At 38.4% G+C, this 144,179-nt stretch overlaps 1 protein-coding gene and 1 non-coding gene across 9 annotated transcripts; one reads left to right on the top strand and one right to left on the bottom strand.

Annotated features, from left to right (window-relative positions):
- Positions 1-83,869: 83,869 nt before the first annotated feature.
- LOC105032655 (uncharacterized) lies at positions 83,870-129,746 on the top strand. 8 transcript variants are annotated; one of them, XR_003798765.2, is made up of 15 exons: positions 83,870-84,102; positions 84,454-84,518; positions 86,236-86,313; positions 86,968-87,076; positions 89,016-89,163; positions 95,747-95,959; positions 114,466-114,600; positions 117,216-117,350; positions 117,689-117,904; positions 120,200-120,324; positions 122,736-122,864; positions 124,629-124,686; positions 128,982-129,094; positions 129,224-129,365; positions 129,500-129,746. XR_003798765.2 is itself a non-coding variant. In XM_029261082.2 (14 exons), exons 1-13 carry the CDS (start codon positions 84,011-84,013, stop codon positions 129,090-129,092), a joined length of 1,614 nt encoding a protein of 537 aa, XP_029116915.1. In that variant the 5' UTR covers positions 83,870-84,010; the 3' UTR covers positions 129,093-129,094; positions 129,224-129,746. The 8 variants fall into 8 exon arrangements, 5 of the variants coding, with proteins under 5 accessions (XP_029116915.1, XP_029116916.1, XP_029116917.1 ...); XM_029261082.2 differs by having other exon boundaries at positions 129,224-129,746; XR_003798767.2 differs by lacking the exon at positions 122,736-122,864 and having other exon boundaries at positions 120,204-120,324; positions 129,224-129,746.
- A 2,503-nt stretch (positions 129,747-132,249) lies between these two features.
- Positions 132,250-132,320, bottom strand: TRNAG-CCC (transfer RNA glycine (anticodon CCC)). The gene has a single exon. It is a non-coding gene; the product is annotated as a tRNA-Gly (tRNA).
- Positions 132,321-144,179: the final 11,859 nt, after the last annotated feature.

The raw sequence follows: 144,179 nt of genomic DNA, 5'->3' as shown, positions 1-144,179 counted from the left end.
CATAATATTCCGTCCATGGCCTTCCACCCATCAGACTGCTTTTGGGGGCAACAGGTTGAAAGCCTCAAATGTATACCACACGCTGAATTCTATCTACTGCTAGTGTGTGTGTGTGTGTGGTGTAATTTATAAGGTTAAGTAATCCTAAAAATGTTTGAAGCCAAGCTTTCTCAAACAAATGGCAACGATAACTGATAAAAATATTAGTCACAATTTTGGGATCCTATGCTGCATGATACGCTGATGGCCATGCTTGAACTCTCCAAATTGCATGTAAGGTGGGAGGAAATCTCTGTGGGCTAGCTTTTCTTGATGGCTTAAGAGGTCTCCACCTTGGAGGATTATGGCATGCACTAGATCACCAGCGAAAAAGAAAAAAAAAAAAAAAACCATCTTGGTAATGAACCACCTCCTTGCTGTATAATTTACAATAAACAACTGATGTGTAGTATGCTTCACTGAAATTTTAGAAGAAGGACGAGCACATTTTCGAAGAGAAATCAAACTTGCCACTGCGGTGGCAGTCCAGCAGTATCGGGCCGTGGCTTCCAACTGCACAACCCAAGTTTGAGTCTGTTGATGGACATCGAGGCTCGATTAAATGCCAGCTCTGAGATGACCTACGGTGATTTGCTGCTGGCAATCTAGACGTGGGATCTGAAAGCGGCATCTGATCCACTGGCCCATAGTAATGTCGGGGTGACGTACAGATGTTGGATTTATCTATATGGTAGGGAGGAGGATATTTTTTTCTAAAAATTTAGTTTCGAATCGAACATTCTCTAGCAGGAGTTGAGACCCTATGGTCATGCCCGAAAAATGTAATTGCATCGGATTGCCCCCTCCAATCCCGTTTTGCTTAAAAAAAGAAGAAGAAGGAGAAGAAGAAGAAGAAGAAGAAGAGAAACCAAACTTGCTGCACTTCCTGGTTACAAATATTTTAACTGTTGAATATCGGAGAGTTTAATGGTCGCATGCACATGAGCATATAGCATGACGTGGTTCACATGCTGGTCCAAATAGAGCTTCCACTCTTCAGGTTCTATCCTACTAGTTATCCACTAGTAGGCTCGGACTGGATGGATTATTCAAGCCGGCCGGTTATTGATTGGTATTAGTATCATATAGTTACTAAAATAATAAAATTTATATTATATTCTCCAGATAAATCAATAATCAATATGATATAAATTACTGATAAAAAATAAATCATGTTAGAATCATTAAGTGTTTAATTACTTGCTTGGTTATGGAATTTCTGATGTAGAACTATTCTATGTTATGAAGGTGTACATGAGAATTGATGGCGAACAAAGAGCACATGAATAAAACTAGACTATTGTGTATGATATGTGATATACATGATCAAATGATGGACTCAAAATGGCTAGTAATGTGGGCATACCAGCATATATTGCACAGGTGCGGTGCAAGAAAAACACTTATCTCATGACAATTAGCGAGGCCAAAATCTGCATTATCATGTAAATGCATATGATTATCTTTATATCAAGAATATAGATCAGCAAACTTGTATAAATCAATGTTATTTAATCATACATGAATTGATATCCTAATTCATAACAAAATAGCAGACCGAGGAGATAATTTGATGGATTACTTTACTTTAGAATAAAAAAAATATACAAACATGCTGCATGGCTTTTATATATTTCAAAAAAGGATAGATGTTGACTGATTAATTTATTAACTAATTGGAAAATGACAATCAAAATTTAATGTTGCGGACTAAACATGATTTGGGTTGTGATACTATTTTTTATAAATGTTAATAATTATATAGAATAATATTATAAATAATTATAAAATTAAATAATAAAAGAAATCTCATCTAGATAATGTATTCTGTGCAAGGAGTACTCATGGGAAACAGAAAACATGGAGATCTCAGAATAATATTGTCCTTTGATTCCATTCACATGAGAAGTAGTGCAAATGTAGATTAGAAGATCTAATTAACTCAATGAAGCTGCACCATAGAAGATGCCTTGAGTGTCAATGACATGCATGTCAAGGTTGAGAGCCGGCAGCCTAGCCATATAAAGAAGCAGAATTTTAGTTTTATAAGCCAAAAGTGGCATGTTGTTTTGATAGCATATATGCATGGCACTCCATCTTGAACAAGCATGCAAGTTCCAGAGGTCAGTATGTTGCATGTAGAACCATTCCTTACATCCACCTAGAGAACATCTGGCCTGGGCCGGCTAGAAAGCCCACACAAATAGACATCATTTTGCTTTATAATTAACAAACTTCCTTGGTTAACATATTTCATTGTAATATTTTCTATGAAAAATGTGGGCTATCATTGATTGCATATTTCATATTGTTTGTGAAAAATGGGTTGAAACTGATTCAGATTGACTGGTATTGGGCCATGGTCCATCTCAATGTTTTTAAAATTCTAATTGATGAGAATATGGTATAGAGGTGCAGAACCTATGCATTGGTTATTTAGGTATCTTAATGGAAGGACTTAATAAGTAGATTATTATCATTTTTGGGCGCAATCCCTTCTCTCATCCTAGGCCAATTCTGATTTAAACCTATCTATATAAGTTAGAGAGTTGTCTGGCTCATTGAATGATAATGTAAAGTAGGAGAGGAAGAAGAAGGGTTTTCTGCTGTGTAAAGACCATTCTTGAAGGGAAACGATCTATAGGCATGTGAGGATTAAACAATGCATGTTTATAGGGGGATTAAACAATACATACTTATTTTTATTATGTCTAGATCAGTAAAAATATATTTGTGGGATTTTAATTTCTAGTATGATGATCCAATATTCTTGCATTGAAAATCACTATGGAATTGCATCAATAGCTGACGGATATGGAGTATTAATTGAAAAAAAAAAATCAGCAGACCTATAATATATAAATCTCATCTTTAAAATGAATATACTTAATCTAGAATGGGCGTCCAATCTATTTCCTTAGCCTATTATGTTTCTCATTTTTTTCCAAAAAAAAAAAGGCAACTCTTATCTATTGTTCTAAATTGGCACATTTAATTTCTTTTTTAATTTTGTATTATATCATTAGTAGGTCCTAAATTTTGAGACTTTTGGGATTCAAAAATAATTGAAGCTTCCCTTTTAGTTGAAATTAGTTGACTTCTTTACATGTTAGAATCTATGGCATCAGCATCATAGTTAGCGGATCGAATTATGACCCATGAAGTAACAAGAAAAAAAAGTGGACATGCTGGTGAGGTACCAAAAAAACCAGCATCATTTGAAATAAGAACCTCCAAAACATTGAAGCTTGAAATAAAAATTGCGAAGAAACATTGAAATTAGAGCTTGGCCAAAATAAAAGAATTTAAAGGATATCCAAAGTTTCAAGTAAAACTTGAGATTTAGAATAAAGATTATAGAAAAAAAAAAAGATATCCAGCAAGTGGATTAGAGAACGGACAGATAAATAAAAGACCATATGTTAGGAAATACCTTCAAGATTCGGTTACATTGAGCCACAGCGAGGTCCAGGAGATAACGGAGTCCAACGAGTCCAAAACAGCCCAAATAAAGTCCAAACGGAGAAAATACGTACGAAAGAAGGACAACACATACAAGAGGCAATGGTGGGCCGGCGGAGGCGGACGGTGGCACCATCGACCCGACGGAGACACACGCGCACGCAGACTGTGCGGCCCAGCGCGGGCACACGCGGGACGGCCCAGCGCGGGGGGTGACCTAGCCCCCTACGCGGTCCACCGTGGACCGCAGGGCACTGGGTGGTCCATGGGACCGGTGTGGACCAACACGTGGTCCATGCACCATTCAGAGTGTTTTTTGCACGATCCGACGGTCCAGATCATAGCCGATCATGATCAGACAATGAAGACGATTCGAGCTTGATCAAGTGATCAGTGGCCCTGATGTGCACAATGAACGGCTCTGGTGCGAGCCGGTCACCATCGAACGACACGGATGATTCTAGGCTTGATTGGGACTCTGTTTCCTAGTCTAACAATATTTTTGAGTTTTGGAGTTTATAAAACTCCGAATGATGAGCTGTTAGTTGTATTGGAGAGTGGTGATGTCATAGAGGTATAGAAAGGCTTCAACAGAGGTTTCAGAGAGCTTTTTTGAGGATTTTGGGATTTTTTCTTGAAAACTCTTGGTAAGGGTTGAGTGGTGAGTTTCTCTTGTATTGATTTTATTTTATTCTCTCATAGTGAAGCTTACATGCCCCGTGGAGGTAGGCTTGAGGCCGATCCATGTATTTGTATTGTGTTTCTTGTTTTGTTTCTTCTTTCTTCCTGCTGCACCTTGTGGTACCGGATCTTGGGCACGATAATTGGTATCAGAGCAAGATGGTACCAGAGCATAGGTTGCAGCAGTGGTAAACGAGATAGAAAATGGCGAAGACAAGTATAATCAAGGTGGAGATCAACAGGTTTAATGGAAAGAGCAATTTCTCCTTATAGCAAGTGAGGGTGAAAGACGTGCTCATCCAGTAAGGGTTAATCGATGCTCTTTGTGCGATGAGAAACCGACTACCATGGAGGTGTAGGATTGGAGGTCCACTTATATCTAGCGGATGAGGTGGTGATCCATGTACTTGATGAGATTTTTCGATGATACTGTGATCGAAACTCGAGGAGTTGTCCATGGCGAATCTCTCACCAACACCTCTTTCTCTAGAGACAGTTCTACCAGCTATGGATGACTGAGGGACAGCGTACAGAAGCATCTCAGCCATTTTTAAAGATCCTCACCACCTCTTCAACGTTGGCAAGAAAGTTGAGGAGAAAATCAGGTGGTGGTCTTACTAGCATCGCTTCCTCTTCGTATGAGTCTTGGTGACTGCTTTTCTAATGGAGAAAACACCATCAAGATGAACAAGGTCACCATGGTGATTCTTCAGAACGAGGTTCTCAGGAGAGGGAACCCACTTCGAGCTCAGATGACGGTAACTCAGCTTTGGTGATTTTGGAGGAGCAAGAGGTAGTAGACAGAGCGATAAGAGATCGTGGTAAGGGCGGTCCAAGTCCAAAATGAGACTGGAGCAAGACTAGATGTTACCGATGTGACGAGTTGGGGCATCTAGCCAGAGATTGCTCTCAACTCAAGGATCGGCGAGGGCTACTGCAGCCAGGCTAGTAACAGTCAGAGGATAATATCTAGAGATATCTGATGAGTATTACTTCTTTCAGCAGTGGATTTTAGATTCTGCATGCACCTATCATGTATGTTGTAGAGAGGAGTAGTTTGACTCCGTGGAGAACAGTGAAGGCACTGTTTATCTGTCGGATGGATGAGCTGTGCGATCAGAGGCATCAGATGATCAGCTGAAGAACATATAATGGTACAGTGAGAAGATTGAGGGAGGTTCGATACATGGTCGATTTCAGACAGAATTTTATCTCACTGAGTAGACTAATTCGAGAGACTAAAGATGGTAGCTGATGGAGAATCTTGAAGGTGTTGCCCGATGATAGGATTATTCTGGAGAAAAAAAAGAGGATGAGAGGATATTCTATCTGATGGGGAGCTCAGTGTGAGGAGAGCTTCAAGAGCAGGAGGAGCCCAGAGCGAGATGGAGCTCCAGGTGAGGTGGATCGGACACTAGATGAGAGACTCAGAAGGATGAGAGGCAACATCGTAAGGTGAGATTTCTATTGCCATAGGATGATACCTCGAGCAGATCTTTGATCAGAGTGGACATAACCCATGATGGAGGTGGGATCGAGCGGTCTGGCTCGACTCCTACATTTGTGATTCATAAGACAGTAGGCATGCCCCAAGGAGTGAGGGTGAGATGATCACAGGCTCTCAGAGATAGGTGGAAGCCGAATATCGAGTCAAGATGGTGATTGTTAAAAAATATACCTAAGATTGATCTATATTGAGCCCACAACAAGGTCCAGAACGATGAACGGAGTCCAACAAGCCTAAAACAGTCCAAACGGAGAAGATACTCATGAACGAAGATGCACGATGCACGAGGCAGTGGCGGGCGGCAGGCCAGTGGAGGCTGCAGTGGCACCGTCTGGCCCAGTGAAGACACCTGCGTGTGCGGCCTAGAGCGCGGGCAACCCAGCGCCCCTACGCGGTCCACCGTAGACCGTGGGGCACTGGGCGATCTATGGGACCGGCATGGATCAAACACATGGTTCAGGGTTTTTTTGTGTGATCCGATGATCCAGATTGTAGCCGATCACGATCTGATGGTTGAGGATAATTTTGGGTTTGATCAGGTGATCAATGGCCCTGATATGCGTGATGGAATAGCTTGGTACGAGCCGGTAATGATCGAATGGTCACGGATGATTCTAGGCTTGATTGGGACTGTATTTCCTAGTGTAATAGTATTTTTGAGTTTTTGGAGTTTATAAAACTTCGATTAACGAGCTGTCAATTGTGTTGGAGAGCTGGTGACGTCCTGGAGATATAAAAAGACTTCAACAAAGTTTTAGAGAGCTTTTATATGGGTTTTGGGGCTTTTTCTTGAGAAATCTTGTACAAGGGTTGAGTGGTGAATTCCTCTTGTATTGATTTTATTTTATTCTCTCATAGTAAAGCTTGCATGTCCCATGAAGGTAGACTTGAGGTCGATCCATAATTTATATTATATTTTTATTTTTTTTTTTTCTTTCTGCTGCATCTTGTGGTACCGGATCCTGGGTGCAACACCATAGAGATCAAAATGATGAAGAAAGGCTTGGTGGGCTGATATGCATGTGCAATGGAAAAACCAAACCTAGTTGCTTCCACTACATGGTCTGAATTATCCACAAAACTAGCAAGAGCTTGTAAAGAGTATCAAGCCTAGGCTAAAACTCTTCCTATATAATTTTGATATTGAGCTTTTGTGCAGTGTCTATAAGGCAATTTTTGTTAGTTAGATGAAATTTGAGTAATTTGCTTTTGAGAGTCCTTTCCTGTATAAGATCTCTCTATCGAACCTCTTATCTCTAAAATGAGAGATAATGTTATTATTGCACTAAGATAAATAGTCAAAGAAACTGAAATGACTTGGAGGGAGAGGCGAAGTGCTATATTTGTTTTGTAGTAGCTAAAAGTATAGAGGGCTACTAAAAGTATAGAGGTAAAATAAAGCTTGATTATGCAAAAAATCTTAAATTTTTGAAGATTTTCAATTTCATTCTAAACTTTTATTTTGTACAATCGATTATCAAACTTTGAATTGATTCATTTCAGACCTCAGCTGTAACTTCCATTGGCCCACCAGGATAGAGTCATCACGTAAGGTCATGTGACCCACTTATGTGGCATCCTTTGGCTTGCTTTTGCTGAAATGAAAAAATGGATTGTAGATTTTCTTCCCTCTTTTCTCCTATCTTCATCTAGGATTTCATCCCAGCCCCATTCTACTTTCCATTTGATGAAAAACCCTGGCAATGACTACACATTGCAATAAGAATGAGGAGAATCTGAAGAAATAGCGAATAAAAGTGTTGGAAACTTTTTAAATGAGTCTCTACTCTTTAGCATGGAGTCGACCGAAAGCTATCAAGTTATAGATCTGTGCAAGTACGGTCTTTTATCTAGAATATAGACTTCGTAGACTGATGGGATTGTCCAAACTATCAGGTGAGTATGACTAATTTATGTCCATATGCTAGTGTACATCTTAGTTTGTCTATAGTTTGTTTGTTAAGATGTTGTGAGGGAATCTAAGATACAATAGTTTTTTTTCTAATTATAGTCATTATCTAAGAAAAGTAAAGTGGCAGCTTTTCTATCCTAATTTTGTAGATTAAAAAATGATTGATAATTTATATATATATTTGTTGGTTGCAAAATTATTCCTATTGCAGCTATTTTGCATGGATTGACTTAAAATTAGGGGTCGAGCAAAAGCAACTCTATTTGAAAAAAGAGATAAAACTAAGGACTTAAAAACAAAGCTAAAGGTTATCTACAATGATTGGAAGGTCTCGAGGAAGAGTTTTGGTTTGGAAAAATATATGTCAGAACTGAAAAAGAGACTATTGATTTGTTAGAAGAGGCAAAAGTTTTAAAAAAAGAGGTAGTAGTCATCAAAGAGGAGGCAGTAAGTTGAAGACTAAATATGTTGTGTTGAGGAGGAAGCTTGTAAAATATGTTGCAAGAGAGAAGCTTTATATTATTGTAATCATAGTTTCATGGATTCTGCTAACATTGGTAATTATATTCTGAGTGACTGCAATTGAAATAATTATATAATATTTTTGAAAATCACTCTTCTAATGATTATGTAATGGTGATCATGTTTCAAGTGATTATATATTGAGTGACTGTCAGTGTGTTAGGTTTATGTAAATAATCTTTGCAATGAATGTTATGGAATAATGATATTAATCAAATATTTTATATTTGATACTTCAATTTTCTAAGCCAAGTTCATTGTATACTAAGTTGTGCTCATCAATATTATAAACAGCTTCTTTCATATATCATACCTATATTTAAAAAAAATCATGATAACTATGAAATAATGAGGTCTAAATAATGAGCTATGAAATATATTAAATACCCATAAGTTTAATAAAGTACTATATTTCAATGCACTATGGAAGGATGGGCTTTGAAGCATATTGAATAAATTACAAGCTATGACCAATAATGAAACATGGATACAATTCAATATAGTGAAAAAAGAACCCCAGATGTTCACCCCTAGTACATCCACTTTAAGTGATTTTAAATAATGGAACAATATAGCCTTATTGTATGCATGATACATTGTAAGATTTGAAACCCTTAAGACTCTTGTATAAATGCTGAAGGATGCTACATCGATGACTGAGATGCAGTAATGACTTTTATCTAGTTTGAGCGCAGTTTGAGAACTCTAGAATATTATGAAATAAGTTTCAAAGTTTGTCTTGCAGAAGGCCAACATCTCCTCTCTTGAACGTCACAATTTGTAAAGTATTATAAGTACAATCTTTTGTATATGTGAAGTTGAAATATGAACTCAGTCAATGACTTATTTGATACATGTGCCATGGAACTAAACCATTAAAAAATCACTAAATTTGATGTTGAAACATTGAAACTATGCCTTTAAAGCTGAAATATTGAAGCTACATTCACAGCACATTAAAGCATTAAAGCCAAAATACTGAAGCTGAAATATTAAATCATTTGATGTGAAACATTGACACAGTGCTATTGTATAGTGCCATAATATAGTTTATTTGATGTTAAAATATTGAAGCTAAAATATGACATGGTGCCATTATACATATCAATTAAAGTAGAAATAATAATCTTGAAATATTGCAATATTTTTTCTGAGCAAAACCTTGCATTCAAGAAATATTAGGTGTAGAAACATTGATACTGAAACGCATTGAAATGCACATTCAACTATTTAATTGAATTACACATTCAACTATCCATCTAACTTTGAACTCATGAAATAAGGGCGCATTTAATTGAAGCCTTCAATTGAACATAGAACTGAATATTGCAATGCTTTTATTAGGCCAAGATTCATCTCATGAAATATTGAACTAATGAGACCAGGGCACGTTAAATTAAAGGCTATTATCTAAACATTCAAATGAAAAATTTAATAGTGAACCAAAATTTTAATAGTGATATTATCTGATCATTGAATACTGAAATCAAGCCTTCAATTGAATAGTGAACCAAAATTTTAATTGCACTTTGAGCCAAACATTCATCTCATGAAACATTGAAGCCATGAAATATTGAGCTTATTAAACATTGAACTCATGAATGATTAAAGTTGAAATATTACACTATATCATTGTACATGTATAGTATAAACATTGAACATAGTTTGTAATTACATTGCCTAAATATTGAACTGCCTCTGAGCTAGTGCCATTGTCTGAATATTAAACATTGATGATTTGCATTGATCTAAACATTGTAATTACATTCATAGCAACAAAATATTGGTCATACAACACCTGAATATTGAACACTTGGCAGCCTTCTTCTACATTGAACATCAACTAACAAAATATTGAACATTAAATACTTAACAAACTGTTTAGTCTAACAAGAAATAACAAAAATCCTTCTAAATATCACTATCACTGCTTCCTTGAGTTCCTGACTAAGAAGATAGTGATCAAATCGATTCATCATTGTGCTTTCTCCTTCTTGCCTTAACATAAGCTCTTAGTGATTCATGGGAAGTTGCAATGCTCCTCCTTTACTCAAATGCCTCACCTTAGCTACTCCATGTGAAACAAATTCTCAAGTGAAACATACAACACATAACTCAAAAAAAAAAAAAAAACTCAGGTGCTGTTTGGTAGGGTGTGATATTTTACATCACTCCGTGATATGAGTTAGGTGATGTGATCATTTTATTTGATATTACAAAATTTCATCCAATGATAAAAATCCAATGATAAATTCAGTGATAGTATCACTGACAATACAATGATACTATCACCATACATTCCCTAGGTGATAGCACATCACCAGGTACTAGTGATGTGCTGAAATTAATTTGAGATAAAAATATCCCTAGTCAATAAATTAAAAAAAATAAAAATTTTCTTGTCTTTTTTTATAGATGTCTATCTACTAGATGTGTCTTTTATTTTTATTGACATATTTAGTTAAATGATTTGGATATTTTTTATTTATTTATTAGATATCTATTTTATTTTTATGGTAGATATGGTTAATTGGCATGGATAGATCATGCTAAATCCTTCATACCCTTCTTTTTCTCAATTTATTTAGTTGGGCTAAATTATTTCTAATGGACGTCTTGATATTAATGGTCAAAATTGACTAAGCCTAGTCAAGTCTGATTATATGTAATATTATCATAATATCATTTTAATAGATTCATCAAAATAAATACTATAATAATAATAAATAAATATATTATTATTATTATTATTACTACTGCTGCATATTTTTATGAGAAATTATAAATGAAGAATATTTAATCAAATTACAGATTAATTATTATGTACTAATATATAAGACTATTTATGATATTTTATATATTATCACTATCACTATTTGGTGATATACCAAATACAGTGAAATTTTATTTTCAGTTATATTTCATGATATATCAAATATGATAATTATATATCATCTCAGTATTTGTACATCACCGCAGTATTCATATCACTCTAGTGATCACATCACTCCAGTGATTACATCATCGGTGATATACCAAACAGCACCTTAGTATAAACTCTTATCATAGAAAATTTTTTCCTATAATCAAGTGAGATATATAGTCCATAACCATCAGATAGCCTTTCTTGCCTTGGCCTCTTCTTGCTTTCAATATTTTTTTTATCATGCTACTGCTCAGTAGGTCCCGCAGCTGCTAGTTGCTCTATTCTTCTCCTTATAGGTAGCTTTGTTTTTCTTTTTGCAGTGGCTCCACTAGTCATAATCTAGCATAATAAAGATAAATAGTATCAAACATATAAAATATTAAAAAGATATATAATACATGTTGATCCAAAAATTGATTTTGATGAATGCAAAATATTTGAGTATGAATTTTGGTTTTAATAAGTTGTTGAGATGCATATTAAGAATATTTAAAGAAGTTATGATTACTCTTAGATAGATTCATGGAAATGCCAAAGAAGGGAACCAAATAAAGTAGATTGAGAAAGACACATCATGTGAAATCAAGTTGAGAAAGTCAAGAGCCAACTCTAAGTTTCAAAGAGTCAACTCTAGCATATAAAACTCAAGTGATATGATCTGTGAGTCAACCCCTATGAAGTATAAGTCGATTCTCTCATGTAAGACAAAAAGTTGAATTTTTTAACTTGAAGATCGAGTCAACTCTATGTCTTCATTAGTCGATCCTCAGTAGCCAAGTCGACTTTCTCTAAAAAGATAAAAAGTCAAATTTTTAAAACAAGATCTTGAGTTGACACTAGTTTAGCTCAAGTTGACTCCAAGTTAGCTCTAGTCAACCCCTACCTGATCCGAATTGACTCGACTACGGATGACAACTCCAATGACTAGTTTGCAAAAGTTTTAAATTTTACAAAATTGCTATAATGGCTAGTTTTTGGTCTTTAATAGCTAGAAAATGATTTTTGGACATTGCAAGAAGGTTTAAAGGCTACTAAATACATTGAAAAAATGTATAGAGAGAGAGAGAAATAAAGAAAAAATTTAAAAAATATTAAGTGTACATTCAAGAGAGAGCTATAACTTTTCAACCATCAAATTCTTGAAGCTTTTAGTGATTTCAAAAAAAAAAAGACCATTTACTCCAAAGCTTCATCAACAAATTTTTCATGACCTTCAACAATTTTTGTTTTACTATTTTAGAGCTTTTTCAATTATGCTTTAAAATTATATCTCTACTTTTCTACTGTATTTAAATTTTAATTAGGATTGAAACTTTAGAAAAGGCCCATCTAATCCTTGAATTGGAGTGTACTTGTGTCTAAGCCTAGGTGAAGCTTAGAAAAATGATTTTGATTATTTTTCACTAAGAAAATTAATTACAATTTGATTATGAGTCCAAAAAAATAATCAAACTATAATCTAGGAAAGATTATAGTAGAATTTTCAAGAGTGGTTTGGAGATTGGATGTATGTGTTGAGTTTGATGTTGAACCATTATAAAAATTTATGTTTACTTATGGCTTTGATACTCTTTGCTCTATCTTCACTTGCATCTTCATATCTTGCTTTTATTGCATTCCTCATACTTCACTGTTGCTTCATATAAGTTAATTTTTGTGTGCATTAGACTTTAAATTTTGAATAATCCAATTCATCTCCCCCCCCTCTTGTATTATCTATCTGGCGACAATACATATAATATAGTTATTGTTATAACTCCATTAAAACTTGGCTTGTCTTTAGGTCTTTTTAGTGGTAGACAATGAGGCAAATTGACATCTAAAGAATCACTTCTAGTAGGGCATCCTTTCTAGTTATGGCATATTTTGATGCATACCTAACATGCCATTTTCCTACCACGTCTTGATAGTTTGTGAGGATTTTTAGACTCCTCATGTGGGTTCGTCGTTGTGTTCTTCTTTGGTGTATCTGGCATTATCCTCATAGGTGGAGGTAGCACTACCTCTATAGCCATTCTAGGTCACAACTTTCCATTGATAGGTTGAAGAACAAGATCATAGCATCTCCTCACTACATCCTTAGTGTAGCATTCTTCTATATAAGCCACTAGAATATCATTCTTTTGATATATAGTAGATATAGTATGACTAAATGGAAGACTAATTAAGTTCCATTCAGTGCATGCACAAGTCTTTGTTCCAAGCTCACTTTGTATGATTGACCCTTGCATATCACCTCATACTTTCTATCACCATTATAAATTCGCTCACACCATCTACTATTTGACTTGTTTCTCTCAACCTTGTCTTGAATCCAAGGGCAAATACTTCCATGCTACTTCTCCATTATTGGGAAATATGTCCTAAAGCCAATCGTTTGGATGATTGTGCTCATTTTGTAATATGTATATGAATTATTAATCAATGAATAAAAGTTATTTTGGCATCTTTCATCACAAAGTTACATCTTCCTTACTAGAACTCTTGTGTTGTGATGAAGTCCTTAGAACTATAAAGTAATCGATAAAAAAGGATTTATCATATAGTTCTTAAATATATTTGCAATCAAATGATATGTCATTAAAGGATGATGATATTTATTGAGTGAAGGTCATTGTATACCAAATAAGTTAGTTATCCTCTTAACTAAGAAGTGTGAAAATACTAGTATGGCATACAGATGAGATATAGGAGTATATCGTCATAGAACAAGTGACTCACCTGCTGAGCGCTCTGCTGTCAAGAGCTGCTCGTGAAGCATATGGGCATAGTATCCTTCAGATCTGAGATCACTATAGTGACTTGCAAGTAACTCACTGTGCTTTGATGCTGGACTATCTGTACTTCTAATGCAGTAATGGAATGCTACTGGATACAGTCAAGTACTTACGAAGTCTGTGTGAATCAAGATGAAATTGATCTCTCTAGATTATAGGAGCTGATGCATCACTATATTTTAATTGAGTAAAATCTTGATCAGGATAATTCATATGATGGATTTGAAAAGTTGAAATATAATATGGATGATCCTTCAGGATTGACAGTTTAATCCTAGACTGTCCTAAAGTATTCAGGATCAAAGAAATGAATTATGCGGTAACCATATGTATAGGTTCTTGAATATTGTCTAGCAATAATTTAACCTATCCGAACATCAGAAATTATTACTAGATGGTAACTATGATTAATACAGAAAATAATTCTTGTACTACCGATTTAGTGTTCGAATCTATAGAGTCACATACAAAGTCAAGCAACGTAGAAAAGAATTGACTTAAGTCTATATATTTAATTTGAAAGTACATAACTTGATTAAATAAATAGATTAACTTGAATGAGAATTAAATTTTAGATCATACAGGATTAAATAGTTGACTATGTCTAGCTAACATTAGACATGAAGTTCAGGTTCAATTCTGGGGATGAACAAGATTTGATCTTTGATCCAAAGAGTCTATGAGAGATTGGATCTAAGTGCTAATTAATTTCAGATCAGATCTGATTTAATTAGACTTAATTGGATTCATAAATTCAAGTTAGACTTGATTCTAAATCTTAAATAGTTTGGGATTAACAGCCTATTCGAAATTGGTTTGAATTGGATTTGAATTGATCCATATTTGGATTAGATCCTTAGAGTCAACTTTTACTGAGATTCTCTCTCCTCATGGCCGACCAAGAGGTAGTGGACTGCTGGTTGTTATCGCCCCACACTTGGGTGTAGACGTGGGTGCATGAGGGTGCCTAGTTAGGCGCCAATCCTTTCTCCTTTAGGACTCCTTCTTTGATAAGTTATGGATTAATTCAAAGCCTGTTTGAATTAAAAATCTTAGTCTTACGAATTATTAAAAATTATCTGTAAATAGGAAGGATCTCTAACTATTATAGCATAACAATTAGATTGTGTGCTAAGGTGAGAAAGAGAGAGAAAAGAAGCATGAAGGAAGAGTGGGTGTTACTTTTTTCCTTGGCATGTTCCCTTTGAGCGTCCCATCCTCCCCACAGCGTGAAGGCCTCTTGGCACCCCTCTTGCTAGTGTGAGGTGTCAAACTAGAGGCTCTCTCCTCTCCCTTTTTGCCTCACGAAGGTGCTTCAATCTGAAACTTCATTCCGCTTTCCTACAAAGTTTGGCGTGCCTGCAAAATAGAGGATTTGTAGATTCAAACCTACGCGAGACTTTGAATTCAAAATTTTTAAGATTTGATTTCAATTCTACTGCATATCAGGTAAAGATCTAATTTTTATTAAGTTATTATAAAAAATTTTAAGATACATCCTGGCTATCCACTGCGTTCTCTTATAGAAATTGGTTTCTTTTCCTTCAATCGGTTTCAGAGCTAGACTTTGATACATAGATGCATAATTAATTTTTTTTTATTTATATATATTATATATAATTAAAATTTTATGTTAAATATTAAATCTAATTTAGATCTATTTAAATAAAATTTATAATCTAATTTTGATTAGATTACAAGAATCTAATCAATAGTTGGTTAAGGTTTGTTATAAATCTATTATAACAAAATTTTTTTATTACTAAATTTTATTAGAATAACAATCTATTTTAAATTAATTTTAATAAAATTTTAATATTATTATTTTGGTGATGAAGTTAGACTTATTTTAGATCTGAATTGAATCTATTTTGATAGATTTTTAGATCTGATTTCTAACAAAATTCTATACAACGTCAAAACAGATCTAACCAGAAAATTAATCTTTATGTGTTCATATGTACATCTAATTAATTTTTTATAAGATTTTAGATCTAAATTTGATATTTTATAATCAGTATAAGATATATTTTAGATCTAATATGATGTATATGATGCATCAAATCTGATTAGATTAGATAAGGAACATGGTTGATAAGATCAAAGTCATGTTCATGACATAAAATATTTTGTCAAATTACATGTTGATGTGATTATATATGAAATATGATTTTAGATCTTAATAGCTCAGTACTGGGATTGATGAGATCACCAGACCATCCGATCATAAGAGATACAAGGGATTAATCTTCCTCTCTTGCCTATTCAATGAATTTTTTTATGATGTATAAGGATGTCATTGTGATCGAATTTCATGAAAAAGAAGAGCGAACAGATTTTTATAAATTATTTTGATTATAAATAAGTTTAGATTAGATCTAAAGTGATTTATAATTTATTACTGTTGGATGTAAAACCCTCCCCCCAGCCGAAGTTCGTGTCAGAAGTGACCCCTCGGGGATTCTACCGACGTCCAACCTACGGGAGCCGAACTCCGTCCCCGACTTCAGCAGCAGGAAGACTTCGTCCAGACTCCTACGGGAGCCGGACTTCGTCTCCGACTCCAACTACAGGAAAGCTTCATCCAGACTCCTACGGGAGCCAGACTCCGTCCCCGCCTTCAGCAGCAGGAAGACTTCGTCCGGACTCCTACGGGAGCCGGACTTCATCTCCGACTCCAACCACAGGCAGACCTCGTCCGGACTCCTACGGGAACGGGACTCCGTCCACAACTTCAATCACAGGTAGACCTCGTCCGAACTCCTACGGGAGCCAGACTTCGCCCCCAACTTCACTTGCAGAAAGACTCCGTCCGAACTCCTACGGGAGCCGAACTCCGCCCACGCTTCGTCCGGACTCCTACGGGAGCCAGACCTCGTCCCCGACTCTGGCTACAGAAAGACTCCGTCCGGACTCCTATGGGAGCCGGACTCCGCCCACGCTTCGTCCGGACTCTTACGGGAGCCGGACCTCATCCCCGACTTCGACTGAAGGAAGACTTCGTCCGAACTCCTACGGGAGTCAGACTTCGAGCTCCTGTTGCAAATGACCCACTCTGAGTTACCACTGCAAACGAACTACTTCGAGTTCCTACCATGAGCGGCCTTGGCCGAGACTCCTCGACAAATGATTCCCGTCCGGGCTTCTACGGAGATCGGACCCCAACCGAACTTCGGCCGACAGGCCTGGCCCCCCTAGCAGGCCATAGTAACAGCCATGACTCTGCTCCACTTCCTGCGATGGATTTCGCGCGGCTCCATCATTCCCTGACAGGCCATAGTAACGGCCACGACTCTGCTCCACTCTTTGCGGCGGATGCTGTGCGGCTCCACTACTCCCTGGCAAGTCGCGATAATGAATACCGCTCCACTCCCCGCAACTGGTTCCACGTGGCGAGCCATGGTGACAGCCACGACTCCACCCCATTACTCTTCATGATAAATTCCTCCTGGCCCCATGCGGCCCACGACGAGGCGGTTACAAACAATCGCTATCAATCCGTTGCTCCCCCTGCCTATAAAAAGGGGACCCCAGATACGTTATTCTCTAAGCTCTATTTTCTATCCCAAAACTCTGCTAAAATTTCCGTTCGAGCACTCCATTCTTGTTGAGGTAGAGAACTGACTTGAGCATCGGAGGGTCTTGTCGGAGCAACCCCACCTCCGGTTTAGACTTCTTTTGCAGGTTCCGACGGCGATCGTGACTCCCTCGACTCTAGCTTCTCCGACGCAGGCGAATTTTTGCACCAACAGGATTGGCGCTAGAAGAAGGGACCTATGCCTTCGCAGAACCCTTGTTCTTAAAGGAGCGCTCAATGGGACCGCCTCCGGTCATCCTTTCCGGCATCCTCTCCTCCTTCCTCCACTAGGTCTTTGCCCGATGCCTCCCCGCAAAGCATCCACGCGACGATCCACGGCCTCCACGGTCAGGTCTCAGGCTCCGACCTCACCTCCAGTTTCCCAGCCTTCTCCTCCTCCTCCGGCAGTGGCCGTCGGTGTGGGGCGGTCAGGCAATCGGCCCCCGATGGATTTCGCCAATACCATCTCAGGAGAATCCCGACAGGGAGCAACCAACGTATTGGCCGTACCCCCCAAGCGACAAAAGATTGAGGAGCCCATAACCTTTACTGAAGAAGATGCTCAGGGAGTTCAATTCCCTCATAACGACGCAGTGGTGGTTTCCTTGAATATAGCAAACTACGACGTCCGCCGCATTCTTGTCGATAATGGAAGTTCGGCCGATATTTTGTTCTACGACGTCTTCTCAAGAATGTCCATCCTTGACGGCCATTTGAGGCTGATTAGCTCTCCTCTAGTAGGGTTTACCGGCGACGCTGTCCCGATGGAGGGAGTGATAACTTTGACTGTAGCTGCGGGTCGATATCCAAGACAATCCAGGGCTCTGGTGAATTTTCTGGTGGTGAAGGCGCCGTCAGCCTACAACGCGATCCTCGACCGACCTGGCCTCAATGCTCTCCGAGCCGTCGTGTCAACCTACCATTTGAAGTTGAAATTTCCTACCAACCAGGGGATCGGAGAGGTCAGAGGAGACCAAGCCCTGGCCAGACACTGCTACAACATAGCCTTGCAAAGAAGTGACCGATCCGACCCCTGTCCAGTTGATAAGCTAGATGCCCGCGACGATCTCACTGAGGAGAGGGGCGGCCCAATCGAAGATCTGGTTTTGATCCCTTTGAACAATGGGAATGCGGAGCATGTGGTGAAGATCGGCTCCAACCTAAGGGAAGAGGTGCGGATGCATCTCATCAATTTTCTACGAAAGAATGCGGATGTTTTCGCTTGGGTTCCAGCAGACATGCCGGAGATTGACACGAAAGTCATGGAGCACCGCCTGACCGTCGATCCCAAGCATCGACCGACGAAAGAGAAAATTCGAGGTCATGCACCAGAGAGGCAGAAAGCGATAGCCGAGGAAGTGGACAAACTCCTGAAAGCCGGATTCGTTAGGGAAGTCAATTATCCTGACTGGATTTTCAACGTTGTCCTAGTCAAAAAGACAAACGGTAAGTGGAGGATGTGCATAGACTTCAAAAAGCTGAATAAAGCCTGCCCAAAGGATAGCTATCCTCTGTCCAGAATTGATCAACTGGTGGACGCGACCTCGGACCATGAGCTCCTCACCTTTATGGATGTATTCTCTGGCTATAATCAAATCAGGATGGCACCGAAAGATAAAGAAAATACTGCTTTCATTACTAACCGTGGCCTTTACTGTTACAGGATCATGCCTTTCAGCCTCAAAAATGCAGGTGCGACCTATCAGCGGCTGGTAAACAAAATCTTCAAGGAGTAGATCGGCCGCAACATAGAGGTCTACGTGGACGACATGCTCGTGAAAAGCAAATCTTCCATGAACCACGTCGCCGACCTCAAGGAGACCTTCGGCGCCCTCCGAAAATATAAGATGAAGCTGAACCCGACTAAATGTGCTTTCGGAGTGACCTCAGGAAAGTTTCTGGGCTTCATGGTATCGGGGCGCAAAATTGAAGCCAATCCGGAGAAAATCCATGCCATCCAGGAGATGGCCGCCCTGAAGTCGATAAAGGAGGTTCAGCGCCTTACAGGGAGGGTAGCAGCCCTGAATCACTTCGTCGCGAGGTCGGCCGAACGGTGCCTACCCTTCTTCCAAACCCTCAAGCGGCCGAAGGATTTCTGCTGGACCCCTGAGTGCCAATAGGCATTTGAAGAGCTGAAGAGCTACCTCGGCTTGCCTCCGTTGTTGGCGAAGCCCGAACCTAGAGAGGAGCTATTTTTGTACCTAGCGGTCTCCCCTCTGGCTCTCGCGGCAGTCCTCGTCAAGGAAGAAGAAAAAATCCAGCAGTCGATCTACTACATCAGTCGCACGTTGAGAGACGTCGAGACCATGTATACTAAATTAGAAAAACTGACTTACGCCCTGTTGATTGTAGTTCGGAGGCTCCAACCATACTTTCAAGGGCACACCGTAACGCTGCTCACCGACCAACCGATCAAGGTGATTCTACACCGGACGGATGCCTCCGAGAGGATGGCAAAATGGACGATCGAGCTCACAGAATTCGACATCAACTATCGACCCAGGCCAGCAGTGAAGGCCCAGTGGCAGATTTCATAGTGGAGTGCACAATCTCGGAGGAGGCTAAACCGGAACAGGGTGGAACGGATGACCCTGAGCCCCGATCGAACTCCCCTGAAGAAGAAGCCGACCTCCCTGGTTGCTTTTGGGCCCTCTATGTGGACGGGTCTTCCAACATGTTGGGCACAGGCGTGGGCCTAATCTTGATCAGTCCAGAGGGGATCGTCGTGGAGTACGCTCTGCGCTTCGAGTTCCCCGCAACAAACAATGGAGTTGAATATGAAGCTCTGATAGCAGGGTTGAAGATCGTCAAAGAGTTGGGAGTAGATCAGCTCCAAGTTCACAGTGACTCCCAGCTGGTAGTGGGACAAGTCAACGAAAACTACGAAGCACGAGAGGACAGCATGGCTAAGTATCTTGAAAAGGTAAGGGAGCTTGTCCCTGCCTTCAGTAGCTTCAACATCAGGCAGATTCCGAAGATGGAAAATATCAGGGCCGACCTTCTCTCCAAGCTGGCAATGCTGGCTCCGGCCGAATTGCCCAAAGGTGTTCTCTTTGAAGTTCTAAAGTGCCCGAGTACGGAAGAATCGCGGCCCGTGATGGAAATTGACCACGAGCCCAGCTGGATCGACCCACTGATAACATATCTCAGAGACGGGGTTCTCCCCCAGGATGCAAAAGAAGCTCGAAAGCTCAGAAATCAAGTCTCCCGATACATCCTTTATGAGGGCAAGTTGTACAAGAGATCATACTCTTTGCCCCTTTTAAAATATCTCCGGCCTTCGGAAGCTGACTACGCCTTATGAGAGGTGCATGAAGGAATCTGCGGAAGCCATCTGGGGGCTAGATCTTTATCCCACAAGTTGCTCCGCCAAGGATATTACTGGCCGACGATGCACCATGATTCGATTGAATACATCAAAAAGTATGACCGATGTCAGAGATATGCCAACATCCAGAGATAGCCCGCCACTGAGCTTACGCCCTTGAGTGCCCCATGGCCTTTTGCGCAATGGGGGATGGACATCCTTGGACCCTTTCCCGTGGTGTCGGGGTAGAGAAAGTTTCTCCTGATAGCGATTGACTACTTCACTAAGTGGGTTGAAGCCGAACCACTGGCGAAAATCACAAAAGCTAAAGTGCAAGATTTCGTCTGGAAGTCAATCATTTGCAGGTTCGGTCTGCCAAGAATCCTAATCACTGATAACGGGCAACAGTTCACGGGAGCAAGATTCGTCAAATTCTGTGAAGATCTAAACATCTCCCACAACTTCACATCAGTAGCCCATCCTCAGGCGAACGGCGAAGCTGAAGTGACCAACAGAACCCTGCTGCAAGGGATCAAGACAAGGCTCGAAAAGGCGAAGGAAACTTGGGCAGACGAACTTTATCATGTGCTGTGGGCGTATCGAACTACCCAAAGACTGCCCATGGGGGAGACCCTCTTTGCTTTAGCCTTCGGAACAGAGGTTGTTATCCCAATTGAGCTTAAACTCCCATCGGTGCGAGTCGTGGCATTCAACGAACATCACAATTCGCAAGGTCTTAAAGCCAACCTCGACTTACTGGAAGAAAAGTGGGAGGTAGCTCAAGTTCGGATGGCAGCCTACAGACAGAAAGTCACCCGCTATTACAATTCCTGGGTCAAGAATAAAGTCTTTAGAGCAGGAGATCTAGTGCTTCGATGAGCCGCTGTCTCGCAACCTCAGGATCGAGGAAAGCTCGCCCCAAATTGGGAAGGCCCATATGAAGTCAAAGAAGTAGTCCGACCCAGAACTTATTACCTCAAGGAGCTCGGAGGAGCAGACCTCCCGCGACCATGGAGCTCGAAAAACTTACGAATGTATTACCAATAACTTTATTTTAAATAAAAGTTACATATCTACATGTCTCCTCTCTTGGCACAAGCCTATATCGACAGGACAGTCAAAACAAATCGTGTCAGAAGCGGGAGGAGAACTTCGTCTCGACAAAGTCGAAGGCCCGGTTCTCTTTAGATCGGATGCGGGGAGAGGCCAAACAATGCCCATATGTGCCCCCACAGCCCTGTTAGGGATAGGAGGAGAACCTCGCCCTAACTTGAGCAAAGTCGAAGGCCTGATTCCCTTTAGATCGGATGGGGGGAGAGGCCAAACAATGCCCATATATGCCCCCACAGTCCTGTTAGGGACAGGAGGAGAACCTCGTCCTAACTTGAGCAAAGTCGAAGGCCCGGTTCTCTTTAGACCGGATGGGGGGAGAGGCCCTGCAACGTATGCCTCCACGACTATGTTAGGAACAGGAGGAGAATCTCATCCTAACATGAGCAAAGTCGAAGGCCCGGTTACACCTAGACCAGATGGGGGGAAAGGCCCAGCAGCACCCATATGTGCCCCTACAGCCGCGTTAGGGACAAGAGGAGAACCTCATCCTAACCAGAGCTGAAACCTGTTACGACAGAAATAGGGGGAGAACCTCGCCCCGACACCAATTAAGGTCTGGTCATTCAAGACCAGATGGAAAAAAGGAGACCTTCCCAGCGGCCCCTTCGCAAGAAGACTTCATCCAGACTCTTCCGGGAGCCGAACTTCGCCCTCGACTTTGATCGCAAGAAGACTCCATCCGGACTCCTACGGGAGCCGGACTTCGCCTCCAACTCCAGTTGCAGGTAGACTCTGCCCGGACTCCTACGGGAGCCGAACCTCGTCCCCAACTCTGGTTGCAGGAAGACTCTGCCCGGACTCCTACGGGAGTCGGACTCCTACAGGAGCTGGACCTCGTCCCCAACTCTGGTTGCAGGAAGACTCTGTCCGGACTCCTACGAGAGCCGAACTCCTACGGGAGCCGGACCTCATCCCCAACTCCGGCTGCAGGTAGACTCTGCCCGGACTCCTACGGGAGCCGGACCTCGTCCCCAACTCCGGCTGCAGGAAGACTCCGCCCAGACTCCTATGGGAGCCGGACCTCATCCCCAACTCTGGTTGCAGGAAGACTCTGTCCGGACTCCTACGGGAGCCAGACTCCCGCAACCCCACCAAGAGCAGAGGGAAAAATCCCACTCGAAAAAGAAAAAGGGAAAAGGGGAGAGAAGTTAAAAAGAAAAGCGATGGACTACGTCAGCAACGAATGGAAAACAAACAGCATCAAAGATGCAGAGAACCTTATCTCAGCAGGGATTGGGGTTCTTATCAAGAACTCCAGCTTTCTCTCAACGCAAGTCTGAGATAAGATGACTTCCTCAGGGTGACGAGAAGCTCAGACCTCCGAGCTCGAGCCCTGATGGGGGGCGCCAAGCCCGAGCGGCCCCAGGCAAATCAACGGCCATGGACGAAAGGATGGATCAATGCGATGGCAATCGGGTACCTCCGAATGACGCAAAGGCCGAAAGAAGCTCGGCAAGCGATAATTCGACACATGAGTAAAAGAGGTAGCAAAAAATTTCCTTCTCATATTATTTATTAAATATGCATTATAGAGCCATTAAGGCTGAAGAAGAAGGATAACTAGAAAGGCGAGCCGATGTGGCAACAACCAGTAACCTCCGGACGACGTCAAAAAAAAAAAAGAGAAAGAGAGAGAAGGGAATACAACAATAACAATGGAAAAGGAAAGAAGTTCGGCAGGCAGCAATTCGACGCAAAGTGCGGACGAAGTAACAAAATCTCCTTCTCATTTTTCGATTAACAAGATGTACGTTACAAGATCCGAAGGGCCAGAAAAAGAAGACATTACTACAAGACTCGAAAGGAATACACCGGAGACCACTTCAAGCTGTCGACTTCTCTTCCTGGTTTCATCCTTCTCAGCAGAATTTTTCAGTGTGTGTGATAAACCTCTCGGCTCTCGCCCCCCGCCTCGTTACTCCATTGCCGAAACCCCAATCCTAGGGGGAAAAGGATGGGATAGAATTCAAGGGGCAGCGAAGGCAACGGCAGCGGCGACGATGACCTGCATCAAGAAGAACCGGAGGTACCCCGGAGGCCGTGATGGCGTCGGAGGCATGCGCCACCACCGTGTGCTCTATGACAACCACCATCCTAGGTACTCTGACAAGGTCGGCATGCGCTACTTCCACCGTCTCTGCAATAAGTTCTACTGCCCCACCATCGGCGCCGACCGCTTCTGGTCCCTCGGCCCCGACGACGTCAAGAATTCCGCCACATCTTGTGACGACAACTCTGTCCCCTTGACCGGTGTCGCCCCGTTCAACTACTCTGAAATTCTTGGATGGAACACCTTCACCGGTTGTCCCCGTTATTAAACCCCTGTTGTTGAAGGAATTCTCCCTCGAGCCCCCTTTAAGGCGACGGGAACCCTCAGCGACAGTTTGACAATCGGAGAACTCGCAGGCCACTGTTTTTCTCCTCACACTCCTCTCGATCCATGGCATCCTCTCGAGGTTGGCCTCCGGGGTGGGGGCCCCGACGGGAGAACCCCTCGGAGAGGCTCGGGGGGTTGAAGACGGCGGGGAGCCGACGGGGATGGCGAAGACTGGTGTGAAGAGCGCTCAAAGTCGAAAAGGGAACTGATGGAGTGGCTGAGTGGCTAAACTCTCAGACAGAAGAAAGGTGTCGACCCTCAGGCGAAGTGAAGTCCCTGGAGGAAAGGCGGGGCCTTAAATAAGCAACAGGGCCTGGCGCAGTTATGGTGGCAGATATCCCTAGGTCAACCAGTGCCCGCCACGTGTCCCACTCACCGCGGCATAGGGCTGACCATTCGCGGACCATTATGGCGTGACGCTTAGGATTACACCCTGGTGAGAGTTCTGAAAGGACTCTTTGGATCGCCCTAATCGAAAAAAGGCTCCAGCACGTGCGCATTAAATGTCAAAATTTCCGAGGGCGGTCGTGTGTAGAATTCAAGAAAACGACTTTGGCTGTGAAAATTTTCTGTACTTTCTTCGATCGAAACTCAAACTCGAAAGTAGGGGGACTGGTGTTGGGTGTAAACCCCCCCTAGCCGAAGTTCATGTCAGGAGTGACCCCTCGGGGATTCTACCGGCGTCCAACCTACGGAAGCCGGACTCCGTCCCCGACTTCAGCAGCAGGAAGACTTCGTCCGGACTTCATCTCTGACTCCAACTACAGGAAGGCTTCGTCCAGACTCCTACGGGAGTCGAACTCCGTCCCCATCTTCAGCAGCAAGAAGACTTCGTCCGGACTCCTACGGGAACCGGACTTCATCTCCGACTCCAACCACAGGCAGACCTCATCCGGACTCCGTCCACGACTTCAATCATAGGTAGACCTCATCTGGACTCCTACGGGAGCCAGACTTCGCCCCCAACTTCACTTTCAGAAAGACTCCGTCCGGACTCCTACGGGAGCCGGACTCCGCCCATGCTTCGTTCGGACTCCTACGGGAGCCGGACCTCGTCCCCGACTCCGGTTGCAGAAAGACTCCATCCGGACTCCTACGGGAGCCGGACTCCACCCATACTTCGTCCGGACTCCTACGGGAGCCGGATCTCGTCTCTGACTTCGACTGAAGGAAGACTTCGTCCGAACTCCTATGGGAGTCAGACTTCGAGCTCCTGTTGCAAACGACCCACTCCGAGTTATCGCTGCAAACGAACTACTTCGAGTTCCTACGACGAGCAGCCTTTGTCGAGACTCCTCGACAAATGATTCCCGTCTGGGCTTCTACGGAGATCGGACCCCAATCGAACTTCGACCGACAGGCCTAGGCCCCCTAGCAGGCTATTGTAACGGCCATGACTCTGCTCCACTTCCTGCGATGGATTCCACGTGGCTCCATCATTCCCAGACAGACCATAGTAACGGCCACGACTCTGCTCCACTCCCTGCGACGGATGCTGCGCGGCTCCACTACTCCCTGGCAAGTCGCGACAACGAATGCCGCTCCACTCCCCACAACTGGTTCCATATGGTGAGCCATGGTGACAGCCACGACTCCACCCAATTACTCTTCATGATAAATTTCTCTTGACCCCGTGCGGCCCACGACGAGGCGATTACAAACAATCGCTATCAATCCGTTGCTCCCCCTGCCTATAAAAAGGGGACCCCAGATACGTTATTCTCTAAGCTTTATTTTCTATCCCAAAACTCTGCTAAAATTTTCGTTTGAGCACTCCATTCTTGTTGAGGCAGAGAACTGACTTGAGCGTCGGAGGGCCTTGCCGGAGCAACCCCACCTCCGATTTAGACTTCTTTTGCAGGTCCCGGCGGCGACCGCGACTCCCTCGACTCCAGCTTCTCCGACGCAGATAGATTTTGCACCAACAATTACAATAAGATAAATTTAGATATAAAAATTATTTTAAAATCTGAAAAGCATGTTACATTAGATGTAAATTGGTAGTGATTTAAAAGTAGTCATGATATGTGTGATGTATGTATGAAGTTTAGATTATACTTATGCATGTTTAATTATAAAATATATGTATAAAAATTTATTTTTATGATATAAAATATATGGTATGCTTCATTTAAAATCTTAGTAGAATAGTTCTACAAACTGAAATACACGTTTCATGTACTAAATTTGAAATTAAGTTCAAACGATTTAGATTGGAGAATTGAAGATTACTAAGATACAAAATAAATCGATGGACAATGGATTAGCATAAATCAGGTCCTTCTATTGGGTTAGACCTAGGATTAAAAATAAATATGGACTAAATAAAAAATAATTAAATCTAATCAAGAGTTGAATTAGATTATGTCAGAATTTTTCTAGATCAATCTCAATAGTTGAAGCTTGATCAAGTTCATATTTTTGATTTTACTAAATGGACTATGATCATGACTCAGTGGTTGAACCCGAATCTTCTGATGAACCAAATTAAAACTAATTAACCAATTGGTATCTAAAGTAAGTTTGGCAATTTTGATCAAGTGGTTATTAATTGGGAGCTACTCACCTAGATGGCATCTATGGTGAATTAATGGTATATTCCTCCCACTGATCTCACTTACCTGATCAACATGGTAGATTATATTTTGATTAGGTCACTAGTCAATTCAAGTTGACCCATGCTATTAAGGTAAATCAATATGACTAATTCAGATATCTTTAAACCAGCTTGTGTCTAATCCTCTACATGACTTGATGAAGTTAGTGGGAGGATTTACGACTTGCAGATCAATTTCTTCTCTTATTCTCAAATCAATAAAATCAAATTCTCGAAATTATTAAGTCCTTAAAATGATATAGTTATGAAGATAACTTATTCATGGCCTCCCATTAAGGTGCGTGATAATGAGCCAAATATTCCACATAAGCATTGGAGGCGCCACACGTCTAGTGTCTATTGGGTATTGGAATTGTCATTTATCATATGACCATCTTGTTGTACCCATTAGATTAATGCTCAAGTTGGTCGAGTCACACTTAGACCTAAACATTCGTTTGTTAGATGCACTTGGTGTAGTTATGTTAATGGTTGGACCTAAGCAGGATTTTTAGTGGAGATGCCACATGCCTGCTGAAGAAAGGCTTGGGGCAAAATCTAATTGTTAGAAGTTGTTTAGAGAAATAATTGATTATGAATCTATCCATGGATGCACTAGGGTTGATCGAGCCCCGAATGCAGTTTGTGTAGATTCTAGTACCCACTAAGAAATTAATGTAATTCTTTGAATTAAAGATAAAGACTATCAATTCATATAAAATAGTGAAAGAACCTTTAAACTAAAGTTCATATCTTTAGGATTAAAAATAATTAATATACTAATAGGTTTATGTTTCTTCTTTTCAGCTATGGCCAACATACTATTGCTCTATTCGCTGTTAGATAGCGACAAGCTTATCGGATCCAACTTGGATAGCTGATATCGAAAGTTGAAGATCGTCTTGGAGTACGAGAGGATCCTATATGTGCTTATGGATTTACCACCTAAAGAATTTGCTGTCAATGCACCCCATACTGTGAGAGATACTTATTTGAAGTGACTTAGTGACCACACGATGGTGTGTTGCATTATAAGGGCTGTCATGAACGATGGGCTTAATCATAAGTTCGAGGATGCGCAGCCAAAAGATATGATTCAAATGTTGAATGAGTCTTTCGACACTCCAGAGGATGCGGAGAGACACAAAATCTCCTACGTAATATTCAATATCTGTATGCGAGAGGGGCTGTCAGTCACTGATCATATATTGTACATGATCGAGTAGATTGAACACTTAAGTAAATTTGACTTTTCGTTACATGAACAGTTAGGCAAGGATTCCCTCCTCAATTCACTATCAAAATTCTTCCTATCCTTCTTGAGTCATTATAGAATGATCAAGACTACAGTGAATTATCATGATTTGCTAGGATTGCTGCAGACATTCAAGAAGAACCATCAGCTTCAGAAGGAATCGATGCATATAGTAGGGGGTTCGTCTGTAGGTCATCGATCCTTTAAGAGAGAAAAGAAGAAGAATGTGCAGAAAAATCATGCCGTCGATCCCAAGCCAAAGCAGAGCAAAAAGTCGAAAGTTGACAAGAGCCAAGCAGAATACTTTTTTTGCAAAAAGTTGGGTCATTGAAAAAGAAATTATTTAGCTTATATAGCTTTGTTTAACCCAAACAAACCTAAGAACAAAAGAAATAAATAATCAATTGCTTCGCAAGGTACTTATATGATAACTCCTTATAATTTCTCTATTTTTGATACTACTACCTGGATAATGGATACCGAAAGTCCAATTAGTATTTGTAATTCGTTGCAGGAACTACAGATCAATAGGAAATTTAGAGAAGGTGAGTGGTTCCAGAATATTGAAGATGGAAGTCTTGTTCCAGTTCTAACTTTAGGAACCACGCAACTTATTTTCGAGTCTAATAGTATCATGTCAGATGAGTGTCATTATTGTTCTTCTTTTTTTATGAATATAATTTCTTTAGGCCTTTTGACCAAACTTGATTTTAAATTTTTAATAAAAAAAAATTATGATATCATTATGAATGATACTACAATTATGCATGGATAATTAAAATATGACATATATATTGTTGGGTGGATGTCTGGCCAGGACACCACCTCCCAAGATCTTTTCAGTACCACGCAATGCAGTAGGAAGAAAGAAGAAATAAAAGAAAAGAAAAACCAACCACCACACCTCTCTGTTGTCACAGGCCTTTTTAAAGGCTTAAGCAGGGTTTAAAACCTGATTAGAGAAGGATTAGGAGTCCTAAACAAAGCCAGATAACTCCTGGACCGTCGGATCAAGACTGGGAGCCACCCACACCCTCAGATCGTGCTCCGGTCCATGGAATAGTGCCGTGGACCGTGAGAAATGCATGAGAAATGCCCATGCGGTCCACAGGCCCAGCCGTGGACCGCCCGGTCCATGGTGGACCGATGTACAGGGCCAGCAGGCCGCTGGGCCTGGGCCGGCCTGCTCCCGCTTGCGGGCTTGCGCGCGCCTGGGCCGCGCACCCGCCTGGGCCCTCATGCATCCCGCATGGGCCTAGGTCGCGCATCCCACGCGCCGCCACCTGCGATCGCACCGCTGCAGCCCACCGTTGGCCGCCGGTGGTCCTCCACCACCTCGAATCTCGTGCCAATTTCAAAAGCTCGTATCTCCTCCATCCGAGCTCCGTTTCGAGTGATCTTGGTCTTGTTGGACTCTATTTTTCGCCGTAAACTTCACTGTAGGCTCAATGTGGGCTAAATCTCGAGGTATCAAATCCTAACAATCTCCACCTCGACTCGATATTCGGTCTCCTCCTAACTTCGAGAGCTTCTGGATCTCCTCGCATCCATGCCCTGGGGCAATCGCCTGCTGATCATGGATGGGCAAACATGGGAGTCGAGCCAGGCTGCTCGATCCCATCTCCATCGTATGCTGTGCTCCTCCTGACCTGAGAGCTGCTCGGGGCATCGTCCTGCAGCAATAGGAATCTCACCTTGCGACGTCGCCTCTCATCCTCCCGAGTCTCCTGTCTAGTGCCCGATCTGCCTCCTGGAGCTCCACCTCACATTGGACTCCCTGTCTGGTAATAATATCCTCTGCTCCCCTTCTTTTCCTCCAGCACAATCCTATCACCGCGTAGCACCCTCAGGATTCCTCCACCAGCTACCATCCTGTAGCCTCTCGAATCCAGTCTACTAAGTGAGATAAGATTCTGCCTGAAATCGGGTATGTATCGGACCTCCCCCAATCTTCTCACTGCATCGTCATGTGTCCTCCAGCTGACCGTCCCAATGCCTCTGATCGCACAGCTCGATCCATCCGGTAGATATACAGTACCTTCACTGTTCTCCAGAGAGTCAAGCTGCTCCTCTCTGCAACATACATGATAGGGGCATGCAGAATCTAATATCCACTACTGGAAAGAAGTAGATACCTCGTCAGATATCTTCAGGACATCTCCATCTAAATCGCTGCCGGCCGTCGCTACAGCAGCCACCGTCCGATTTTTGAGTTGAGGATAATTTCTGGCTAGATATTCCAACTCCTCACACCGATAACACCTGATTTTGCTCAAGTCCCTCCTTGACTTGGACCGCCCTCATTGCGATCTCCTGTCGCTTCATCTACCGCCTCCTGCTCTTTCAGAAGCCACTAAAGCTGAGCTACCGCCACCTGAGCTCGAAGCTGGGTTTTTCCTCCTGAGAACCTGGTTCTGGAGTATCGGTGCGGTGACCTCATCCATCTTGATAGTGCTCTTTCCCACTAGAAGAGCAGTCACCAAGGACTCGTACGAAGGGGGAAGCGATGCCAGCAAAACCAGTGCCCTGGTCTTCTCCTCAACATTCTCGCAAGCGCTGAGAAGGTCGGTGAGGATCTTCTGGAAGTGGCTCAAATGCTCCTGCACGCTCTGTCCCTCAATCATCCGTAGTTGGTAGAACTGCCTCCAGAGGAAAAGTGTGTTGGTGAGAGACTTCGCCATGTACAACTCCTCGAGCTTCGACCACAACACCATCGGAAAAGTCTCGCTCAGCACATGGATCACCACCTCATCTGTCAGGTACATGCGGATGGTACTCACCGCCTACATCTGTAGCCATTTCCAATCCCACATCTCCATGGTGGTCAGCTTCTCATCGCACAAGAGAGCATCAATCAACCCCTGTTGGATGAGCACGTCCTTCACCCTTGCCTGCCACAAAGAGAAATTGCTCTTACCATCGAACTTATTGATCTCTATCTTGATTGTTCCTGTCTTCTTCATCTTGAGTCTTGCTCACCATCGCTGCAATCTGTGTCCTTGTACTGCCTTGCTCTGATACCACTTGTTGGGTGGATGTCTGGTCAGGACACCGCCTCTCAAGATCTTTTCAGTACCATGCGATGCAGCAGGAAGAAAGAAGAAACAAAATAAAAGAAAAATAATCAAAATACGTGGATCAGCCACAAAAGGGCTCGCCTCCACGGGGCATGCAAACTTCACTATGAAAAAAAAAATTTACAAGAGGAGACCTCACCCTCAACCCTTGTACACCCAATTCTCTCTCACCTAAAGTTTCCCTCACAAAAGCTCTCTTTCTCTTGAAGACCCCCCTGAACCCCTGAAGTGCCTGGCGACTGCTGTCCAAGAGCCTCCTGCTCCTCTCTCAGTGCTTCTGCCTCTCTCTAGGTTCTCGTATGGCGCAAAAAAACCAACCACCACACCTCTTTGTTGTCACAGAACTTTTTAAAGGCTTAAGTAGGGTTTAAAACCTGATTAGAGAAGGATTAGGAGTCCTAAACAAAGCCAGATAACCCCTGGACCATCGGATCAAGATCGAGAGCCACCCACGCCCTCAAATCACGCTCCGGTCCATGGAATAGTGCCGTGGACTGCGAGAAACACCCATGCGGTCCACAGGCCCAGCCGTGGACCGCCCGGTCCACGATGGACCGGTGCAAAGGGCCAGCAGGCCGCTGGGCCTGGGCCGGCCTGCTCCCGCGCACGGGCCTGCGCGCGGCTGGGCCGCACGCCCGCCTGGGCCGCCCGCCCGCATGGGTCGTGCGTCCTGCACATGCCTGGGTCGCACATTTCGTGCGCCGTCGCCTGCGGTCGCGCCGCTGCCGCCCACCGCCGGCAGTCCTCCACCACCTCGAATCTCGTGCTGACTTCAAAAGCTCGTATCTCCTCCATATGAGCTTCGTTTCGGGTGATCTTGGTCTCGTTGGACTCTGTTTTTCATCGCGAACCTCGCTGTGGGCTCAATGTGGGCTGAATCTCAAGGCATCAAATTCTAACAATCTCCACCTCGACTCGATATTCGGCCTCCTCCTAACTCCGAGAGCTTCTGGATCTCCTCGCCCCATGTCCTGGGGCAATCGCCTGCTGATCATGGATGGGCAAACATGGAAGTCGAGCCAGGCTACTCGATCCCATCTCTATCGTATGCTGTGCTCCTCTTGACCTGAGATCTGCTCGGGGCATCGTCCTGCGGCAATAGGAATCTCACCTTGCAACATCGCCTCTCATCCTCCCAAGTCTCCTGTCTCGTGTCCGATCCACCTCCTGGAGCTCCACCTCGCACTGGGCTCCCTGTCAGGTAATAATATCCTCTGCTCTCCTTCTTTCCCTCCAGCACAATCCTATCACCGCGTAGCACCCTCAGGATTCCTCCACCAGCTACCGTCCTGTAGCCTCTCAAATCCAGTCTGCTAAGTGAGATAAAATTCCGTCTGAAATCGGGTATGTATCGGACCTCCCCCAATCTCCTCACTGCACCGTCATGTGTCCTCCAGCTGACCGTCCAATGTCTCTGATCGCACAGCTTGATCCATCCGACAGATATATAGTGCCATCACTGTTCTCCAGGGAGTCAAGCTACTCCTCTCTGCAACATACATGATAGGGGCATGCAGAATCTAATATCCACTACTGGAAAGAAGTAGATACCTCGTCAGATATCTCCAGGACATCTCCATCTAAATCACTGCCGGTCGTCGCTACAGTAGCCACCATCCGATTTTTGAGTTGAGGGCAATCTCTGGCTAGATGCCCCAACTCTTCACACCGGTAACACCTGATTTTGCTCAAGTCCCTCCTGGACTTGGACCGCCCTCGTTGCGATCTCCTGTCGCTCCGTCTACTGCCTCCTGCTCTTTCAGAAGCCACTAAAGCTGAGCTACCGCCACCTGAGCTCGAAGCTGGGTTCTCCCTCCTGAGAACCTCATTCTGGAGTATCGCCGCAGTGACCTCGTCCATCTTGATAGTGCTTTTTCCCACTAGAAGAGCAGTCACCAAGGACTCGTACGAAGAGAGAAGCGATGCCAGCAAAACCAGTGCCCTGATCTTCTCCTCAATGTTCTCGCCAATGCTGAGAAGGTCGGTGAGGATCTTCTGGAAGTGGCTCAAATGCTCCTGCACGCTCTATCCCTCTGTCATCCGTAGTTGGTAGAACTGCCTCCAGAGGAAAAGTGTGTTGGTGAGAGACTTCACCATGTACAACTCCTCGAGCTTCGACCACAGCACCGTCGGAGAAGTCTCGCTCAGCACATGGATCACCACCTCATCCATCAAGTACATACGGATGGTACTCACCGTCTGTATCTGTAGCCGTTTCCAATCCCTCACCTCCATGGTGGTCGGCTTCTCATCGCACAAGAGAGCATCGATCAACTCCTGTTGGATGAGCACGTCCTTCATCCTTGCCTGCCATAAGGAGAAATTGCTCTTACCATCGAACTTGTTGATCTCCATCTTGATTGTTCCTGTCTTCTCCATCTTGAGTCTTGCTCACCACCGCTGCAATCTGCATCCTTGTACTGCCTTGCTCTGATACCACTTGTTGGATGGATGTCTGACCAGGACACCACCTCCCAAGATCTTTTCAGTACCACGCGATGCAGCAGGAAGAAAGAAGAAATAAAATAAAAGAAAAATAATCAAAATACGTGGATCAACCACAAAAGGGCTCGCCTCCACGGGGCATGCAAACTTTACTATGAAAAAAAAAATTTACAAGAGGAGACCTCACCCTCAACCCTTGTACATCCAATTCTCTCTCACCTGAAGTTTCCCTCACAAAAGCTCTCTCTCTTGAAGACCCCCTGAACCCCTGAAGTGCCTGGCGACCGCTGTCCAGGAGCCTTTTGCTCCTTCTCTCTCAGCGCTTCCGCCTCTCTCTGGGTTCTCGTACGGTGCAAAAAAAACCAACCACCACACTTCTCTGTTGTCACAGGCCTTTTTAAAGGCTTAAGCAGGGTTTAAAACTGATTAGAGAAGGATTAGGAGTCCTGAACAAAGCCAGATAACCCCTGGACCGTCGGATCAAGACCGAGAGCCACCCATGCTCTCAGATCGAGCCCTGGTCCATGAAATAGTGCCGTGGACCGTGAGAAATGCGTGGAAAATGCCCACACGGTCCACAGGCCCAATCGTGGACCGGTGCAAAGGGCCAGCAGGCCACTGGGCCTGGGTCGGCCTGCTCCCGCGCATGGGCCTGCGCGCGCGTGGGCTGTGCGCCCGGCTGGGCCACGCACCCGCCTGGGCCGCGCATTAGGCTGGGCCGCGCGCCTGCCTGGGCTGCCCGCCCACGTGGGTCGCGCGTCCCGCGTGGGCCTGGGTCGCACGTCCCGCGCACCGTCGCCTGCGGCCCCTGGCGGTCCTCCACCACCTCGAATCTCGTGCCAACTTCAAAAGCTCGTATCTCCTCCATCCGAGCTCCGTTTCGGGTGATCTTGATCTCGTTGGACTTCATTTTTCATCATGAATCTTGTTGTGGGCTCAATGTAAGCTGAATCTTGAGACGTCAAATCCTAACATATATATATATTATCACAACCTGTTGATGTAATATACATGTCGAACAAATATCCTAAGATAGATAATGTCAGTGATTCTTACCTCTGGCATTGTAGGCTAGGTCATGTGAACAAGAACAAGATAGACAGGTTAATCGAGGAGGGTGTCCTTGAAATTAATGATTGTGAATCATTACCGACCTATGAATCATGTCTACTTTATAAGATGATCAAGTCATCTTTTAAGTAAATAAGTGAACGAGTTAGTGATGTTTTAGGTCTAATACATAGTGATGTATGTAGATCCATAAGCATAGCTATCAGAGGAAGATACTATTACTTCATTATATTTACAGATGATCTGTCGAGATATGGATATGTCTACCTTATGAAGCACAAATTCGAATCATTTAAAATGTTCAAACTATTTCATAGTGAAGTAGAAAAATAGACTAAAAAGAGTATTAAAACTCTTCGATCAGACCAAAGAGGTGAATACCTCACTAGTAATTTTCTGACATATCTAGAGGAGAATGAAATTCTCTCTCGGTGGATCCCTCCTAAAACACCACAATATAATGAGGTATCTGAAAAGAAGAATCAAATCCTATTAGACATAGTTCGATCCATGATGGAGTTTGTAAATCTTTCAATCTCTTTATGGGGATATGCTCTTGAAACTGCCTGCTATATTCTAAACAAGATTTCGAGCACTTCTGTTGATGAAACTCTATATGAGATATGGACAGAACGTAGACCGGTGCTCTCACACCTTAGGGATTGGGGGTGTCCAGCTTATGTCAAGCATTTAAAGACAAATAAGTTTTGACCAAAGTCTAATAAATGCTTATTTGTAAGGTACCTAAAGAAACTAAAGAGTATTACTTCTATCTCGCTGAAGAACAAAAAGTGTTCGTCAGCAACAGGATAGTCTTTTTAAAAAAAAAGTTTTTTAAAGAAAGAACTAACGCTCATAAAATTGAACTTGATAAAGTTCATGAGGTAGAAAAATCGACACATACAGAATCGAATTTGATTGAGAAATCGAATCTGGAGCCTGTAGAGGCACAATTAAGAAGATCCAATAGAGTACCACATCAACCAGATAGATACTATGATTTTTTGATCTGAAATAGTGATCCTATCGAACTAGATAAGAATGATGAAGATCTGATCACCTATATAAAAGCCATGCAAAGGTCCGACTTCTAGAAGTGGTTTGAGGCCATGAAATTTGAGATGGAGTCCATGAAGATCAATAGTGCATAGACACTAGTTGATCCATCCAAAAGAATAAAATCCATATGGTATAAGTGGATTTTCAAATGAAAAAAAAGAGTGGACAAAAAGATAGAGACCTATAAAGCCCATCTAGTTGTCAAAGATTACCGTCAGTGTTATGGTATTGACTATGATGAGATGTCTCTCTTATGAGAATGCTCAAGTCCATTCGGACTATGCTTAGTGCACTTAGATTATGAGATCTGATAAATGAATGTCAAAACTGCTTTCCTAAATAAGAAGCTAGAAGAAGAGGTGTATATAATATAATTTGAAGGATTCGCATCCACAGACGAATCTAAAGTGTGCAAAGTAAATAGATCCATCTATGGACTGAAGTAGACATCTAGGAGTTGGGACATGCATTTTGATAAGGTGATCAAAACGTATAGCTTCATTAGGAATGGAGAAGAGCTTTGTATCTATAAATGGGCTCACAATTCTGTAGTCATCTTTCTTATATTATATGTCGATGATATACTATTAATAAGAAATGGCATCCCGACTTTGCAAAGTGTAAAGCTGTGGCTCTCATCACAGTTCTCCATGAAAGATTTGGGAGAAGCATCCTACATCCTAGAAATGAAGATCTATAGATAGATTTAAAAGGTTACTTGGATTATCTCAATTTACATACATCGATACCATGTTGAAATAGTTCAACATAAAATTTTAAAAAAGATTATCTTTCGATAGGGCATGGGATTACTCTCTCCAAGAAGGATTGTCCGACAATGTCTCAGGAGAGAGAGCATATGAGTAGAATCCTATATGCTTCGACAGTTGGGTCTATCATGTACATCATGATGTGTACGAGATCGGATATAGTCTATTCACTAGGGATAGTGAGTAGGTATCAGTCTGATTTGGATGAAAATTATTGGAAGGTTGTGAAGATAATCCTTAAGTATTTAAAAAATACTAAGGATCAATGGCTTATCTATGGAGACATTGATTTAAAACTTATGGGACAAACTGATTTCAATTTTCAGTCAGATCATGATGACAACAGAGCATGTCGGGATACATAATTATCTTAAATAGAGGAGAGCGCTTTGCTGGAAGAGTTCCAAGCAATATATTGTGGCCAATTCTATATGCAAAGTAGAATACATTGCTGCATCCAATACTGCAAAGGAGGCGGTGTGGTTGCAGAAGTTCATCACCGAGCGTGGAGTTACATCCTCTGTTGATGGCCCTATTCTACTGTATTATAACAGCACTGGAGCCATAGCTCAAGTGAAAGAACCAAAGTCACACCAGTGTACCAAGCATATTTTGCATCGCTATCACCTTATATGAGAGATAGTAGATCGAGGTAACATTGAGCTTCAGAAGATCGACGAAAAGAAGAACATAGCCAAATCCTTCACTAAAGCTCTCGGGATCAAAGAGTTCGATGATCATAAGTGGAAAAGAGGTATTAGATACTGACCCGATTGATTTTAGTTCAAGTGAGAATTGTTGAAAAATACATCCTAAAATCAATATTTAGATGATTATGCTTATTTTGTAATATGTATATCAATTATTAATCAATGAATAAAAATTATTTTGGCATATTTTATCATAAAGTTACATCTTTGTTGCAAAAACTTTTATGTTGTGATGAAGTCCTTAGAACTATGAAGTAATCGATAAAGAAAGATTTATCGTATAGTTCTTAAATATATTTGCGATCAAATAATATGTCATTAAAAGACGATGATATTTATCAAGTGAAGATCGTTGTGTGCCATATAGGTTGGTTGTCCTCTTAATCAAAAAATATGAAGACACTGGTATGGCATACAAATGAGATATAAGAGTACATCGTCACGGAACAAGTAACTCACCTGCTGAGTGCTCTGCTATCAAAAGCAGATCACAAAGTGTATGGGCATAAGTATCCCTCAGATCTGAGATCACTATAGTGACTTGCAAGCAACTCACTGTGCTTTAGTATCAAACTATCTGTATTTCTAATATAGTGATGGAAGGCTACTGGATACAGTCAAGTACTTACGAAGTTTGCATATGGATCAAGATGAAATTGATCCCTCTGAATTATAGGAGCTAATGCATCACCGTATTTCAATTTAGCAAAATCTTGACTAGGATAATCCATGTGATGGATTTGAAAAGTTTGAAGATAATGTGGATGATCCTTCAGGGTTAACAGTTTAATCTTAGACCGTCCTAGAGCATTCAGGGTCAAAGAGATGAATTATAGGGTAACTATATGCATAGGTTCTTGAATATTGTCTTACGATAATTCGATCTATTTATACATCAGGAATCATTGCTAGATGGTAACTTCGATTAGTAGAAAAAATAGTTTTTGTGCTATCAGCTTATTGTTCGAACCTATGGAGTCATGTATAAAGTCAAACAATGTAGGAAAGAATTGATCTAAGTTTATATGTTCAATTTAAAAATATATGACTTGATTGAATAAATAGATTGACTTGATTGAGAATTAAATTATGGGTCATACGAGATTAAACAGTTGACTAAATCTAGCTAACACTAGATATGAGGTTCAGATTCAATTTCGAAAATGAACAAGATTTGATCTTTGATCCAAAGAGTCTATGAGGATTGAATTTAAGTACTGATTAATTTTAGATTAAATCTGATTTAATTAGATTTAATTGGATTCATAAATTCAAGTTAGACTTGGTCTTAAATCTAAAATTGTTTGAGATTGACAGCCTATTCAAAATTGATTCGAATCAGGTTCGAATTGGATTCGAATTGATCCATATTTAGATTAGATCCTTAGAGTCTATTTTTACTAGGATTCTCTCTCTTCATGGCCGATCAAGAGATGATGGGGTGCTGGTTGTTGCCGCCCCACACTTGGGTGTAGGCACGGGTGCATGAGGGCGCCTAGTTAGGCACCAATCCTTTCTTCTTTAGGACTCTTTCTTTGATAAATTATGAATTAATTCAAAATCTATTTGAATTAGGAATCCTAGTCTTATGGGTCATGAAAAATTATTTATAAATAGGGAGGATCTCTAACTATCATAGCATAATAATTAGATTGTATACTAAGGTGAGAAAGAGAGAGAGAAAGCATGAAGGAAAAGTGGGCGTCACCTTCTCCCTTGATGTGTTCCCTTTTGGCATCCCATCCTCCCCATAGTGTGAAGGCCTCTTGGGAGTCCCCTCTTGCTGGTGTGAGGCATCACACCAGAGGCTCTCTCCTCTCCTTTGTTGCCTTGCGAAGGTGCTTCAATTCGAGGCTTCATCCCGCTTTTCTGCGAAGTTTGGCATGCGCATGAAGTAGAGAGTTTATGGATTCAGACCTATGTGAGATCTGGAATTTAAAATATTTGAAATTTGATTTCAATTTCACTGCATATCGGGTAAAGATTTCATCTTTATTAAGTTGTTATAAAAATTTTTAGATGCACCCTGACTATCCGCTGCGTTCTTTGATAGAAACAGATTTCTTTCCCTTCATTCATATCTTTCCTTTTCTTTGCCATTGGGATCATTAATGCCCTCCATATCTTCAAGCATCTCAACTACTAGCTTCTCCCGCGCTTGTACTTTATAACCATTGAATGCATCGGACATGTTGTTGTCAATGATATCGCAGTGGAGAAATGGACTGAAAAAGGCCTTGACAAATTTTCTTGGGTCAATATATATGAAGTCCTTTCATGTTTTTCAATAGTCCCTTAAACTCATCCATTATATCAAGAAAAACTCCCTCATGTTTTTTCGATAGTCCCTTAAACTCATCCATTATATCGAGAAAAACTCCTTCGGTTGTACACTTGGTAGCCTTAAAGATGGTGGATTTGCAAACTCCACCCTTATGCTTCTTCCTTTAGGTTTTATAGATATGCCTTACACTACCCACGCTCAACATGTGGTATATTTGCTAACTGATTAAATCAATCCCTACAAAAGATATGCATAAAATAATTATGAGTTAAATATATAGAACTGAATTACAACATGTTGCACTAGTTTACTAAGAACATCGAGCAGTCTAATAAGAAGTTTATCTTCTATTGGTCATTAATAATAGTCCAACCCATCCATCTCCAAGCCCAAGATTTTCAGCTAAGTCCATGGATCTTTGCATTCTACCTCAACCATAGCCCATATAATTGAGAATATCTACTCGTTACCATCTCTATCAATGGTAGATAATAGCTCCCCCTTACAAACCCATTTAAGAAAGTATCTATCAAGATTAAATGTATGCCTATAAGCTCCAAAAAAGCTCCTACGAAGATCTTAGAAACCTACATACAACCTCTAAAACTGCACTCCATCAATAGACCTATTGGTCTTCAAGATAACTGTTGTACCCTTGTAACTCCTTTTGATCTCTTCACAGTAATCAAATAGCCTACTATAATACCTGTGATGAGACATTTTAATAGTCTCCAATGCCATTTACATCATCCTATAATATTTAGACACACTTATATCCACTTCAAATTTCATCCTAATGTCATGCTTCATCTCCTTAGCTTTATAATTAGGATATACTGTGTGCTTATTCAAACTCTCTTGTAATTCACTTAGTTGTTATTTGACTATTTTTATGACTTATTATATATTTATATACTCTAGCATAAGTCTTAATTTAGAATTTATCTAAATTTTTCTCATATGAATACATCGAATGCACATTTAATCTCTGCTCTATTGGCTTAATTCTTGATAAACTACATATTATATCCCAGTGCTACACTATACTTGAAAAAGTGTCTCTAAAATGCTCCAATATAGAGCGAGACAACGTCCGATGGGTCGACGGTGGTCAGATCTGTAAGAAAAGCCTCCATCGGAGGTGGCTCCGATGGAGATCCTCCGACGCTCAAGTTAAATTCATGCACAACATATAAAAAAAAGCATTTACGAGAGGGAGAGGAGGCATACCTTAAGGGGTCCCCTTGTTTACCTTTTTATTGTGGGAGGTAGGAGCCGTGGGAAAGTATGGATTATCGAAGATATTTTGTCTCTCATTAATGTCTTTGAAAATTATGCGTGATGATATCATTTCACGATGTGGGGCAGTCACTCTTAATTAATGGCTATGGCAGAAACCTCTAGGACTTGCATTGGGCCACCCACATCCTATAAAGAATTGATGTGACCAGGCCATAGAAAAGTTACATGGCTCAATTTAATGGTTATACATAAAGGAGCCAACGATCTGCCATATATGTATGCAAATTTAAATTGGGAGTCCCAGGTGGATTCAGTCTAGTACCTATTGAGAACACTTTAGAGAAGCCAGATGCATGGAGATGTCAAAGAAAGAGGATGGAAAATGATGTGACAAGACTATTGTGAAGCCTCCTGGAGGCTAACAACCTAAGACAAGAGCTAGAGACCGATGTTGGGATCGATAGCCAGTGCGAGGGCCGAGGCCATCATGGGGCTCGTCGGCCAAGATGGGGATTGGATATGCATAGGGAGCACAGGCACTCACGAGTGGAAGCCTGGCTTACAAGTGCATCTTCTTCTTGCTCTTTCTCTCCACCACCTTTCCTCTCTCCTCCACCTTTTTCTTTTTTCCTTTGCCTTGTTCTGATGTTGATAGGAGGATGGAATAGAAAAGGGGGGAAGAGGCTATTAATGCCTCTGTCAGACTCGAGTGACTCAAGGCATATGCGCAATAGTTGGTGTGATTTAGAAGTCCATGCTATGTCTTCAGCCAGTACAAAGAATACCCCCAACAATAGCGCCCCCCACTCTCAAATCTGAGTTATAACTGATTAGACAAAGGGAGTACCATAGATTTACCGAAGACGTGCCAAGATCATCCCTTAACCATGGCGATATATTTGCGGTTGTCAGTCAGCTTGCCCGTAGATAAAAAGCATTGTTGGTCCGATCGCTGACCTCGGTGAAGAGTGAAGGACCTTAGGCAGCATCGCTCGCTGAAGAGTGAAGAGTCTTTTAATTTTCGTCAACACTTCTCGACCTCAGTCGACTCCCTTGACTTCAGCCTTGGCCATATCCCCATAACTGAAGCTGATAATGAGGATCGATGCGGGGATCGATCAGTGAAGAGGGGGTCAACAGCTGAAGCAAGGGTCAAGGCCACCGCAGGGGCTGCAGGCCAAGATGGGGATCAGAAGAGCACAAGAAGTACGAAGACTTGTGGGCGGAAGCCGAGCATAAGGGGTTTGGCCTCCCCTTGCTCTTCCTCTCCCACCACCTCGTCTCTGTCATCTTTTCTTTTATCTTGTGTGACTTATGGGTAAATGAGACAAGAGGAGGAGGCATCAATACCTCTGTCAGACTTAGGTGACCTAAAACAATCCTTGGAGCATAGGGGGGCCACCTATATTAATTGTAGGAGTTGACTTTAAAGGGATTAAAGAACCTGGCTCTGACAAGTGCATGTGGGAGTACATTCTCTCCCCTCCCCTTTGGCCACCATCTTTTCTCTCCCTATGGCTCTGTCTTGTTATTTTTTTGTCTTGCTATGATCCCCCATAGGAGGAGGGAATAAGTAGGAGAGAGGCAATGCCTCTGTCAGGTCCAAGTGATCTAAGGGCAAATGCTCACATACGTGCATAATGGGTTGCACGATTCAATGATCACCCATCACATGTCTTCGACTGACATGGACATATCCCCTACAAGGGGTTTATTTTTTCTGAATATTTTGTCATAGTCGCTGGAGTGACACATGATTAAGAGTAAGGATTGGCCAATGATCCTCAAGGAAGAAGCCTGAATCATGGCACCTCTTGGATCGGTGCCTAATGAAGGATCGGTCACACCATCTTTTTTTTGTCTCGTCAGGGCCCCACACGGCTAACGCCAAAGATTTTCTCCCCCTATTGAATGTCCTTGAAATTCATACATGGCTGTTAGACCTTAAATTTGGTGAGTGTTGTTGCCTCATGACACATGGGGACATGCCTATTAATTGCATGAACTGATAATCTAGGGGCTGAGAGTGAGGGAGGGACCCTGGCTTCTTTGGAACCTCTTCTGCCTTGTATCTTCGGCATGGCTAAGGTATTACCCTCTGACAGTCTTTACATTATCTCAGTCTCTTCTTCTCTTAGGTGCTTCTTTGGAAACTCCTAGTCAGCGAGCTTTCAAACCAACCATCAATGAAATTCAAATAATACTTATGGTGCATCACATTATGGTGCATCACATTAGGTAGGTAAAATCATAGGTTCCAACTTCTATTACTTTGAGGGGAAGATATTATTCTCCCAACATATTTCCCCTACTCCCTGGCCTGAAATGATGTCAAGCCAGGGAGTACAGATCATCATGTAGGTTACGAAGATATGAATCAGGTCCCAATCTTTCTTAATGCTTGTCATATATTCAGCCATTCTATAATGGCTTCAGTCTATTATCCTTGTCTTTCAGGTTGTGATGTGGGGTGTATATCCCGATGTCCTCATGATTACATGAAGGTGGTGCCCAGGGGTCCGCTGTTAGTTTCCCCAATGGGGCAGCCAAATGAAGATAGATCAGAGTCAAAGTTCAGGTATATCCAAATTGGGACGTATCAATGATCGAGATGTGACATCTCGATGCAAGTTATAATTTCATCCTTAAAAGGCTGTTGGTTCTTCGATCCTTGGAGCTTCTGCCATAATGCCAGCCCATTCCCACCATGATGGTAATGATGACATCATATGAGAGCTTCAGGGTCACCACTAACGACCTTAATCGTACGGCAGGCAGTCTCAGCATCATCTAGAAGGGGTCCGACGGTGGGTTCAGTATGGCCTAGGTTGGATCAGTGGGAGGGCCCATCATCGGCAAGGACATGAGCAGTTGGTAGGCTCTTTTTGGGTTTTGTCGCTTAGGAGGGGTTCGGCATCAGAGGGGTTTGACGTCGTCGGAGGTGTGGGCATGCATGCTAGCGAGGCCTGTGGCTGACGGGCAGAGGGGGACGACTCTCCTCTTCTTAGCCTCCTCTTTCTTTTTCTTCATCTTCGATGGCCAGCCTTGGTTTCGACCAAGCGCTTGAAAGTGCACAAAAGCTCACAGAGCGAGGATCAGACCTACGAAAGTAATCTGGAGCTGCAGGCCAGCGAATGGGCTCGATCTCTGCATTGGGGCCACCTAAATCCAGATCTATTGGAAAAACTCTTGGATCGATCAATAAAGTCCTTGGATCAGCTTCACCGACGGGATCTGGCATCGATGGTGATGAGATGCATGAGTTTCTAGGGTCATCATGGATGGCTTTGATTGTTTCAGAGGGAATCTTGGCGCCATATGGGGCCGGGTCCGTCGGTGGATTTGGTGCGAGGCGGGGCACACAAGAGGGCACTCCGAAACGGGCCACGGGCTAGGGCCAGATTGATCGGATGTAATGGAGATAGGCATGGGAGGTTCAGCGCCATGGTGTAAGGTATGGTTTGGGCTCCTGATTTTTATGATGCCATTAGGGACTCTCTTCAGTGGCTTCGGAGGTGCCTAGTTCAGGGTGGCCCTAGCGCAGGAAAGGATCAGATCGACCGTGCAGAAAGGAATCGATCGCATGGAGAGATCAGCATCGGAGGGGATTTCAGGTCATCGAGGGCAGCTTTGGTCGAACCAAGGAGTGCATCGGGGGGATCAGCCACATGGGAGGCCATCCGGAGGTGCGCGAGAGAGATTCGCCCATCAGGAGATGCATGGAGGCATATGAGGGCACTGATCGAGACCTCTATGAGTCGACCATGCATGGAGATACGCGAAGGGGGATCGGCACCATGGGGATATCGTTTAGAGCCTCCAGATATGTGGGAAGTGGAAGAGGGTGCCAGTCTTGGGGACCACCATGGGTGGTTTCGGCCATGCATGGAGACACAAGGAGCGGGGGATCGGCCGTGTGGGAGACTTCAAGCTGCCGAGGGTGGCTTCAATACTGCCAATCCAACAGAACTTAAAGCTAAGAGGCTCACAGGAGCACTAGAGATCAGGAGTGCCGATGTCCCCCTGTCCTTCCCTCCCCCTCTTTCTTCTTTTATATATCTTTGTCTGGTTGTGTCACCCATGGGGTGATGGGATAAGGGAGAAATGATTGCACACGTTGGGTATAATGGGGAGGAGCAATTACTTGCACCAGGTTTAGATGACTCGAGGCAAATCCTAGAACTCGTGCATTGTAGATAACGTACAATTGGGAGTTGACAAAATAAAAGGGTAGTACGGCATTTTGGGCATCGGTAACCTCTAGGATCTATTAAGGGTTACCCTTATTAAAGCTGGCGATCTTTTAAGTTGCTATGGACCTTGTTTCCCATTATTTTAATTTCTTTGATGCGACTTCTCTCCAACCGTTATGGATCATGAAGAGATTGATGAAAAAGGGAGACTCCAATCCCACCATCCTTCCAGTGGTGCTCCCTAATAGCCTTTTGTATAGATCTCTGACATAGGTGGATAGGACGTGGGTGATGTTGCTATGTAATGTGATTTCTTCTTTAAAGAGTAGCTTGGGTTTCTCCTGTAAGCTCTAGTATATTAATTTCTTCTCATCTGTCTTGTGATCTCATAAATCTGAGCATCTCTTGCACTTTTACTTCATCCTAACCATTAGGCAGTCGATCACATCTTCTATCTTTATTTTATATGTGTTGCATATATATATATATTTTATCATCTGAAAAAATCCTAACTCTAATTCCCACCAATTATTTCAGTTTGTCTTAAAAATTTGTAACCATTTTTACATGGAGATTGTTGGTGCAGAATTCTGTCGAAGCCGGAGAAGCTGCAGCTGAGATGACCACGACCGCCGTCGGGACCTGCAAGGGAAGTCTAAACCGAAGTTGGGGGTGCTCCGGCAAGACCCTCCGACGCTCAAGTCAGTACTCTGCTTCAACAGAAATGGAGTGCTCGAGTAGAAATTTTAGCAGAATTTCGAGATAGAATTTAGAGCTTAGAGAAGAATGTATTTGGGGGTCCCTTTTTATAGACGGAGAGCGTAACTGATTGACAGCGACATCTGTAACCGCCTGGTAGTGGGCCGTTCAGAGCCACGCGGAGTTTGTTACGGAGAGTAGTGGCATCAGGGGCCGTTCAGGACCACGTGAAGTTTGTTACGAATAGTGGAGTGGTGTCTGTTGTCGCGACTTGCCAGAGAGTGGTGGAGCCACGCAGAATCCATTACAGAGAGTGGAGTAGGGTAGTGGCCATTGTCGTGACTTGCCAGAGAGTTCGGATCTGTCGGCTGAAGCTCGGTTGAGATGTCCGATGGAGCGGAATGGCTCTCTATCTCATCGATCTGGGAGAAGCTCGAAAACATCCGAGGTTGTGACGGGTCTACTGTTGTTGGGTGTCCAGAGCACTGATGCTACAAATGGAAACCATCTGCTGTAGAAGCTTAGACGGAGACTTTCTGTTGGGGAAGTCCGATTTCATGAAGAATCTGACGGAGGGTCGGTCGGAGGTGGACTTCGTATGGTGTTGGGGAGATTCGTCCGCTGGAGGAGTCTGGGGATCTTGTGAAAGTCTGGATGGCGTTGTTGAAGTCCGGCTGATGCTATTGAAGGTTGATGGCTGGAGAGGTTCGACAGACACTGGAGGTGATCGATCGTTGTAGAAATCTAGCTGCTGGAGCCCATCTATTGTAGAAGCTCGTCCGGAATCCATCCGCTATGGAAGTTCGGACGGAGCCCGATTCTTGCAGAAGGCTAAAAGGAGGCTGCTTATTGTAGAAGCTCGGTCGAAGATCGGTTGTCATGGAAGCTCGGAGTAGTGACCTGGTCGGTGGAGCCTATCCCATTGTAGAAGCTCGTCTGGGATCTGGAGTAGATATCCGAAGTAGACCACTTGCAGTAGGAGTTCAGAGTAGACTGCTTGCTGTAGAAGTTCGGCTCTCACAGGAGCTCGAGTAGAATTCGGAAGGCGGTCGACCGTCGTAAAAACTTGGATGGAGTCTGATTACTGTAGAAATCTCATTGTCGGAGAAGCTCAGATATTGACAAAGTCTGGAAGAAGTTCGGAGTAAGGTCGTCCGTGGTCGGAAGAAGTCTGGAAGGGATTCGGAGAATAATTGATCACTGTAGAAGATCGGCTGATAGTGAAGCCCAGAGAGCTTTTGGAGCGGCCCGGTAGATGAATGGAGAAGCTCATTGTCGGAGAAGTCCGAACGGTATTATGAAAGCTCGAACGGTCGAGAGGGTTCAGAGAGACGCCACACAAGGTCAAAAGTCGAAAAAGTCCTGGAAGGGTTGGTCTTTTACAAACTTCGGCTGGGGGTATTTTATACCCAACAGAGTTGAAGTATCTTCAAAAAAATATGAGATCACACTGGGTGGCCCCGATGCTATTGGAGGATGCACGCGGGCAAGAAGCCTCTCTACTCCAGCCTGTTCTCTGCATTCAGAGTAGTTGAGGATAAAAAAATCTCGATCAAAAGATTTATCAGCCTAGGTATCATGATATGTTATCTTGGAAAATAGAACAAATAGAAGGTTATTCTATGTGGTCTTAGTAGATGCATGAGGCTGCTAGCTAGCAGCACTACAACAGAACAGGATATTAGTGATGCAAAAAATTCATTGCTAATAATAATTTTTTATCGATAATAATTATTAGCAATAAAAATATCATCGCTAATATTCATCATAAATAATGACGTCATTGATAATTTTTTACAATAAAAAAAATTTTCATCATCAATAATCGATATTACCAACTCAAAATTTTTATCGTTAAAATTTTTTTTAAAAAAATTATTTATGATAAAAAATTATAGTCATAAAAAAAGATAATTTATGATAAAATATTATGATGCTAATAAAAAAATAATTATTCATGATGAATCATATTCATCACTATTAATTTAATTAAAAAATTTTATAAAAATTAAATTTAAAAAAATATTAGCGACATAAATTTTTATCATAAAATGATAATTTTTAACATAAATTTTTATCGCTAATAAATTATCAATTATTTATGAAAAAAATATTTTTATCACTATTAATTTAATTAAAAAATTTTATAAAAATTAAATATAAAAAAATATTAGTGACATAAATTTTTCATCACAAATATGATAATTTTCAAAGCATATTTTCATCGCTAACAAATTATCAATTATTTATGATGAAAATAATTTCATCACTATTAATTTAATTAAAAATTTTTATAAAAATTAAATTTAAAAAAATATTAGTGACATATATTTTACATCTCAAATATTATAATTTTTGATATAAATTTTTATCATAAATAAATTTTTAATTATTTATGATAAAAATATTTTCATCGTTATTAATTTAATATAAAATTTTGATATTTTTAAATTTATTAAAAAATTTATTTATGATCAATTTTCATCGCTAATATATTTTTTGGTGACTAATATCCTGGAGCTCGTGCATTGTAGATAACGTACAATTGGGAGTTGACAAAATAAAAGGGTAGTACGGCATGTTGGGCATCGGTAACCTCTAGGATCTATTAAGTGTTACCCTTATTAAAGCTGGCGATCTTTTAAGTTGCTATGGACCTTTTTTCCCATTATTTTAATTTCTTTGATCCGACTTCTCTCCAACCATTGTGGATCATGAAGAGATTGATGAAAAAGGGAGACTCCAATCCCACCATCCTTCCATTGGTGCTCCCTAATAGCCTTTTGTATAGATCTCTGACATAGGTGGATAGGACGTGGGTGATGTTGCTATGTAATGTGATTTCTTCTTTAAATAGTAGCTTGGGTTTCTCCTGTAAGCTCTAGTATATTAATTTCTTCTCATCTGTCTTGTGATCTCATAAATCTGAGCGTCTCTTGCACTTTTACATCATCCTAACCATTAGGCAGTCGATCACATCTTCTATCTTTATTTTATATGTGTTGCATATATATATATTTTATCATCTGAAAAAATGCTAACTCTAATTCCCACCAATTATTTCAGTTTGTCTTAAAAATTTGTAGCCATTTTTACATGGAGATTGTTGGTGCAGAATTCTGTCGAAGCCGGAGAAGCTGCAGCTGAGATGACCGCGGCCGCCGTCGGGACCTGCAAGGGAAGTCTAAACCGGAGTTGGGGGTGCTCCGGTAAGACCCTCCGATGCTCAAGTCAGTACTCTGCTTCAACAGAAATGGAGTGCTCGAGTGGAAATTTTAGCAGAGTTTCGAGATAGAATTTAGAGCTTAGAGAAGAATGTATTTGGGGGTCCCTTTTTATAGACGGAGAGCGTAACTGATTGACAGCGACATCTGTAACCGCTTGGTAGTGGGCCGTTCAGAGCCACGCGGAGTTTGTTATGGAGAGTAGTGGCATCAGGGGCCGTTCAGGACCATGTGGAGTTTGTTACGAAGAGTGGAGTGGTGTCTGTTGTCGCGACTTGCCAGAGAGTAGTGGAGCCACGCAGAATCCATTGCAGAGAGTGGAGTAGGGTAGTGGCCATTATTGTGACTTGCCAGAGAGTTCAGATCTATCGGCTGAAGCTCGGTTGAGATGTCCGATGGAGCGGAATGGCTCTCTATCTCATTGATCTGGGAGAAGCTTGAAAACATCTGAGGTTGTGACGGGTCTACTGTTGTTGGGTGTCCAAAGCACTGATGCTACAGATGGGAACCATCTGCTGTAGAAGCTCGGACGGAGACTTTTTGTTGGAGAAGTCCTATTTCATGAAGAATCTGGCGGAGGGTCGGCCGAAGGTGGACTTCGTATGGTGTTGGGGAGATTCGTCCGCTGGAGGAGTCTGGGGATCTTGTGGAAGTTTGGATGGCGTTGTTGAAGTCCGGCTGATGCTATTGAAGGTTGATGGCTGGAGAGGTTCGGCAGACACTGGAGGCGATCGACAGTTGTAGAAATCTAGCTGCTGGAGCCCATCTATTGTAGAAGCTCGTCCGGAATCCATCCGCTATGGAAGTTCGGACGGAGCCCGATTCTTGCAGAAGGGTAAAAGGAGGCCGCTTATTGTAGAAGCTCGGTCGAAGATCGGTTGTCATGGAAGCTCGGAGTAGTGACCTGGCCGATGGAGCCTATCCCATTGTAGAAGCTCGTCTGGGATCCGGAGTAGATATCCGAAGTAGACCACTTGCAGTAGGAGTTCAGAGTAGACTGCTTGCTGTAGAAGTTCGGCTCTCACAGGAGCTCGAGTAGAATTCGGAAGGCGGTCGACCGTCGTAAAAACTTGGATGGAGTCTGATCACTGTAGAAATCTCGTTGTCAGAGAAGCTCAGATATTGACAAAGTCTGGAAGAAGTTCGGAGTAGGGTCGTCCGTGGCCGGAAGAAGTCTGGAAGGGATTCGGAGAATAATTGATCACTGTAGAAGATCGGCTGATAGTGAAGCCCAGAGAGCTTTTGGAGTGGCCCGGTAGATGAATGGAGAAGCTCATTGTCGGAGAAGTCCGAATGGTATTATGGAAGCTCAAACGGTCGAGGGGGTTCAGAGAGACGCCACACAAGGTCAAAAGTCGAAAAAGTCCTGGAAGGGTTGGTCTTTTACAAACTTCGGCTGGGGGTATTTTATACCCAACAGAGTTGAAGTATCTTCAAAAAAATATGAGATCACACTGGGTGGCCCCGATGCTATTGGAGGATGCACGCGGGCAAGAAGCCTCTCTACTCCAGCCTGTTCTCTGCATTCAGAGTAGTTGAGGATAAAAAAATCTCAATCAAAAGATTTATCAGCCCAGGTATCATGATATGTTATCTTGGAAAATAGAACAAATAGAAGGTTATTCTATGTGGTCTTAGTAGATGCTTGAGGCTGCTAGCTAGCAGCACTACAACAGAATAGGATATTAGTGATGCAAAAAATTCATTGCTAATAATAAATTTTTATCGATAATAATTATTAGCAACAAAAATATCGTCGCTAATATTCATCGTAAATAATGACGTCATTGATAATTTTTTACAACGAAAAAAATTTTCATCATCAATAATCGATATTACCAACTCAAAATTTTTATCGTTAAAATTTTTTTAAAAAAAATTATTTATGATAAAAAAATTATAGTCATAAAAAAAGATAATTTATGATGAAATATTATGATGCTAATAAAAAAATAATTATTCATGATGAATCATATTCATCACTATTAATTTAATTAAAAATTTTTATAAAAATTAAATTTAAAAAAATATTAGCGACATAAATTTTTATCATAAAATGATAATTTTTAACATAAATTTTTATCACTAATAAATTATCAATTATTTATGAAAAAAATATTTTTATCACTATTAATTTAATTAAAAAATTTTATAAAAATTAAATATAAAAAAATATTAGTGACATAAATTTTTCATCACAAATATGATAATTTTCAAAGCAGATTTTCATCGCTAACAAATTATCAATTATTTATGATGAAAATAATTTCATCACTATTAATTTAATTAAAAATTTTTATAAAAATTAAATTTAAAAAAATATTAGTGACATATATTTTACATCTCAAATATTATAATTTTTGATATAAATTTTTATCATAAATAAATTTTTAATTATTTATGATAAAAATATTTTCATCGTTATTAATTTAATATAAAATTTTGATATTTTTAAATTTATTAAAAAATTTATTTATGATCAATTTTTATCACTAATATATTTTTTGGTGACTAATATTTTGTTAGAAATAATTCTATCGCTAACAATTTACATATTTTTAAAAAATAATTTATGAATATATTTATTTATTTTATATTTATAATATTTTTATAAATTAAAAATAAAAATAAAAAATTTATATAATAAATTTATAAATAAATTTTATTATTTTATTATATTAAAAATAAAATTATAAGAGATCTAAAATAAAAATAAAAAGCTACATAAATAAGCTGTCAAATGTCAGCATCTGTGGAAGGAAAATAGGCTGGGGAAGGAGAGTGCTCGAAAGAGTGCGAACTGCCCTGCTGCTGCCTCATCAGCTACATCATCTGCTCCATCTATGCTATCTGCTCCATCATTTGGATCTGAAGCTGCTGGTACTCGTCGACACATGCAGTCAACTCATCAGCTCGTTGCTCAGTCTGCCTCTACACCTCTGTCAATCGAGCATCGCAGGCAGCATGGATGTCAATCCTGGACGAGCATAAGGATGAGGGAGCACTGATTCCATGCCTTAGACCCCTAATATAAAGGATCTCATACCAAGCACCTGATCATAGATCTCGTTATCTGTGGATGCGATCGAGCCCTCAAGGATAGGCTGGGATCTGATGTCTATCATACGGTCCTGAAAATTAAAGTTATAGCTATTTTAATTTCATACTGAAAATCAAACTGCGAATAAAAAATAATTAAAAAAATTTACAAAAAGCTCCTAACTTTCCATCATCCACTCTTCTGACCGTCGTCGATGGGTCCACTGATAGATATCGATCCTACTAGGAAGCTCACCACTCTCTGCATCTCTCTGCAATTTGAGAATAATTAATTAAAAAAATTTTAAATAGTTAGAGAGTTAAAATATACTAATTAAAAATTACTTACCATCTGCTCCATATGACAAGCGAACGACCTCGAACCCCCATAATGCGATACGGTCTGTCTCATCCGATTCATGATGTTCTGGGCACATCGTCTCTGTATAGTTAGCAGTTAAATTAGTAGATAACAAACTAAATTTAAGAATAAATGATTCAATCATTAAACTCTAAAAAAAAAAGTTTAGATGTGTAACGTGACATATCGGATCCTATATTGCTGGCATATGAGAGTTCAATCACCCATAATGATGCTGTCATAAGGCCACTACTGCACTGCCTCCACCCCATGATCTTGCATCATATGGTACCAATGCTGATGGATGCGATGGTGATACTCCTTGAAATGCAAAGATAAATGAGTGTCCACAGCTCACCGCGTGTGATCCTCTTCAAAATCAATAATATCAAATACACCCTATCAATAACAGATATTTATATTACCTGTAACTGAATGTAGAAAATCTCTCTCTGAGCCTGTACAATGTGATGCCAATCGAAAAGCATCACAGGGGTATAGCTACGACATATGATGCCCAACTCGATCTGCTACGGCTCGCACCATCCTCTAATAGGTCTGGTGTAGTCGGGTGGTATCTCAATACGGAGATGCTGTCTCGGGTGCTCGTGTCTTCAATGCTCTAGAGCGAGGTTCTTTGATACACCTCGCCCTCGCCTCACCACTAGTAAAGACTGACCTAAAATAACAATAAATAAATTATTAGTATGATAGCTATCTAAAAAAAAATTAAATTTTATTATATAAAAAGTATAATAATACCACTCAGATCTGCCTCACTCGAACCCACCTCACTGGACCTGCCAGTGCAAGACCCTCTAGCAACAGAGCTAGTGCGGCAGTGAAAATGGGTGAAGACGCCTCAGCCTTAGGGATAGACTGTGAATGCAAACATCGTCTGCTGTCTCCTGATGCCATACCTACAATTCTTGACATATAAATAAATATAATATTGAATAATAATAATAATAAATAAATTACATTCTAATTAATAGAATTATAGCATACATTATTGCAAAAAAAGATTGAATAAAGAATATAGATCTACTCATCAATATTTGTATCTTCCTCGATGAGTAGATCCTCTTCTGAATCATAATAATCGACTAATGTATCATCTTCTATCTCATCATTATTTGTGAACTGATCGTCGCCCTCTGACTCATCAAGATTAAATATAAAATCAGCTTCAACTTCATTGGAAGGCAGATCAACCCTATTCAAAGGAGCTGTTATAAGTTCTTCATCAATAAGAAGCTCGGCTAATGTTTGTTCTTCCTCTTGAAAAGCTTTCTCTTCATGTAAATCTAAATTTTCATTCATCTCTAATCGGGTTGGTATGTCATATACGCCTTTAGGTGTTATTTTTTATACGACATGCCAATTACCTCGATACTTTAGATCTTTTAAATATATTACTTATTTCGCTTGAGTTGCTAATATATATGGCTCATTTTGATACTATGTTTGTGTAATGTTTACACTGATAAAGTATGGATTGATATGAATACCAATCTTTTTATTGCTAATATTCCATCATTCACACTGAAACAAGAATACAGAATTAGTGGACCTATACTTCAGTTCTATGATATCTATTAGTACACCATAATATTCAATTTCTTCTTCTCCTTCATATTCTATTGTAGCAATCTCACTATTCTGAATCCGTCGTTGCATCTCAAGCTCCTTGTGTAAAATCTTATTCCTCCAATGATACAGAATGCATAGTGGTTAATCCTTCGATCGGGGCCGCATACTAAATCATACAACTCATCGATCGTACCTTCTTTTTTGTTGAAATACTTATATTTCATCTACACCATAACATAAAAAATTATATTGATTCAAATAATTATTTCTATAATTATTAAAAATAACGTATTACTAGTGCAACTTACAAAATCACCATATTCTTTCTAATCACCACTTCTTGACTTTACTTCTCAGTAATATGTTTTATATGATTTTGAGTCCTAGGTCTCTCTATGGCTACTTTATGGGACTACTTGATGCTCCACATAAAATGAAGATATTCCTTTAAATCCGAAGCAATCTTTATCATTTCTTTTAGCTGGTTATCTTTCTAGATAACTATCATTCTCTAATTTCTATTAGGAATATAGCCCCTACAAAACAAACTTAAAACTTTATCCACACAGCTTCTCCACCATTTCATATAACATATCATAAGATAAGGTTTCTATATCACTAATATTGAAAAAGGCCACACTCCCTCCAACATATTCACTGCATCCCTAATTTTTGTTGACAAACTTGCCCCTATGATGCATAGCAATGATTATAATATCTATTTATATAATATATCAAAAAGATTAGACTTTAAATAGCAAAATATGATAACAATTCTGCAAAAATGAAATAAAGAATTTGCATCAAAATGACTCTGTGTGGCAATAATTCATGATATATCCAATCTATGGCTGTTCTACAACCTTGATATGCATCCAATGTTATGGATATTTAGTACTTGGGCTAGTGTGGCGGTAGCTCATCATCATCACAATGATGTGGCATAGAGTAAATGAGAAGATACTATAGGTGACATGACCCTTATGTATTTATCTAATAAATAAATAGTGAGAATTACTACAAGAAAAAAGATGTATTTGCAACAAACATTCCCAATGGATAACAAATCATGCAAAGGAAAAAATGGTTTTTTTCAATGAATATTCATATTCATTGCACATATACTCTTATATATAATATTGTCCAACAAATTAGTGGTAGTCATTGGGAAAAGATTTTTTTTCGATGAACCATTGGCAAAGATTGAAGAAATTGGACCTTAATTTATTGGCATCAAAATGGTGCATGAGGAGGAAAATCTGATGCCACAATAAAGAATCTTCCCTCGAATCCAAGAAGCCCAAATCTCTCATAATTTTTGATGAATCAGAATCGTAGCAGACATCTAAATCCCAATCAGAAAGTTTCTCTAAGCTCTTTCCATCTTTGTCTTATTCCTTTTCTTATCCTTCTCTTTTCTTCTTTATTTCTTCTTCTTCTTTCTTTCTTCTCCTTTCTCTCCATTTCTCTTCCCTTGGCTCCAAATTCCTCCCATTTGAGTGCCCCCTTTCAGATCGACGGCTGAAGCAATCGAGCTTTGTCATGCTTTTTTTAAGACAATTAACCCATGAGCGAGATATATTTTTTTCTTGATCCTGATTTCGTTAGATTTTCTCTTTTTTTATTTTTTAAATATATTCTTTTCTTAACCCTAAGTTAGATTAGGTTTTCTTCTTTTCTTCTTTTATTTGCTTCTTGGAATTATAATGATTATCCAAATCATTCTTTGGTTTTATCATAAATCTGTAGATGGATCGAATTTAATTTTTTGGCAAAATTTCTTAAACCTTTTAATTTATTTGTAGTCTTTGGAGGGGTTCCAGATGGATAATAATATAATCCAATGTTTGATGAGTTTTTATAGATTCAGAGTGCTTTTGAATAAGATTTTTTGCAGACCGACTGGATGGGACTTTTGGGTGGTGAAAAGTTATTTGGCTAAAAAAATCTGTCAGTATCTAATTTTTGCTCTCACCTGATATATGTATTTTGTGTAAATTGATGTACTTAACAGAACTATAAAGTAACCATCACTATATTTATTATTCACATGAGTATTCTTATGGAATGTCTTTGATTTTGTGATACATCTTATTTTGAAAATAATCTATTATTGTCTCCTGTTGCTTGTTTGAAAATCTATTGCTCCTATTTTTTTCTATTTATGTCAACTAAATGACATCTACATTCTCCAAACCTTTCAAAAATTGATATTGGTAAGTCAATTTAAAGTTTTATCAGCAATGTTCTCTAATAAAAATCTAATTATAGAATTCAAGAGGTGGTACATGCAAAGTTATCATCCTTCCATTTGTAGTTATATCATCTATATGTTTTAAAGTTTTCTCTTTTTCTTTATATTTTTATTTATTATTGTAAGTGTTTTTTTTTTGAATGGGGCAATGGAATGTAGTCATGTCATCAAGCTTATTTTTTATACATTATTAGTAATCTGATACTTGATCACTATATGGTGTCCAAGTCTGATGTCCCATCTAGAACATGTATTAAATATTGGATGAAACAAAAAATAAAAGAGAAGTTTCATGGTTTGTCGAGTTTTACAAAAGCAACATAATAACTACAAACCAAAATTTTGATTACAATGTCATTGTGTCAAGAAGATGTTGGCTATTTCTTACTCAAGAATGTGTTAACTTGCTATAGTAAGTTAACTTAACTTGCTTTAGTAAGTTAACTCATTGAGCATGGGACTATGATGCTAGATTTTTGTGGCTTTGATTGTGATCATGAACATATATACTATCACTTAGATGACCATTGGATTTGTTTAGCTAGTAATGTAATAGTATTATGTCATAAAAAGGTTAGGACAATATTCATTGGTATTTCAGTTCATCATTATGAATATTTAAGTTTTATGAAGGCTATTACTTATTTTGAACTCCAGAATATTCTGTAATAGCCCTCAAGTTATTGTAAATAACTTAGTATGTGTGACCCACCCTCTCTTGTGAGAATGTTTCTAGTATCCATGATTTAGAAAAAAATAGGGTGAATTGTGGACTCTTATCTAAGCTTGATGCGTCATCACATATTGAAGATATTTGGGCTGGTTTCTTAAACTATATTTATCTCTCACCTGACTAATTATTACAATAATTTTGTATAGATTAATAAAAGGAGAGACTTTAAATCTATTAGCATCATGGCTAGTTCTGTGTATGGATGGAGATTTGATCATAATATATATAAATTGACTGTCAGTGTCATGGGATGAGAGTTATATGATATAGAATAGAGCTTATGTCACTTGGTAGTGATATTATTGTGCACTTATTCTTTTAAGTATAATAAAGTGCCAGCTTTGATATACGTAATATATTTTTTATAAACTTTTCATGGGCGATAAATTAATGCAGCATCCTTCATAAGCATATTCATAAGACAAAATCTAAATACCAAATGCTAAGCATGAAAACAATCTATATTATTTTAGCTAAAAATATCAATTTGCATATGAAAAGAATACATGGATTATTTTCAAATAGATGCACAATCTACAACTTTTAAACTTTTAAAAAGTATTACAGTATTTATGTTTGCATAAGAAGCTTATGTTCCGATAAGAAGGAAAGGTTATCAAAAAATTACATCAAGATTGATAGAAAAATACATGACAGGTAACCAAAGCAAGAGAACAAGTAGTTGTTAAAAAGGTGAGACTTTGATTACAGTGAGCTTGTATCAAAGGCTAATCTTAAGCTTCAATTAGTTTGCATATGTAAAGAAATATTTAAATGATTCTCTTTTAAAAATATTTAAATTTATTATCACAATAAGAATCTCTTTTCTAACTGCTCTTTCATCAATACATATATTCTTATGTGAATGTTTTCCTAGTTTTCTTTCTTAATTGATATGATAGGATGGCTAGAATAAGTAAACACTGGATGTAGATTAGCAATAGATTATCTTTTAAATATAGAAATAGGAAGAAAGATTTTTTTGATTTTGTATTCAAGTACACAAATCAAGGGAATAAAATTTGGTGCTCTTATATCAAATGCAACAATGCTCAATATAAATCTCTAGATGATGTTAAAGTTGATCTAATAATTCATAGGATAATCTCTTCTTACACTCAATAATCATTACATGATGAATGTGTAAGTAACATTGAAGGCAATGTTGATGTCTATGAGGATGTTGATATAGAAGATGAGGAGAGAGATGATATACAAGAGTTGATACATGATGTATGTGGAGTCCCTTATGTAGAGAATGATAACTTTACAAATTTAAATATAAATGATCAAGAAAAGCACAATGAAGGAGCTTCAAAGTTTCATAGACTGCTAAATGAGGCCAAGACAAGTTTATATTCAAATTGTGAGAAGTTTTCAAAGCTCTCTTTTGTTTTAAAATTATAAAAACTAAAATATTTTCATGAATTTAGTAATAAGGCTTTTAATGCTTTGCTTAAATTATTTAAGAAGGCACATCTTGAACGTGAGATATTATCAAGTTCTTTTTATGAAGCTAGAAAGATCGATAATTCAAGATCTAGGCCTTTATTATGAGAAAATTGATATATGTGTTAATGATTGCATGTTGTTTTGGAAAGAGTATGTTAACGAGGACCATTGTACTATTTGTGATGTATCCCAATGGAAACCAAATAAGACAAAGCAAATTTTAAGAAACCTTCATCTTTAAGAAGTGATAAAAAGATTCCTATGAAGACTTTATAGCACTTTCTATTAATTCTAAGGCTTCAAAGATTTTATGTATCTTCAAAAATTGCTTCAGATATGAAATGACAATGTGAAAAACATATTAAAGAAGAAATTTTGAGACATCCAATAGATTCTCAAGCATAGAAATATTTAGATGAGTTGTATCCATCATTTACTATAGAATGTCACAATGTCAGACTCAAATTAGCAAGTGATGGATTCAATCTATTTGAAAATATAAGTACTATGCATAGTATATGGTGTGTGGTGCATATTCCTTATAATTTACCATCATGGTTATGTATAAAACAACCTTCCTTTTTTTAGCATTGCTCATTCTTGGTCCCAAAGCTTCAGGTAATAATATTGATGTATATCTGCAGCCATTGATTGAAGAGTTAAAGGAGTTATGAGAAAGAGGTGTTAATGCTTATAATGCCTCAATGAAACCAAAGTTTCAAATGCATGCAGCAGCTTTATGGACTATAAATGACTTTCTGCATATGGCAACTTATCAAGATGGAGTAGTAAAGCAAAACTAACATATTCTTATTATAATAAAGATACATGTTCATATTCGCTGAAGCATTGTGATAAGTTTTATTAAAATGATAGTCATCATTTCTTAATACTTGACCATAAATGGTGAAATTCTAAAAAAGCATTTAATAATGAGGAGCTAAGGCTACCTAAATAATTATCTAGAGATGATGTACTTGTTCAATTTCATGGGTTTGAATATATTACTTTCGATAAGAGTGGAAAGAAGAGAAAACATGGGGATTTCACATAGGAAGAAGAAAAGTATTTTCTTTGAATTACTATATTAGAAAGATCTTCTCATCTATCATAATTTAGATGTCATGCATATTAAGAAGAATATATATGATAGTGTGGTTGGTGTACTTTTTATTATTGAAGGAAAAATAAAAGATAGTCTTAAAGCTCCTTGTGATCTTAAGAATATGGGTATAAGAGAAAAATTTCATCCCACACTAAATGAAAGTAAGTGAATTTTTCTACTGTATGTTATTCATCATCAATGGAAGAGAAAACTAGTTTTTAAGAGTTTCTAAAAAATATTAAAGTGTCTGATGGATATTCTTCAAATATTTCTAGATGCATGCATCTCAAAGAGCATAAGATTTTGAGATTGAAAAGTCATAATTGCCATGTCCTTTTATTAAATTTTTTACCTTCATAGTAGGTTATCTAAACTATTATCGAAAGCCTTAATTGAGCTTTTCACTTTCTTTAAAGAATTATCTTCAAAAGTATTGTTGATGGAGGATTTAGAAAAGTTGGAGTCTACAATTGTAATAATACTTTGTAAGTTGGGGATGATCTTTCCACCATGATCTTTTGATATTTGCCACTACATTTGGTGGTTGAGGCTAAAATTACTGGACTAGTACAATATTGCTTGATGTATCCAATTGAAAGGTTAGTACATTTTGAATTTTTAGATATATAATATATATGATATATTCATTCATTTTTGTATTATTCTTATTGTTGATTTATAGTTTGAATAACTATAGGTAGTTGTACATAAATATTTTGTGCATAACAAAAGTCATCCTGAGGGTTCAATTATAGAAGGATATATTACAGAAGAATGTGTCATATTTTGTTCCAAATATCTACATGGTGTTGAAACTAGGTTCAATAGATTTGAGAGGAACTATGATGGTTCAAATGCTCATTCTCATCCTGGGTTAGCTATTTTTGCATGACTTGATTGTGCTTTCCAAAATGATAAGGAGAAAAGGATTAGATTCAGGCATAAGCTAAGTAGAATGGAGTTATTACAAGTCCATCTATATATACTAAAAAATTGCAATGAAGCTCTACCATACATAAAGTAAGTAAACTCTTCTTATTTAATATACATATATATCTTGTAGTACTATGCAGCATTGTGATAAAGACGGTTGTATTATTTAGTGAATATAACTAAATGATAGCAAATTCATAAGTTCATAACACTAGCCAACTTCAAGATACTCAATTATTCGAATGGTTTGAAAAATATATAATTGATATAATCTCTCTCTCTCTGTTAAAAATAGTATAGTTTAAATAGTTGATACAAAAAAATAAATAAATTATTTAATAACCTCTTTTTACTACAATAGGCAACACAATCATACTTCAATAGAAACAGACAAATAAGTGAAGAACTATATCAATTGGCATGTGGCCCAGATTTAGTAGTAACAATTTATGATGACTACAAAATCAATGGTTTCAAATTTCATACCATACAACGTGATAGTGAAAGGACAACTCAAAATAGTAGAGTTTTTGTTAAGACATTATAGGCACAACAAACATGGACTATTATGGTGTACTTACCGACATTATGAAATTACATTATATGGGAGAAAACTAAATTATTTTGTTTAAATGTATCTAGTTGATGTTCACAACCCTAGTAGGGGAATTAAGGAAGACCATTATGGCTTCATAAGTCTAAAAACTAAATGAAAATTGAAAACCAATGAGCCATATGTGCTAGTATATCAAGTGGAGCAAATTTTCTATGTTTAAGACAATATTGAGCCAAATTTTCTTATGGTAGTTAAGACACAATCTCACGAATTCTATGATATACCTATTAAGAAAGAGGGCATTGATTTAGAAGAAGAATCTATATTTTAGCAAGATGAATCCTCCCATCCTGAAGCTTTGTCAAACATAACAGAAAATTATGACAAAGTGGATGATTGGGTTAGGAGTGCCATTCTTCCTTGAAGTATTAATACAGACTTGTCAGATGATGATAGACTTAAAAATAATAAAAGTTATGTAATGAAAGATGATTTTGATGAAGATAATGATGGGTTCACTAGCAGCGAAATTTCTGCATCTGAAGAAGATGGTGATGATGAGGATGCAAATAATAGTGAAAAGATTAACTATGATGGCATGAGCTTCTATTATTTTATTACGCAAGCACTGCATGTTATATATATTATTTAAGTTTCAAACATATATTTTGTTCTTTTTTGCTTTGAACTGATCATTTTTGTGGAAGTCCTTTAAGAAAGACTATTTTGATGTTTATTAATTAATTATTTTGATCATATTTGGTTCTTATTTCTTTACTAAGTTTGATGGATGATGCAATTTTTATTTTAGTCTCTATTTATCTATAAATTGAAATATTATAATACCATATGGAGCTAACAGAATTTTAACTAACTTCATGCATAAAGGTAAATAACTATAGCTGAAAGAAGTAATCACAAAAGAAGATACATTACTAAAAGCAAAGGTAAAAAAATTGGTACCATCATCTGACAAGACTTTCCACCTATTACTGAAAGCATTATTGATGATGAGTAAGAAGATGAAAAGACAACTTTAGCAAGTGTCTTTATATATTATTTTTTATATATATTTCTAATTCTTTTTATTTGAAGTGGATGTTTATGTTTCTTTTTTTATATACTTGTGTTTGTAAGTTTAGTCGTGAAAACTAAGAAAAGAGAAAGTGGGAGGACTATGAACAATAAGCTGAAAAATTCAAAGATAAAAAAAATTGTAGAGTTGGATCACAAGGGAAGAATTATAGGAGAGAATCATGCTCAATTCATAAGTTGGTGTAGTACAATTGTTGGAAATAGATCATTCACACCTCTTAAAGGGTGGAGTGAAATTTCTAAAGATAAGATAAAGAATATAATTAACCACATCTTGATAAGAATTCTATCAGTTCTCTAATTTAAATATCAATAATGTTAATATTTGGTGAATTTTATTCTCTTTTTTTTAGGATTACTTTACTATCTTTGAAGGACTCGATAAGGTCGAAGTTATAAAAAGGACAAAATATGTGATAAGAAGACCTAGTGATAAATATAGAGAGAATAGGAATGAGTTGCACAAAATTTATAAGAATCAACATAAAGATTCACGAAAATTGAAGTGCTTGCTTGATCAGGTGATTACTAAGGATGATTGGGACTAGCTTGTTGCACATTGGAATAGTAAAAATTATCATATATGAATAGGATGAGAATTAAGCAATTGAATAAATTATTTGAAGTGTCTTTATAGAACTACTCCATCTAATTCATCAATATATACATGCAGAAAATGAGCAAGATAAATACTGAAAATAGGTAAAAATATAAAATGGTTCATTGTACTGGTCAGACTACTTTCAGTGTAATTAAGCAAAGACTGGTATGAATAATATAGGCAAAGACTGGTATGAATAAGATAGGCAATGTAAATTAGTTTTATAACTAATATTATAATTGTGTATTTTATTCATTCTCGTTGAATTTTATAATTACGGACTCAAGCTGCAAATGGGGTGAGACCAAGCTGATTGAAAATATTTGAAAATATCTATACACATAAGAAAGATTCTTTAGTGGATGCTGCAGCTGAATCAAAATTAGTATGAAAATGTTTATATTTTTATTTATTTTCATTGTTAATACCCTTATTGTTAACTTTTTGTATTGTTAGATTAATAAGCACACCCTAGTCCATGTCTTTTAACATGCACACGCATGTAACAAGCATGGAAGTAATAACTTTTCCAATCACATACATGAAACATAAGCATCATAAGAGATACCTTATCAGATGAATGATCTGGTGGATTAAATACTTTCCCAGTACTTGCTATACCTATAGTCAAATCTCCAAATTCATTATGGCCTACCCATGCTTACCAGATGACAAACCACTAAAGCTGGCCTTAGTTCTGGCTAATTCCATATTTACCTGAACCAAGTGTACAACACCAGTATTATGAGACCTTTGAACTCAGCCATAGTTGCCAAAACTAAAACATCTTTGGTTTAAACAAATTTTGAATAGCATGTTTCTTTGACATGAAGATGTAATCCTAACACATATAAGCCAATAATATAGGCAATAAATCCAAAATATAAAGACTAAATTATCCTCACAAAACGGATTATGTTTGTACAAAGAAACACTTCAATTGGGAAAATATCACTCTGATCTTTCCACTATAGTTGTTGGTTATAGATATCCTATTATAGCTACAAAATTTGGTGGCAAGTACTGAATTTTTTTAACATGGGGTAGATAAAGAGGTGGCATACTCATGAATGCTTGCATAATATGACCAAGAGCAACACCACCAAGCAAATTATATGAACTAAAGTACTGGGAAACAAAGAGTGTGAAAGCATAGAATATGGGCAAATTTTTGGAAGAATTTGTAGAGTTTAACTGAGATAAATCAGAACAAAGCTTAAGTTTTTACAATCATAACAGAGAAAAAAAAACTCCATCATGTCTCTTTCTTCTCTATTGCTTTCTGAGTTCTAGCAAGCAAAAGATTGAAGAGAAAATATAACAACACCCGGGTATGTATTTATAAAGAATCAAGACACCAAAAAGCGTTGAAGGACACTAGATTTTGAGCATATTCAGACACTAGAATCTTTATTGTTTTTGCTATAATGTACTATAATACATATGCACATAATGGTATGCCCGGCTAGTTAAAATAGTTGATATATAAATATCTTTTCTTAGAAATTGTAACTTAGTTATTCTAAACTCCCCGCCTCCCAAACTCTTCAAGCAAAATCCTTGCCCTATGATTAGATGGCAGTAATACATCAATTATGCATATGATTGCTTGGTCTACATATGACAAATACATTCCACATTTTAGTTTATGTATTTGTTTTACTTCCGGAATGAATTTAGAGGGGTGTTATAACTGAAAATATATTGTATTTACATGTAAGACATGAAATGCACAGCCTCATTATCTTCATTTTGGTGTTGATCTTTTCTATAATCGCAGTTTCTATGCTATTTTTGTTTTTTGTGTTCGTAGACTTATATCTTATTACGGTGATTTTCGTGAGTATCTCGGATCAGCACTATATCATAATACATGTCAAGCTCTCAGGTCATTAATACGACTGCTAACTGTCGTATAAGCTGAGGAATCCACCTCCGTGCTGAGCTAAGGCATCCTCAAGGTCTGATCTGTATATGAGCTATTAAGTCGACTTATCTCTTCAATATGCGCGACGGTTGTCCATCCCGAATAAGATAAGATTTGGCATAATCATCTCTCCTGATCTCGCAGGAGCATTTAAAGACTGAATTATCTCATCCAGTTTGGCATGTCCAACGGTCCGACAGTCTCGAGATCGTGCAATCTTACAGCTAACAATCTAGATGTTCGACATTCTTCTATATAAACAATCAAAGCCCTGAGGACCCAAGTAAGTTCAATTGAATCCCTAACAGAGAACCCGTTGCTGCTTCTTTGTTCTCTATTTTTCTGACTTGAGCGTTGGAGGATCCTCATCGGAGACATAACCTCCAGTTTGAGACTTCTTTTACAGGTCGCTCCAACACTAGCATCTCCGCTTAAGGTTTTTATGTGTCTTACTTTAGACCCCAACCAATTTAAGCAGCAATAGATAGAGGAAGGGTCTACATTCGTATTTATGGCTCCAAGACGGACATCTTCTCGGCTTTCCAATGTCGCTACCTCTTGACAGATGGTCAGTCAAGCTGACAATCAAGTTCAACCACTAGTGCCGAAAATTTCTCCATCGGTTCAACCGATCATCCCACCACCGGTTCAACCAATCCTGTCGATGCCAATCATGGTCGATCAATTCGGTCAGCTCTTCCAACAAGTTCAACATCTGATGACTATAATTCAAGTGGTCCAAACCTTTTTCATACCCTTTCAGGCAGTGCCACAGTCTTCTCAAACTGTCCCTGCACCCCCTACAATGGTGCATCATGCGGTTCCCTCAGTGGTGCTACCTATACTTTCGACAGCGGCACCCCCACAGAATCCTATTTTGTCTACAGCCACCACCTCAACCAGAGCTGCAGGTGCCTCCTCAAAATCTGAAGAGGATATTAACTCATCAAAGTTGCCTTAAGGCCTAGCAGCCGGTCAGGCGACGATCTCCAAGCCCACAGTCGGGCCACGACTCGACCTCCGAACGTCGATCTTCTCTACGCTCTGAGGCTAGTACTATCCACGAAGTTGACTTTGAAAGATGGTTCCAGGAGCTCGACCAATAGTTGGGTCAGAAAATTGAAAAGGCCCTCAACAATAATGGCTCCTTGGTGCTACCCTACAAAGGATATAACAGCCAGCCACCTTTCGTCCCGAAGATTATGCAGAAATTACTTCTCCTGTACTTCAAACTACCTCAACTGGAAGTCTATGATGGGACCATCAACCCCGTCGATCATGTGGAGACCTTTAAGGCAGCTATTTTCTTCAGGGAGGGTTAGATGCAATCCTCTATCGAGCATTCCCTCCAACTCTTAAAGGGGCTACTCGATAGTAGTACTCGAGTATTAGGTAGAAGTCTATCCATTCCTTTGAAGACTTGTGTCAAGTCTTTCGTCGGTTATTTCATCAGCAACCGATGACAGCAGAAGCAATCCGACTACCTCCATACCATCAAGCAAAAAAAGGGCAAGTCAATCCACTCTTTTATGAACAGATTCAATGTGGCGACCCTGAAGGTCCAAAATTTTGATCAGTTGACCATGATGGCTGCAATGATGAGCGGTCTCTTGAAGAACGACTTGAAAAAGTCGTTAGTTAAGACTTATCCTCGGGATCTCCTGAATATGCTGGTCCGTGTAGAGAAGTACACCCGCATGGAAGAGATCTTTGCCGATGATGCTCCTGTCGGTTCAGCCATGACGGGACCCAGCAAGGAATGTCATCCAAGGCAAGAGGAGAAAAAATGCCAGCACACTTGGGCCCCACCCCCGAGGTGGAATAATGGGGGTCGAAATCATCGATCCTGTAGTCCTCCGAGAAGAATTCGGCAACCATCACCTCCTCGACTGTATGATAGCTACATGCACCTAAATATTCTTCAGAGGGAGGTGTTGTTACAAGTGGAGCCTGAGTTACCTGAGCCTCGACTAATGAGAACAATGCCAAAACACCATCGGACCTGAATAGATACTATTTTACCATCATAATCATGGTCACAATACTGAAGACTGCCACCAGCTTCACGATGAGATTGAGAGGTTTGTTAGGTTGGGGTGGCTGAATAATTTTGTCTGAAGAGTAGCCCCTTAACATCGAGCTCTGAGAGTTTAGTAGCCACCCCCTCTACCCCAGTAGCATCTCCCTCAACCTCAGCCGCAGCAAGCACCAGCACGACAGGAATGATAGCAGGATGGAGGGCAAATGGTGAAAGAAGAGTGACCCATCCGAGGAGAAATCCACATGATTACTGAGAGATCGTCTGGAATCCGAGCCAAATGGTGAAAATCAGCCCACATGTAGATGAGGTAACCAAATGCCAACTAATTAATCTTTTACAGGAAAATACGGATCTTGTCGCCTGATGATCAACTTTGATCTAATGATCGATGATACAGCAAGCCAAAGTCTCACAGCCTATCGAGCAAGCACTAGAAGGAAGGCTATTGCCCAACCGAGTGGATGAAGTGGCACACCCAGAAGCTTGTAGGCTAAAGCAGCTCGATGAAACTCCAATATCAAGGCCATGAAACTCAGCGAATCTTCACATATATCACCAATGATGTAACTATTTTTATGAAAATAAAATTTGCAGGGCCATCAATTTATAATTGGCATCGGAGTTCTCCAAGAGTTGCTTCCTTCTTCTACTCAAGATACTGAATTATAATTACGGTCAACTAACATGAGGGCTAACTTACCAGACCCTCGAGATGACCTCGACAACTTCAAGGTGGGGTTAGCTTACTAGACTCCAGCAAAGCCAGAGTTGTGTGAGAAGTGGAGGAAGATTCTTAGGAAATCACCGGAGGGCTAACTTACCAGATCCTTGAGAAGATCTCAAAAACTCCGAGATGGGGCTAACTTATCAGACCCCAGCAAAGCCCGAATCGCACGAGAAGTGAAGAGAGATCCTTAAAAAACTTTTGGAGGGCTAACTTATCAGACCCTCAAGAAGACCTCAATGACTTCGAGGTGGGCTAACTTACCAAACCCCAGTAAAGCCTGAGTCACGTGAGAAGTGGAGGAAGACCCTTAGAGAACCTTCGAAGAGCTAACTTACCAGACCCTCGAGAAGACCTTGATGACTTTTAGGTGGAGCTAACTTATCAGACCTCAGCAAAGCTTGAGTTGTGCGAAAAGCAGAGGGAGATCCTTAAGAAACCTTCGAAGGGATAACTTACCGGACCTTCAAGAAGACCTCGATGACTTCGAGGTGAGGTTAACTTATCAGACCCCAGCAAAGCCCGAGTCGCGTAAGAAGCGGAGGGAGACCCTTAGGAAACCTTCAAAGGGCTAACCTATCAAACCCTCAAGAAGATCTCGATGACTCTGAGGTAGAGCTAACTTACCAGACCCCTGCAGAGTCCGAGTCATGTAAGAAGCAGAGGGAGATCCTTAGAGAATCTCCGGAGGGCTAACTTATCAGATCCTCGAGAAGACCTCGATGACTTTGAGGTGGGGCTAACTTATCAAATCCTAGCAAAGCCCGAGTCATGCAAGAAGCAGAGGGAGACCCTTAGAGAATCTTTGAAGGGCTAATTTATCAGACCCTTGAGAAAATCTCGATGACTCCAGGGTGGGGCTAACTTACTAGACCCCAGCAAAATCCGATTCGCGGGAGAAGTAGAGGGAGACCTTTAGAAAATCTCCAGAGGACTAACATACCAAATCCTCGAAAGATCTCAACGATACTGAGGTGGGGCTAACCTACCAAACTCCAGCAAAGTTCGAGTCATGCGAGAGGCAGAAGGAGTCCCTTAGGAAATCTTCGAAGGGCTAACTTACCAAACCCTTGAGAAGATCTCGACAACTTTGAGGTGGGACTAACTTACCAAACTCCAATAAAGCTCGAGTCATGCAAGAAGTAGGGAAGATCATTAGGAAATCTCTAGAGGGCTAACTTATCAGACCCTCGAGAAGATCTCGACGACTTCAAGATGGGGCTAACTTACCAGACCCCAACAAAGTTTGAGTCACATGAGAAGTGGAGGGAAACTCTTAAAAATCTTCAGAGGGCTAACTTATCAGACCCTTGAGAAGATCTCGATAACTCTGAGGTGGGGCTAACTTATCAGACCCCAGTAAAGCTCGAGTCGCGTGAGAAGCGGAGGAAGACCCTTAGAAAACCTCCGAAGGGCTAACTTACTAGACCCTCAAGAAGACCTCAATGACTTTGAGGTGAGGCTAACTTATCGGACCCCAACAAATCTCGAGTCATATGAGAAGTGGAGAGAGACCCTTAGAAAATCTCTTGAGAGCTAACTTACTAGACCCTCGAGAAGATCTCGATGACTTCAAGGTGGGACTAACTTATCATACCCCACTAAAGCCTGAGTCACACGAGAAGTAAAGAGAGACCTTTAAGAAACTTTCAGAGGGCTAACTTACTAGATCCTCGAGAAGACCTTGACGATTTCAAGGTGAGACTAACTTACCAGTCTCCAGCAAAGCCCGAGTCATGCGAGAAGCGGAGAGAGACCCTTAGGAAACCTCTAAAGGGATAACTAATCAGATCCTTAGAATATCATCGAGAGTGCAAGATGACATAGGCACAAGCTCGCTGCTGGCACACACTATCTCTCATGCGAAGACGAGAAGATTAGATGCTGTAAGCACAAGATCGCCGCAGGCATACAACGCCACTCATGATGGATAATAAATCAGACGCTCGGAATGCCATTAAAGAGTCCTAGATGCTATAGGCACAAGCTCACTCCGACACACACAATCTCTTCAGAAGAAGAATAAAAAGATAGACAACGTATGGCTAGAGGCATTATCTCAACAAGTACTCCATCCATCTGAGGTACTCTTTCAGACTCAGGAGTAGGAGATAGTATTAAGATAATTATTACGATGCCTCAGATTCATGAACCATCGAGTTACATTCAAATTGTTCTAAACTGCTCTATACATGTTCATTTCAATCAAAGTTGTCCTAAGTATATCTATGCTAAAGCTGAGCAACCAAAAAACTTACTCGTGCTGAGCTAAGCGCTGAGCATTTTTTCATGCTGATCTAAGTGCCTATTTGTATTATTCTCTATGAGTCGAGCCAACTTTACAGTCCACAGATACAAATTTAAAGTTGCAAATGAAGCAACGACTTCCAAAAAAAATATTTTTTTTTGTTCATTAAAATCTTTACAAAGAAGAAGCCTGTACTCCAAGCACTTTATTAAAAAAAAGCCAGTGATCCAAGCACTTTACAAAGAAAAAATTGGTGTTTCTATCACTTTGGGAGATGGTTGTTCTAGACACCATCTTATGAACAAGAGAAGGGTAAAAGGAAGAACAAGAGGATAGCAGAAAAAGGAGAAAGGTAAAAGGAAGAACAAGAGGAAAGTAGAAAAAAGGAGAACAGCAGAAGATGAAGAGGAAGAAGAGGAGATGAGGAGGGACATCTCGCTGCAATCGATGAAACATCAGATCGATCAGGTGAGCTGGTTCGATCTTCATCCATCGAGGACTTCACCTTCTCAACATTCAGATGAGCTGATTCAATTTTTATTCATCGAGATCTCCACCTCTTCGTCAGTACCACTAGTCTGTATGCCATGAAGTTCTAGATACGATATTATCCTCAGTAGACAGGCCTTATAATCATCAAAGTCCTGGATGAAGGCAGTGCCAGCAACGTCGAGCAACTCTCTCTAAAATACCATAGAATCTCAGAACTCCACAATGCAGCGCTCTCGGACTACAGGCGGGATGTGCTCGAGCTGATGGGGAAGACTGGTTACAGGAGGCAAAGAAGGCGGAGCTCCATGAGAAGTGGTTGCGTCGGCCCATCTAGCTCTCTCCCTTTCACGGACTAAGTACATCCGACGGGCATCCCTCGCAATGGCATTCCACTCTCTCATCCATCTCTTAATTATTTCTAAGGATGGTAGAATCGAAGGCGACGATGTGGCAGCAGGCAGAAAAGGAGACTTCTTGCCACAGAAGGAGAAGTGGAGATCCTTTTGCTCTCTGGCTTTCTATTTATAAGTGCTAGTAGCCAGACCAATCGCCAATTGATGCTTTCTAAGAGTTAATGATCAAGCAGTTAATGATGCACCTTTTCCAAAGAGGGAGTAAATTCCTGCGATGCTTTGAAAACAAAACGTGCCTACATGGTGCATCTTCATAGACCCTATGTCGCCTCCCAAATGTGGCCTTATTGGATGAGTCATCAACCACTATTTTTTATAATCTTCATATTTAAGGGAGTAGAACGAGGTTATCATCCACTTAAATTGCCTCAGATCGATATGAGTAAGTTCATAAAGCAAAAGTAAGACAAAAAAAACTCTACTCATTTTATTTCTTTTGATATTCTCTTAGAATGACCCTAAAACATAAAAAAAAGAGAAATACAGAAATTATAGTGCGGCACTTGGAGTTGAGGTGCCAGCCGTTGAGACATCCACTACGGTGGAATCTCATATTTCATCCAAAAAATTTAAGTCCAGACCCAGATATCTGACAACAACTTGGGCCGGATAGACTGCCTTCCGACGTCATAAGCATCGACAGAATACTCAGCTCTTTCTTCCTTCTATTCTTTTGAGGTCTGAAAGTCCTCCACAGCCTTAGAAGTAGCCTCGACTATTCGCTTTTCCTCTACCTCCAATCGAGCTTTCAGCTCTTTTATTTTTTTTTTGCAGATGAGAATTCTCTTTGCAAGCAGCTGTGTTCCTCTTCGCCTAAGCTTCGAGCTCTGCTATCTTCTTCAACAGTCGAGAATTCTCCTCAACAGCTTTCCTTAATGCCATCTCGGCATCTTCGGCTCTCCTCTCAGTGGCATCAGCTTTCATGGAGACTTCTCCAACTTTCCTTACGGCCTTCTCTTTCGCTCTTCTGAGTATCTCAGTTTCGAGTCTAGATTTCTTTGCCTCTTTAGCCAATTCATGGGAGCTTTCAATATACCCATTCAAGTAATGGATAAGCTGGCAAGAGAAGAAAAACTCATAAGTAGTAAATGAGTATGCAGTAAGTGCTAAATGAGAAAGCTCCAATATATCCAATGAGACAATCCACTGCTCCTCTCTTCATCTCCCTCTGAAAAATGCTCAGCAACTCATTCGCATTGGTAGGAAGGAGCAGTCTGGAGAGTAACTTACTCGTCAATGTGTGATCCTTTAGCATCGAGGCCTCCAGCCTCAGCACATCTCGGAAACACTACTCATAGAAGCCCATGCATCCTAAAACCAGACAGCAAACTTGATCACCCGATCCTGAGACTTCGAGTTGGAATGTGAGAGGTATTTGATATTGCTAGTACATTATGATTATATTTCGCTCTATTAACTCTGATCTGAAGTCCAGTGACATAAAGTCAGTCTTCATGGTGGCCATCTCTCTCCCTTATGTAGGAAAGCCACGAAAAGATGATGAAGAAAAAAACTCATAGTGAAAGGAGAAAATCAGAACTTAACGAGGTCCGCATTTAGTTCTATCTAGAGTTTTAAATAATCTCAAACTTTAACAGGACGTCTAAAAGCCACCTCCATTGATACATTAATTGTAGGAGATGTGCATCACAGAAGACTGACATACATACGACACGTGGAGACTGCGAATGAACATGATTGCTGCCGTCGATATGGTAGTTAATGCCAATGGTAGAAGAATCACACTTTGCACCACTTTCAGAGGAATATGTGTAGATGTGCTCCAATTCCTCCCATGCGGATGCAATTCGAATTCTGATCTTTTCGAAATCTGTATGACAGTGGGAGTCGGCTCAAATTTTCACCCTGACTTCAGCTCAGCTCATACCCTATTTGAAGCGTAGCACAGGTTAAGTATTCACCTGAGCTATTTACTCTAATCATATTTTATAGTTATAGCTAGGGGCCGAGCATACATTAAAGACTAAGAAGCATGATTTTTATTCATCGAAAGAAGAGGAATATATCTGTTCCTGTGAAGACTCTAGTACAAGACCAGGGCTTCGGATCACAAAGAATAAAAGAAGAAAAGGCATGATCACTCCTCAAGGAGATTATCGAGGCGAACATCTATGAGATGGTATTCCTCGGCACCAACAATGCCTTCGGTCTGGACGGCTGCATCGATTTTGTCCATCTCGTTTGAAAAATAGGATGTCATTATAAACCTCGACTAGCTATCTGACGACATCGCTGTAAATCTTTATCCAAACAATCAATTTGAAGATGCTTGACGAAGTCAAGAGGAAGATGCACCTAGGTAATAGGCTTGCACTTCTCAAAGCTTGTGAAGAATGCCGCTTTGCAAGCTTGGACTACGATCTTAGCCCCTTCTTTCTCCAGTCGCTTTCTCTTGCTTTCAGCATGTTTGAGTAAAATCTTCTGATCTATAAATTTATCTCAGAGGAGCTTATGATTTACCTTCTCTTTTCAACCTCTTCTTCAGGTGCTCCATCTCTAATCCGATCTCCTGGATTTTTGAGAGTGGCTCAGGGGAGGTCTGAACTCCTCTAGAAGCAGAACGTCCATCCCCTCGAGGACCTCTCACTCCTCGGCTCGTTCCTTCGGAGATTCTGGCCTTCATGGGTGGACCACCACTGAGGCTCTTTTGAGAGTGAGTTTCAAAACTCGAAGAATCTCTTCTCGCTTCAAGTATCCTCCTCAAGTGCTCCAGGTCATCATGGTTCCGATGATAGTTTCTCTCAGCCTCAGATCTCTATTTTTCAAGATTTTGATCCTCCCTCGAGGTCTTCAATCTTCCTATCACTTCTAGACTTTGTTGTTCGAGGGTCTCAATCCGTCTTTTAGTCTATCATAATTATTCATCTCGATGGAGAATCGACTCTTGAGCCTCCTGAAGAGCCTTTTCTATAAGGTTGAGTTCTTTATCCAGCTTGGTGTTATCCCTCTTCAGATGTTCTAATCGATACTTCGGTAAGTTGATCTCTTCTTTTTTATTGTCGGAGCATCGAAGTTGGAACTAACGAGGCTCATCAGACATTGACCCATATGTGCAAGGGATCTCAAGGCATCGGTAGATCGTTTCTCCCCCTTTGTTCATTGAGAAATAATTTTTTGACTGACGGTAGGAGGTTCCTCAAGTATTCTATCATAGATTGAAGGATTTCTCCTATGGATGGAGAACGAGGCATCAGATCTGAGGGTCCTACATGAGCAGTGGATGCAAGAAAATGCCCAACAAGAAAATATCCAGCAAAAGTCCCATTTTCGAAGATCCCCCAGTCTCTATCATTTTGGTCAGATCTTTTTCAGGTTATCGACGCCTCTTCCATCCGTACTTCCTCAGTCAGATCTTTTTCAGAGTATTTCTCGATGCTCATCTCTGATGCCATCTCCATCGATGCCTCACCAGTCGGGACTTCCTCTGGAGAATCCTGCGTCGCAACTTCCAATGGTTGGGATGTGGGTTCGATGGTAGAAATAGCATGTTCTTTTCCCTGACTGTGGGTCCCATTTCAACAATCGAAACCACAACCTACCTCCTACGAGTTAGAATTTTTTCAAGTCTCTTCACGCACTGTGAATCTATCTTATCCAAGAAATCATGATGGACAATCAGCACAAAAAGATCTGTGGCTACCTATGCCTTCAAAGAGCAAATTTAAAGGAGGAAAAAAATGAAAGGCCACCATAAAATGATTAAAATCATGAAGAGACCGTCGTCTGAGTGTCCATCAATTACATCCATCTACATTAGTCGATTAGGCTGATGTCACCCACCTTAAATGCAACAGAAGCAGACATAAAGGCAAAGCACGTGGCATCGGATCCGAAGTACTTTTGGAGTACTTCTTTCGTCTGATCCTCAAATTTGGTAGGGGATAGTGTTACGGTGATTACTATGAGCACCTCGGATGAGTGCTATATCATAACATATGTCAAGCTCTCAGATCATTAATACGATCGCTGACTACCGTATGAGCTAAAGAGTCCATCTCCATACTGAGCTAAGGCATCTTTAAGGTCTAACCTATATATGAGCTGTTCAGTTGACTTATCTCTTCAATTACGCAACAACCATCCATCCCGAATAAGATAAGATTTAACGTAACCATCTTCTCTGATCTTGTGGGAGCATTTAAGGACTGAATTATCTCATCCAGTTTGACATGTCCAATGGTCCGACAATCTTAAAATCGTGCAATCTCACAGCTAACAATCCAACTGTTCGACATTCTTCTATATAAACAATCAGAGCTCCGAAAATTCAGATAAGTTCAATCGAATCTCTAATAGAGAATCCGTTGCTACTTCTTTGTTCTCTATTTTTCTGACTTGAGCATCGAAAGGTCCTCGTCAAAGCCACAACTTTGGTTTGAGATTTATTTTATAGATCGCTCCAGCACCAGCATCTCCGCTCGAGATTTTCAGGTGTCCATCTTTCGATCCCGATTGATTTAAGCAGGAACATATCTTATTCTGGTTTGTAATGCTCATATATTTCTTGGATCTATTTGGTTTGTACTTATTTCACTTTTATTTTAATATAGCTTCTGGCACCTCACTTCACCAAGAATTGATTATAATTACCAAATATATTTCAGCAGCAATTTCAAACCCATTATAATTACCAAATTAATAGGTTCAGCATAATATTTCATTAAAAGTACATTGATTTGCTCATGCTAACCACTTGAAAATATAAACTTCAATGCAAGCACAAATAAAAGAACTTCAAGAGCAACATGATGAAGGAGAGATTTTTCTAGGTGATGAAGAAATATTTCTGCATGTTTTTGGCTCAAACAAGCATGGCCATCTTCTGTGTGAAGGAATGAGTCCAACTCAATCTACTTTACAGTCTATTCAAACTTAAGAGTTAAAAACTATGATTGAAGAGGTAGTGAAAAGAGCAGAAAAAATCAAGATGAAAATTGAACAAGTCAAGAAAAGAGCTGAAACTACAAAATTAAGACTTGAAGCCATTGAGAAAGAATTGCATAATATGAAGAAAAAATTTCAAGAGATGGATAAGAAACTACAAGATGTGAAAGAAAACATGCAATATTAATAAATCTGATAGCAAAGAAAATGGGGGGGTAATTGCACCAAACATTATTTCTAAGGTATGTTTATTATTATAAAGAGATTTCTCTAAATTATATTTAATTTTCATTGAAATCTATCTATTTAATAGCTTTTGATTTTTGTTTTTGTGGTACCAACCATAGGATACTATCTTTTCCTCCATATATATTCAACTTTTAAATTTATAGAGTATTATTTTAAAGATTAATTATATGAATTTTGTGAGATTAATTTGCTTGTCTGTTTGATTTAGATGTAGTTGGAGCTACCACGAGAAGCAAATGAATGACTAAAGGCATCTTTATGATTGCAGACATCTTCACAACTAAAATATGATATAATAAAAATAAAACTCTTTTTTATTCTATTAGGATTTAGCCTTTGTCTTCCGGTGGTTACTAGTTAAGTTAGATGTGAGTATATAAATTATGTTGATAGATATTTTTGAACAATTTATAATTTATCGATGATTGGATAAGTTATGTAGCTTGATTAAACCATATGTACTTTTACTTGACTATGGTTTTGTTAATTAAGTTATGAGTTTTTATTTAGAAATCTTTTCAGCATTTACAAGTAAATGTTCATTAATTGCTATAATATTAATTTTATAATTGACTTTCATTTAATATATTGAGAAATTTATGATTTAAATATACTTTTTAAATAAAAAGTTTTCATTCCCAATGGATTAAATTCGTTGGTAATAAACCTTCTAGCAATTAATTATCTTTGGTAGGATCATACTTTTTCTGACAAATATAACCATTGCTAAAAGTAGATAATTATGAGTTGATGCTCATAACTTTTGTCGATGAATAAATATCCATTGGCAATTCATTATTCCCTATAGTAATGTAACCATGGTAAAATCCTTTATTCTTTCCCAATGGATCTATTTCAGTCATGAATATAGTTTTTTCCAATGAGATGATTGTCATCATAAAAAATTATCTTTTTCCAACGGACTTTCTTATCCATTATATTTTTTTACACTTTTACTGATAGCTTCCAACAAACTTAAAATCCATCAAGAAAAACTTTTCAATAGTTTTTATTACTTTTTTCTATAAAATTTTCCATTGCAAAAACCCTTTTCCTTAAAGTGAAGCTCCTTGCTCCCTTCTTTTCCTTTTAAGGAAAAAAATTTCCATATATGTGCACCACCTGTAATGTATTGTTAATGTTTAAGTCTTTTATATCTTCCATTATTTTGACCATGAAATCTAACTTTAATAATCAAAATAACTAGACACAGATATATGAAGCTATTTTATATGGAACAACTGGACATAACAAAAGAAAACATCTAGGGGCCATATCTTGCTAAAAAAAAAAAAGCTTTAGTAGAGCTTCAGGACCATATAAAGACATAAGAAAAATAAATTATTTGAATCACTTTCTACAAAAATCAGTTCCCATGTTTGATGTTGAGGCAATCGTTAGGTGATTTTTTAGACTAAGTGAGAATCTAACATGAAAGAATTAGGGATTATGGGAAAAAATAATTGAAACCCTAATATATTTATGGGTACAATTTAAAGCAAAATAAAGATATGACCTTCATTGTCGAAATGGATGACTGATGACCGATGCTCATCTTCAAATGGAAACAACACCCCTCCCATGATCTCATCACCGGTGTTCAAATGTCAGGGTTATCAAATGAAATTTTGATCAGAATGAGAGTCCAAACCTTAATTGAAGACAGGACAATTTTGGAAGAAAAAAATCTCCTACTATTATGTCATCTCCTTTTGCTACATAAGCAACTAATTGCCATATAAGCAAGCCACGTAACAACTCTGTATGGTAGGCCAACAAAAGTCACAGCTAGGTCCAAATTGAACCAATTCAAAAGTTTGGTGATTTGATTGTATTAAGTAAATTTCATACCCCTCTTTCTAGACCGAGCAAGGGTATGACAGTCGAGCAAAATTTTTTAGTATCTTGTATCTGGGATCATAAGCTACTAGTAAACTCTGATCATCTAGCATAGCTTGTTGTAATTTAGATTATCATATCTCAATCTATAGAAAGATCTGTAATCTTTTTTATCTTACAGATATGCATAACATTTACTTTATTCAATATCATTCAAAACATCTTATATTCAACTTCTAAGTATTATACATTAAATCTTATAATGTACATACAACACTCTATACATATTGACAATCCCAAAAGTACCTCTCCGAGCTAAAGTGGCCGATACCTCGACTAGTGCTAAATGCTGATGATGTAGTGCAATCCACTAGTATGCTCAAGGATGCCTCAAGTCTGCAAAAGTAAGTAGAGTGATGAGACTTATATCCCAGTGAATGGCTATCATCTAATAAGCGGGGAAATAGGACGGTTTAAACTATAACATATAAAACTCAATCAAAAATGTTCTTTCTTCATACTTCTAAACTTTTCAGACCATGCATACCATAAATAAAGAATAACAAACAATAAAATATTCTTCAAGTTTATTCTATCAAAAATGCTATAATACTTCACAAGCTTTCATAATAAAAGTTTCATGAGCATATCATAAAATCATTCTTTGCTTATCAGACATGCAGTTGACTTCTCTTCTTTAATTCTATGATCTATTGGATGCTATTCTGGTTACAAATGGCTCCGCTCCATTGGGCACCATTCTCATGGGCAGCTCTTTCTGCGTGGCTTGGTGCATTGTGCCACCGACTTTTGTCTTTATAGTTCTATCACAGATGGCACATACTATAGGTTGATCATTTCCATAGGCAGCCTCTTCATGTGATTGCCCAATAGATTATCCAGGTGGTGGTCAACTTACTCAAATTATTTTTGAAACCACATATATATGTATATATACTTATATATTATAACATAATCTCAAACAAACCATCACATCCTACTTCCACATTTTATAGAAATATAGCATACTCAATCTGGTTTCTCAATTTAAAATAAGCTATTTCCAAAATATCATATAATAAGAAAAACACTGATATTAGAAAGAAGACCACTCACTGATTAGGCCAACTATTGTGTCTTCTAGGTGCTCATTTCCCCAAAAGCTTCCCCAGGATTATTTTCTTTCCCTATGCATTTATAAATATACTTTGGTTAATGCAATACTCTATATGATGCATGAATGCAAGAATGCATGACATGCCTCATGCTTTTCCATTCCCATTTGATTTAACCTTTCACCAACTTAACTAATTTGCCATTGCTAAACTTTCAATTATTCTCACAATTGTATCTTAGATTCTTCCTCATGACATTAACACATTTAATATCAATTCTTATATTTCATTCCTCTTTTTATACCTATTTAACCTTCCCATGCTTAGCTTAACATGACCATAATTTAACCCTCAAACAGTCCACTCAACACACAGCACACCCTTCATTCTAACCTTTACATTTCATGCCAATTGCACACATTATAATATCTTCCTTCGCATTCTACTTTGATTTAGAGATGTTGATAAATCAATAAAAATCAACATATTTCAGCAGCTAAGTTCATATTCAGTCCCTCTAATAATCTAATTCAAACCAGCTCACTTTAACCTAAACAATTACAACTTCTTGAATTCAATCTCAAGGCAGCAACTAACCTAATATTTCAAACCCTAAAACAATAATCCTAATTAGAAAAATGATGATTCATGTATTAGACATCCAAAACTTCAAATCAAAAATAATTTTCTGAGGAAATCCTTACCTTCTGCCGAAACAACCCAAACATCATAATTCTGTCTTCTTAAAACCTGCAGCACCTCTTCTCAACCTTCCAAACTTCAATTCAATGATAATAACCAAGATGTCTAAGCTTTGTTTTTCAAGACTAAGGCTATTTCTTTCTGTTTTCTTTAGCTTTTCCTCTCTCTCTCCTGGGTTTTGTTTTTAGAAGGAAAGAAAATAAAAGAGGAAAAGAAATTGGAAGTGGTGGACAGAATTTGGGTGAGTAGAAGCAAGCAACTGCATGGCGCAAGCTGATGTTGACAAAAAATAAAAATAGAAAGAGGTGAAGGCAGAAGAGGACATGTAAATTTGATGAAAAGACCATTTTGCCCCTCACTTTAACACAATTTCAAAACTGCCATCCATACATAATTTTACTTCCCACCATACATTCATGTGATTTCCATGTACTTCCTTCTTGTAATTAGCATGGCATCTCCACATTATACATTTTATGTTTCACTCATTTTATCATAATTCTACCATGTATCACTCTTGAAATTTTATACTCAATTCGAGTTATGCTATACTTGCATACTAACTCCTAGATACCTTTATTCCCACTAACACTACTCACATTCTATCTCATTCTCAAATCACAACCCATATGCTAACTCCACCTCATTATCATTAGCCTAATTAAAAGTTTCATGTATGCTCATGTTATGTTGTGCAATGAGATGTAATACAATACATGTTAAATAAGAAATAGGTTTCTTGCCCCCCCCCCCCCAAGATTTAGTAACTCAGCTTAGGCATCTGCTATCTGGTTCGGGGTGTTACAATAAAAGTTTAGGGTGAAATTGAAAATTCCTAAAAATTTAAGATTTTTCTCATGGCCTAAACTAAATAATGGCGAGAGTGGAAAAAGTAGTGTTTAATTAGAGAAGAGTTAATTGAGGATATTTTACTTATTTATATACGAATGACCAAAATCTCGACTACTTGGTAAGGATAACTTCAACTATTTGCTTTTAAAAGTAATATAAGTCATTGCAACAGAGGTGTTAAAGGTTAAAATATCAATTATGGGATGGGACTCTCCTAAATCATACATATTGATCATAGGATGCAACTCTCGTGAGTACCTTTTTGTTCTCCCCACCTCCTGCCCAAAAAATAAAGGAATATATATTGAATTCTTTTAGTAAATTTTACAAGCCAACGGTAGCTCACTTTGTGCTTTTTTAAATAACTTGGCCATCAAAATCAAAATCTTTTTTTAACTATCCCACCTAGTTATGTACTCCACTATTTAAGAACCCCAATATAAGAAGGATAACAAATGGCATGGCCAAAGTCAAGGGCTCTTCATGTTAAAGATGGGCCTATTTGAGAATTGAAAGTTCAACAAGTCCTCCCCCCTTCCCCTCTCTTCTCTTTTCTTAGTTATGATTTAGTATCATTTTGCCCTCTATAACTTCATGCATAACACGCACAATGTCAACTCTTAGTATATATTGGTACGAGTTTGGTATTATTTGAGTGCAATTGATATTTATAAGTGTATGACCACCTAATCGATGATGAGCATTATACATTGCACATGCATCCAATAAGACATATACTTATTGGATACCATACACCTATAAATCAAAATGAGTAATTTTTTTATGAAAAATATACATCTAACATATCTAAAATAAAAATATGAACCATGAATATATTATCTATATCACTTTAAAAATCATGAGTCAAATTGCTTTTTAACTTTTCATACATTATATATTAAATGATAAGAATGGATGATACTAGTATTTTCAGATTTCAAAGCCACCATTGGTAGTCTTCATATAAATTGATCATGATATACAAATCTAATAAGTCAAAATTCAAATAATTCTTATGCAACAAAATTAAAAATTAATTAATGTTATATATCTTTTCGTTAAAAAAGGTTCATTTTATGATCTATCAACACACATGATGGTCTGATTGAGGAAAAGAAAATAATTCCTTCAATCCACTTAACTTGAACATTTTCTAAATAAAAAATAAAAAAATTGGCAAAAATAGGATCTAAGTCCTCTTTGTTTCATTTATCCGTCATAAACTGAGTTATGTAGTCTTTGTTTATGCTAGTGGAATCCATTTTACATAATTTGGATTGAATTTCTCTCTAGATAAATATATATAAATAATAAAAATAATCATGAAAAAGCTAAAGCTGTATATGAGCTATATCATTTTGTCTTTTATTTAATTCTTCTTAGATTAGGGATATGTTCGATCAAAATTTTCTTGAAAGAAAAATTTTTGCTTTCATTAATCTATTTTGGATTCCAAAATGAAATTTGGCTCCGATCACTCATTTTGTCAGATCTTAGTGAGTGTTGCCATGTTGTAGACCTTAAAAAATTATTCAATTTAAAAAAAAAAAGTGCCCATCAATTGAAAGTCATATGGGTAAGTTATGGCCTCCAAAAATTTAGTACATGATTGGCATGGTGGATCTCCCTTTGGGATTTTGTTTAGTCTTTCCTTAGCAGTCAAAGTAGTCTATATTGAGTCTGCAATCTTTCTAGATCATTCGAACTTAAGCATGGAAGTAAAATTTATCTGCTAATCTAAAAGACCAATTTGATGTACCAATCTATCAAAGATATGAGCAATCAAACCTAAAATTAAGCCATTTTTCATGGATGCGATCTAATGAAGTTTTTAGCTGATTTTTAGTTTGTATTCATCTGCATATTGTTTTCAATGATAAAACCATGTTCAAATTCTCAAGTTAATAATTTATTAGTTGTTCATAAAAATCTAAAATATGATGCTTTATCATGTGTTATTAATGCTAAGGCATCATTTCATATTGCCTTTCTGTATATGTTTTATTGCTGCAATTCCCCAGATGAAGATGACAAGGTCGGTCCAATACCGAGCTGGAGTTGATGGTAAACCAAAGTAGTGTAATTCACCAATAAACCTACAAAGAAGTCCACAACCAAAGAGGGAGATCTTCCGGTTCATGACCCTTTGATGTTAAGTCAGCCGAGCTCGAGAACAGATAGTGGAAAAAGGGAAGTAGAGAGCAAGAAGAGTAGAGTGGAGAGAGAAGAATGAGAAAACTTAAGTTTCTTTAACAGAAAAACTAGAGAACTCAAGATTTAGCAGAGCTTCTGCTTTCAAAATTTCGTTCTTACTTACCCCTAGAGAGTATCTTATCGTCTTTATATAAGGAGTTTGTTAGGCCGTTGATAACTATCTGATTCAGAGAATTTTGTTTATTAGATGGTTTTGGATAACTACCTTAGTTTGTTAGCTATTGGTTATAACAGATTGGCCAGTTATAGGGACATCATGAGTTGACCCATGTGGAAAATAGTTAGCTTAGGGATTTTACTGTTGCTTACAGAAGGTCAGTCAATACCCAATGTCCTTCTGATATCAACTAGATATAGGTGTGAGCAGACCAACGAACATCGATATGAAGTCAGTATTCACCCGATCTGATCTAAAATGATGTTTCACATGCCAGGTCGATATAATGTGAATTCTTTCTGGTATTGCCATTGGCAAGAGGTTGGTTAGGTGCACCAACATATTTTATACAAGTCTAAATCATGAAATTATTAACTATTGAAGTTGGCAAAATCTTCTTTGAACATGTCCAATCAATCCTCTTCTATTCTTCTTGATGCCATCCTTCTTAGCAATGTGCAACTTTAAGGGAGTGAAAAAAATCCTTAAGATCCCTTATAGGATTTTGTTCCATCATAAAGCAACAAAAATCATATGGTGGGGGCATGAGAGAAAAATATGGGATGGATATCTTGTTTTGCCATGTTTCTCTTGATGCCTATTTTAAAGAAGGAAGATCCAAAAGTCGGAAATCTCTATTAATGGAGTTGTTGGTCCTTTGACTAAACAAACAGAAAGAAGAAAATTATATGTGGCATCTTTTTTTCCTCATTTTTAAATATACTTTTTATCGGTATATACTATATAATCAGATAATATACATCAAGTAAGCTAGTTATCGGGTAAGCCAACATACATATAGGCAAATCGATATACAATTTATTAAATATGGTATTTACTTGTATACAATATATAGTTAGGTGATATACATTTAATAAATTAATCATGTAGGAACACAACATATATCTCTAAGAAAGTTGATATATAGTTTCCAAATCATGTTCACTAGTACACATTATTTAGTCAAATGATATATATTTGTCAATCTTCTGATACATACCGTAAGATTCTTTGATACATATCCAGTATTGATTCAATATACAAACTTTTTATCCGAAGATATATATCGAATCACTACTAGATGTGTATCAAAAAAGCTCATAATTTATATAAAAAATTAACGAACATATATTATCCAATATATAGTATATATTGAGCTGCTAAATGATTAATTTACTAAATATATATCATCTGAATATATATATCGTGTATTAGAGAATTTTTTATTTTAAAAATTTTATTTTGATTTATATAAAGATATGTATTGGTTGTTAGATAATTAATTGATAAAAATATATTAAAAAAAAGAGAGAAAAATGATGTTGTTTTTTTTTTTTAATAATCAAAGAAATAATCACTTTATCAAGCGAAGCAATCTTAAATTTTTCCAGTAACTGTAGTTTATTTTATTTTTTTAAGCTAAGCGTTAGGAGAAACGTGGCAAACCGGCCCAATGGTTTTCGTTGCTCTCAGCGCCGTCCTTCGTAACAACGTGCGCGCATCGCGGAAAACCCCTTTAGATCCATTGTAGGGTTTTTGTTCCACCCCAAAGGCAGCCTTAGAAGTGGGGGAGGGAGAAAGAGAGATGGCGGAGAGGTCCAAGCAGTGGCTCTTGGTCGGAACGGGCGCTCTCTTGGGCTCCCTGTCCACCGTCGCTCTCATCAATCTCCTCTCCAGGTTTCTCTGATCGCTGTTTGATGAACTTTCATCTCTTTGTTTGAAAAGTCGCCATTGATCGTCGAATCCAGTAGTCTCAAAACATTGATTTCCCACTCCAAGATTGCTTCTTTCTTCTTATTTTTACTGGCTTCCTTGAAATTTAGCCTCTCGACCTCACTTTCTATCTCATGAGACAAGAGTTTGGTAACTAGGAAAGGTTCCATAGGGAATTCTCAGCATTCGTCAATGATAGGATATCTAAATTGAATCTGTGTGTGGTTGGTGCCTTTGAATTTGTTAGGATGATTTTACGGATAAAGAAGTTTCAAGCTTTGTTTTGTTTAAATCCTGTCGTTCTGATGCTTGCAGATGGGCTGGGAAGCGACAAGTAAAACGTCTTTTGACCGGCTGTTCAGTAATTGCTGATCGGAGTGGTAAGTCTCTTCTAATTGTTTTTATTGGGATTCTAAATAGTAATGTGATTGTTTGGTGCCTAATTGCAATATTCCTGATTGTGCTTCTGAGTTCCCTTCATACGCATGTGTGTAAGGACGTTCTTTTTTCTGTAAAATTATGTCTTTATTTTTCCCTTTTGTTTTTAAGTGACCCTTCCCAATTATTTGTTGCACCTCAGAAACATAGAGGGACACTGTAGATTCCTTGAATGGCTTTCTCACTGCCTAGTACTATACTTCAAAATAAAGAATCAGAAGTTTTGTGCTATTTAAATGTGCTTTGAAGTTGGAAAAGAGGGGACATTTTCATTGTCTGCAGTTTCGGCTATTTGGAGAGATTGTTGTTTAGAAATTAGAATTGCTAATTCCTGATAATTTACATATATATTTTGAATTTCTATTTGTTGTAATAATATGCATTATTGTGGCAAAGAGTCAACACCGTATGGAAGACATGTATCATGTAATAATAGCACTGATCAGCATGGGTTTATTTCATATTTATCCCTGGACAAAAATCAGTCCCTGACAATGTATCTTTCATATGATCTATCAAATTCATAAAAAATTGAGGCTCTTATTATTAGCTATACCTGATATAATGCTAGTTCATGCTTGTTTTTTTTATACCTTTCTAGATAGTGTACTCTGGATGTTTAGATGTATTGATCATTTATGAGAGTATAGGTTTAGTATGGCTGGTGATGCTTGTTTAGTTAAATGAAAAATCATGTTTGACATTTTTAATTCTTGTCTACTAAAATGTGCTGAATTCACCCTAGACCCTGGAAGCATTGAGAAAAGGAACTTTGCTATTTTGTTTTATTCGGTTACATTTTTTTTTGTTTTTTTGATATGATGAGTACTATGTCACTTTATATTGCAGTTCCTGCCTACTATTGGCATATTCTCCTATTTTGCAGGATTGACACATGCATAGGATGACTAATTCTTGACATTAAGTAGATGTAATTATGTTCATCTGGGCAAAATTTCTAAAGTTTTCTTAGTGCCAGTAAGACAATATTAGTATTGACAAGAATATTCTTGTATAATGGTTACTCTACTAGACCTCGATTGAATGGGCATAAAATTTGTAATGCTTTGAACCTTGAAACTGAGTTGATCCAATTATCTGCAGCGGGTAAGTTTGTCAAAATTCCATATTGTCAAAAAGTATAGTGAAAGTTTTGGTGATATCCTTTGAAAGATGAGCAGAGCTAGGAAGGACAAGAAGTTTGAGAGAAGAACAAGGTGGAAAATTTTCTTGCTTCTGTGGTATTAATTGGTAGCAAATATGGATAGGATGGGTTGTAGTGCCACATATTGTGATAGTTCCTAAGTAAGTTTTGGCAGGTCTTGTCTCATACAATACCATACCATTGCCTTGCTAGCTAAAACCAATATGAAAGATATGTATAACATGTCAAAAGGATAAACAATTCGCATGAAAGTAAACTAGCAAGAATTTTTTTCACTTGACCTTGTGCTCTCATTCTTGGAGTTGCCAATATCGATTATTCTTACAAAGAAAAATGTTTTTGTTCATCTTACTCTTGCCCCCTACCTTCTTGTCATTTCCTTCCTATACTGCCAATATTTCAAATAGCATTATCTTTATTATGAATATTTTTTCTCAAACATTTGATGGTTCCATATCTTCATGAGTTTATCATCTTCTGGGTCCATTTTTTAGGGGGATTGTCAGTGTGGAGCCATCAGAAGAAGACCAGGAATGAGATCTTCCTCACCAGGGATTCACCGGGAAAACTAGGTTTGATTTGAAGAGGCAAAGAAACATTTTCATGGGTGGAATTTCATATCAAGAAAAATTTACTACCATAATAAACTGTGACGCATCCATCCTAGGGAATTTTGTGAATAAGTTGGAGTGCTTTGTAGGATTTTAAAACTTTTTTTTTTTAATAGGAGGCAGATGATGTGAAGGTTTCTATTTTATGAATCTCGGTGATTCTTTAGTAATGAAAAGATGGCAGTGATGCAATTCTATTTAGATTACAAATAAGGTGTATGCTGACATTTTTCTGGGTGTTTTTTTTGGTAGATTGATATGATATTTTTATGTTCTTTATAAGATATTTGCTACTTATGGTAATGCCATCTAATTTAAATCTCACATGACTATGCCTTTTCCTTAAATAAATATTTTTATATTCCTGCCATATCTCTTAGTAGTAAATTACCTTATACTGGAGTAAGAATGCAATATTAAGCAAATTGAGAGAATTTATTAATATCTTATTTTTTTATGTTTTATATTCCCAATGTGTTGGATGTAGACATCATATCCAAACTACTTAATTGACTGTCAGTATGCAATGTGGTAAAAATTCAAATCTTTTAGATATGGTATTATATTTCTTTTTAGCTGTCTTATAGCCTTTTTTTATCCTAACCTTGTACGCAGGCAAAGAAAAATTATTTGGAAGTTGCGGAACCAGATACAATGGTGCACCAGATGGTTTGGTTTATTCAAACCTTTTAAAAGATGAGGTGGTATCTGAACAACTTACAAGGTGAGATTAATTATTTTATCCATCTAATTATGTTACAGGTCCATGATTAGAATTTTTGATCCTATAATTGCGAGAGCATGGGAAACTGTAGTTCTGCAATATGAAAGGCTATATTGCTTTTCATTTGCAGGCAACAACATTCATGAAATGGTATTCAACTTGGGTGATTTTTTTTTTTTCAAAATTTAAACTTGGAATTTGATTGTCGTTCAAGGTTGTCAAACCAATTACATGGCCACAATAAATTAGGCAGAACATACAGGAAGTTAGGTGGGCACATGGCATTAAAATTGTTGAACAATTTATTAAAAATAGTAAGCTGACAGGAGAGAAAGGAAGGAAGAACTGTGAGAGGAGAAAAGGGGATAGGATTTGTTAGATGTGAGTTAAGATTAGGGATTTATCTTAGGCATACATGTATCTCGATATTTAATAAAACAGAGTTAGAAGGTTCTGCTCTGATAAGTCACGATGCTTTTATATGAGATTTACTTTTTCTTTTTCTTTTTATCTTTTTTTTAGGGAATTAAGATGAGCTCTATTTTAGCTGGTATTTGTTCTGGTTTGTTAAACCCATTCTTGGGCTCGGAACTGATGGATTGGATCAAGTTGGTTAATGAGTTCGGATTATTCCTGCTACCTCTGTCACAACATTTAGTGATTATAGGACTTTCTAATCTTTAGGCTCTACCTTGCATGGCTTCTTTCTAAAGAACAAAACTAAACAGACTGGACTAGATACCTTTCATGCAGTGGACTAGTGTCTGAAGTGCTTGCCTTGTGCTTTTCTCCATTGGCCACTGTGCTTTTCTCCATTCAAGCATAAGTGTTTCTAAAATTCTTTCAGATTTGAAAGAACATCTTAGATTAATAAACCAACCATACCTGATTCATATCATTTTATTTTTATTTTGATCTATCTGGGCTATTAATAACTGGTAAACATAAATTGACTCTCTTACATGGTGTGACATCTGTTTAACCCCTTTTTTAGTAAATCATTTTTTAAAGAAGTTTTTATCTTTACTATGTGTCAGTTTGATCTCCTTTGGCCTTAAGTCTGTTTTATTTGAGTTTAATTAGCCCATAACTTTTTGTTTAAGCTCCATAGATCTCTTGAAGCCTTCTAGAAGCTCATTGGACACTTTTAGCATTTACGTTTGATCTTTTCTTGATCTTTGTGTTCCTGTTAGGATATTGTTTTGAGTGTTGTTAGCCGATAAATCCCTCTTGAGGCTTTTTAGCAATTTTTTTTTTCCCCAAGACCTAGGGTACCTCATTGTGTGTTTGCATCTATCGGTTCCTAAATGTTATTTTGATTCCTTGCTGTATTTCTTCCAAAACTGATATGCAGTATCTTGTAAAGTTTTGCATCAATGGATTCTCTATAGGTACAGCTACACAAGTGAGGACCTATTTTTTCCTCAGTAATCCATGTTGACAATGTGGCAGAGATTAAGAATAGAAAATAGACAAAGCTTTTGAATAACATTTTAGCAGGACTAGAAATTGAGGTCAGTATATTCTTAGGAATAATGTATTGTTAAAACACAATTATTTAAAATTACTTTCAAATAATCCACCAAACCCCATGATCCAAGTGTAGTTGCAAACTTGTTCAACATTTCCAATTTGACAAATTAATTAAGGATGTTATGAACTTTTTTTACTTGAATTTGAGGGTTATATTACTGGGCTCACATAGTTCAAGTTATGGCACTTCTGCCTTTATCTACTTATAAATTCATTGTCTCCCTTTCCTGCTCTCTGATGGGTTTAAAATATGACTTTGTTAAAGTATATTTTAAATAACATACCATCACAATCTTGATTTGAATCAATCTTGCTAGTTCTTTCACTTTCTTATTGACTGATGATACCTTTGTATTCCATAAAACGTAACATTGTTTTTTTTTTTTTTTTTTAATTTTTATATTAGGAACATTCAGTTCTTTGGAATGGAATCACAGCAAAAAGTGACTGAATCATATGTTGTAGTCATCGGTCTTGGAGGAGTGGGTAGTCATGCTGCTTCTATGCTTTTGAGATCTGGAGTTGGCAGGCTCCTCCTTGTGGACTTTGATCAGGTACTTTCTTTTTCATAGAGTAAATATTGTTTCCAACAAATATTTTTGATTTGGCCATGCCTATTATTGCTTATGCTTATGCTTTTCCAATGGCATTTTTGAAGCAGTGCTTTGAACACAAGCACTTCATATATGTGGATGTTTGATTATGAAATGCTTTAGAAGCTTAGTTGTACATATGAGCATGCTATTTTGTCTCAGTCTGAATCAGTCGGTACACCCCGTACCGTACTGGTGGAGTATCAATCCGGATGCCGGATTTTCGGAAAACGGCCTGAATCGGACCGAACTGGTCGGGTCGGTATGGTATCAGCCCGAACCACCCGATACCGCACGGTTTGGTCCGGTTTGGTACGGTTTGAAGCTGGTTCAGTCTGATTTTCTTTTTCTTTTTTTTTTTGTGCTGTTGGATGGGATTTTTTTTGATTTTTTATATCCGATACGGTATGGTACCGTATCATATCAGTCGGCAACCGGTACGGTTTCGGTACCGAGTCCACGAACCTAGCACATGAGAGTTAAAAGGTGTATGAAGATTGATCAAGTTCAATTGGATTTGAAATAGACCTATTTGAGGTCAAGTTTTATATAAAGGATTGAATTCAAACCATTAATTAACTGGCAAGAATCAGGTTGGGTCCAGCTTGGATCTGCGCCACCTTTGAATTATATGGGTCTAAACCAGACCTAGAAGCAATTTCAAGTGATATCTAGTCTAAATCTGTGTGGTTTTGTTCCATATATGAGCGTAACTTTGTTTAGTTTTGTCATTAGGGTTTAGAAGTACATCCGAAGTGATACGTTTGCAGGGTCCAATCATACCTCTAGAGGAAATAAGATCCAAATGATGTTGACTTTAAGTTTGGTAATTGAATTGCCTCATCTAGTAATGTAAACAAGTGAGCCTGTAGGCCAATTTTGGGTGATTTTATATGCTTCTGGATGGGTTGCAGGCTGGCGTTGTTAAATGTTTTTGGCCTTGCTCAGGCCAGATCCTACCCATAAGCATACCTAGAAGTATCATGCTTAATAGCCAGTAGTAGCAGATTTACATTAGCATAAGACAGAAGCTAGATTTCTTATTTTTCCTAGAAGCCACTTTACGACAACTACTTAATTGAAAGCTCTTGTAGAGGGGGTTGCTTCTGGTTTCTACAAGACAATCCTATGAAAACACTTACATTAAGTTCTTAAATGAAAAGCAAATCTTGCATATTTGGCATTTGATATCACATGATTTAAAATTTCCTTTTGTGCATGGACTTACGATATTTGGAAGACAAGGAGCAAGCATACAAGAATAGAATCCAGGAACAGAATTTTCTAGCTTCTCCTAAAACCATTCTTTAAATTATGCTTATTTGGAAAACACTTCTAAAATGATCTTGCTAAACACATTTTTTTAAGAAAGCACTTTTTTTAAAGTCACCAAAAGATTCTCTTTAAGAAACCTTAAACATGCTACTAGTCCAATCATGGAATGCTAAACTACCTTGAACCGGATGGTTCGGGACGTGCCGAACCTATCGGCGGCCTATTGTTATGGTTTGGGCATTCGATTTGGGATGCTGGCAAAGACGGAGTGAGTGAGAAGAAAAGAGAGGAAGAGAGATAGAGGAGAGGAGAAGACAGGTGGTGGCCTGCAGAGGCCGTCAGAGGGCCGTTGAGGCATTTGGGGCTCTACGGTCCTCCATGAGAGGAGATTATAGAGAGAGAGGGGGAGGGAGAGAAATTGAGGGAGGGCAAGGTGATGGGGAGGTTGTCAAAGTGCCGCTGCGGCCGCTAGACGGCCAAAATCGACCCCATGGATGTCGTGGATTCGAAACAAGGGTGATTCACACTTGTTTATCGTTTTATTTTTTTGTTGACGTGATGCACAGTGAAGCCAACGATGGGTTTGTTGACCATCTGGTGGCCCTCCGATGGCCTCCCCACCACTTTCCCCTCCATTTCTCTCCCTCTCCTCTTTTTCTCTAATCTCCTCTCATGGAGGACTGCGGAGCCTTGGAGGCTTTGGCGGCCCTCTGAGGGCCTTCGCAGCCTTCCAATGGCCATTGTCGATGTCTCCACCGGCTTCTCTTTTCTTTTTTTCCTCTCCCTCCCTCACCTCCCCTCTCTCTCTTTCTTTTCATCTCTAGTTCTCCCTTGTTTCTATGTCCATTCGGGCTGGTATGGTCCGGTATGGGGCATATTGACTCGTGCCATTGGCCGGCCGGCATGGGATCTAGTTCGGAGTCAGCAAACCTTGAGTCCAATATTTTCATTCCTTTCTACCAGGAGAAGCACTTCTCTGCATCAAAGGCTGTAAAGGTACTTATTTTAAGCAATGCCAACCATGCCCTTCGTGTTTTTTTGATGAATTCATTTTAAATAGATCTCAAAAGCAAATGTTGTAGAATTGGTCTAAAGCAATGAACCTACAGTAAGATTCGAAATACCGAGGATCATGGTACTCCGTACCGGCCCGAACTAGCCGGTACACCCCATACCGTACTGTACCAGCAGGGAACCGGCACGGTTTAGACTGATTTTTCAGTACATGGTCCGAATCGGACTGTACTGGTCGAGTCGGTTCGATACGGTACCGGCCCAAACGGCACGAAACCAGATGGTTCAGTTCGGTTCGGTGCAGTACGGTTCGGTTCGGTACGGTTCAGCATGGTTTTCTTTTCTTTTTTTTTTTAGTGGTGGTGGATAGAAATTTTTTTAATTTTTTTAATGTTGGTACGGTATGATATGGTACGGTACCGTATCGAGCAGGAATCAGTATGGGTCTCGGTATTGGTTTTTGAAACCTTGTCGAGGATCTAACATACTGTTTGAGCCTTGGGTAGCTAGCACGCATCTTACCGACGATTGTACTGACAGAGGGTTTCAATGGACATGCATATATATTTGCCTCAAGCACACTTAGTGTAGCATTTTTTGGCCATCAAACTCTGGTTGCAGATCTTTAATTTGTTTTTTTTGTCCAAATGCTATGTTTTTTCATGGAGTAAGATAAAGTATTGAGTTAAATGCTTAAGTCAAGATTTTATGTGTTGTAGAAATTAACATAATAAATATCTCATAGCATCAAATATCTTGCAACTTAAAAAGAACTTAGTTTCATAGAAAAACACTAAAAAGATATACATGTTAAAATTAGCAATTGAAATGAAAATGAACAAAGAATATTAATGACATCATCTAATGACGGTAACACCTGTAATCCAGAATCATTCAAATGATCATTACTACCATCGATGATCATGTACCGAGCACTAGCTTAATCATCCATATTTCAATCAGTTTTTTAATTTTTTAAATTTTTATAGCATGTACTAAAGTGCAAGCTTGTTGCATGAAGCTGTTTAAAGCATTCACCTTATTTCTTTTGGGGCATCAATTTGGCTTTTTTTTTTAATGATGATTTTACTGTATTATTTTAATATATATTCAAACTAATTAAAAATAGATAAGTATGTGAAATTATAGCAATTTTGGACTTCAGCTTTGGTGGAACTTGAGCATGCCCACATCATTTTGGTAGCATGTGCTTATCACTAGTGCAAAAATGGTTGTAGATTGGTTGATCTGGTATCGAAATCCTTTTAGCAGCTTCTTTCTGTTCCTTTCTGTTGTTTCTACTTTTAAATGGTGTGAAACAAGAGAGAATCACACTTTAAACCACTTCGTGGGCAGCATTTAGGCATATCACCCTATTGAGAGTGGTTCTAGGATTGGTTCGGGGCAAACCAACCTTGATCCCTCCCCAAATTGCTGGATCTGTTTTTGGTGGCTCAGGCATGGTTTGGACAATTTTCGCCTAAACCTAGTCTCGTTGTACCAAACCAAGCCTCCGCATCTTGAGGGGGCCTCAGTGTACATATTGAGAAGTGCACGCCAAACTGCTCGATATTTCGAACTTGATCTACAGTTGTATGGACCTGAAATTTGTTTCAGATCAAGAATTAGCTAGAAAATTTGATAAAAATTTTGGTCATTCTTTGATTTGTGTGGTCTAGGTTGAGTCCAAGACCAAAATGGGATGTCCCACTGCCCAATATTGATTTAATATTTTCAAAAAGAAGAGGACATAAGAAAGATGGACTCAGAATTTCATTTCTGTGAATTAATATTCAGTTACAAGTTACAGCAGCAATACGCTTTTAAAACACTGAAGCACCTCTAAGACTTTCTAATCCTGGACTCCTACCTGACGTCTTTTTCCCCCTAGAAGAAAAGAAACAAAGAAAGCAAATACAAGAGTTACAACCAAATAGGGTAGGCATAATAGCGATTGGTCAATAATGAATTTATCTCGATTCATCAGCTCTATAGAACAGTAGCCCAACCTTTTTTATCATGCTTAAGTTGTGGATCCTGCATATTATGGCCAACCTAATTATGGCTTCATATAGTGGTTATCTAGGCTTAATAGCTCTCCCTTATTGTTGACTTGGTCCTATAACGCAAAACCTGGACCAATATAATCTCCATGGACCATATAAAAACATGTAGTCTAAGCCCTTGGGCCTTGATAACGTACACACAAGATTGACAAAAAAAGACTTCCTAGAACTTTTTAAAAAGTAGATCAAAATGCTAAGCTAGCTGAATAACAGTACTTGGACAAAACTACAGTAAAAAAACTTGAATATTTATCCTGTTGCAACAGGATATTCACGTTCTCCCTAAAATGCTTGATCTTCTAGCTTAGCTGAAAAGGAAGATTGGAAATAAAGAATGCAAATGAATTTTAATGAAGTGAGGTTTGTACTCTTGGATGTGCATGGTCCTTTTGACAACTTTTGGCACTTAATTTTTATGACATGCATTTTGCAACTATCTCCTTGTTTATCATTTATTATGGAGTTATAAGAATTTCGTATACTCATGAGAATTTGGTCTATTCATGGGAAATTGGGATTGTACGAATTGCCACTTCACCTTTGAGGCAGCTAAAAGATTCCATCCAACATCAGGAATATCTCTGGCATGAACTTGAATTATCAAGCTTAAGACTTGCACAAGACAAATCTAATTCTTGGCCTCCACTCTAGGTTTCATGATGTACGCCCATTTGCCTAATAAAGCAACCAGTTTTCCACCTAAAGAAAACAACAGCATAAATCTTTAATAGATTGCTGTATCAAAGTTCTTAGAGATTTAATTTGGGGATATAGAGCAAATGCTAGAAGAAGGACTTGGACCTTTGATCTTGTGGTTGACGGCCACTCAGAGAAATGGGAAACACAGAAAAAGGGATGAAAAAAGTGGTGTGAGGAAACACAGATGGTCAGACACACCTCATGGACAGATATATCAGTGTGGTTGGCATTATATAGTACAATAATTGATACAACATTCTCTTTCAATTGGAAGAGCTGATATTATGAATAACACTTTCAGCTTGTCTGATTGCGTTAAATACACTGGTTTATGCTTAAAATGTTGCCTGCTAATCATTAGTACTATCATGGATTTTACATTAATATCTGAAATTATACATTGATTTGGATAAGTAAGGATGAATATATCTGGCTTCTAGTTTGCTAGTCGAAAATGTAAGAACATTTGGATACTTGCTCCATGAAGCAATGATTTGATTTTGGAACCGGTACCACAATTTTTAGAAGGTTTGAGTTTTTATAATCAAATCCATAATAACATGCTTTTTTTGGCAAAGTGGGTGATGCCATGGTGGTCACATGCCTCCTCTCACTGGAGGAGGTTCGTGGTTCAAGAGTTATGGCTAGTTCTGAGGATGTGGGTGCCAACTGGTTTGTTGGTAAAGTCACTGGGGTGTGGGTACCAGTGACCTTGGTTGGAGTACCACCTACACTATTTTAAATTTCTTACCTCAATAAATCATCTAAGGACTGTAAATTTCTTCCCTTTTCTCAAAAACAAAAAAATTCAAATTATGACGTGGACTCTTAAATACTTCTTTGAGCAGATGCCAAAGTATACTTTCGAATTCACACCAACATTTCTCGATTCATGTTTTGAAGCTACTAAATTACTAATGATCAAATCAACTTGCTGAAATTTAGTAACAGTCTCTCAGTAAACAATCAGAGGAAGAGCAAACTCTGTGTCCCTTTTCAGTATGCCTTGTGCCTTTTAGCCATCCTATATGGGACATCAAGGACAGTTATTAGCAACTTAGTGGGCTCTTCCTGTCTGGCAGCCCTGACAGTCTCCCACATGATGTTTTATTCTAGTGTATATTTGAAGTGAACCCATTTCATCATTAATGAGAGTGAGACTGTGTAGAAAATGTACTCAAATTATACCTAAAAAAATTATAGTCGATGGAAAAAAAAAGAAAAAAGGTACATATGATGAATAAATTTTTAGTAGTCCTATGTAAACAATTTTCAGGACTTTTTCTAAAACATCATTGTGTCACTAAACTCTCATCCCCTCTTTTTTTCATGTGCGAGTGTGTTTCTGTCTGCCTGTATGCTTGTGGCACATTATGCATGCGTACATAAGCAATAATTATTGGAAGAAGTTGATTATTTCTATCCAAGTAAATGCAACAATTTCAAAGGTTAACTACTTTGAGTGTAACTAAGTAATGCTTATATGAAAGGTGTCACTCTCATCACTAAATCGACATGCTGTGGCCATGAGAGATGATGTTGGGATCCCAAAAGCTTTATGCCTGCAAAAGCATTTTTCAGCAATATTTCCAGAGTGCCGTATAGAAGCAAGAGTGCAGTTGTATGATGCATCATCAGAGGAGGAAATTCTTTCTGGCCAGCCTGATTTTGTTCTTGATTGCATAGATAACATTGACACCAAGGTAACCTTTTGCACCAAGATTTGGCAAATATGTAGTGAAATTTACGTTCTCTGTTTTTTTCAAGTAGCTACTTCATATATGATATATGACATCATCATTCTGATCTTCTACGGTCATTCATTGCAACACCTATATTTGTATCCTGCTTATGGTATATTCAAGTTTATGATGTTTCACTTTTAGTTAAATTAGGATTCTTGTTCAACATCACTATGCATGTGCACATAATATGTGATCCAAAATATCACGTTCTGCAAGATGCTACTAAACCTTTTACAGATTGACTAAGTTGGAGTTCTAGCAATACCATATTGTGCGCTATGCTCATACATTATACATGAATATAGATCTTTTGTAAATGATGCTCGAGTCCAATTGTTGGTGGAGTGCCCCAGTGCATGAGGGTCCTGCTACTGTTAGGATTTTGGGAGGGTCAGATGTATGCGGTCTCACCCTGTGTTTAGAGAGATTGTTTTTGTGTTTTGAACCTGTGACACGTTGGGCACAATGGATCATGCAACCATTGCACCAAGGCCCGCCCTCCTTGTTGAGCTATAAAGCAGGTTTCTATTCAGTCTTTCATGGAATAGAGACCAAGTAACAAATTTTGACCCACGACACTATCAAATTTCTTAAACATGAGATGATTACATGCTATTGTGATCATGATGCAGGGCATTAGGGATTTGGTTCTTTTCTGAGGCCTCTTGTTTTATTGTTCTGCACCTTTTATTTTAAAGGTCTAGCCAATCTAGTCTTTGAGGATTAGTAAATATGGTTCAGATTTATTTTCAAGTTCAACGTGTAATTTGCCTTTTTGGAGGCATATCTTAATATACGCATGCTCATATTGATTATTGAAGTATTCATTTCAAGCCAACTCTGAGTCTGAACTTGTGTCTCAGCTTTTATCTATCTTGGTTCCATAAGAATGAAAAGTTGAAATCTGCTGATATAATTAGGTATAATATTTTGGTCATTAATGTGACCCAGGGATGCATGTTTAATGTTACATTCCATAATTTTGGGAAATGTATAGAAGCAGAACCTTAGATAGTGTGAAAGTCAATCCAACATTGAAAATAAACATTGAGAAGGAAGAAAAAGGAACTAACCATAATAGGAAGTCCAGATACTAAATCAAGGTTCAAGGGAAACATGATGAGACACTAAGCTGTTCATTGACGAATATCAAAAACTCAAAACAATAATTGCGGATGCTAGTAAAACAAGAGTTAGAAAAAAATATGCAAGGGTTAGGAATTGCAAGAATAAATAAAAGATAGAGAAAAGAAAGAATATGCAGGAGATGAAATATAAAGATCCTAACCAATAATACCACTACCGTCTAGCCCATACACCATGAGGGAAGTGTGAAGGAGATTAGCTGGAGAGGTAAGGGAATGGACACCAAGTTTTTTCTTTTGAATTTATGATGAAGAGCTATCAGGGGAAGAGAGAAAAGGGCCTACCACCATATGTCTATTCAAATTATGAGTTTCTAGTTTGGTATGGAGGTTATATAGGATAAGGTGGAAAAAGATGAGTTTTCAGTTAGATGAACTCATATAGTTTTATGCTCTATTTGAGCTGATTTGACTATCTATAATCACCCTTGCTAATTAAAACTGAGTGTTTGTCCACCATCATAAAAAAAAAGTGTTTGTCCTGCCATTGATTTTACTTGAAGAAAAAGGAGGTGGGATGCTGGATAAATCATCAACTGGTCTGATAAGCATGGTCATAAATATGTTTATTGGTCAATGGTGATTATATAATTATTTCTTAAATGTAGTTTGTTTCTTTTTTATCATTTTGAGTGGTATATTTATTTTGTGTCAAATGCAAAGAGTGGAACTTTTAGTGAGATTAGATTTATTATCTTGGATTTTTTACTAGACAATGTGCTGCATTTATAGTGATTCTTTTTGCTTAAATGCTCCTAGATTCTTACATCTTGCACTCGTTAATCTTGAAGTGCGATTGTGCGAGTGCGAGTGTGCGATTTTGTTAAAAGTTGTGCGGTCAGTCGGGCTATCTGTCGAACAGGCATTGTGCGGTTCTTGTGGGGTTTGCGATGTCCAACAAGGGGAAGGGGCCGAGTGAGGGCAGCTGGTCTTCGTTGGACCCATGTGGGGGAGAGAGGTCTTAGGCTTGGGTGGCTCAAGGATTGCCGAGGCAGGCCCAATGGACGGAGCATAAGATCACGCTAGAGGAGGTTGAGCAGTTGCAAAAAATACTTTACAAAAGTGCTCGAGTTTTCGAAGGAGGTGGTGGAGAAGTCCTGGAAATAGTGGAAAGACTGCTCAATGCTTGTCTGGAGTCTTGGCCGGAGAGTGCCAATGGACTAGGTTGCAAAGGAGTTCAAGGATCGGGAGAAGCTTCAGTATGACCCGGAGTCCTTTTCCCTGGCAGAGGACCATCACTTGGTGATGTTTCGATCGAAGGAGGATTGTGATGTCATCATCAATGGCGGCCCTTGGTTTGTCACTGGTCAACTACTGGCGGTTGAATCGTGGGTGGCCGACTTCATCACGGGTGTCAAGATGGTCTGAAGAATGGTGTTTTGGGTTCACCTCCTTGGGTTGCTGATGGAGTACTGGAGGCCGAAGAGGCTGATGGGTATAGCAATGGATTCCGAGAGAATAGTGGTAATGGATGAATTTATGAATTGTTGCCAGAAAACCGGCTTTGCCAGACTTTGGGTCGAGATAGACTCATCGGAACCCTTGAATCTGGAGGTTTCAATCCAGGATCATCAGGGTATATTTTGGCAGTCATTCGCGTATGAAAATGGCTGACTGTCTGTTAGCAATGTGGTCGGTTGGGACATGGCGAGGAGTGTCGATTCCCGTTGGAAAGTGCAGCAAGGGGGGCGACAACTGTAGTTGGAAAAATATTCTCTCCCATGATGGTGGAAGGCAATGTAGGGAGGGTGAGGTGTTGGCGAGCATCGTTCAGCCTTGCCTCGGGCCTTGGGTGGCGATATCGAGGATCCGGCAACCTCGTCCGGCTAGGATTCTGGCAATAGCAAGGAAAGAAGTTGAATCTAACTCGAACTCCTTCGGTCCAAGTTCTTCCCCATCTCGTCCGTGTTCACCTCGGCTGAGGGAAAGCTCACTTGGCTCGTCGCCGGATTCCGATGGGTGGCAAAAACCCTCCAAATTCCCCGCTAACGATCATTGGAGAACCAACGGGGCACCCTTGGGGTGGATCTGGTTGAATCGATCAAGCCCAAGTCTGGGTTCAAGGCTTTGGCCAAGTTTGGGCTGGGGTTAGGAGGCCATGGAGGTGGGTCGAGAGAAATACTCGAGCCAAGAGACCTTTATATATCTGAAGTGGGCGGGTCCTTGCTGAATGGGCTAGGAGTCTAGCTCGGTCAGCCCAACCACTGGATGCAAGCCCGAACTGAGTTGGGCTTGGTGTTGCAGGCCAAAATTATGGGCCGAAAGGGAGCAACCTCTGGAGCATGGAGAAGACCGCTTCCTCTGTGTCCTCATCGGAGAAGGACCCTTGCTAACTGGAGGTTGTGCTGCCCCTCTTAACCCTTCGTCTGCCTCGGGGAATGTCGGGACCAGGTCGCTGGTGGTCGGAGAATGGCATGTTTGCTATCCACTATCGAGCTTGGGTGGCATGGGCGTCAGGGGGTGACGAACGGAAGGATCTAACAGATCCTGACCTAGGGAGGAGTTTCGAAGGTCAGTGTTGCCTGGGGTTGCCGGTGATTCATCTTCGGCCAACTTGGATGGCTTGGTGGAGCCTTGATTAGTGGCGATGGGCACCTGGAGGTTGGGAGCCGATTGGGTCATGAGGAGGCTGTGGGCCGGATCAAAACAGCCCTACAAGCTGTTGGGGGCCAATTGAACATGGGGGAGGGGAATGAGAAGATTCCAGAAAATTGTGTGCCCTCGATGGAATGTTCCTGGGACCCACCCACTTTCGCTCATCATTGACCAATTAAGCTTCTCTTCTAGAACGTTAAGGGGGTGAGCAAACAGTCATTCCGCTCGACTTTCAGAAAGATTATGCAACAACATAACCTGGAGCTATGTACCTTATGGAGATGAGGCTGTCTGGCCCATGGTTGGCTCCACTTGCCACCAGTTTCTAGTGGACTGAGGGTTTTATGCGGTGGAGTCCTAGCGTTTGTCGGGGGGAATCATTGTTGTTTGGAGAACGGGAGTGGCTTCTGTGGATGTGTTCCATCGTTGTACTTAGCAAGTTGCTGTTATCATTTCTGAAATGAATGGCCTACTTGGTTTTTGTCGGATGTGTATGCTAGCACCGATTATAGAGAGATAAGAGTTTTGTGGTAGGTGTCTTATTTGATTGATCAGGGTATCCCTTCAGTTGTGGCTGGTAATTTTAATTGTATTGATGAGAAGAGAAGGTGGACCCTTTGTCGATGACATGGAGTCTCTAGAGTTCAGGGACTTTTTTCACTTATGCGGTTTAGCAGACCTTGCTTTCGTTGGGCCGATATTTATCTGATGTAATAATTGCCAGAGTGGAGTCCACATGTGGGAGAGGATTGACGGGATTTTTACGATAGCTAGTTGGATTCAGCAACATCCTGCCCACTTTGTTTGACATTTATCGAGGATCGCTTCCAACCATTGTTCGATCTTGCTTACCACCGACATTGCTCTCTTATATCGAAGCCTATTCTGATTCGAGAAGTTCCGGCTTTCCTACCCTTGGTCGTGGGACACTATGAGGGAGGGTTGGACACTACTGGTTTGGGGTGATGCTAGGTATCGGATGACCTAGAGATTGGAGTTGACAAGGAGGCAGCTGTGGAGATGGAACATGTTTGAGGTGGGGGATATCTTCAGGAGGCTCGAGGTAGTGGAGGTAGCCATCTCGGAGTTCTAGGAGCGGGAGGATTGGGAGGGTGGTCTCATGGAGGCTGACCTGGCTGTCCTCTGGGGCAAACTCTCTGAGCACTACTCTCTTCTAAGATAGCAGGAGACTGTGGAGCCAAAAATTTAGGATTCAGTGGATCAGGAAGGGGGATCGAAATATGAGATTCTTTTGCCAGACCACTATTATTTGCAGGCACAGGATCCAGATCAGGGCGATCGAGGACACCGACGATCAGTGGCTGACATCCGGGAGGAGATTAGGTAAGAGCTGGTGTGTTTTTTCAGATCTTGATAGACGATGCCTTTAGGTGGGGCTGGGACCTTCATGCCACCCCCCTAGTGGTGTAGTCTTGGAGCAGAAAAATAGAGACCTCCTCGACATGGTGACTAAGGATGATGTGTGGCAAGTGGTCTGGCGGAGGATAAGGCCCCGAACTAGATGATTTTCCCCCTCTTCTTTAAGCATTATTGGTAGATTATTCGTCAGGAGATTGTTGCCATGGTACAAGAGTTTTTGGCTATTAGATAGATGCCTGGAGCCTGAACGTAGTCTTTTGTGGTCCTCCTGAAGCAGCATGATGTCTCAAAGTTGGGACACTTCAAATCCATCAGCTTGTGCATGATCATGTACAAGGTATGCGCTAAGCTGATGGTGCACAACAAGATTTTCGAAATCAGTACCAGTGGCTATATCGATCGATCGACGGTACGATTCCATATCGGACTGATGCGAACCGACGAAGGCAAATGGAAGCGAACCGACCGAAGAAAAAGAGAGAGAGAGATAGGGAGAGAGGAAGGAAGAAAGGAGGGGAAGGAGTCGGAGGGGCCATTAGATGGCATAGTCCACACATGCGGCGCTGTGGGCGTGAAACAGGGCATCGCCTTTGTTTCACAATCTTTTTTTAAAAAAGTCGAAAAAACGTGAAGTCGACAATTGGTTTGCCAGCTTCACTTAAGTGAAGCGGGCAATCCGATTATCGGCTTCACTGTTGCCTTTTTTAAAAAAAATTTAAAGTGAAGCCGGCAAAACGATTGCCGGCTTCACTATTCATTTTCATTTTTAAAAAAGGACGATGAACAGGGGCTGTCACGAGATTGTCGGCTTCATTGTTGTCTTTTTTTTAAAAAAAATTCAAAGTGAAGCCGGCAAACCGATTGCCGGCTTCACTATTCACCTTCGTTTTTAGAAAATGGAAATGGCGATGAACAGGGGCTGTTGCCCCCATTCTACAATCGCGGCTCTGCGCATCCATTTTCGCCATCCAATGGCCATGGTAGCTACCTGGCAAACACTGACGGCCCTTCCGTCGGCCTTCGGTACGTTGCTCCCCCCTTTGAGCTCTCTCTCTCTCTTTTTCGCTCTTAAAAAAGTCCTATCGAGAGATAACCAGGCGTGGAAGCACTCCAGTGGTCGCAGTGGGCCACTGTCGGCCTCCAGTCGTTGGGATATCTCTCTCTCCTCTCTCTCTTTTTCTCTCTCCCTCCGTCGGTATACCGATTGAACTGGCCGAACTGTGCTGGTTTCCTTTTGGTCCGGTATGGTATGGGGTGTATCGGTCGGTTTGGCACGGTACAGAAAATCCTGGTGCATAGGATGAAATCCATTCTTTAGCAGTTGATATGCTCGGAGTGGGGGGCTTTGTCGGTGGCTGCAATATATTTGATAATGTCCTCATCGTCCAGGGGTTCATGTATGATCTTCGTTGGACGTTCGATCGTTGGAGTCTTATGGCGATCAAGCTTGACATGGAGCGAGTCTATGATCGGATAAGCTAGCAATTCCTTAAGAGTCTTGGCGGCAAGGTTCGCCATCTCAGTATCGACGGCCGTTTCAGCCGGTTGAAGGTATGGTTCGGTATGGTTCCGTATCATACCGATCCGGCAGCGAATCGATGAAGGCATCAGATCCGAATCGAGAGAAGAAAAAGAGAAAGAGAGAAATAGAGAGGGATGAAAAAAGGAAAGGAAGGAGGGGGTGGGGCCGTCGGATGGCCTCCGGTTGGCCGTCGTGGCCGTTGGACGGTGCAGTCAATGCGCGCGGTGTCGCGGGCATGAAACAGGGGTGACATCCCTATTTCACGAATTTTTTAAAAACTGAAACTTAAGTGAAGCCGGCAAATGGTGTCGGTTTTTTTGATTTTAATTTTTTTAAAAAATCTTTTAAATAGTGAAGCCGACAAATGGTTTGTCGGCTTCGCTGTTGATCTTCGTTTTCAAAAAAGGAGGTCACATGAACAGGGGCGAGAGCCTTTGTTCCGCGACCGTGACGTCGCCTGCGCCGCTTCCGCCACCCCCTCTCCCGGCCTCGGTGAAGTCCGCATCCGTGATCGCGATGCCACCCGCTCTCATCTTCAGTGATCTCCCCCTTCTCTCTCTTTCTCGCTCGTTTCAAAGTCCTATCGGGCAAACTGATGAGCCACGGATGCTTTTACGGCCCTCCGGTGGCCGTAGTGGGTCGCTGCCGACCTCCAACGGCTCCTGCCTCCCTCTCCTCTCTCTTTCTTTCTCACTTTCCCTCTCTTTCGCTCCCTCCTCTGCTGGTATACCGTTTGAACTGGCTGAACCATATCGGTTTCCCATTGGTCCGGTTCGGTATGGGTGTATCGGTCGGTTCGGCACGGTACAGTATTTCATACTTAGCGGACTTCGACTTCCACCTTTGGCGGATTAGGTGGATCATGGCGTGCATTCAGAGTCAGGGTTCGCCGTACCGGGCCGAACCGTTGGTACGGGGCGTATCGAGCCGGACCGGTGCTCAAACGGTCCGGTTCGGACTTTTTTTTCTAGAAACAGCCCGAACCGGTACCGAACCGAGCGGTTCGGTCCGGTTTGCTTCCATACCGTCCAAAATCGGACGGTATGGTCCGGTTCGGTCCGGTTCGGTATGAACTGAACCGTACCGACACCCCATGTGCCAAAAGTGACGAGGGGGGAGGGGGGTCGGAGATCACATGCATAAAAAGCCTTACCTGCTTTGGAGTTCTCTGAGATGTCTCAGAGAACTCCCGAGGGTTCGGAGGTCTCAACGACCTCCGAAAAATTAGAAAAAAAAATTCGTCAAATTGCAGGAGTGGTTCGAGGAGAGGCTGATCTTTGGCCGGAGGTAAGATAATGTATTATTTTCTTAGTAAATATTTTTTTTTTAATTTTTGTTGTTAAAAATTGAATAAGAATGAGAAAGAATGAAAATAAGAGAAAATCATGCCAAAATCTTGTGATTTTGAGATGATTTAATTATATGTGATAGATCTTTAGAAGATCTACACGATGACATCAAAATTGTTAATTTTCGTTAATTATATATTTTTAAATATTTTTAAATATTTATTTATTTAAAAATTAAAAAAAATTTAAATTTTACGAAAAAAATCAGAGTTTGGGAATCATGTTTAGAATGATTCAAACTACTTAAATCTAATTTCTAATTTTTTTTCAAATATTTGAAATTTAAAAAATATTTTTTTAATTATTTAAATTTAAAAATTTAATTATAAAATAAAAAATATATAAAAATAGTGTTATATTTTAGTTAATTTAAAAATATTATTTGAAGCATATAACATATTTATTTTAAATTTATAAGTTTTAAAATAATTATTAAAATTATTTTAAAATTATATATAATTATTTTAATTATCGTTAAACTATCATTGTTTGTTATACTTGCATATATTTATAAGAAAAAAATTTAGAGCATGACGTTCGTTCACTTTAATTAATCAGCTATTTTATAGTATATATTTATTTATATAAAAATTATTAAAAAAATAAAAAAATAAAAAATCAGTGTTAGTTTTGAAATTGAGAATAATGTTTAGAATGATTCAAAACAATTGAAATATTTGAATCTAACTTGAGATTTTTTTGAAATTTTTTTTGTAAATATTTAAATAGTAAAAAATATTATCAAATAAAAAATATATGTAATTAGTGTTATATTACAGGTAATTCGAAATAATTAGTATTTTGTTATATCTGCAGAAATGAGTAAGAAGAAAGATCAAGAGCGTGACATCGGTTGGGATTATGGCGAGATGCTCTCGGCTCGGCATCATTGGAGATGCAAATGGTGCAACACAGAGTTCAAGGGAGGAGGAGTGACTAGGTTGAAGCAGCATCTAGCTGGTGGTTATCCTGATGTGTCGATGTGTCGGAAATGTCGCAAGAGGTCCGACAATTGATGAAAAAGTACTTTGCTGATTCGAAAGCAGCGAAGGAAAGGGCAAAGCAGAAAAAGATCGAAGTAGACTATCGAGCTGCAAAGCCACCTTCTTATCACTCTAGAGAGTCAGAGGAGGCTTCTGCTCCAGATGATGAAGAGGCACAGATTGAGACTGCCATTCATGCGAGCTTGGCGGATCAGTACCAGCAGCAAGAGATGGCCCGGTACAGAGACCGATTCGGACCATCATGTTACGAATCAGGATCTGGATCAGCGATTGGTAGGGGAGAATTCGAGTTCAAGAGGACTACCTCAGTCAGAGAGCCTGGTGGTAGAGGGAGCAGATGCAGCATGTCTTCTTTGTTGGAAGCTTTTGGCAGTAGGAGGTTCTCCAGAGATATTCCAGCAGGAGCTAGCATTCAGGATTTGGATCCACATGCTTTGTCCAGCAAGGATTCAAAGCAGTAGAGAATTGACAGTATGCTGAAAAAAGATAAGAAGAAGAATATGTGGCGAGCTATTGGATCATGATTTCATTTCAGCCATATTCCAGCAAATGCAGCAGTCAATCCTTACTACCGATCTGCTATTTCAACCATAGAGGCTGCCGGCCAGGGTGTAGATCCTCCAAGACCTAAGGACATCTATGGTCAGCTTCTTGACAGCAATAAGGAGGATCTGCAGAGATGGATTACTTCTTACAAAAATAAATGACCTACATACGGTTTGACAGTGATGTGTGATGGTTGGACAGGTCCTACTAGGCGGAGCATCATTAATTTTTTGACATACTGTGATGGAAAAATATTTTTTTACAAATCAATCGATGCTTCAGATAAGATGCACGATGCCATATATATCCTTGGTCTGATGGAGGAGGTGATTGATTCAGTGGGTGAGCAGCATGTCGTGCAGGTCATCACAGATAACGGACTACAATATAAGGCTGTCGGAGAGTTGCTGATGGAGCAGCGACCGCAGATATACTGGACCCCATGTGCTGCACATTGCATTGATCTTATATTGATGGATATCAGAAAGATTCGCAGGGTACAGTAGATAGTGGAGATTGCCCAGACCATTACTAGATTCATCTACAACCACACATGGGTTCTTTCATTGATGCGGACGTATACTGGGGGAGAGATCTTACGATCGGGTATCACACGGTTTGCTACCAACTACATAGCACTTGATAGTTTTCTTCAGAAGAAAACAGCCCTACGTCAGATATTTGTCAGTGCCGAGTGGCAGGAGAGCAGATATGCGAGGGCCGGTACTGATGGAAGTCATGTGGAGAACTTGGTGACGAGTCAGTCATTTTGACAGCGGGCTGAGAAGATAGTGAAGGCTATCAAGCCTTTATATGAGGTGCTTGCGTCGTGGACAGCGAAAGATATCCCCAGATGGGTTTCTATATTACATGATGGAGAGGACAAAAAAACAGATCAGTGAGAATGATCTCAAGCATGCTCAAGAATTCATTAACATTATTGAGCGCCGTTGGGACTATCAGATGGGCAGAGATTTGCATCTAGCTGGTAAGTTTGGATTCAAGAATGTTTTAAAATATTTTTTCGAAGCATGAAAATAAAATTGTGCTTAATCAGTCTTGAAATTTATCTGCATCTTATTACTTGAATTTGAGATTTCAGTATACTATTCTGGGGATAGATATGGATAGCGAGCTTCTTGCTGCTCTTCGCAATGTCATATATAAGATGGTGTCCGATCCAGAAATCGCGTCGTTGTCTGCAAGAGGTATGCTAGTTTAAAACAGATGTAATTATTTAACTGAATTCGATCTGATATATTTATAAATAATAAATATATTTTATTTCAGACGAAACAGTTTAGAGAGGGATCAGACAGTTTTGGAGTCCCATCAGCTGTCGTAAGCAAAAAGCAGATGAATCTAGATAAATTACATATCAATAATGAGCAATGTAGATTGATATGTAATTTTGCTTAATAATATCATCAAATTTGATATATAATTTTACTTTTGTAGCTGAATGGTGGATTCATTTTGGAACGTTAGCAGAAAATTTGAGACATATGGCTGTCCGTATTCTTTCTCAGACGGTCTCTGCTAGTGGCTGAGCGTAATTGATCCACTTTCGCCCTTATCTACGGCAAACAGAGAAATCGTCTGACACAAAAATGCCTCGACGATCTTGTATATGTTCACTACAATCTGAGGTTGAGGCTAAAATGTATTCAGGAGGAAGTTCAGTTGAAGTACACTGATCCGACGCTGGATGATTATGCCGACGAGGATGACGATCCGATCATCGGATGGCTTGCAGGTCAGCAGTAGGAGCCAGAGCTTGATGAGCCAGGATCCCCTCCACGACCAGCCAGTGTGGTGGCAAGGGAGATCAGGGTGGATCCAGGGCAATGGGCAGAAAAAAATATTCCACATAGGGTTTCAGCTGATCAGCCACAGTCTGAGGGGACACAAGGGATTCATTCATCACATGACTCGCTATCCGATACATCTTTCCATAGATTCGAGCGAGAGATGTAGAGACGTTCCTCCCGGCAGCCAGCAAGAAGGCATCCATCCTCTCAATCACAGGAAACTCAGTCACAGAGGGGCACAAGGGGGGAAAGGAAAAGACAGTTGCACGTGCACCACTCTCGAGAGTACAAGAGCGATTTGGTTCAGATACGGACACTAGGAAGAGTGATGATGATACTGGTAGTAGTAGCTATGGATCTGATGATCAGGGAGGAACTGGAGGACAGGAGACCACCGTTTATGAGACATAGCCACAGGGTGATATTCGATTCACCGGTGAGTCTCAGTTTACGTATGTCACACAGGATAGGGATTATGGTGGACGAGTCGGTAGAGATCGTGGGGAGTCGATTTCATATAGACGATGGGCTCCTAGAGGTCGTCCAGCACATGATGCAGCTGCAGACGATCTTGCACGTGGAGTAGGGTCCATGGATGTATCTGGATCATCCTCGCATTATGGATCCTATTATCCACAGCCACCTTATGATCCATATGCATATGGTGCATCCGAGACATCATCTTCTAGTGGTTACTATCCTATGCAGCCTGGAGCAGCTCCAAGATCAGATTTTGCTACTGGCATATTTGGATGGGCTCCTCCATAACCGTATCATCATCTCGAGGATACTTCTCAGAGTCAGAATTTTAGCGAGAGATCTGAGATGTCTTACAATCCAGAGAGGATGCCTTATGGGATAATGAATATTCGAGAGAACGGTGCAGCTTAGCTAGAGGGTTGGACTGATGTCCCTTCAGACTATGTTGATGATCCAGATATCTACGAGCGTCACAGACACTCGACAAGAAATTAAATGCAGAGTACATCTTAAGGTTCGTATATCAGTTATTTGGCTTTGTACTTAAATATTTAGATACATTTTAATGCGTATTTTATATATTTTTTTTTAGTTTTAAAATGACATAGTTGAAATATAATGTAAATAAATATATATTTGAAATTTTGGATCAAGAATCTTTGTACCGCAACCTAACTCCAAATTGAATCCAAATATGTCAATAATATGCAATATAATGCCATATTGAGGTTGTATTTATCAATTATTAACTTTAAAAATCAAAAAAAAAAATCGAAAAAAATTGTGTACCGGTACCGGACCGGTATGCCGAGGCATACCGTGTGTCGGTACGGTATGGTACCGGTATCATACCATATCGGTCCGGCACCGGCACGCCGACCGGTACCAGTACAGCGAACATTGTTCAGAGTCCTTTGCGATCTTGATAAATAGGACATCGTCGGACTTCTTTCTTTCCACGATCGGATTGTGGCAAGGTGCCCCCCATCTCGCTATCTCTTTATCATCTGTGCTGATGCTCTCTTGCGAGCTCTTTGTGTAGTGTCCCTAGGTTCGGTACTTGATCCATATGTGCCAGTCCTAGGGATCTTGCCGATCTCGCATTTATTCTTCATAGACGTGCTTGTTGGTGGGCCGGGCATCTATCCGGAATGCCACCGGATTCAAGAGGATTGTGGAAGAGTACTATCTTGCTTTAGGACAGAAAGTGAATCTCTTCAAGTCTGTGGTGTACTTCAGTCTAAGGACGCAACTCTGCTGCGGCACTCCATTAAGGACGGACTTGGGATTGTGGAGCATAGTGGCCCTTACAGTACCTGGGGTCCCCATATCCAGGCATAGACTGAGGGCAGAGTGTATGGGTGTGGGGTAGGCGATCTGTGAGTGCTTGGAGAGATGGCATGCCGGGACCCTCTCCATGATGAGCAGAGTCATCCTGGTGAGGTCAGTTATCAACTCTATGCTAGTCTATCTCCTTTCGAACTCGATTTTGCTCAAAACCTTAGTGCTAAAGCCAGCGCAACATTTTCGATGCTTTTTGTGGGGATCACACCTGGGAGGTCGGGGTGTACACCTTCTGGCCTAAGATGTGGTGTGTCAACCCCTAGGGGTGGTGGCCTTGGCATCCAGTCCCTAGTTACGAGACGGGAGATCCTGATTGCTTGGCATGGCAGGCATGCAGTTAGATTTCTGCTTGACCTGGAGAGCTTGTGAAGCATGTTGATGAGGGTTAGGTATGGCCCATGGCATCGGAGCAGCTTCTTATAAAGAGAGATTTGTTTGAGAGCCCTGGAGGTGATCGCCATACAAAATGGATTGTGGGGGATGGTCGGTCCGTGAAGCTTTTTTTGGACTTGTGGATTGCGAATTTGCCATTGTGCCGGTGGTCAACTTTTATTAGCTCGGAGCTAGCAGACGCTTGTAGAGTTTGTGTTCTCATTCGTCTAGATGGTACAAGTTTGGGATGAGATGACAGTGATGCATATCTTTGGGGAGAAGATGGGAGAGCGTGTTCGATCCATGGCGATTCCCACCCACAACTACCAAGACGTCAGAGTTTGGAGTTCCTCCACCTTGAGAGCTGTGATGGCCAACCTATATCGCTTCTATCGGCGGGATCCCACCAGGTGTCTGGATGCTAGATGGATATGGAGAATAGTTGTGCACCTGAGAGTTTGTTACTGTGGAAGGTGGCCTGGGGTCGACTTCCAACTAGGGCGTTGCTAAGGGACAGAGACATTAATCTCCCGACTGATTACCCATCTTGCAGCTTGAAGGGTGAGTTAGTGAAGCATGTCCTCTTCCAGTGCTTGAGGGCTAGACTGGTGTGGTATCTTGTGGGTCAGCATCATAAAATTGTCCTTACTAAGGCTCCAATTCAAGCCTTTTTGGAGCTTCTGAGGCAGAGTATGGGAAGTGGTGCAACTAGAGTGACTGCCATTCAGGTAGCCTATACTGCTTACCACATTTGGCTGGCAAGGAATAGCATGGTGTTTGAGTCCAGATGGTTCCTGTCGAGATTTATCTTGGAGAGAGCACTCATTGCGGTAATAGAGCTGACCGAGTGACCTTGAGGCCTTGTGAGACCTGGGACTCCCTTCTCTCTCCTACAGTGATTCGATGGGTTTTCATTTCCTATGAGCCCCCACCTCCAAAGTACCTCAAAGTCAACTTCAATGGCAGTGTCAGAGGGAGGAATGGTGGTGCTGATTTTATGATCCAAGAACTTGGGTCTGACCTGGTGGTGGCCGGAGGGAGCTGGCTATTTGAGCCCACAGTCGTGGGAGTGGAGCTTCGTGCCGCCTGAGCGGGGATTGGTTATGCTCGGTGATACCTACATGCTGACCATCTCATCATTGAAGGGGACTACCACGATAGTGACCTGGTTGCAAGGTTGTGGGTGGGGAGCCACTATTCATCCTCTTCTGCAGGACATTGCAACCTGTCTGATGGGGTATGCTAGTCTCGCTATTAGACATGTCTTCAGGGAGGCTAACATGGTGGCAGACTAGGTGGCTGCCTATGTTGCTGAGCATATTAGGGATGTTTTGTATACGAGTGTGGGGATGGCCTCAGGGCCGTTTTGGGATATTTTATTCTCCAACTCTTCTGGATATTTTCACACAAGATATGTATGAATATTCTGTTTTCAGCAAAAAAAAAAAGTGCATTTTAGGAATAATATAAGTAGGAAAAGCTGAAAAGGTGAGATGTTGGAGAAATTTCTTTTTCCTAGAATGTATGAAGAACATTGCAATGTGTAATTTGTGAAGATGGGGCAACCCAAATGCCCTTCAATGCATATGTTAATGGTGGAGATTGTGGATTAGGGGTAGCAATGGGTTGGTTTTGGTTGTGCTAAACAGCTTACGAAACTTGACTAGGGCTGATAATGGTCAGTGAAGTGAGGTTCATATCAGGTTGAGACATAGGTAGTCTATGAAAATTGTCAACCAGAACACTATCTGTTTGACAAACAGATCAGAAATCAAAACCTGACCTTGACTTGTTTATTGAACAGCTTGCTTGTTTGATAACCCTAGTAGGTGGTGAGGCATCAACTTTGGATGCCAGCGGGGAAATCATAAGGTTAGGCAATGATGGGATGATGAGCCGAAGAGATGACAGCCGAATTTTGGGGCCATGAGATAGAGATGATTGGTGATGGCGTCAGACAAAGGTTGCTGGTGACTTGAGGGTAAGAAAAGCAAGTCTGTCATTTTTGGATGTTGGGTAGCAGCCGTGGATGAGACTAGGGGAAGAAGGAAGTCAAAGAGAAGGGAGAGGAGATGGGATGAGAAGGAAACTACAAAAGGAGGACATTAGATCAAGAAAGGACACAGGAAATGATCTGGAAAGGAGAAGACAAGAGTGGACATTAGGAAAAATTGTTTTCACATAATAATGCATATATTTTGATGGTTATAAATCTCAAATCTGAAGGCTACTTAACAATGTCTCAACTCTCAAGTTTGCTAGACCCATACCCAAATTGTTATTCCAGTTGATCGAGTTAAGCGGTCAGGTCTGGGTTGTGTCTAACGATTAGGTGAGCATGCTTGGGTCATTTTTGCCACTTCTATTGTGCATTAACATGACTTAATTATTTTGGGACACAGAGAAAAAATAGATGATATTTGTTACTATGGGTGAGCATTATTAATATATCTGGAGAGGTAATGGGAGCTTTCACAAACAACACGTTATCTAGAATTTTATTGGCAGCCAATGTGGGTTGTAGAGGTTTTTTGGCAATTGCGTAACCACAGCCCTTTTGTGGAAGAAAGAACAACAGATATAGAGCAATGCATCCTAAAGAAATGACAACCTTGTTTTCTTATGGTTAACGTGAAACCCGGAAAAATCAAGGTTTACGAGATGAAAGACCACATGCTTGTGTGGCTGGCCCCTCTGTAAGAAGAAGTCGTGGGGTGCTAACCTTGACTTTTCATGGTGGTGGTTCATTTGACATGATGTTGGCTTAGCATTATTTTGCTGGGTTTATGTCAGAGTAGTTTGGTTCTAGGTCTTGGGTTAAATACAGGCTCTTTTTTATGAATGTGACATTTGAATATATGTATGTCTATGTGCATAGAATAAAACTCAGCTCAACTAAACCTTAGTTCCAACCTAGTTGGGGCTAGCTACATGAATATGTGTATGTTAATTCAGCATTTTTCCCTCCATTCCACTTTGTTTAGGGCCACACTTTCTAAAAGATGCAGCACTATCAAGTCCTTCCTTGCTACTTCGTCCCATGTGAGAATGAAAAGATGGAATGAAAAATGAAGTCATTCGATGTATGTGCATATGCATATAAATAAATATATGTATTAATTTGTCCTTTTGGGTTCTAAGAAACTTATCAAGTTATTGTATTGCTTAAAAGTACTTCAGATGAATAGAATTTTCAAGTGTCCCTGAAAACCAGTCAAAACTCCTATAATATATGCAAGGGTGTAATTGGTCATTAGTCAATCTTCATCAAGCCAAAGCCTAATAAAGATTAGCTTGAAATAGTTTAAGCTTGAAAACTAAGATCAATCTTGGCATGTTTTGTATTGGAACAAACCTAAGAAAGCCTAATTTTGAGCCCTGCAGACAAGCATATTTCTATCAGTTTGATAGCCCTTAAGGCTGAAGCTTACATGCCCTAGAGTGAAGGGTGATGGAGGGAGACAGAGAGCCAGAGAATGAATTAGGGCATGAAAATGTGGGAGTTCATCAGGGGGGAAGATAATTGGAGGTCAGACTCCACAGAGGCTTTGGCTAGGAATAAGTTTAATAATCTTAGATGACCACTGACAAGGGCTAGAGAAGGGAGGTGGACCTATCTAAAGTCCATAAATTTATATCATGAACATATGGGGAGCTCAGTGAGGTGAAGCTTTGGAGAGGCTAGATTCTAGACGGGCTTGGGTTTGAGTTCAGATGTTCACTAGCAAAATCCAGAGGAGGGAGATGAAGAGGTGCAAAGATAAGTAGATTAGAGCAAGTCAACAGAACCCTATGCTTGCCCTTCCCCTGTCAGGGGTACCTTGGGAAATTTTGGATTGGGCACTTTTAGTTCTAGCTATTGGTTTAACTTCTTCTTCTTCTTCTTCATTTTTTGAATGATGGGCAAAGAGGTAACTGGACCTCTTCACAGTATAGCTGTTGGTTTAGCTTCAATGTCTGTGATATACATATGACATTATGCATGTTTTGTGGATCAAAATTTCCAGCATTGTTGAGCCCAGCCTGCTTGAGCTGTGATATACATGTTATCTGTTGTATGTTTTATGTACCAGATTTCTATCTTTATCGAGCGGAGCTTTCTTAGTTTTGAATCGAGGTGGATTGAGCCTGAAATCAAGCCAAACACAAGCCATTTTTCAGCAGCTTGAATGGGTTGCTAGCACTAAATATTTCTAATTGACTTACCATTTTTTTTGCTTCTCATGGCTGCTCCCTACATCATTTAAGGTTTCCATTAAACTTAAGATGAATTTCTGGTCCAGTTAGAAGTTTAAGAGCTTGTTTGTTTGGTTGTAAAGAGAACAGGATAGACTTCTGTGATCTACAAATTATTGGCTGAGAGATGATGGTGTTGTTGTGCTCTTTGTTTTTGTGATTGATTCCAATATGGTAGTTCTTCTAGCTAAAAGATTTGCCCATTGGAGTTGGATCTATTACATTCTTTCTGATGTGCAACTTATCTGTTCTTTGGCCATATTTCTATATGATTTTAAAAACCAGTTATAAGCTACATGGATATATGATCCCAGTGACCTAACCAAATTTCACGGGAAAAATAATGTTTCTATGTAAAAAGGGTTAAATACAGTCTAAAATAAAAAATGAATCTACTAGGTGATGAATTTTTAATGTGAGCACTTGATAATGCCAACAGTAAGGAAACTTGATTGAAGAGGAGCATTGGCAAATCCCTTTATTAAATCTGTGACCCACTCAGGACCATCTAACAATTATCGCTAATCAACGAGTCATCCTCTTAGGCATTAGATTATGAAAGATAATACAATTTCCCATTTCAATACCTTTTAGTATTAAGCATATATGTCATAATAAGTATTGTTGGTAAAAAATATGGCTTTCTACTTTTTTGAATAACTAATCATAATTATGTACAGGTGGCACTTCTTGCTGCATGTGTACGAAGAGGTTTGAGGGTGCTTTCTGCAATGGGGGCAGGTGCCAGAGCTGATCCAACACGAATTCGTGTTGCAGATTTAAGGGAATCAAGCATTGATCCTCTCTCTCGATCAGTAATAATCTAACGTGATCATGTGCCCTCTCTTATTTGCTCTTATATGTTTTTCATTTGCTGCTTTTGGTCCTGTTGGCTATGTCAATTTTATCTAGAACACTGCTAAAAAAAATTCAGCAAATCTTTTCTCAAAAAGCTTAATTGGGAGATATTTTGAATTTTTCAGTATGATGTTGTCCTTCATTAATCCAGATTCTGTAGCAATACTAAAAAAAAGTTCAATTTCTTTCTACCCTGATCAAATTACTAATCTATAAATTTAGAAAGAAAGATAAAGCCCTCCTATATCAGGACATTGATTCTTCATTCAACAGTCAGTTCGTCACAGGCAATTATCCACTTAAAATCTGATGTCATGCTAAAAATTCCTTTTATGCAGAGTCCTTGATGATGATGTTGCTAAAATGTTATGATTCGTGATTGGATCTTCCATGATGCAGATCTCATCCTTGGATTAGCATCAAGGAAGGGGGTACCTCCCTGAACTGCCCGATTTTGGGTATACTGAAGTGTATTGGAGGTGGACGGCATAGTTCCACCTCTTAGTTCGAGAAATCCAGTGAGGAAGGTGGAGAGGAGTATGAGAGAGGAATATAAAGAGAGGGAGGAAGGAAGGGAGGGAGAGAAGGGGAGAGGGAGGGGGTAGAGAGAGGTTGACAGGGGGCAGGGGGAGAACTCGAAGCTCTTATCTCCTCCAATATCGGTTGCCCATATGCGTTGCCCCTATTTCTAAATGAAACAGGGGCTCCACCCTTTTTTTGTGCAAATTCTTAAGTGAAGTCAGCAATGACGACAATGGTGGTGGTGGTGGTAGAGGCATTAGTGATGTGGCAGTGGTGGTGGTGATGGCAGTGGTGTGGTGGTGATGGCAGTGGTGTGAGTGGTGGTGGTGGTGGCAGAGGCGGCAGCAGCGATGCTGATGGAGGTGGCAACAGCAGTGGTGGAGGCAATGTTGATGGTAGCAAAAACATGAATTTATTGTTCTTTGACAATATTGAAAGTAAAGATTTCTTACTTCCAATTTTTCTAGAAATAATGAAAATGCTTTTTGAAAAGTAGAAGATAAAATGATTGTACCAAACATGTTTTTTTTTGTCTCAGTTTCTTTAATTTCTAAGATAATAGAAAACAAGAAATGAAAGCAATGCTAAATAGGCCCATAGCCAAATGTTGGATGAAATTCTCTAAAATTGCTATAATTTGCATTGCAAGTGTCGAAATTAAGTCACTAATATCATACAACTATAAGCTTTTATATGCATACTTTGTGCATTTTATGAGTAGGTTTTTGATTGGCTCTTATCAGTTTCATTGGCTTAGCTCTGATGCAAATCCATTGGCATATTTCATTAGTTTGGGGTCGGGTCTTATCATGAATGTTCAAAAGACAATCCGAAACAAAATTTTAGTTTGGATATTAACATAACTCAACCCAGCAAGTCAAATGGGGTAGGTTGGGATCTACCTTATTTGGTCATGATCTCGATTGATTTTGAGGAAGGTCAGCCCATTAGTAGCCCTAGAAGATGGAGACTATTGCTCACTCTCTAGAGTTGGTGTTTAAGAACCTTATATTAGAAAACTTTTCAATCACTAAGGATTGAGGGCATTGATGGCAAGCCTGGTGTGGTGATACAAAATTGCCAATTTTTATTTGAGTTTTAAGACAAGTCCATCAGGTAAGATGGATCATGAATGCTTTTCTGGGAAGGCTGACATCAGGAGTGAAAGTCAGAGGATAGCATGTTGTGAAGTGCCTTCAGATACTGATGTCCAATTGAGACTAGTAAGACGTAAGTAGATCAAGAGTTGGAATATCACAATACTTCATTTGGAGGGGATTTGCCATTATGTCTTCTTGAAGCTTATTTCTGATTAATTGCCAAAATCTAGTATTGTAATAATGTACTGAGACACTTACCTATGAGTATAATAAAACGAGCATGTAAATTTTGGTGTCATGAGATGTGGTGTCAAGAATATTTCTCATTCCCGTAGCATTATAGTATCCTAAAATTGCTGATTGACCTGGATGAGCCAGTTATTATTGCTTATCAGATCATTTTTAGTTTTAATTGCTCATATGCATGATTGTATGTCTGAATTATATAATTGATAAGAAATCAGAAGATTGATATGTAAACCTACGAAATGCTTTAAATTCATTTATGTCCTTGGTGGCTATGACCATGTTTATTTTTCTTCCTTCTCTGATGCTTAAGCTGATTTTGATCTCATGACCTCATAGGTAAAACTATTAGGTCCATATGCTTGCATGGATTAATTTATATATGAGCATCCATGTAATTTCTAGCTTTATTCTGGATCTGTATTTTTTCTTTCAGTTTAGCTTTTCCATAAAATGGAAAAATATTGGTCCTTTGGCCATTTATTTCTTATGTTGTATCTGTTTGTCATGTTCAAGCGCTGCTGGAAATATTTCTCTAGGTGAGTCACTGTTTGTGCAAAGAAGAAAGGTTATGGGTTATAATATAAATTGTTTTGATTTTCTATTAAAGCATGTAAATATAAGTTCTTTTATCATTTTATAGCTTTATATTTATTCTGTTCAGATCTTAAATTTTATTTTGCTACTGGAAAATATTTTTGTAGGTAAGGCATCGACTAAGAAAGGACTATGGGATAGAGGGTGGAATACCTGTGGTTTTTTCGCTTGAAAAACCCAAGGTAAAACTTCTTCCATTTAAAGGTTTAACCGGACAAGAAGAAAATCCTTCAGATTATCAGGTTAGTACATTTAGGTGAATTAACACCTAATTCTTGTGCTATTGCTTGTATTTTGTCATTATATTAACATGGCACATGTTATTAGCATGCCAAGTTTGAGTTTCTACAGAAGGTTACACGGGAACAGGTTATTTCGAATGAAGCTATTTTGTGGAAGTTGATAGTTAAATTTGCTGAAAATAAATAGTTCAAACTTTTGTCAAATCTGTTCCTGTGAAGAATCTTTTTTTTTTTTTTTGCTCATTTTTGATGGGTTTCTGTCAAAGCATTCAGACTTCAAAGTGTTTGATACGTCCTGTTAGCATTGACTTCCTGACATTTAATTTCTCTGATATCAGATAGTGCCAGGTTTCAGGGTTCGCATCATACCTGTTTTGGGAACTATCCCTGCAATTTTTGGGCAAGTAATGGCCTCCTATGTTGTAACTCAACTAGCGGGATTGTGTGTTCAGACAGAACCAGTGGTCAATTTGGATCTAGATCACTATCGGATTCTTCATCAACGCCTTCTTGAGCATGAGGAGTTAACATATGGCTCAGCCATACAGGTTCTGGTATGGAATTTTGTCACTATTTATCAACTTTATACATGGTTCCTTCTACCGGTTTCAGTACCCGCTCCTGTACCATCTTGGTGCAGTGTGCAGGTCAGTTTATGGTACGGACACTCATATGCCTCACATCCTGAGTATCATCTTGCAACTGGTATAGTATGCTGTGTGCAGTATGGGACAGTACGGTCCGGTATGGCAACATGATCTGATGGTTAATTGTTCATATGTTTGTTCATTGAATCAAATAATAAACATTGAACTTCTTATTTATTCTGTAATGAATATAATTTGAAAACTTTATCTCACTCCGCAACATAAATTATGGTATTGGTCCATGCTGGTATGTGCCATGCGACACATTTTGTGCCACCAGGATATGGGCACAAGACAATGGTGTGAGTTGCTATGTAGTGCATACTAGTTTATGTTGAACCATATGGGCCCGCATCGAGCTATGCATGGTTGGGTGTTATCTCCACAAACTGGTATGGGCCAGTTTAGGTCCCTCTGAGGCTTCAAAACTGTTTCTTTTAGGCTTTTTGTGGTGTCTTGTGGCTTGTGAAGTGAGAAAAAATGTTCACCAGCTAATGCATCTAATTGAGCCAAATTGTGGATTCTGAGAGCTAGTGTAGCTCAAAATGATGCAGTGGCTGCTTCATCTGTTATCAAAATAAATTATTCAGCCTCCATGATTCTTTTAACATGAAGTTATCTTTACAAAAGCACTCTAATATATTATTCAATGGTCACTATGGAACTAATTTCTTCATATATATGACCATTGTGATTAGCAATAGGATCCTCTGATCACCTAGTAATAGGGTTCCTCTGAATGTTGATCAGATTTTTTGGAGCTCTGTAACCTAAATCTGGACATGACTTGATGAAACCAGAAAAGTATTTTCAAAATACAAAGCTTCTTTTTTTTTTTTTTTATCGTTTGATTATTAGCCGACTATTACTAGGATCATGGTCAATGTTATGCAGTGAAGAGAGAAGGCATACTGGCAGCAGTATTTGGTAGAGAGAACCAAGTGGCATTGGTAATCTGTGAGCTTGTCGAGAGAACCAAGTGGTGTAGGTAATAAAGGTTGTGCATAATCATTCGCTGAACTAAGGATTCAGGTTCCAGCGGAATATCCTATGGGACACTGGGAACGGGTACCATTCCATGCGTCGGGATGGGGCCATCCCACTAGCATCCCAGCGTCCCAATCGGGATGTCTTGAGATATTCCTTGTCCCAAGTATTGGGGCGGGGCGGGACGGTGGCGCGTCCCATTCTATGGAAAAATCAGAACAGCTTTGTCCTACAGGATCTAAAACCTTGCACTGAACTATGGTTGATATTAAATTTAGCTATGTATAAGATTGCAATAACTGCAGCTTCTTATGTGAACTGACACACTTCTTCCTTTTGTTCCATATTTTGCAACAGTCCACTATTTTATAATGATGCGACAAGCCTAACTATTATCAGATTATATGCTATCCTATACACACAAAACATGTGAACATGTGATCTTCCAGATAAAAACTTTTTGATTTTTCTTTTGGTAAACTTGTTGGATGAATTTTGACTTCCATTTTGTTGAAACATGTCAAATCACTAACAAAGTACTTCATTGATGCAGTAGTCTTGCATGTCTTTTTGCTTATTGAAGCAAAAATATATGCCATTGGTAACTCTTCTCCCTTAATATCTTATGTCTAAGACAAGATCTCCTCTACGCTTCATTAGGGACATTAATGCCAAAGGATCAGCTAAAGAAATAAAATGATTCAGTTCACCTCCTAAATGCTACATGAAGTGACACTTCAACCATCTAGAGCCCTGCCACATGATATGTAATTGATGTTTCCCTATTTAAAAATGCAATTATGCAACAACATACTGCTCTTTTAGATCCACATAGCACACACTTCCATAGAACAAAGTTATACAGAACCATCTCTCAAGTGTTGTTATTGGTAAATTAATGGAAAGAAGAAATTACATGATAAAAAAAGGTTCAAAAGAAAGGTTTTGAATGTACAAAAGGATTAAAAAAGAGCAGTATCTTACCACTTTGTGGTCAGATGGTCTTTTCAAGTCCTTTATAATGTGCTCTATATTATGTTCAAACAGTTTTTCCCCTTCTAAAGCTTTTTACTTTTGGATATTACATTTTCCTTGATCCCCATGCTGCTTTCATAGTAATGCTCCTCAATATTGTTTGGTATAACAATAATCACCTTGCTGAGCCATATTTTTTTTGGTTCATAATTTCTTGACTTCTGTTGATTTGACTTTAAGGTAGATGTTGAAGAAGTAATGTATGTTGTCAAAGAGTTATGGCATGGCCGAAGTGCGAGAGATCACTCTAAGAAAGATGTTGGTCGTAAAATGTGGAGATCTGTTAATGAGTTGATGCTTGTAAGGTACAATTCACTTTATTTATTAATTTTGATAATTATTTAATATGATGAGATTAGTGTGCTAAATTAAGTTATCATCATTCTTCTGTCTTGCATTGCTTATGTCTGGTATGCTGGAAACTACAGTTTGCAACTTATGTGGTTGACTACAAGCTAAGCTTATTTTGTTCATTCAACCATTCCTTTTTGATTCCTTCTCTTGCTTAGGAATGCTGTTCTCCTTGGTTTTTAACTTGTTAAATCATGCTTACCTTGTTTTCTAGAGGTTTATGGTCAGTTTTTTTCTCCATTTCTTTTTAAAAGTTTGGGGCGGGGTGGGGTGGCAGTTTGAGTCTTCTGTTTAATATTATAACTAGTTGAAGACCCGCACGTTGCGTGGTGCCGGACGCATGAAAATAATTTTTTAGATGTTGTTGTCCTATTTTTCAGATGTTGCTGTATTTTATTATTATTCGAATTATTATTAATAATAAATTAATATTTTAAAAATAATATTTTTTTATTATTTTAAAAAATAATTTTTTAAAATAATATTTTATTATTAATTTTTTATAAATAATATGTTATTATACAAAATAGTATTTTTAAATTAAATAATAAAAAATATTATTTTTTATTATTATTTTAAAATTAATATTTTTTCTTTTGCTTCAAATTATTATAATAATAAAATAATAATATATTTTTTTCTCTCCCCCAAATATTTTTTTTTTTTTTCCTTCCTCCGCCACCCCCGCCCCCAGAGCGTGAGATCCAGGTCACGGCCATCCACGCTGCCCCTGCCGCGGCTCTGTCCCACCGCCGTTTGCGTCGGATGCATGAAAATATTTTTTTGATGTTGCTGTGTTCTTATTATTATTCGAATTATTATTAATAAAAAATTAATATTATAAAAATAATATTTTTATTATTATTTAAAAATAATAATTTTTAAAATAATATTTTATTATTAATATTTTAAAATAGATGTTTTAAAAATAATATGTTATTATTATTAATAGTATTTTTAAAATAATATTTTGAAAAAAATAATATTTTTATTATTATTTTTATATTAATATTTTTTTTCTTCAAATTATTATTATTAATAATAAAATAATAATATTATTTTTACTTTTTCTTTTTTTCTTTTTGCCGCTTCCCTTCCCTTCCAACGTCTCCCCCCCACCCCCTGCCCCGCTGCATCCCTCGGCTCGCGCCACCAATCCCCCTCCCCTTTGCGGCCCCACCCCGTTGTCGCCCCCTCTTGTTTCCTCGGCCCCGGCGAACCCGAGCCCCTGTGGCTCCACGTGAGCATCGACGACCGCCTCTCCCCTCCCTGGCTTTGGCACCACCAACCCGGCCTGCCCCACTGCTGTCCACGCCGCACCTGCCGTCCGCCCGCACCCGGTTCCGCGCGACCACCAAACCCCCTTTCCTCCCCTGGCTCCGACGCCACCAACCCCCCTCTCCTCCCCTCTGCGGCCCCACCTCGTCGCCATCCCCTCATATTCCCCAAAAGGCTTGGATCCTGGCCACCGCCGCTCTCTTGGCCAACTTTTTTTTCTTCGATGCCTTAGATTTCCGCTTCTAACAGGTTGAGCGGCTGTCCTCACGTCATTTGAGAGGAAAGGATCAGAGGTCGGCCGGAGGGAGAGGCTGCGTCGTTGTCGAAGTTGTCACTGGCGAGAAGGTTGAAGGACACATTCCGCCCACCGGATCTGGTGGACATGGGTGGAGGAATTTGGTGGAATTCGATTGAAAGGAGAAGGGGATGGGCGTTCGGAGGGCTTGCGAAGCTTTGAAGAAAAAAAATTGGGAGGGAGGAAGGTGACGGTGCCTTAGGGAGATGGGAAGGATGGGCCGACACCGATGACGATGGGGAGGAAGGTGACGGTGGAGAATGGAGGAGGTGGCGGCGAGGAGAGCGGGGAGGAGATAGGAAAAAAAAAGTCAGGAGGGGTCGGGAAGCTTCATAAGAAAGAAAAAAACAAAATGTTTATGGGGAAGCCGGAGCTCAAAACGCGGCGCGTTGGGAGGGTTTTGGCTTCCTGAGTTGGCAACACTACAATACACTTTCATAGAGTATTGTTTTATATATATATATATTATATATATATATATATATATATATATATATATATATGATGACACAAGTACTACTGTTGATAAATAAAGCTGTTTTTTTTATTTACTAAGAAGATTATGATATAGTTTAGTTACGAGAATGGATTATGTGGCAATAACTTCAGGTTTTTCCTCGTACGGTTTGGTGTACAATGCATCACTAGCTACATGTATGCATATATTCAGGAAAAGAATTATTTACTGAAATCTATTTCTCTAAATCTTGCCATATCATAAATTTTGAATATGGATTGTGTTTGGCTATGGAACCCTGTCTCTCATTAATTATGTTAAATCCCTATCCACAGTAAACATGTAAGTCTTTTGGAGGACATAAAATCATGCGGACAGAAGTATACGATAGAATGGTTGCTGAAAAAACTGCTGAAACTCTTGTACCATGCTTTAGAAGGAAGTTGTCACAAAATATCTTACAGGTCCTGTATATGGCAAGATGCATGTTTTAAATACAATATAAAGTCATTAACTGACTATTATGTCTAGAAATGCTTACTTTGATTTATGCCCTTACTCCTACTTTGATCAAAGAGTAACATGAACACATGGTTATTTAATCATGCATCATCAAATGTTCTGCAATCTCTTTAGCTGTAAGGATATAAACTCCTATGGACATGGTATCTACATAAGAAATTGACAAATTCTGGATAAACTGACTTGGCAAATGAACTCTCCTTATACTTAATTTGTGATATTCTTGTTCTTAGTTCTCCTAATTATAATGTTTGTGTAGACTAGTGCCTGAAAATCATTGATACAAATAATAACGTTGAAAAAGGGGACAGTTGTCAATAATGTTTTTCAATTTGTAACACCATGTTTTATCTCATATCTTATGCAGAAGAATTAGGAAAAAATACTTCTCAACTGTCGCTGTCAACCTCCTATGGACCGTCATACAATTACAATCATAAGCTCATAGCCAAGCATGGGCTTTCCCGATGATTTGGCTCTTTTTTGAGAAAGAATGTACAATAGAAATTTTCTTACAAAAACTCAAAGGGAATCCTAATAAGTTTGGTTTGCGTAGCCCACACACACACACAAGGTTTTACGTCCTAGCAGGATAGGGGCATCCCGGCCATCCCATCCCATTTCTATGAGAAAATGGGACCAGGATAAGGTTGGGACTCCAAAACCCATCTATGTAGGGAAAGAAGAAAAAAAGAAAAGGAAGAAAGGAAGATAAAAGAGGGAAAAGTGAAAGAAAAGAAGAAGAAGAAGAAAAATGAAAGAAAGAAAGGAGAGAGAAGAAAAAGAAAGGAAGAAAAGAAGGAAGAAAGGAAAGAGAAAGAAGAGGAAAAAGAAAAAGGAAAGACAGGAAGAGAGAACAAAAAGAAAGAAAAAAAAGGAAAGAAAGGAAGGTAGAATAAAAAGAAAGAAAAGGAAGGAAGAAAAAAAGAAAGAAAGGAAGAAAAAAAGGAGAGCGAGATGGAGGATATCCACCAAGATGCATATTTGAGATGGCTGTCCGGATGGGATGAGATAGCAGGCATCCCGTTTCATAGAGATACTGTGATTCCTTCAACCCATTTGGGGGGGGGGGGGTGAGAGAGAGCTTTTATCTATGAGACTTATAGTGTACCTTCCAATGTCTGCACGTTACTGCTACTTTCTGCTGTAAGAATCTTGGTTTAATCTCAGTTGTGCATGACATCTGGGTCTTTCTGTTAGCTTTTAATGTTTAGAGATGTGTAAAGTTAGTCCTGCTGTCCATGGTTCCTTTGGATATGTTTGTCGACCATTCCTTCCTATTCAAGAAACTTCTTGTTCTCTTCTTTCCTTTTGCTTCTCTTCTTTTAATGTTTTGTTGTGCCAGTTGCAAGCTATGCTCATGAATTGTGCCAAAACATCCTTAGGGTTAATTCATAGTTAAAATAGTGATATGTACTTGCATGTATATGCTTGTCTTGGAATTGTTGTGAGCCATGACCAAGATAGCTAGTTAATTGCAATTTACAACTGATGGCTGCTGTGTTTTTGCTTATGAGAATGCATTTCTCTTGTAACATTCATTCATTTGCATCCTGCATATGTCATGAATTCTAGTATATTGATTATTTAGCATGAATACCATGTAAATGGTTAAATAGAGTACTCATCGTCAACTTATACCTTCATTATCAACATGTTCACTTTTTAACACTTTTGTTCTGAATGATGATCTTGTGCTTTTCCAGGTGGGACAAATCAAGACCAGCTACAGTCAATAATTTAATACCTTTGAAATTTACTGAGGTAATTTTTGTGCACATCACATTACAATGCTCGCACTATAAAAACCAAATATGTATAATGATTTTGCTAAGGCTTCTTGGTGCAAGTGGTAGTGTTAATTAGTGATATCATGGGCAGGCTTAAATTTTCTTCTTCTTTTTTCAAGAAACTGTGTTAAACAATGATTGTTGTAAATTTTCTTATCCAGATTACATACTAACAACGACGGATGAGTGTTACGTAATTTAATAAATTTTTTTGTGAAATCATGGTAAAGAATTTCAAATAAATTTTATCTATAAGTTAATATGTTGATTGGTAGTTCATTATATCTATATGTTTTTGTTATTTACAATTGCATTTCATGTTAAAATCCTTATGCATTGATGTATTTGTTGGGAAGGCTTCTTTTTAAATCAAAACTAGTTCCATAAGCCTTTCTGGTGCTTCCAAAAAGCCATTGCTTTCCAAGGACTATCATCATAATGAGCTTTGGATTTTAACTTACTGCAAAAGCCAAATCTGGTGTAGCATATAAAATATGCTGAGATCTTCTCAACACTTGTCTCGTAATATATGCTGTCATTTGAAAATTAAGATATTATTAAACACAGATATGTTACTATTGGCTTGAATAAAGTATATATTAATCTATCGGTAAACATAATTTGGTATGCACAAATATAGGTTACTAAGTAGGTACTTGAAATCATTGTGGACATGCATGAAAGTTTTAAAAAGCTTTAAAAGTATTTGGTCAATACAAATGAGCTCTGAGCCTCTGATTAAAGTAGCACTACTCAGAGGATTGGTGTCTGTGCTAATATTTCCAAGGCATCATACTGTATATTGTCAATGATATAGTGTTGATTAAGAATTTAAGTGTTGTTGGCGTGGGATATTACGACTGATGGCTGGCATGGCATGTGCTGTTTCAACATGTGCGCCTTGTGCCAAAATGCCCATTTTCTGCACTGGATTGGTACAATGGAATACCGACTCAATGCCACATGCCAGTATTGGCCATCCGGAATGGTATGTGCCAACTAGGGCTGTCACTAATATCTAGTACGTACAAACCCATGCTAGACCTGATCCATAATTGATCTAGACCCATTGGCCTTTTGGTCTACACCCATGAATTTTCTTGGTCTGGTTATGGATCTGCTAAAAGTTTACCCAAGCTGAACCAGACTGACCTGAGTACATACCATGCTAGATTATGGGTTTCACTTTGTGATCCTGAACCAGACTGAGACTGGGCAGTATGATATTATTTAAATATGTTGACTTATTTGTTTTCTTCCCATTTCATTTTAGTTTATTTTACATAATTTTTTCTTATTTCAATAGATAAGAAGCCAAACTGGAGTTGAAAGTGTCTAAATTGCTGAAATCAAAATTTAATTGGTCTTGGCAGGACCAAGGCCAAAGTCAAAACTGAGTTTTTGAAGATTAAGATCTTACATAATAAATAAGATTAGTGATTTGGTGTATTAATGCTTATCTAAATTATGGAACACAATTTCAATGACTCCTAAAATTGCCATTTACAATGATTCACATTCCATTGCATCATTTTGTTGTCATTTTTTTTATGTGTATTCCTCAAATTATGTATTATTGACAAATTTCTCAGTAGATGCAATTAAAAGAGCAGTGCTCCAGTTTTTAAAACTTTGGCACTTGGATATCTGTCCGTTAAGGATAATGCTCCTTTTACAGTCCATTTTTGGGAACTATAGTCAAAATTTTCATTACATTAGGAGGGACTTTGTAGCTACATTGGGATTTCTTTCTTGCTCTTCCAGTATATTGCTATGTTTTGCATCGCATCCTGTTGGTTTCTTCTGCTTTCTTCTCTCCCAGTATGACTTCGGACAAACTTCAGTTGGTACTAAATGAGCTTTTAACTGTTGTAACCAACCTACCTGGCTCAGTCATGGTCTAGACTAGGGAGAATGAAATGTGTTCTTGTGTGGATTTTTTTAGTCCTGAATCTATAGTTTGAATGTTGTTTATATTGTTGTTATTCTTAAGGGACAGCCAATAAATCTTGAAATCATAGTCCTTTACCCTTCATGTTCCTTGTCTCAGAGATAATATAGCAGCAATCGTCAAATCATAGAGCTGTAACATCTTGCCATTATCGTCTTGCTGCATTGACTGCTTTCATCATGCAGAAGAGCATGAAAACAATTTTTTCCTTTTTTCTTCTAATATCTCATTATAGCAGGTTAGTCTCTCAACAGCAGCAATCCAATACTGAAACTACTTTAGATGAATGAATCCATGCAATGTGCAGTATGAATTTCAATATATGATTTTATCTCTCTTGTGAAGTTTTTGTTCTATAAGATCATCATCCTTCTCATCATCGAACTCATTAGAAGAAGTGAGACAGAGGAAGCAATGCACTTTATAAGCAAGCCACATTGGCAATGAGTGCTTTTCAATAGATTTAAAATTTGTGCAGGAATTTGATTATTCCTAGCCATCATTCCTTCTTGATCATCTGTGACACTTTACGGAAACCAAGATGGGAAGCATAAAATGTGCAATGCCTTCCACCCAAGGTAATAGCACTGCATTTCTTCAGTTGGAAACACTAGTAGCATCTCGTGCTTCACCATGATGCGAAGTCTATGGCTATCTTTAGATCAATAGTTCTCAGCTTTTTAGCATGGTATCACCCTCAACGGCTGAATACTCGTTGATGAAAGTTTTAAAGGAAATCAGATTTGAGTTTCATAATTTGATGACTTTCTAAATAAAGCTCTATGCAAATATCAGTATTCCTATTTTCAAAAGGCTTTGGCTATATTTTGCCAGGAAAAATTTCATAGTTTCCATTAGTCTTCAAAATTATTTTAATTTAGTCTAATATTACAAAAGGTGGAGAAAGGTGTAAAAGAAAATTTGGGAAGATCAATGAACTTTATTATTCTTCCTATTTATCTCATCTTTTACTTTTGGTCCACGGATTCATCTTATTGTATGTCAAGCAAAGGATGCCATATCATACTGAGTTAGATGGTAAGGGATCCACTGTACCGTACCAGTTCAGTACCGCTACATGGTATAAGGGTGTACTGACACTTGGTATATTCCAAACCGGCCCCTGTACTAGGCATGTCAACACAGTAAGGGATGTACTAGAAATGGTGTACCTTGATGTCAAGTTTTGAATTTTTAATTGAGACCAACTGGTTGCAGTCAAGATCAGCCCGAAATCATCTGAAATTTTTGGTTTCAATCAATTTCAGTTAGTTTTGACCAATTCCGGTAATATGTTCTTTTTTTTTTTCCTAGAATTCAATAAATTATTCAATATCGCATTTAACCAAGGCTCAAATAATGTAATATAAGTTATTTTTGGTTAAGATTTGTTATTATAAAGGGCAAGACGCAATCTTATGTCAAGATGCAATCTTATGTCTTTACCAATTAGAATGTGTTACATGTTTCTATGCTTTGTTTCTATCTAAATGAGTTTTCTTTTATCTTCTTTTAGAATAAATTGATATATTAAAATGAAATAGTGAAATTAAATGTGTTTTTGTTTGGATGGTTCTTTTTCTTGCTTAAATAGATTGTTAAAATGGATCATAATGAAATATGCTCAAATGGTTTTTCTTGCCTAAATGAGTTATTAAAATAAATATAATATGCTTAGAAAAAGTTTAGTTAAATGCAAAATTTGAGAAAATATGGAAATTATAAACAAAAGACGAAGTGTAGGGAAATTATGAAATTTACTGAAAGTATATGATGATTATAAAATTTAGTGAAAAATATTATGTATCTAGTGCATTAAGCTTTAAAGCAGTTTAGTTTCAACCTAAACTAGCCAAACTATGGTCCTGGATAACTCAAAATACAAACAAAATAATGTGATAACTTGCATTTTTTTTCTTAATTTTTCTATTATTATGGTCCTTACTTTTTCCGACTGTTACTCAAAAACTCATAGTGAAACTTCCACGATCGCCTAACCTGCCACAACTGACGCTCTACCTAGAGGAGCTAGAGGACCAAAACCAAAAGTCCGAAATCGCCTAAACTGAGTTTTAAAACCTTGTTGTATCTATTATCACCATGAAAGCATATCATTTTACGTTGTGCAGATTTCTGCACATAAATTGTTAATATTCCAACTTTTATATAGTTTCAGGTCTGAAGTATATATTTCAGATCTTAAGCTATTGCAGAGGGATCTTCAAGTAGTCTTTGTTTATTAGGTCGGGAGAACATTCAATCTCCATTGCCTTGAAGCTAAGTAATCCCATATTCACTACCCTTGTCCATTTGTTCAGGCAGAGGCACATGAATCAACAACAGTTGACCGAATAAAGGAAGAAGAACCTGAATTCTACACAATGGTTACCAGTGTTCTGAAGCGGGCAGAAGAGGAATTTGCTTTATGATGGTAAGCCTGTGAATTCAGCGGATTTTATTATTTTTCAGTGTCCATTCTTAGTGATTTCATCTCATGAATACTCTCTATATTAACCATTGGTTTCTGTTTTTTCTTTCCTGGGATGCCTGGTTGGTGCAGATACAGTTGTACCCTCATGGATTTGCTCTCTATGGTAACCGTAGCTGACCTTTTTGGATGCAATGACATGTTGTGCGCAAGTATTTGTTTATCAGAAAGATGCTACTGTACCTTTTCCTACCCTGTTGAGGCATATATCAAGGTAAGAAAAGTTAGAAGTGGTGCTTTAGAGTTTTTGCATGAAGGTATCGTTCAGCTAGTAGTTAACCATGTTTACCATGTGGTGCGAAAGTTTAGAGGGTGATATCTGTTTATTAAATTCATTAATTTTGTCAGTGTAAGATGCTTTATTGACATCAACAAAATGCGGAACCAATCAGTCTGGCAGATGAGAATCTCTAATCTTTATTCATCTTTGAGGAAAAAGAAATTCACATTTAAGAGATATCATCCGATTATGACCTCTGTTTCTTATTGTATCATTATTACGTGGATATCATATTAATAAATATGCATAACAATTTGTATGAATTAGTATGAATTGTTCATTTCAATATTAATAACAATCTTCAAGAAACACTTCTTCTGGGCTATTGGTTAATGGAGCTTTCTGTGTATTGTCGATACTGCTGTGATTTTTTCAATTCTTCCCATGCTCTCCCAATAGGGCTATGTTTTCCAATTTATGATGTTTTTGTTTTTCACATGGTGTTCATCTTTAAAAATAAAAATCTCGGCTTAGACTTGAAAGCTGGCTGAGTTGACTCGATTCAAAGACTTGTCCAAGTACCCAGTGAACCCTAGACATCAAGACTTGATATATTTGTGTAAATATATTTATACATACATATGTGCGTATATAAAATATTTATTATAAATATATATTTGCTATTAAATACTGATTTTAAGAACATAAATAGAGATATCTAGTGCCGTAAATATACAAATTATTGTTAATATAGAATTGATATGTTAATTTAATAGTGAAGATAAAATTTAAAAGATATCAATGACAATTTGATATGCTATCAATTAGTTTTTGCATGATGGTACCCAAAATGAGGTAGTGGACAGCATAAGCCTCTTGATGCATGATAGAAATTGGCACCGAAGGGGTTTCAGGGTGGGTGGGGAATAGAAGCCCCGGCTCTACATATTCTATTTATATTATTATGTGTTCATACTAAATATTCTCAAATTAATCTTTTGAGTGTCTTGTTTGTGTGAAAATTAAAAAATGATGATATTGAAAAATCTGAAAAAGATATTTAAAGCAACTCGGATCGAGTTTTGAGTGACTTAGCTAGTTAGCCAAAGACCGATTCAAGAACTGATTTTTCCATAAGCTGAATCTCCTGCCAAGTTAACTTGGAGAATTTGTTGAGTCGAGTTGACTCGACCAAGTTTTGAGTTGACTCAATGGGTCTTAAAAACTATGGTGTTCATGTGAGAGCCACGTCCTTAAATTCTCATTTCCTAACTCATGATAAACATTTTCTGAAGTAATCAACATGTTGCAAAAGATGCTATGAGGTTTTGTACTGGCTTTTCTGAAAAAGAGACGCTTAAGTATAAACCCCTGAGCAGAGAGAGAAAATTTAAGGATGAGTTAAGAATCTAAGTGAGGCTTGGAATCTCGGGTTTATACATACTTATCTGTTTTTCCGAATGATGTTTAAGAATTATCTCTCAGGGTAACTACAACTCTGCAGTTCCTTCGGCTTGTGTAAGAGCAAAATTTCTAATTAAAAGAAAAAAGAGAAACAAGATTTCACCTGGTAACTAAGAAAAAAAATGAAGAGAAATGTGAAAGGTTTGTTAAGCACCAATCATGCATCAATATATGATAAGCTACCGTGCCCGTGCCCGAGCTCGTAGGTACATCACTGCACTCTGTCGCAAAGTAGTAGTTATAGGTCAGTGCATGACTGGTTCAGCCATCACGTATACAGGTAAAGCAGGACTTGCTGGCAAATCTGGTCAAAATTAAATCTCTTTCAGTTCTAGTTGTAACCATGAAATTTCTACTGAATGACCTTATGCTACTAGCTCAAAGATGATCGTTAACGCGTGCATGCATGTGCTTATGCTTGCATGTGTGCATACCGGCATACAGGTGTCTGCATGTGAGAGAGAGAGAGAGAGAGATGGGCTTAGGAAGGGCTTTGATTACGGGAATTGGGAAAGAAAATGATTGATTTTTATTTCAACTGTTTAGTTCGAAGGAGTCGAATTTCAGTTTCGATTTTGAGATAAAATGAGAATGGTTTAATTTATTTAAAACTCAAATCTTCTTTGAGGATTCAAATTTTATTTCGATTCTGATTTTAGTTATGAACTAAATGCTTCGAAAGGTTTGATCATTTTGATTTCGATTCTTATTCTGATGTCAATTGTAAACCAAACATCCCCTTAATATGATTCGGAGTGTAATCCCACCAAGAATTAAGATCACTAAACCAACCATCGACCAATTGGCTAAACTGGCACCACATTAAAAATGTCAAGTTTTTATTTAAAAAATGTTGGCATTTTAAATAGAGATTATAATAAAAAATAGTTTTTATTTTAAAAATAAAAATAAAGTTTTATTTTATTTGATAAATAAAAATAAATTTTTATAAAATATGCATAATTATTTATTTTTGTTTCACATGTAACTTTGTAAATCACATGGATCAACACTCTATACCATTATCTACTTGTGTCACAAATAAAAAGAAATCATGGACCATTAACTTTTAAAAATAAAAATACTATATAAAATATAAGAAAATAAATGGAACTTATTGATATTTTTAATCTAATGTTTTGCAAATACATAGAAAAATAAATCATTTTCTACTTATACAAACAATAATTAAATATTTTTCTATAAAATAATAGATTATAAAAATATTAAGACTTGTTTAAAAATATTTTAATGCAATGACGACATAGAATAAGCATGCTAACGATTACAAACAGTGGTGTATAATATGTTTTCAAATTCAAATCACTATGCTAGATAACCAATTTCTTTCGTAATTTTGTGAAGAGTATTTTTTTGCAAACAAAACCATCGTAAAATTGTTCTTCTACTTCAATGCGCATCCGGGGAATCGAACCCCGGTCAGTACCGTGGGAGGGTACTATGATACCACTACACCAGATGCGCTTGTGGTGGCACGGTTGGTTTATTTATTATTAATATCATTTATCATTTAAATCACGGCATCCTTGTGTTCGATAATTCTATCAACTCACATGCAATGTAGCTAATATTTCAACTCACATGCAATGTAACTAAGAAACAGGAGATGTTGGATGGTGGAGTCAAGGTAATATTTAGTTGGACCAAGTTTATTGCTAAGCTGGTTGATCAAGCCAACCATGAATTGACACGTACAAATACCTTTGTATTGCTCCATTTTTCCCTCTTGTTTCTTTTTGATCCCTCTTTGTGCATGTTAGTTCGTGGTTGGACTGGTCCACCATTGAGCTGGTGGACCTAGTCCAACCAATAATTTGCCGTATGTGAGGCCCAATAACATAAATTTTGCTAATTATAGGAGGATTGAAAAGTCATCATAAAAAAAACGACGCTACACTTCTTTTAAGCAAAGGCACAAGAAAAATGTTGAATTGTTAACACATTCACCCTAGATTGATGCAATATGTCTTTGATTATATCTAATTTGTTCATGAAAATATATTCCCATAAAATGGCCTAAAGAGATTTCTTGCTCTCAAACCTAAGATCCATAAAAATCAGAATATCACCAGCACAAATCTCTCCAATTAGATTGCCGAATTAATCACCACTATTGCTCTAATAGCTATATCTCGGATCTGAGCATTTTTTAGTGGTCTTTAAGCTCAAATATCTTAATCCCCCTACCTAATGCCTCATCAAGGTAATATGGACCTAGAAAACCAGTGTTTGTTTTAGTTTATTAAGTACCTTCAGTTCCCTAAGACTATCTTGTACCAAATTATGGCTATAGTATCAGACACACAAATGGAATCAAAGGAGGCACCTAAGGAAACCAAAACTTTTGACACCTAAAAAATGAATAATTGTCCATCTAATTGATTTATTATTGGAAGTTCAAGGTATATCATATTTAATACATGCATTGACTAGCTAGCAAGTTGTTAAAATATTTTTGATCAACATAGCAAGCTGTTAAAAATCCTTAAAAATTAGTTCTTTTATTTCCCTGAAATGCATTTCAATATATAGATATCATACATATAACACAGCCACCATGAAGGTCTATTGAGCTAGAGTAGAGAGGGTATCCAAGGATGGAGCAAATAATGCCAACTTCTTATGATCTTATCAATAATTTCATTATTAATAGATCTAAAAAGAAAAGAAAAATTATCTAAATACCTCCTTAACTTAGAGCCAGTTTCACTTTATACCCCTTGATTCTAAAAAGTTGCAAACTAGTCCCTAAAATTCAGTAAATAGTTCCACCATCCATCTTCATGTACCTAGGCTTATGGAGTTTTATTATGTGATGCTCATGCAAAATTTTTAGGATTGAATTATCTTTATGTTGGTTGAATTCCTATTGATGTTTTTTATTTAGCTTGATATGCATACTCGTCCTCACCATTGTTGATGGACATCATGCGAATGCACTTGAACATGGTTGGCGCTCTAAGATGCCCAAGCAAGCTCTCACAAAAGCTTGTAGCTTGTAGCAAATATGAGTGAAGGAAAAGAGAGAGAGAAACCAACACAGCCAAAGAAAATGTAGTGTATTGAGATTAAAGTGTGGTTCTAGGGCTAGCAAAATGCAACCTGACCCATATTTAACTTGCCATAAGCAGGTTTGAGTTTGGGTTAAAAAAATTCAGGTCATAAATGGATTTATCTATTTAATCTGTTTATTATCAGATCGAGTTCGAATTTTAATCTCTTAATCTATTTAACTGGTTTAATCCATTGATATAGGTCAGGTCAGATTAAATAACTCATTTAAAACTTGTAACCATTTAAAACCTGAAAAGAATAGACACATAAGCCTTTTGGAATCCACCAATCTGACTCGAGTTCCAAGTAGAGCATTGTGCACGGAGCCATACCTACCCCTTTTCTACATGGTCTTGTACATTGTCCTAACTATCACTCTACTATAGTTGTCCAGAGGACTAGAACCTTCAAATCTATTGAACTTTCACTCTTTGCTGTCGTCTATCCACTATTCCATCTAGTGAAGATTTCTCTTCTCTAGTTCATTGTCCATGGCATTTTTTTCTCTTGATTGAGCAACCTAGCCAACCCTTCGCCCCTTCTATTGACCAACTCCGAGCTCTTTTCCTCATCAGTTGAGCTGGTGAGTGGTGATGTGCCGAGATCTTATTGCTTGAAAAAGATTGAGGATTAGATCCAATTTTTCTTTAGATTTAACCTTCCACCTCATATCCTACCTCCCTCAAAAGTCAAGCCTTCCTCAACATGCCTCATCTCAAAGACAAACCCTTTCTATTCCAATCTCTGCTTTGTCTCGGTTCTCCATCCTCTCAGCAAGACCAAGAGGATCTCCAAGGGAAAAAAGACCGGCAAGAAGAAGATGCATGTTGACATCAATTCCTTTCTTATGTTCCATCCTTTTATTTTTTTTTCCTCTTTTCATCTCTCCATATGGTTTTTGTTAGCTCGATATATTGTAATGTGGTATAGATCCCTTTATAAAGAAAGACTAGTGTGACATCAAGGCACCCTCCGTCTTCAACATTGGGAACATTGGGTTAGAAAACCCTAGTCTTCAACATGAGGTACCAAAGTTGGTTTATATGTTTAATGTTCTTGCTGTTTAGGTCCAACATCCAAGCAACAATATTTCTAATAAAAAATTTCTGGAAAAATTGATATCTAGATAAACTTAATAATATAAGAGAAAGAAAAGCTAACACAACCCCAATATTTTCTTGATTCCAAAGTTGCAAATTAGCATTGCATAAGTAAGGTTAGAGTGCTACATCAAACTCTAGCTTAGCTGGTTTAATTCATACATGCATGAAGTTGAGTTCCAAACAATAAATAATTTAGCAGGGCATGAGTGTGCTAGGGGCTTGTACTCAAACTTAGCTAATTCTGGCTTGCGTATACCTATAGTTAATTCTATCTTATCGTTAAATATTAAAGTAATGAAATAACTATAATACTATTTAGCAATTATTTCTCGATTCATTTGACTTGCACCTGAAATAGGTTTCAAGTGAAGTTGCACATGCCACTTGGCGATTGGCAAGGCAAATTACTTATATTATGTAAACATATATTGATATATCATGGTAAATAAATGTTTAAATAATAGATAACCATAACTTTGTAATTGGTAGTCAATTACTATATATTTTCCTTCTTTGCTTCAAAAAATAAAAGATCATGGTGCATCAAGCTATTAGATTGAACATGCGACCAACCATAGTTCCAATCTATGCATAGTAATTTGATAGACTTAGAATGTATTCTTATTATTTATGTATTCCATTTAGAGATTTATAATTATATACTCTCATTGTTTATGTTTTCAGTTCTTCTGTACTATAACTACGTTTTACTATTATGACATTGCTTTTATCTTTGTATGAAGATGTTGGGATAAGCTTTGGCTTAGTTTTTGCTGATTTGTGAAGAATTAGCTATTTCTGATGGCAACCGATTATTGCTATTTTGATTTAGCTACAAATTAAATAATGAATCTAAGCCTCCTGCTCTTTTCTTCTTTGCTTTTCTAAATATTTGCTGGTTATGTATATTTATTTTTTGAATATTTCTTTAATTATTTTAATTATATTTAGACATATTTATAACTTGCTCCTCAAAGCTAATTATTTTCTTTCTAGATAGGTCTTTTGATATAATTTTAAATTATATGATATAGATGGATAAAGAGTTCAACATGAATGTGGAGTTAGAAAGTGATGATAGACAAATGAATCAGTACCTTTAGATTTAAGTATAGCTGTAGTAGATGACTTTGCACAAAGCAAATATAAAAGAAAGATAACTTCATCTTTTTATCAATTTTTTCATATCAATGAGGCAATCCAAGGATGCAAGTGCAGGAGTGCAGTATAGAATATCCATGTGGTGCTAAAGTTGGGACCAAAATTTGAAATGTCACATAGAGAGTTATAAAAAAATTGTGACAAAGAATAGATGATTTTATTACAATTTGATCTTAAAAAATTATATGAAATGCTAAGATTTATAATTATTAAGCATAATCCATGATTTCAGTTTGTTGAGTATAAAAGTATTAGATCTTTGTGTGCTTATGTTTGTCAGGATGCCAAGTTATTATCAAGAAATACTGTAAAGAATGATTTGCTGAAACTGTATAAGAAAGAGAAGAAAAAAATAGTATTATGGCCATATTCACCAATTTTTTCTAGGATAAGCTTGACTTTAGATTTATAGATTTCTATTACTATTGATTGATATTTATGCTTAATCATCTATTTTGTTGATGAAGAATGGGTGCTGCACAAGAAAGTTCACAACTTTTGTTTCATGCTTCTTTCCCATGATAGTATATCTTTTATGAAATAATTTATAATTATTGTGTTGATCCTAAGAATGATTTTGATGATGACTAAATATTAAAGCATAAAAGTATACTAATATCCTTCAAATTTTTCTTAAGAATATTTTTGTAGATGCAAAGCACCATTAAATAGTATTAAAATTAATTGAGAATATTTTGAGCTAATGAAATATGAGTTAGAATTAATTGAGAATACCTTGAGCTAATGAAACATGAATTAGAGTCAAAATCTATGCAAAAAAATTATTTGAAGAAGTTTGAGTCGACTCAAGATGGAACAGAGTCGACTCCGACACATTCTGAAGGTGACATACAGAAATGGCATGGCATCGAGCTGACTTGGAGCCAAACCAAGTCGACTCCATCTTAGAGAATAGAAGATCAGTTTTTGCGGTCTGAGATCGAGTCGACTCAAAGAAGAATCGAGTCGACTCTGTCTTAGAGGATAAAAAATTACAGAGAGCCATGCTTCTATCGACTGAGAATGAGTCAACTCGAAAATCAATCGAATCGATTCGAAGTCAGTCTGAGTCAACTTGTGGAGCTCTGACAGCCATAATGGCTAGTTCTGCAATAGTTCAAATTTTGTTCAGAATTTTTTCAATGGCTATATTTTATCTACAACAGTCAAAAATGATTTCCAGCTTCAAGCTGCATCAAACTTGCTAGAAATCAGATGAAAATATATAAGACATAAATGGACAAAAGAAAAATACTGTTCAAAGTGAAAAAAAAGAGAACTTTCAGCATTCATTGTATTTAAGAGAGTTTATCAATTTTTAATTTACTTTCTTTTGACTTTTGTGAGATCATTGAAAAGATATTCAAGAGCTTTAATTGCAAGCATTCAAGCACTCAACAATCAAGCTTGATCAACTTCTAGTCTACTCATCAAAGGAGCTATTTGTATTTAATTTTCTGTTCATTGAATTTTTTGTAACTAGTTTCATTTGGATTTAAAATTAAGGGGATAGGCTTATCCATATCTTGAATTGAATTTGTACAAATCTAGGATTGGCTTGGGATTAGATTGTGGTTGGTTCTCTCACAAAATCAATTGGATTAAGATTGTGATCTCGAAAAACAATCTTGCTGTAATCTAGGCGATTTTAGTAAAATTCTCAAGTTGATTGCTTGGGGAGTGCATATAGGTATTGGGTTGACACCAAACCACTATATATCATTTGTTTGTATGTGCTATCCTTTCTTACATCATAATTTTAATTCACTACTGATATATTTACTGCTTTTACTGCATACACTTAACTTTCAGCATAAGTAATGCACATAGATATTTTTAACTTGCAAAAAAATTTAAAAATTTAATTCACTCTCCTCTTGGGTTGTATCTTTAGACAACAAGTGGTATCAGAGTAGGCACTCTCATTTACTTATTTATCTTGTGATCTAGAGTGAAAGATTAAGATGACAACTCAATTGAATATCTCTCTTGCTGAAGGACAATCAACAAATAGACTACCCTTATTTAATGGTTCAAATTATATATATTGAAAAGCATGCATGCACATATTCATTCAAGCATTTGATTATGATTTATGGAGTATTATAATCAATGGACCACACACACCCACTATCACCATTGATGGCAAGAATGCTCTAAAGTTGGAAAATGATTGAGATGATCTTGATAAGAAATTGGTACAATTAAATGCTAAAGCAATGAATGTACTTTATTGTTCACTTGATGTCAATAAATTTAATCAAATTTTTATCTATATTTTTATAAAAAAAAGTATGGGGTAGACTTGAGGTTACCCATAAGGGTACAAATCAAGTGAAAAAATCCAAGATTAATATGTTAGTGCATAAATATGAGCTGTTTAAAATAGAACCAGCTGAAACTATAACTGAAATGTTCACTCATTTTACTGATATAATTAATGATCTTAAGAGCTTAGACAAATCCTATTCTAACAATAAACTTGTGAGGAAAATTCTTAGATCTTTTCTTTGGATTTGGGAGGCAAAGATGACGGTGATACAAGAAGTTAAGGACCTCAACACTTTACTGCTTGAAGAGCTTCTTGATTCCTTAATGATGCATAAGCTGACCATGAAACAAAACATGGAGGAAGACACCAAGAAGAAGAAGACCATAGCCCTCAAGTCAATAGCCAAAATAGAGGATGGGAGTGAGACCTCGAAGGATGAAAGTGAAGATGAAGAGCTGGCCCTTATAACCAGAAAATTAGACATTTCATGAAGAAGAGGAGATCAAATTTCAAAAAGAAATCCTTCTCTAAGGGTGAGCCAAGTAAGAAAAAGGAGAAAGATAAAGAGAAGGAGCTATCTACTTGCTTTGAGTGTAAGAAGCTGGGGCATTTCAAGATAGACCACCCCTTGCTAAAGAGATCCTCCAAAAAAATCAAGAAGAAGGCAATGATAGCAACTTGAAGTGATAGTAACGAGACAAGTTCAGATAAAAAAATACAAGAACTAGTGAGTCTTTGTCTAATGGCACAAGAAGAAGAAGAGGTAAAATCTGAAACTCAATTTGAATTTACTTTTAATGAATTACAAGAGGTCTTCTATGATTTAATTGATGAATTTAAAAAGATTTTTTTAAAAATAAAAATCTCAAATCTTTAAATCAGACCCTGATCAAAGAAAATGAAAAACTCTTGAAAGAAAAAGAAATTGCAAATACTGAAATTCAAAATCTAAGAAAAGAGGTTGAAAAATATAAACCACTAGTTGAAAAATTTACCTATGGTTCTGAAAAACTACATATGATTTAAATGATCAAAGAGCTATCTTCAATAAAGCTGGCCATGATTTTAAATCCAAAACAAATAAAAATTTCTAAAGAACTTCTTTGTAAAAGAATCAGCCATTGATTTTCAAAATGTAATTTATTTTTGCTGTGATAAAAGGGGGACACAAAGCACACAATTGTGATTTCAAAAAATTAAAAAATGGACAAAAATTTAAAATAGTTTGGATTTTCAAAGGAACCATGTCTACTAACCTCAATGGACTCAAGATGACTTAGGTACTTAAATCTTTCAATTGATTTCTGCATGTAAGTGTATCTTGCAGCCAAGAAGAAAAAAAAGATTGTGGTACCTTGATAGTGGCTACTCAAAGCACATATCAGGTGATAGATCAAAATTTATCATCTCAGAAGCTAAAGAAAGAGGAGTGGTGATCTTTGGTGACAATGGCAAAGGATACATCATTAGTATCGATAAAATATGTATCACTCCATTCACTTTCATAGAAAATATTTTTTTGGTAGATGGATTGAAATATAATCTCTTAAGCATAAGTCAACTTTGTGACAAAGGGTTTAAAGTTATTTTTGAATTATTATTGTGCATTGTATCTAGCCCCATTGATAATGACATCATTCTCATTAGACATAGGCATGGGAATGTCTATATGGTTGATCTAGATGATCATGCCATAAAGCATGGCTAATGCCTAATGGTAATTGCCAAGATCAATAAAATCAGCTGGTTATAGCATCATAGACTAGGACATGCTAGCATGAATTCAATCTCAAAATTAATAAAAAAGAATCTTATAAAAGGTTTACCAAAACTTAATTTTGAAAAAGATAGAATTTGTAATGCATACCAATTTAAAAAATAAACTAGAAATTCTTTTAAATCTAAAAACATGATTTCAATTTCAAAACCTTTTGAACTACTTCATATGGACTTATTTGGACCAATTAGAATTACAAGCCTAGGAGAAAAAAGTTATGGACTTATGATAGTAGATGACTTTTTTAGATTTACTTAGATATTATTTTTAGCTCAAAAAGATGAAATATTTTCAACATTCTTAAAGTTTTATAAAAAGATTACAAATGAAAAGAATTTAACAGTCATTTGAATTAGAAGTGACCATGGAACAGAATTTAAAAATTAATATTTTAAATTTTTTTGCAATAAAATGAGGATTGAATATAATTTTTCTACTCCTAGAGCACCTCAATAAAATGGGATTATTGAAAAAAAAAATAGGATCCTAGAGAAAATAGCCCAAACCATATTGTGTGAAAGCCATCTTTCAAGATATTTTTGGACTGAAGCTATCAATACAGCATGTTATGTTCTAAATAGAGCATTAATACGATCTATATTGAAAAAAACCTCTTATGAACTTTGAAAAAATAGAAAATTGAATATTGGTTACTTTCATATTTTTGGTTATAAATGTTTTATACTTAATAATGGTAAAGATAACCTTAAAAAATTTGATGCAAAATCATATGAGGGTATCTTCTCAGGATACTCTTTATTTAGTAAGACTTATAGAGTCTTCAATAAAAGGATACTTATTATTGAAGAATCTATACATATAGTATTTGATGAGACAATGACAAATCTTCTAAAAAGAAGATTTTACTGATGATGATGTAGGAATAATTGAAAAAAAAGTTGAAGAGCTTACTTTAAAAGATTCTTCAGCTCAAGAGAACAAAGAAAGTAAAGAAGCTAAAAAGAAAATAAAACATCATGAAGATGATCAAGATCAAGAAGTGCCTAAAGAATGGAGGTATGCATTTGGGCATCCTAAGGATCTAATCATTGGTGATCCATCATAAAGGATAAGAACTCGCTCTTCTTTGAGAAATATTAATAATTACTTAGTCTTTATCTCACAAATAGAGCCAAAAACTATTGAAGAAGTTAAAAATGATCTAAATTGGATAATTACAATGTAAGAAAAATTAAATCGATTTGAAAGAAATAAAGTATGGACATTAGTAGATAGACTTATTGATTATCTAATAATTAGAACTAAATAGGTGTTTAGAAATAAATTTAATAAAAATATAATTATTATTAAAAATAAAGCTAGATTAGTTGTTAAATAATACAATCAAGAAGAAGACATTGATTTTGATGAAACTTTTACTCCTGTAGCTAGATTGGAAGCAATTAGATTACTATCTACATTCACATATTTCATAAATTTTAAATTATATCAAATAGATGTTAAAAGTATATTTTTAAATAGATATATAGCTGAGAAAGTATATGTTGAATAGCCACCTGACTTTGAAAATCATATATTTTTCAATCATATTTATAAATTGAATAAAGCTCTATATGGATTAAAACAAGCTGAATATGCATAATATAAAAGATTAAGTAAATTTTTATTAATTAATAAATTTGTCAAGGAAAATGTTGATAAGACATTCTTCTTAAAGAAAAAATTTGATGATTTGATAGTAGTACAAATCTATATAGATGAATTATATTCGGTGTTACTAATGAATCTCTTTATCAAGAATTTGCCAAGCTAATGCAGAGTGAATTCGAGGTGAGCATGATGAAAGAATTAAATTTTTTCTTTAGACTCCAGATTAAGCAAAATGAAGAAAAAATCTTCATCAATCAAATAAAATATATAAAAAATATATTTAAGAAGTTTGGAATGGAGACTTCTAGACCAATCGGCACACCTATGAGTCCCTCTTGCAAGCTTGACAAAGATGAAAGGGATAAAAAAGTTGATATCAAATTGTATAGAGGCATGATAGGATCTTTACTTTATCTTACTGTAGTAGGCCTGATGTTATGTTTAGTGTTTGTATGTGTACTAGATATCAATTTGATCCTAAAGACTCACTTGTTGACTGTTAAAAAAATCTTTACATACTTATCAGGTATACTTAGTGTTGGCTAAGATATGATAGAATGTCATCTTTTGAGTTGATTGGATATTTTGATGTCGATTTTATTGGATGTAAATTAGATAGAAAGAGTACAAGTGGTACTTATCAATTTTTTAGAACTAATTTAATTTCATGATTTAGCAAGAAACAACACTTAGTAGCATTATCTACGGTCGAGGCCGAATATATTGCTGCTGGAAGTCGTTGTGCTCAAATCTTGTGGATTAAACAACAACTTAAAAATTTTGGCTTTACACTTAATAAAATTTCAATAAGATGTGACAATATAAGTGCAATTAACTTAACTAAGAATCTAATCCAATACTCAAGATCTAAACATATTGAGATAAGACATCACTTCAAAGAGAACATGTACAAAATGATGATGTAATGCTTGAATTTGTTAGTACAGATAAGCAATTAGTTGATATTTTTATCAAACCCTTCAATGAAAAAAAATTTAGCATAATTAGAAGAAAACTAGGAATGTGTTATCATTCAGATTAGATTTCTCATCTTAGACTGAGCTAGTCCAAACTCAAATCTTCTTGAACCAATATTTTTTGTGTGCTCTAGAAACCTCTCCACTTCTGTCTAAGGACCCCTTCTAAACAATCCACTTGTTGATTTTTTTCTTTTGATTTGATTGATTTATCTTAATATTTTGATATGATTTTATCTCTTTCTATGCTAATTCAATTTATTTGAGTCACCTCAAAATACCTTAAAACCTATTTGAAAACTTTTCAAACTTCTATGTTTTAAGACTACGCTTGAGTCGCCTCGATAGGGAGCTATGAGTCGACTCAAAATTTGAGTCGACTCATCTAGAGTTTTTGAGTTGACTCATTTATCGGGACCACATTATTAAGTAGATGATCCGACGGACCCACACTTTACCCTTTCACTATTCTTCAAGTCCGCTCTTTTCAAACTCTCTGAGTCCTCTCCGTTGTCCCTCAAAACCCCCTCAAATCTCTATTCCATTGTGATTTTCTGAGTGCATTGAGTGCCATAGCTCTCAAATCAAAGTTTGCTATTGCTAAGCACCGTAGGAACTCCCGTTCAATTGAGAAGAGGGCAAAACATCGGCAAAAAGTGTCCGAAGGGCATCCCCACTCTCCTTCTCATCCTCCTCAACTATTCATGGCAACAAGAGTAGTCACCATCGGTCGGAAGGTTGATATTGAGTTTTTGAAAGTAGAACACTTTCGGATTGGATCGTGGATCCACTAACAAAGTTGGGAGAAAATATGCTCCCTAGAGGTACCCACCTATCTTAATCTCATTCATGAGTTCTTCGAAAATCTGAGGTGTGGTGGAAAATCTTTTGAGACCATTATAAAGGGTGTTCAAATCTCTCTATCTGAGAGATAGTTAGGGCAGATTTTGGAGGTTCCCAGGACAGGCATCTGTAACCTCAACTTGAGTGATCGAGCTGAAGCCTTGAGGGTTGTACTGGAGAAAGAAGATATCTCAGACATTGAGCTTATCATTGTCAGTTCGTTGTCAGTAGAGATGAGGCTGTTACACAGTATTATAGGTCATATTTTCTTTCCTAAAATTGGGTAGCATTATTGAGTAGCTAAAAGGGAGTTGGCTGTGATGTGTTATATGATTAAAGGAACTCCAATGAACCTCCCTTCAATGATGCTTCCACAGATTAGAGATGTAGTTAACTGATCCAAAGCATGCCTCCCTTATGGTATTGTATTCACCCTCATCTTTAGAGAGTTTGGAGTCAATCTTATGGGAGAGGATTTTAGAGAACTGATGCATACTGACTACTTCAATGCGAAATCTTTGCATC

Source organism: Elaeis guineensis, chromosome 3, assembly GCF_000442705.2.
Source record: "Elaeis guineensis isolate ETL-2024a chromosome 3, EG11, whole genome shotgun sequence".
Classification (NCBI taxonomy): Eukaryota; Viridiplantae; Streptophyta; class Magnoliopsida; order Arecales; family Arecaceae; genus Elaeis; species Elaeis guineensis.
The sequence above is the reverse complement of the archived record's forward strand: the minus strand, read 5'-3'. Positions and strand labels throughout refer to the sequence as shown.

What these genes read in the sequence shown, in the direction of transcription:
- LOC105032655 (XM_029261082.2), top strand. Translation starts at nt 84,011, where the DNA reads ATGGCGGAGAGGTCCAAGCAGTGGCTCTTGGTCGGAACGGGCGCTCTC. An exon ending in GCTCAGCCATACAGGTTCTG is followed by an intron (nt 117,905 to 120,199) that starts GTATGGAATTTT and finishes TTTGACTTTAAG; the next exon opens with GTAGATGTTGAAGAAGTAAT. An exon ending in TACCTTTGAAATTTACTGAG is followed by an intron (nt 124,687 to 128,981) that starts GTAATTTTTGTG and finishes CCATTTGTTCAG; the next exon opens with GCAGAGGCACATGAATCAAC.